This window comes from Trachurus trachurus, assembly GCF_905171665.1.
Source record: "Trachurus trachurus genome assembly, chromosome: 24".
Taxonomy (NCBI): Eukaryota; Metazoa; Chordata; class Actinopteri; order Carangiformes; family Carangidae; genus Trachurus; species Trachurus trachurus.
Window position 1 is genome coordinate 22,814,290 of NC_139910.1, and position 142,483 is coordinate 22,956,772.

Below are 142,483 nucleotides of genomic sequence, written 5' to 3' on the forward strand. Positions count from 1 at the left end.
TTGAATCTAGGCCATCTGAACTATCCACTGTTCCTCCTACAGAGACTGTCAGTGCTTTCAATTAACCTACATGGGCTATAAAAACGCAGCATGACACAACAACCGATAGTAGACGTGTGCAAATAAGAAATTCATAGCTGATAGAAATTGTGATTTGACATCATGATCATGACAGCCAGATCTGTAGCTGATATTTCTAAAAACACATTAGAATCATGGATATATTATATTAACGATTAGATTCTATTATATTTTAAAAGTCTGTAGGCTATTTGCTTTACGTGAAATCGACAGCCTATTAATTTATTCCTTTTGGGCACGTTTTGATCAGGCAGCGCGTGACGTCATTACGCTCCCGAAGACCCAGCCCAACCGAACAGGAAGACAACAGATTTTTGGATACGATGCAGATTTGCCGCTGTGGTTGCTAATTACAGACGTTACATTCGCCCAAAAAAGGCGAATAAATCAATAAGATGCCCTTATTTGATGGGTTGGGAAGTGGAGGAGAGAAGACCGCCATCGTCATCGACCTCGGAGCCGCGTACACAAAGTCAGTATCTGTTGTTAGCATGTTTTGTTATCGGTTAGCACAGTAACGCTAACGAACCTGTCAGGTGTTTGTTATTTTACCACCCGTCAGTTTCTTTGTAAATAAGCTCGAAATGAAACATTCAAACTCGCTAACACAATACATATACTTATGGTGCTGGTTACAACTGCTGTGGCGCTGGTAGCTACTTAGCCACTCTGTCAGTGCTAACTAGGCATGTCAGTATTTAGCTAGCGTTAGCTGCTGCTCAATTAGAGCAAAGAGAAGATCTTGTTAAGATAAATAACTGTGCCCAGCTCCAGCTCCACTGCCAAGTCCATGTGTCTGAGCAGCCCACATGGTCCCACTGGGCTAAACCTCAGACTGTGACCTAATTCAAAGCTAAGGTTAATGACACCACAAGTTTCCAGTTGTCTATTATGATGTATCATTCACAAATCTGTCTGATATGAAGTTATTTCACCTGTCATTCACCTGTCTCCTCTCCCACCTCGTTTATTTACATGGAGACTGTTTCCCTGTAACTTGAATGGGAAAGTGATCTCAGACTTTATGTGATATTAGTACAGTTTTTAGTCAGAGAGATGAAACTGGCCTGAAGCAAGTCACATGAAGATCAAGAGAACGATTCCCCTTCTCTTGAAATAAAGAAGTCTTTGTCTGCAGTTGCATTGACACAACATTTGACAAAGCTGCACTGATATTTTAAGTGTGATAAAAATGTACTTTTAAATGATTTATGCATTCACGTCATATAAACTTGGAACTAAGTCTTTATTCTTCAAATAAAAAATCTTCCCATCTGATTCCTCAAACAACTGATTGCCATGTTGGTATGCAGCATCTGCATCACTGTTCTGTTTGTACGCAGTTCACTTACATTATTATCATACGCTTGAAATCTTTAGAAAAGGTTAGCGATTTAATTTTGTCTTGAGAGGACATTCGCAGTAGCACGTGCAATCACAAATATAACTTTTATTCTGCATGTGTCATTAAGCAGCTCTGCGTTTTGTTTTTCTTTCCAGATGTGGCTATGCAGGGGAAACGGGGCCCAGGTTCATAATTCCGAGCGAGATCAGGAAACCAGGACAACAAGAGGTGAGACGCTGATGTGCTTCTCTGGTTGTGTTCATTTGGAAAAAATGTTGGGAAGTTGCAAAATATATGTTAATGTGTTTTTTTGGATTCTCATTTTCAGGCCACCAAAGTGGTTCAGTACAACATCAACACAGAAGAACTTTATGTCATACTCAAAGAGTTTATCCATTTGCTGTACTTCAGGTGAGACTTCTTTTCAGCAAGTGTCCAGACAGAGCCTGCTATACACAGCCTATAGTGATTTGATTAAACCATAATCTGTATGTCTGTATGTTTTCTGGATCAGACACCTTCTGGTGAACCCTCGCGACAGAAGAGTGGTCATCATCGAGTCCATCCTCTGCCCGTCTCACTTCAGAGAGACGCTCACGAAGGTTTTCTTCAAACAGTTTGAGGTACAACAGTCGAGCACATTAGCTTTTTATGAAAACTGCAAACTGTGATTGTAAAAGGTGGTAATGTGATGAACTCTTTTCGTAACAATAAACACTTATTTGAAACAGAATAATTACACCACTGCTCAAATTATTCATTAACTCGAAGATGTTGAGAATTAATTTGCACGCAGTTAATAAAAAAAAAAGATTTTTAAATATTAGCTGAATATCATCACTGTTAATTTAATGGATATTTTCCTGTTGATACAAGAAGCTGCAGTGTAGTGGCTGTTCTGAGGTGTTGCTCTGTGTGTGATGGTGTTTCCCAGGTTCCCTCTGTGCTGTTTGCTCCCAGTCATCTCATGGCCATCATGACTTTAGGCATCAACTCTGCCATGGTGATGGACTGTGGCCACACAGAGACACTGGTGCTGCCTGTATCCTTTTCCTGTTATACATACATATATATTATATTTAGTTTTTTCTTTCCTGGAGGTACACCATAAGGCTGATGTTTTTAAGTAGTGATCACCAGTCCAAAAAAGTACATGATAATGATTTTCCACTTTATTTTCTACCTATAATTTATTTATATAGTTTCCAAGGTTGTTTTGTTAAACCACCATGTCTCACTTTCTTGCTCTAGCCTTGTACATGTGACAGAAGTAGGTCACCTCTGTCCTCTTTATTAGCTCAACACGACTTGGACCACGCTCTCTGTGTCAAGCTTACCTCACCATTGAGAAGCAGAGGCCAGATCACAAGCTGTGTACATGCACTGTGTTGTTTATAACAGTTACTCTGAGATTCATCTATTACCTTAACTGGTGAAATCAGGTTTATGAGTGCACTCCTATTCTGCCAGCGTGGGAGGCTTTGCCTTTGGGAGGGAAAGCCATCCATAAGTAAGTAGCTCTAACAGACTAAAGAGGAGAATGCAGTTGTACATGGTATTGTACTATTTAGTGAACACATCACTTTCAATTGAACATTTTGTCTCTGCAAAATGGAACTTAATGTTTGTGTTTGCTTTCTCTTTATTCATTGTAGAGAATTAGATGGGCTTCTTGTGGAGCAGTGCACTGTGGATACGGACACGACCACAGGACAGACTGTACCAGCTGTCATTGGTAATGACAGAACAATATCATTCCCCATCTGCCTTTGTCTTCCAAATGGATAAACTTTTAACTCTGATATACACTGCTGATTTGTTTTACAGTACAGAAAGCAAGAGAATATAATGGCCTTGGACCAATATGCATCATTGACTATTCATAAGGGGAACTTGTTTCTGTTTGACATCAGAGTTAATCCCTTTTTCTCAAACTGTGAATTATACATATGCATACGGCCTATTTCAGAGTTTTTCTTGCCACGTTTTTTCTTGATAGAGGAATTTGAATCATAGTGTTGAGCTGTGAGATCTACAGCTGCACCAGAGTGAGAGAAGCTACACATATATACATCAATAATTAAGACAGACAGCAGGCTGCTGCACTAGACTGGACCGGTGAACCAACTCTGCAGTTACCACTGTGATTCACCTATAACGCACGATTCTGAAGATTCTGCACAAAATCTGCAGTTCAAACAGTTTGTAGACAAAAACACTGAATTATAGTGATCTGCTTTGTTCTAGATACTTTCCTGCAGTGTCGGCTCATATTTTTACATCTTGTCATCAATCATACTTGGCAGTGTAATAGGCAAAATGACTGATCATGGTATAAGTTAACAAAAGAAAATGAAGTTTCACTGCATTTATTCTATTTCTTTTTTTTCTTTTCTTTTTTAATTCTCCTCAGGCACCATCCCAGAGGAGACTGTGGAGGACATCAAGGGTGGGTTCAACTGAGTTGTTTTTGGACTGAAGATTTGAACCTCTCATTTTGCTTCTCTGAGGAGTCATGCTTTTATTCATCGCCAACAGGGGCAGCATTCCTAAAAGACAACACTATGAATAATACAAACTTCCTTTGAGACAAGTTCTACCACAATATAAGACTTCAAATGAATTCACAATAATTACACAATTAATCACAATATGTATAGAACATTTGAAACATTTTTTTGGGCCAATTAATTCGATTACATACAAATGTAGGAAAGTGGAGCGAGTCTCTAACCACCTGTAAGCCCAAAAAGAACAATTACACTTAATACATGGTGAAAAGGCAACTACATAAACTGATAAACAAGAGATACACAAGGCCAAATATCTGCTATTGCCATTTATTGTATGTATATTATCAACATGTCTTCCTTTCTCCACTATATCATCCTTGCTAAAAATGGCTTGAAATAATCATATTGATAAGAGCCTGAGGTGAACCATGTGTTCATGTTCATTTTCTCAGATAAAAGCAGTCAGACTTCACTCTGTTTACATGATACTCAAGCAGCCTGTTGTAGTTTTTTACTTCCACCATTTGTGGTCTGCAGCTCTTGATGTTGACACAAGGATCAGTTTATCCTCAGTCTTATTAATTTCTGATCAAATCCTCTCAGTTTTACAGAACTGCAGTGTCATTGTTTGACTTATTGAGTAATGAGCAGGATTTGCAGTTGGAAATGTTCATCTTTCATCATTCCAATCATTCACTTGTCTTTCATTGTTGATTTTTGTCTTGCCTCCTGCAGTCAGAACATGTTTTGTCAGTGACCTGCAGAGAGGCCTCAAGATCCAAGAGGCCAAATTTAACCTGGACGGTACAGCTGAGGTAAATGAAATGTTGCCCCAGTTATCCTCAATCTGTAAACTAATGTTCACATGAAGTTGTGTGTTGCTGTATATTGCTTAAAGATTCTTTCTGTTTGAATATGATTGCAGCGTCCGGCCCCTCCTCCAGATGTTGATTATCCTCTGGATGGAGAGAAAATCCTGCACATCAATGGATCGATCAGGTACTAATCATAAATCTGATGTTGTTAAATCTAATCCTCAAGACATTTGCATATGATTATGTGTGTTGTTGTTTTTTTTCTCCATATTTATGCGTAGGCTGTTTGAACCTATGAGTCATGTTTCCATTCTCGGCCCCCTCAGACGTATGAGCGTCTGATTTTTTGTGCCATCCTCTCCTTCTGAGAGAAATGTGGCCGTGATTCATGGGATCTTCTTTTTCAGGGACTCTGTGATGGAGATCCTGTTTGAGCAGGACAACGAGGAGAAGAGCGTGGCCTCTCTGATGCTCGATGCTCTGGTTAAGGTAGAGAAATGTTAATTCCTCTGCGCCTCTGTGTCCAGGCATGTGTGAGGGCTATATGTTATGTATATGAGCTTTCACTCATTTAGTCCTCATCCTCTCAACTCCTTTTACCTTTAGCTACGTCTAAATTTCAGTTTCAGCTATATTGAGATGATCTTATATGTGGCTCCACTGGAGTCCTACTTCTTTTAGACACATATGGCAAAACATTGACTACATATGAGCTTGTTTTTACTTATGCAGAGGGTTCATCTGTCTTCTGCTGTATGTTTTGGCAGTATTGTATGTTCTTATACGAAGGTGGGTATCTGCCTTCTTTTGCCTTGTTAAAGGGATAGTTCAACATTTTGGCAAATTTGCCCATTGCCATAATCCCTATAGTCATAGCAGTAGGTTCATTACCTTTAATTGTCGGTGCAAGCTATTTTTAGAACGGCAGAGCAGAGCCGCAAGCTGCTCAGAGCTACGGAGGCTAATGGGATTTCTTGGTTTCCCTCATCAAACTCATCAAATACACAATCCATCAACTCCAAAACGCTCTGGTGGACAAGTTGTGACCTGCACATTCGCCTTGCTATGAAATAGTAACGGAACGTTACGACACGAAGTTGTGCATATGCAGAGACTGCTTGCCGATGGGAATGCGATCAGCTGTTTTGCATGAATTTACTTCGAAAACAACTCTGTCTCGTAATGTTCTGTTATTATCTCATGGCGTGCTGAATGTGCAGGTCACAACTTGTCCACCAGAGCGTTTTGGAGTTGTTGAATTGTGATTGATTTGGAAACCAAGAAATCCCATTAGCCTCCGTAGCTGCTCGCGGCTCTGCTTCGCCGTTCTAAATAGCTGACAATTAAAGGTAATTAACCTACTCCTAAAACTATAGGGATTATGGCAATGTGCGAATTTGCCATAATGTTGAACTATCCCTTTAACCTTCTGTGTGGAGATCTAGAAGAGGATGTATGTAATAGGTGGAGGGCACGGATAACCACCAGTGATCAGAGCACAGGAAAATTAACTTAAATGGGCCAATTTGCCAAAATGTTGAACTATCCCTTTAAACATCCCCTCTGTCTGGTCTCAGTGTGACTTACTTTATATCCACATATCTTGCTCAAACGTTCAGTGTCTGTGGCAGGAGGAACACGACAACCCAGTTTCTCTCTCCGTGCTCTACAGCCACGGAGCTGGAGTGGACCGTTTGACTTAGTGTTGCTGCCATGGTTACAACCATTTCCGTGAAACAGAGAGCGGGTTTTGTTGTTTCATGTGCAGATGGAGTCAGAGCAGGGCTGCCTAATTAATCTCCAGCAGTAGAGCAGCAGCGGAGATGACACAGCCGCGGGGTTTTACTGAAACAGCCCCATCAGCAGCGAGCTCCACTCAGGCCGGAGCTCCCCCGAGGCTTCAGCAGGGAGGCGCTGCAGTGGAGCTACACACAGCAGCTTTCATCCATCATGCTTTGTTTTAGTTTGCACCTGTCCTGGAAGCGCTGTTCTCCTGCCTCATCTTTTTTCCTACACAACTGATACGGCAGAAAAAAACTGCTGATAATTATCTAAGCTCTTTAATTTACTCATATGGAATGATGGTGTGAAATAAAATGAATAAATTATTTCCCTGGACACACATAAAAGGCAGATTCTTCCTCTGAAAATAAGAAGTGATACTCATGCAGATGATTTAATCGGGTAAATGTGTGTGTGTTTTTGCCTCTAGTGCCCCATCGACACCCGCAAAGTGCTCTCTGAGAACCTGGTGGTGATCGGAGGCACGGCCATGCTGCCGGGCTTCCTGCACCGCCTGCTGGCCGAGATCCGCCTCCTGGCCGAGCGACCCAAGTACAGCGAAGTGCTCGCCAGCAAGAGCTTCCGCATACACGCTCCACCCGCCAAACCCAACTGCACCGCCTGGCTCGGAGGTCAGATACGAGATTTCATTGAAATATTTATCACTACCCTACCTGCTGAACTTGTACTCTCAGTCTGAGCAGAATTTTAAAAAATTTCTCCAGCGTCAGCACACGCCCAAAAAAACCAGAATGTCAACCTGTTTCAGAAGATCTTGAGAGAATGTGGTCTCGGTCTAGGGATTCATGATGTCCTCTGGTCCGTAGGTGCGATCTTCGGTGCCCTGCAGGACATCCTGGGCAGCAGGTCGGTGTCACGGGACTACTACAACCAGACAGGTCGCATTCCAGACTGGTGCTGCCTGAGCTCCCCTCCTCCCGAGTGTCTGTATGAGGCAGGGAAGACCCCTCCTCCGCTGATGAAGAGAGCCTTCTCCACAGAGAAGTAGAACATGCTATCATGTCATTGAAATAATGTCCTCTCCTTGTACCTGATAGAACAGTTCAATAATCTTTGATGTAACATCTCAACACACGTCTTGTTAATGTGTTAACTCCACAAACAGCTCTAGATGTTTTTTAATGTCTAGTCATGTGATCGGTGGACTGTTTGATGATCAGGTGAGCTGGTTTTGACACCACCAGACTGAACAGATTATGGGATTGAAATTATTCAAGGATTCCAGTGGTAAAATTTCAAATTGCTTCTGTGTGCAGCCATGTTTCCTGTCGAAGTCCAACCGAGCAGGGCACTGAACCTGTGCCAGCTTAGTTTTTTTTTTGTTGAAAAACAAATTCACCAGAAACGTTTCAGACGAATCGGTTGTCGCCATTCATTTGTTAACAAAACCACAGAAAATGTTGCTGAGCATTGGAGAAAGCTGTAATGATTTCAGTGTGACGTCTGATGTGTTGGAATCTCACATCGACAGTGATACCCCGCTAAGTTTTCCAAAAATACATTAAAAAAACTGATTTATTTATTGTTTGTACCTATCTATGTAAAGTTGTATTAAACACATTAAAGGCCCTGCACACTCACAGAGGTGATCGCAGTTTTTCATGCTAATTAGCATCTCATCAGATTCAAGTTTCAGTCAGCAGAAGGATAAAGTCCCAGAAGGAGCATCAAAACTAATTAGAGGCTCAGGGACATGACAGACACTACATGAACACGACATTCCTGTGAAGAGATCTAGTCAAGATAGATGATCAAAAGCACCTTTGTGTGTGTTTGTGTTTGTGTAAAAACTTTAAAACATCTTTTAACAATGACATCTTGTTCTGTAACCTGCAAATTCAACAACTGCAACAAATAAATATTCACAACTGAATGGGAACTGAAATGTCTTCTTTTTTAATCCTAGAATGAAAATGCTTTATAAAAACATCCCCTAAAATAAAACAATGACTATTTTATTTCTTAGACTCAAATGATAATAACACAAACAACTTTCAATAAATGTTTGTGTTTCTACTGCTGCTGCCAAAATCACAGTTTCATGTTTTCTTTCCCCAAAACTATTATTTGGAGATGCCATGTTTTATCAAACCTCACCTCAATTAGAATATTTTAACATGTAGGAGGAAACTGCAGATGCTGCCAGTGCTACTGTGACTGTAAGTGCAGTCATCACATAGGAATGCATATACCATATCTCACTTGTATCCATAGTGGGTAGTAAAATGTGTCCGTGCAAGTGAAACTAATTCTGTTCTCATGTATAGTAACAGTGAGGCCAAACTGACGCAGCTGTTTTCAGCTCGGTGGCGTTGTTTCCTTGTCCAGCGTCTGTGTGTGTGTGTTGTGTGTGTGTGTTTGTGTGTCCCAGAGTGGAGCTGCATCTGTTTGGCCCTTTGGGTCACATTCGTTGCTCAGTATTGGTCCGACTGGCTACTGTGGGCTTGGGAACCAGTAGCAATACCCACAATGCATCTGCAGCACAAGACTGGCAAAAAGGTCTGGGAAAATGGAAACAGTTTGGATTGTGATCGCGGGAATAAAAATAGGCATAAAAGTAGAGTGGAAGAGATTCAAAGGCCTCAGAGGGTGAAGTACAAGTTTACATTAGGAGGTGTCTCTGTCTCCTCTGTGATGTCTGGGACAAACAATGACTCCATATTTTTTGAAACATGAGTCCATTTGTTGGAACAATACACATCACATGATTTCTGTGATTTGAAGGTGTGGTGGAAAAGATGATGAGTCTGTTCTGTTCATTTTTGTTTCCATCTCTTGAGCTTCTTTCAACTCTGGAGAGATTTTTTTTTTTTTTGGAAGTAAAATAAAACTTTTGTTTCCTCATATTGAAGACTTGGAAGAGCAGAGGCCTCCTACCTGTATCTGCAGGCAACGTGTGTCTGAGTTCATGTACAAACCACGGCCTGATTCCGATTCTGTTTTCCTCTGAGCGTATAATTAAAGACAGCTCTGGCCTTGCCCACATCTGAGGATGTACAGAGCTGCACTGCCCCACCTGCTGCCTCTCCTCCAGCTGAGGAAAACCCCATCCTCCCTGGATGGGGACTGGGACTGGAGCGTCGGTGTGGTTCCCAGACACAGGAAGCAGCAGCTGTCTGTCCGTCTGAACCCTGGCTATCAGACTGGGACTCTGAGCAGGAAGGGGACTCCCCGGAAAGTGGGTGAGCCTCGTCTGTGATGAGTGTTTGCCAACTGTGTTCTTTTCGGAAGAGTTCAAAAAAGTTCACGCAGCCGCCTCTAGATTTAAGGCTGCGGTTAGATGATTTGTAGCTGTATTTTGCATTAGATCACAGCTTTCTATATTGAGCAAATGTTTTGTCAATATGTTTTTCAGCAAAACCAGGAACGTTGCAGCGTGGTCCTTTGTCAGAGTCTGCGCCGAGTGAGAGGGAAGGCATCATCCATCTTGGTTATCTCCTCCACAGAGGCTGTTTGTCAGAACACATCGGCTCAATTATCCCATAAATCACACCGGCTGAGGAAACACATCTGAGGCCTCCTAATAAATGTAAGGGCACCTCGGTGCTCGTCGTCTACACTCTGCAGAGTCAGAGAACAAGAATTAGAATTTGGCTGTTATCGCTGCACCTGCAGGGCATTCTGGGAAGTGAACATAATTACGAACCAGCACTAAATCTAAATTGAAAGCAAGTGCAAACCACAAGAAGCCGGGTGTTGTGTAAAACCACGGCTAAATTTAGATATCATTACCAATGTTTATATCCTTCAAATCAGACATGATAAGATCTCATCATGTGATTGGACATGAAGATGCCAAAAGCAGGAATGAAGGAGGCTTCCTCTGAGACACTTTGTGCAAATTGTTTATACAAGTCCACATTGTGTTACCTCATGAGAAAAGTCTAGGATGAAAGTCAGACTTGGTGTTCACTGACATGGAGCCACTACTGGAGCACATTTCAAGAGTTCAAGAGCATAATAGATTTTAAAATAAAGCAGAAATGAATGGAAACCAATGGATGTGTTTAATGGTAAATGAGAAGCTACAACTAAATCTGAATCAATGTTTACTGTGATAAATACAATAACTCAAGAAAATGTATGTATTTGAAGATGACTAATGCCAATCCCAATAGGTGCAAAGAAAAAATACAAACTCAGCAGCACAGTTTGTTGTAAAGTGTTTCCTGTATGAAAGCTTGTTTTTTTATTATCAAAACTGCAATGATGAGTGCATAACCATCAGACATACACACAAAACAAAAAATCTCAATTAATAGGTTGCCTATTGAAAAAAGAAAAGAAAGAAAGAATAAAAGTAGTGGTCCACTGGATTTATGTCACTGGTGTTGTGGCAAAAAAGAGTGATTTCAGCTGTAGCTACAGATGAACTGTATAGAGTTGTTGAGTTATCTTGCATAGCATTTGCATACACTGATGGTGGCCATAGGTATTGTAGAGACAGAGATAGAAATTACAACGTCTTTATTTCTGCCAAGAAAAGAGAGAAAAAGTTAAGATACGACAAGTGACCAACTCATGTAGGCCTAGCTGTCATACAGCCAATGAGTTAAATAATAATGTGGCCTCAAGTTTAAATGTCAAAAAACTGATTCAGTGGATTTTTGCTTTTACACAAATGGACGTTTATGTAGACAGAGCCGTCAGCTGTTACATGATGATGATGATGGGTTATAACAACATGATTAACTGTGTGGGCAGAAACAAAACTGAGTACGTGACATGAGATTGACATAAAGACTGGCGCGCGCTTCTCATCCCACCTACTGTACGCTCGTGCACAACTGAACGGCGCGCAAATCCAAGCTCTGACCACTTCTCTCTCTCTCTCTCTCTCTCTCTCTCTCTCTCTCTCTCTCTCTCTCTCTCTCTCTCTCTCTCTCTCTCTCTCTCCTTGCTACATCTCTCTTTCTTTGTTTTTTTACTCTTTCATTTATTTCTGGCTGAGTGGACCGGACAGGAGGGAACTTCTTCCCGCCACTATGGAGCAAAGTTTCATGGGATTGTCGCAGCTTCTATTGGTTCTCCTGCTCCAGCTGGTACCTGCGCAGGTAACTCACATCCACACCACACCGGCTCAGGCTCACTGATGACGAGAACACGACATGTTTGACTACTTTGCACGTTATACAACAGGTTTGCACGTAGCCCCTGAACACCTCCAAGGTGTTTCATCATTGCACACGAGCTAAACAAAAAAAGAAAAAAAAATGCATCACCTTGCTGGAGTTTTGACATCTTTTGGTGAGATATTTTTTTTATTGAAGTAAAAATGTAATCACTAATGGAGAATACAGCTTTAAGTTTACTTTCCCCCCCTAGGCTATAGACTGTCTTTTCTCCACGACTTCAAATGTGACTCCTATTAGTGTAAGCTCACCTCACGTGAGACATGCAGCGAGACTGAGAGGCGTCACATTTAAATGGCAGAGTCAGAGTCAGGCTGCCTCAGCCTCGTGTCTCTGTGAGAGGAGGACACATCTGCTCCACCACAAACAGCTGGTTACAGTGTGTGACTGATCCAGATGAGGACACATCTGCATTCTCAACCTGAGAGTGTGATGTGTGATGATGACTCTGTGGAAAAACTTGCTGTGCAAATTTAGATTGTATAGGCTATACCTCTGTCATACTCCTATTGGATATAAAATCCACTTAGCTGGCTCTTGAAATTCATCTGAGATAGAGTCTCAGTTGAAGTTTCTGTTTAAGTTTCAGTTTTTTTTAATGTGGCTCAGTGTTGTATGTTCATCAGTGACAGGGTGTGAAGATGAATTTCCCTATGGGACAATACAGGCATTCTATCTATCTATCTATCTATCTATCTATCTATCTATCTATCTATCTATCTATCTATCTATCTATCTATCTTTTCTGTTCATTTTTTTGTATTAATTTGAAAGTTAATAGATTTACAGTTGATTTTTGCTTATGAGGTTTAAGTCCACACTGTGTACCTCAGGACTATATCATAAGTCAGACAAATTTTTAATCCGATCTTAAATGGTGGAACAAAATTTGACTCGGGCTCAATTTTTACTTTGACGAAATAAACAAAAAAAAGTAAAAAAGTAATCATGTAAATAATCACCACCAAGATGCCATATACAACAGATACTCAAACAGCTGGTTACAGTGTGTTCCTGATCCAGGTGAAGATGCAGAGGTGCACACAGCTGCACAGATAAAGAGGCTGTAGTCAGTTGCTGTAGCTCCAGGTCTGTTCTCCTTGGTTGTGATGAGGATGTAATAATCCACTCCACTTTTGCACAGTGGCTTCCTCCTGCAGCGATGAGATCTGACACACATTCAGCGTGTCGCCCCGCAGGGAGCCGACTGCACAGTGAACATGCATTGCAGTGTTTGAAGGGATGCATTAGCGAATGATGGGGAGATCATTAATGGGGTTTGAATTCAGTAGGTAGCATCTTTAAATGTGGCTCTCATACACTGTGCACAATTATCTGTTTCTAAAGCTCTTACAGGGCTGCTGATGCAAGGTCAGTTTGCAAGAATAACAGTTTAAAGTTGCCCCCAAATATTGTGAAATGTGTTTTTCCCACCATCCTGAGCTCATGTCATTCATGAACAAAGTTCTTAGTTTGTTTTATGGAGATTTGAACCGACACAGCATCCAATCATGAATGGATATCTTTGTACTTGTGGTATGCAGAGTAGCACGTAGCAAGTAGCGGTTGACTGATAATGGATTTTTAAAGGTCGATAGGATAAGGCTAGTTTGGAGCAGGAAAAAGCCAATAGCAGATTAATTGGCCGATACCCCATAAACGCTCCAGACAGCTCAGTCAGAGTCAGAACATGAATATGTTTCACTCACAATAACCTTTTTTTGTCCACATTATGCCTCCCATAGAAAAGACCATGACAAAGCAGGCAGCTCAGCTGTAGAGAACTCCCTTTCCACAATGTAGCAGGTAGTTGATTTCTATTTAGTTTACTAGGCAGCATTAATGAGCCAGGTTTAAATATAAATGTGGCGTTATCTTAAAGCGATAGTTCAACATTCAGAGCTACCCCAGGGAGGCTAATGGGATTTCTTGGTTTCCCTCATCAAACTCATTAAATACACAATCCAACAACTCCAAAACGCTCTGGTGGACAAGTTGCGACCTGCGCGTTCCCATCAGGGGCAGTTTTTCAGCAAGCAGTCTGTATTTACCTCAAAAACAACTCAGTCTCCTAACGTTCCGTTATTATCTCGTGATGAATGTGCAGGTCACAACTTGTCCACGAAAGCGTTTTGGAGTAGTTAGACTGTGTATTTGATGAGTTTGATAAGGGAAACCTCTGTAATGTAGCCCTGAGCAGCTCGCGGCTCTGCTCCGCCGTTCTAAAAATAGCTTGCACCGACAATTAAAGGTAACAAACCTACTCCAAAGACTATAGGGATTATGGCAATGGGCCAATTTGCCAAAATGTTGAACTATCCCTTTAACCTTCTGTGTAGAGATCTAGAAGAGGATGTATGCAATAGGTGGAGGGCATGAATAACCACCAGTGATCAGAGTGCAGGAACAATAACAAAACGGTAACATAACAAGAGTTTATTAAATGTCCTGTTGGCACAGTCGACCTCTAGCACAAAGAATGGAAATAGCCACGTGTGACGGTTCAAGTGTCTCTGGTTAGATCATCATTTTTAATAATCCGAGACGGGCTGCCCCCCTGCCATGAGGTTGGGATGCGAACCACCATGGAGTCTGGTTCCAGTCTGGCCGGACACGTCTTTGTTTCATCCTCTGTCACAGTCTAATAAAGGCTATAAATTCAACAGAAAAAATTAGGAACCCACATCAATGTCTGGAAAAATGACAGTGTGTTTCACTTGGAAGTTTTTGGAAAGTTCCAAAATTAGAGGAACAAAAGGAAAAAGACATAAAGGACAAGGACAGAAGCTCTCATTGTCAGTCTGTCATGGAGCCCATTCTGTCCAACATGAAGGCTCTTCACCGTCACACTGTATTGTTCCTGCATTTGAATTATGCTTCTTACAGCTGTTATTATGCATCTGGTTCTATTGTTGGACGATGGCGTACATCTAAGGAGTCTCTGTCTCTGGGTTTGTGTTGTGTTTGGCAGAAGTGCAAACTCACTTAGAGGAAACATAACAATCTCACAGTAAAAACCTGCTCTCCAGGCTATCAGGCAGCGTGTTGGAATCAGATCATCAGCTCTCTCAGAGAGGTGAGGAGTCAGAGAGCGAAAAGAAAAGAGCCAAGATCAACTGTGCGCTTGTGTTTGTGCTCGATTTGTCGTTTAAAAAATTCAGGAACGTTGCCATTGTGAGTTTGGAGACAGGGTTGTGAGAACTTTGCTGTGTCATGACACATTTCAGTGCTGCCTTTGTTTTAACTGAGCTCATTGTGTATAAAACTCCCATGAGATGGGGCAGCAGCCTTTCTTCACTGTTGTTCTTTGCATACTCCGAATGTTTTTGCTTCTTGTGATAATAAACCCACCAGTATTACAACAAATTGAGAAACATATGCACTTTTCCTGGTGGGCTGGCTCATCTTACTGCATTTCTGCTGATCTGTAAACAGCGGCGTATTGGTACAGCCGAGAAATCATCAGTCTTTTTTTTTTACAGGATGACTGTGTGCACTTCCTTTTCTCTGCCACAAGACGGCACTCTGCACCTGCTCAGTGAACCCACTGCTGTTTTGTGATGCTCATTGAGACAGTTTCCTGATTGTGTGCAGGTTTTTTGACATGTTTGACATTGATGCTTTGAGCTGAAATTAAAGGATTGATCACTAAAAATATAATTTTCCCCATGTATTTTGCAGATTTCACCCCCTCCAGGAGAGGGTCTCCCTAAAGGCAAGGGCTGTAACTTTTTGTCACATCCCATTCAACAGGTTTTCCCACATCTTGTATAGATAGTCATTAAAGAATCAACTTGTCCCTTCAGGTATGACGTTCCAGGAGGTTTGGGCAAAGAGCATATGTCACCCTATGGAGCAGCTGGTGGATGTGGAGCAGGAGTTCCCAGGAGAAGTGGGGTACATCTACATGCCTGCTTGTGTCCCTCTGAAGAGATGTGCCGGTTGCTGTGGAGATGAACACCTGGAGTGCCATCCTACCCTTGAACGCAACATCACATTGCAGGTGTAAAAAGAAGGAGAAAAGGGAGAAAGGAGAAAAGGGAGCTGTTAAAAAAAAGATGTTAAAAAATGCACTGTGTGTTTACACTGGCACATGTGGTCCAGTATTCAGTGTCAGTTTTCTCCTGTTGTTTTTTTCTCAGATGATGAGGATTGCTCCTGTGATATCTAGTCATGTGGAACTCACATTTGTGGAGCATCAGTCATGTGATTGCAGGTAAATTACAGACAGATGATTATTTCTAATAGTATTAGATTGTTGTTGCACAGCTAACATCAGTCGTTTCTGCTCTTCTCTCCCTCCTGTTGTTAGACCCCGTCAGATTCTTCAAAAAAATAAAAGGTCAGTAGAGGGATATTGTATCTATTAGATGTGAACACACGAGTGTCCTCATCACACTCTGCTTTGCCTCCACAGCAGCAGTGATTCTATCAGGAATAAACTCCGGAGGAGAAAACACAAGAAGACAGCCAACGGTTGTGGCAAGTAAGAGATTTATTGCCCCCCTGTGGTGCTCTCACACACACAGACACACACACATGCACTGCATGGTTTCATAATGTTTGAATGTTTATGGCTACATTTATCACTGTTTCCCTCAGTCTGTCAGGCTACCAAAGACAGATGAGATTAAACAATACCACAGTATATTGTCTGCTGTGTCGCTCTTCTCTGGCAGACCTATAATCCACCGACCACTTATGATGAGCTTGCGTTTTTGTGTGAGGCCACAGAGCATTTGTTGCACAATAATCCAAGGCTGCTGATAGCTTCAACCAAGGACTGCCAGTGAAAAGGTTTAGTCTTAAAATAACAACACACAACAACAACAAAAAATAGCGGAAGAGGAGGAAGAAGTAGAAATATTAGCTAAAGGGAATGAGCTACAGCATTAAATCTTATCATCACCATGATTTGTTCTGGTTAGAGGCAGGAGACCAAGTCGTGTGCAGTCACAGCGCATCGTTTTATTCACATTTGCACATTTTCACACTCACCTCTGACTGCCTGCAGCCGAGTCTACCTTATGCACAAGTGAAAACCCCACTGTGTGTACTTTACTGTAAAGAACAATGTCACACATCACATTCTGCAGACACAACCTTGAGTTATGTGTGTGGTGAGTTTGGTATTTTGTTTATCTGTGGTCTCTTTTCTCATAAAGGTCAAAAGGTTGCAACTCTCTGTGCCCCCTCCCCCCACTCTCAGATATTGTTGTGTAACCAATTGTGAATTATGGTAGAACAACGGGAACATTGCTGAAAAGAACGAGATGTCCAAAATAAAAGGTGAAAAACCAAGGTATAGCTAATTGACTTATCAGTAAGACATTCCACGCAGCCTGTGGATGGTTGTAAAAAAGTCTTTAGATGAAGTTTTGTGAAGTCAGTGAGAATGACCCCCGTGATGTCATCAGGATTATCACCAAGCTTATAACTGCCAGTCCCGGTGAGAGACCAGAAGTGTGGGATTTGGAAAATGTAGGTCGTGAGCAATGCTATCCAGATGCATTATGGGAATGATCCAGGACATTCGGAGCAGGAGACCATCATCAGAATATCTCATCCTTGGTGGTCTGCTGTAACGCTGTTTAGCATTATCTGTTTCACATGTAATAATGTGATCAGGGCAGACAGAGAGGAAAAAAAGATCAGTGGAAAGGTGAATAATGTGTAGAATACTCAGACTTTCTTCACTTTTATCTTTAGGGTATTTAAAATCTTTAATTTCATCACATTTTACTTCCAGATGCTCCTGTTTCAACTGATCTGTACATCCTTATTTTTAGTTTTGATAATTGTTAAGGTTTTTGTTCATTCTTATATTTGTGGCTTTCATTATTTTGTGTCTAGGACCTTTTATCTTGTGTTTTGCTGGGCTACATTGTAAATACTTGTATGGAAGGGACCAGTAACAGGAAAAAAAACAACAACTTTGGTACATAGGCCAAAAGCCCAGACGCAAAATCAGATGACACATGTACAAGGAGCAGACAGAGGGAGGGAAAGGTAAATACCAGGGGAATTGGGGAGGGGTGAAACGGCCTGGGGTGGGGCTGGAAAGATACAAGAGTAGGAAGTGAAACAACTAACAGACACACAGCACAAGGTAAGTTATTTCAAAATAAGATAGGAAATAATAACAGTCTGGGCAGGAGGTCACATAGATAATAAAAAGTCTTTCTTTAAGTTTATGAAAGTGTGATGTCAAATCAGGATAGCTTCACATTTCTCACGCTTATCTTAAAATAATACTCACATTGCCATCCCCTCTTTATTTCTTATTACACACTGAAACAACAAGATGACATTTTAAGATTTATACTCTGGGAGTAGTCTGGGAAGGATGGTGAAAAAACACTTTTAATCTAGACAAAGGGGTGAAACAGATAAAAATGTGTCTGCAAACATAATCAGCTTATTGTGGAAGTACACTGAAGCTAGTGTTGAAGGACAAACTTTACAGTCTGAGAAAAAAAAAATGCATTACTAAATTAAGTTAATGTTAACTTGAGACTCCAGCATGCAGCCTCAGTGTGATTTATGTCTTTTTCAGTATGAGATGTCCCTTCTGTGTTGCCATCCCTTCACCAGTTCGGCATGGGAACATACATAGGCTACACAATTCATTTTGAACAGGCTGTGAATTTTATCTTCCATCACTTTGGAAGCAGCAGGCGTGTTGCTGCTTAAGCCTTCACCCTATTATCAGTATTGGAAATGTCACTTTTGGCTCAGTCTTTGCAGCACATTAACTTTTAGCTCTTCTCTTAAGAAGCAGAGACAGAGAATGAGTCTTATCTTATTAATGTCTTATCCAGCAGCCCCAGCAGAGGTGAAAAAAGAATCCATCTGACAAATCAGCCCCTAAATGCCAGACTATGGACTTGATGTTTAGGAGAAGATTGTGTTTGGTGGTGGTCTGCAGGATTTCCCCAGCACGTGTTATCAACTGTGTAGCAACATGTGTGGCAGTTGTGTGGCTGTGGCCTGGTCAAACAATACTAATGATGCACCATGACTCTCCTTGACTCCCTTTCCTTTGTAAACCATAGTTTTATCTCTAAGACCTCCACCCTCTACTTAGTGGTCAAAGGGCCACACAGTCGCAGAGTTCTTGATTTCTTCCAGCTGACTCTCAGGGGCCAAATTGAATGACACCAGTGCTGAATGTAAACTAAACGGGAGTTTTAAAATCTGTAGGATAAACACTCAATTTCATCTTGTTATGAAGGCTTCATTCTTGTGACAACCTTGTTTGATGTTGACAGTGAAAAAGCAGACAGAAAACATAAACCTGTGGATGTTACATTGACTGTTTGTTTACTGGGACACTCTACAATTAGAAATACCTCTTCACACAGACGCTTTGGGACCACTGACCCCATGGGACCCTGAACCTGTGCCATAAATAGGCTACCTGGGATCATATTTATCAAGCTTCTTAGAATGACTCCTAACAACGCTGCTAAGAGTCGACTTACGAATAAAAAAAATTCTTCGCTGAAAGCTGCACTTAAAAGTTAGTTATCAAGCGTAGCCTTACTCACATTTTTAGCAAAGTAGGACTGAATCTTAAGTGTCGGTCTGAGAGCTGAGTAACGACAGTATATGTGCTGTAAATGGAATTTTAGATGACGTCACTTCCAAATTTATAGGAATGACCAATCGTTGTTTATCTAAGAATATGGAAATATCTCAGTGAATAGTTAAATGGCCAATAGGAGTGTACAGTATATTCAACCGTATTTTGACAATAATCTACAAAATAATACAAGATATATACATTGGGAATTGGGAATGAATCAAAAATAAATGTTCCTAATCTTTCCAATTCATTAATTCAGCGTTACATTGTTGGTGAGATGATGTCTCTTATCAAATCTGTGACAAGGATGATACCCGATCTGTCCAAACGATATCGTTTGATCAACTGCTCGTCATCAAACAATGCCAGAACAAAGACCTTTCACTCCCAGAAGGTAAACGCACATCTCTCTCTCCTCAGTGCCATCCCCTGCTGGCAAATCCTAACCACTTAAGACACCTCTCGAGGTCTCTATATCTGGGGAGTAGGAGTGATTCTTAGACTTGAGAAAGTTGATAAATAGCCTTTATTCTTAAGTTTGAGAGTAGGACTAAATTCCACAAATTCTCAGCATTTAATACTAAAATGGCGCTCTAAGACGCTTGATAAATACGGCCCCTGTTCTACAGTATAATCTATCCATAAGTGTTAAAGTTATCACTGTGTAGTGTATAGAATGCATTTTAGCACATTAGTGGGTCCCATGTGTGTTTTGGAAGTAGTTGTACATTTACCTAGAACCATTCAAACCTGTTTAGATTTCCTCTTGGCACGGCGCCACATTCAAGAAAGACCATGACATCCAGAAACCAGTTATTCCAGTCTGATTAAGTTTTGTACCTTTACTCTGTAAGGTCTTGTGTCAGCTCTGTTGGTGAGGGTCAATGGAACTGTAGCTCATGAAGACAAGACTGTTGTTCATGTAGAAGATGCTGAATTTCTGTGACTGTTTATTTCTGTCTTTCCAGGTGCCAGTTTCCTCAGAACAAGATAAATCTTCACTGATTCACACATCTGTGCAAAGTTAAATTAGGATGAGTGACTGTGGTGCGCTGAGCAACATTTTTCATTTTTTTTTTATAAATTGCAGTATCAAAGTAAACAACCATATCTGCAAACACATTTGCCTTAAGACTGCGGTTTTAAATTAACTTAAATGTAAATTCTGGTCTTTAAAAAATCTTGCTGCCTTTGTTTAAGATGTTAAAAATAAACAGGAGAGCATGAATGAGAGGTAATGGTTGTAATGCTTTGAGCTCATCAGTTGTTAGGGGAAAGGATTAAAGCGTCTGATCATCCGGAGGTGTTTTACTGATTAACGTCCAGACCTTCTTCATGACATCATGTATGATTGTAATGAAACCAATGCTTTCCTGTCACTTTATGTGTGTGTAGCCTAAGTGATGAACTCTGAATCCACTCTGTGTCTAATCTGGGTCATGATAAGTTCATGAAATAAAAATACACCCCAAATACAAGGAACCTCTGTGCTATCTACATTTGCATTTGTAGACCATTAGAGTTTGTAACATGTGAGGCCACAGTGTTCTCTTTATCTAGCATTGCTCTGTAGTAAGCACATTGTAACAAAGCACAAGGGGTTATACTGTTGATTCATGTTGCATTCACAGCCTTTCACATACAGTAGCCTACACAGGTGAGATGATGGAGGATGATTTAACACCAAAACAAATCAGCAGGATCAGACTTTACAACCATTTGAATTGATTAAAAAAAAAAAAGTTAGCAGCCATAAGACTTATGACTTATTCATAGTCAACATTTTATTCTGGTTTAATCTTCTTCAGGGGTGCAGAGCGGTGTAGGTTACATTTTACTTTTTAAACTTTCTAACCCAGCATTTTCTTGCAGCTCATGAAAAAGTATATTCTGCTGCCTGTTGTACAGTTGTTGTCCTCTCACCCTGGGCATGTGTGCTCACTTCAAACAGAAACGTTGCCACTTCATCTTCCATACGCAGTGTAACTGCACGTGAGTACGTTTTGTTCTGAGGGGCAGTGTTGTGTTTACTTCTTCAAACATGCATGGTGACTTGCTGAGCTTGGGTTAGCTGCAGGCCAACCCAGCTATTATGTAATACACCAGAACATTACGCTCGAAACGTCACGTCACCGGATTCCCCCGACGGTACATTTGAGATGCCTGCACTACTGTACAGTACACCAGACAACACCTTCCCGCTGCACAGCGAACACAATGTCCTTAACTTGCCACACATCTAGCAGCGGTCACGTTTTTCAGCTGCTGGCTTCGCCGGCCAATCAGAAGCCAGGAAACGAAGCAGCTGACCAAGCGTAGTCGTGACGTGTCTGGTACTCCAGACGAGACCACGCCCCCGGACACCAAATTTGGCAAGAAAGACTTTAACGAATATCCTGTACATTGCATTTTTCGCCGTTCAGGAACAATTGTCGGTGGGTGAACAGAGACCCACGGGCTGTCGGTAACCAATTTTACCGTTAAAACTGTCGCAGAGGACAATTAAACTGCAACCGTGAACGGTTGTTGCCACCGTGCTCCGCATGTGACCGAGCAGACAGGGGAGGGGCGGCAGGTCTCGTGTATAGTACCGTGGAACACAGAGTTCCAGTCAGCGGAGCCCAGCAGCAGCAACGGCAGCAACGGCCACACCGGAGACAAGACGATACAGACACACAGCAGACTGACCACCGCCGAGCTCCTGTCCCCCAGCACCCAGGACCAAGTAAGCATACTCTGCAGTTTCATTGCGTTTTTGTTTTTGTAATCTGCTGTGTAACGTTACTTTATGTTGTTAGTTCGCGGTCAAAACGTCAGCCTTGTTTTCATTGTGTCCGTGCACAACGAAGCTAACGAAAGTGCTAATTTAAACTGTGCATCCGTCTTGTTTGCTTTCCTAAGTGCTCGGTCGCTTTTAGCTAACATAGCTCCATCAATTAGCTACCAAATTATACACCCAAATATGTCATTAACATATTTAATCAGAATAACCACTAATCTTTAATTTTATAGAATAACAATTGCATTACATTGCATTATGTGTTTAGGCTAACTTAACTAATAGTTTAATATCGGTAACGTTATTACATGGCTGTTGTTGCTGTTACATTAGTCGTGGTATAACGTTACTAGTGGAGGATGATGGATAAACTGTGATCCGTTATTAAACTTTGTTGGCTCTCGGTGGTCAGTCCTCACCAGACTGCAGTAACCTTAGTCTGATAAACCAGCTAAATGTGACAACAAGAGGACGAAATGTGTTTTATCTCACACTCGTAAGATCTCAAGCAACATGGTGACCAACACTAATCGAAAATGCAAATTAGGATAAACATATCAAAATGTGTTGCAAAAACAGTTGTATCTTATTATTAGTCTATTGAAGCGGTTTAAGACTGAAATTGAGCTTCCACTTTGATCCACGCCATCTGTACACGACTCCATATTTTGTTGTTGACATGAAGAGCTTCTGCTTAATCGTGTGTGATTAACAAAATGTAGTCTTTTATGTGCTGATGCAGGTGTGAGAGCGTGTGGAGCCAAGGACATTACAGCAGGAAAGATGAGCACCAAGAGGAAGGCAGAGAGCCACTCCAGGGCAGCCGGCAGACCACGTATCATGAAGTCTAGAGACTCAGAGAGAGACTCTGGATTCTCAGGTTCGACCTTTCTCTTGCCACAGTATCAATTTACTTTCATTATCAAGTGTTACACAGCTGATGCTTACAGTTACTCTTCCTCTTCGCCTATAGATGCAAGCTCAGTTATGGACATCACAGACTCAGAGGATTCACCCCGCCCTGTTGTAAAGCAGGGACCGCAGACCTCAGGCTCTCAGCTGGCTGTGGTGGGAGGCTCCTACTCGAACCTTTCTCCCATGATCATCATGAACAACGTCCTCCTGAAGCAGGTACACAGCAAAACCCCACATCTAAAAAGATGATTTAGAGTTTCAGAGTTCCTCTGTCTTTTAACGCCAGGCAGTGCTATAATTGGGGAAGTTATGGTCCAGTGTCTTCACAGCCCAAAGACTGTAATGTGACATCATAATACTGACGGTTCACATAAGGTCAAGACTACTTCTTGATGAACAGCAGAGCTCAAAAATCACTTAGATTTTATGAGAAAAAAGATTGTTACCTCCCTGAAAATGTATAAGTGACTTTGTGTCTGTTTGCACTTACTTTGTGGGGTGAAAAAAAGGGAAAAAAACAAAACATTGTATCTGATGATGTAAATATATATTGTACATTTTTTATACAGGATTTAACAGTTTAATCAGTCAAAACAGTTAAGCATTAAATTAACAGTAAATAATAAATACGTATGTTTAATTTGTTAATTTCAGCTGTATTGCTTTTTCTAGTATGAGACTTTTTTAAAATTAGGCTTACAAACTGAGTTAATGAAACTTTCTAATTGGCCTTTTTTTTTCAAGTAGAACTGTAGCTGGGTTAGTTTGGGTCTCAAGCTAATTTATGTTCTCTTTATTTTTTTGGATTATATCAGTTCTGGGACTATGAGTACAAAAAAAACCAATATGTGTTTAATGTCGCTGTAAAGTTGACATTTTATAGGTTTATGTATGTAAGTAAATGTGGCCCATGGGTGTGGCCTTTCAAAGCTCTAAATTTTGCTTCTGTTGCTTTTGCAGCCTGGAGACAATCCCCCGGCTCTGAAACCCTGGGGGTTTAGTCCCACGGTGGAGGTGGTTCAGCCCGTGGTCCAGCCGGTGGTCCAGCAGCCCCAGGTGGTCTTTCTCCAGCCTGTGGTTTCTCGTCAAGCCTCCAAACAGGCTAGCTCCAGACACAGACGCCCTAAGAAGTATCTTCCAATCCTGAAATCCTACCCCAAGATTGCTCCACATCCTGGAGACAGCTCCAGTTCTTCTGGCAGAGGAACGGCTTCCTTATCATCTTCCTCCTCCTCGTCCTCCTCCTCATCCTTCTCCTCCTCCTCCTCTTATAGCTCCTCCTCTTCAGGATCAAAGAGAAGTAGCACCAACCACCACCGTGGCCACAGAGAGAAACAGCCAAGAAGTCTGTGCAGCAGCGCTAATAGCTCCAGCTCAGCTACCAGTCTTCCTGGTAGCCCTGGCACCATGTCCCCTCTTCTCCACAACAGACTTTCTTTCCCCTCAACAGAAACCAGCGCCAACAGTAGTCCTGCCAGGGAGAGGCCTTCACCAGCCCTCAGCCAGTCAGAGTTTAACTCCTGCCTTTCTTTCACTCACACCACTGGTTCCAAAAACCAGACACTCCCCGTTCCCCAGATGGGCATCATGGAGAAGTGCTCAGAAGAAGAGTCCGACCCCAATGACGGTGACGCAGATACACGTAGGAAGCGCTTCTGCAACACCTACAACATCCTGAGCAAATCGGGCCTGCTAGACATCACGCTTCGCACCAAGGAGCTTCTCAGGCAGAACCGACGCACCCAGACTGACCTGGACCAACTAAAGGAGCACACGGACCTCTTCCTCCAGGCTGTGCGCAGCGGCGACATGAGCATCTGTGTCAAGCTGCAGGCCAGCCTTCAGGAGGAAGACCGGGAAAAAGAGAAGGAGAGAGCTGATCACACCAGCTTAAAGGAAGATTAAACCTAGACTAGTGCTAGACAATAAGCCTTTAGATTCAGATGGGGAAAGGAAAACCGGGGTTGGGGGTTTGGAGCGTACAGGGACAGATGGACCGAAAGTAATGTGCTCCACTCCACACTCACACACACCCACCCCTAGACTCGCTCACAGACAGGGAGCTGTGGCCTACATTTTGGCTGTTGTCTGCCTTCGGGCCCTGACACACCAAGCCAGCTTCTAACATTTGGTGCAGATAAAGACATTTTATGCCTCTTGTCTTCTCCTTGCACTCGAACTTATAGTGTAAGGCTGTAGCTGGCGGCCATCACCATGCACCTAGATTCTGCACCTGAAAGAGAACATTATGATAATTTGTTAAATAATGAAATATTTGTTGTTTTATGAACTTGCAATATCAGCATCAGCAGCAATATTATAGTTTGAGGAAACTGTAAAGATGAACAAATAGCTAAAGAATTGCTGCATAAGTCTTTCTGCAAGTTTATTTGTCAAAACTGTCAAAGTAATAGTTGGACTTACGCCATCATTTAAGGACACAATACAATAACTATGAAAAATGGTCACGGTCAGCTACACATATAATGGTTTCTAAACTTGGTGTGTAAGGGACCAATGGTCCAACAAGGCCAAAACCTCAGCACGCTTCCCCGCCATGTACAACCTGACTAGATCTCTTCCATTGAAACTGACTCTGCTGCACAGAAATCTTTTGCACATTGGCAATCAACACCCCGACAGATTTAGATCTAAGGCATGAAGGGATTAACTTTTTTTTCTTTATACCAAATGTACAATACAGAGAAAGCTCCATTAAAACCACTAATACTGGATATTTCAACTTTAACACAGTGCAAGGCATTTTCATCTAAAACTAAAAATACTAAATATTGTGGTGACAATGAAATGACTCCTTGGTAATTCATGGTATTTCTTTAAGCTGCGTTCCACTGGTACTGATATATCGCTTAACAAACATCTAGTTAACAATCAGTAGGTGTGTACATAGTCTAAACAACTTCATGCAGCAGTTGCCATTCATGTGAAATGTCTTATTTTGACAGGCTCATGGAAATGTTCTCATGTCACAGTGAATGTGTTCAGGCCAGTCAGCATCTCCAGACAGATAATCACGTGCCTAAAGTGTCTCTTCAGTCCCTGCTGTGTTTTAAAACTCGATGTGAAAACTTTGGCGGTTTCCAGTTTAGCATTCCCATCATGTTGATGGCAGCTGTAATACAGGGCGAACTGGCTGAAAAGGCTACAGCCAATTAGATGCTTCCCTGATGACATCCCTGTGTAAAGGGTGCTTCCTGTAGCTCAAGCATATTTATCAGTGACTTGTGTATGAATTCCTTCATTTGTGTGTGCGTGTTTTTACAATTACATGGATGTAATTTAATTTGAAGTGTATGAAATATTTGTGTGAACATTTTTCTTTCCACTATGACATCCATTAAGTCAGGTTACTCGATGAAGACCAGTTATTGTGCATCAGCTTTAGGCCTGTTACGCTCCTTGGTCCTTCATTTTTATTCTGTAAACAGCTACAACATCAAAATTAGGACTATAGTTGTCAGTGTAGTTTTGTGATGCTTTGTTATTATTATTATTATTATTATTAATGATCTTTTTGTATGGTTCTAAATTATGGCCTTAATATCCAAACCCTGTACATGTCACAGAGATTTGCATTTGCACTAAAAAATAATGTAAGAGTAGCTCTGAAGCAATTTTCTGTGTGGATCTAAATGGCAGCTATGGTAGCTCAAGTCTTCTGTTTTCAAGTTACTTGAAGTGCATTGTGAGTCATTATAAGCACACTACCCATGTATACATACTACCCCAATAGTAAAGCAATGCCTAACATTTCTATCATCAGATGTTATTTCTAGCAGTTTCTCAGTATTAAAAACACATTTGTATACAGTAATTGGTTTATTCAGTTAAAATCCTCTGTGACAAATATGTAATTGCCGTGCTTATGTTGACTTAGAATGGCTCACTAGGAACATGTCAAGGATGGGATATGTCCTAGTCGACTTTTGCCATCTTAACCCCTGTACATCTGAACATAAATACTTTTTTTAAATGCTGTTGTAAGGGTGTGTTCTGTAAAAAATAATACATGTGTGTTTGAAGGTCTTTGTCACATAAACTGAGACATTTGGCGTCTTTTGTAAATGAACTTTGGTTGAAGATCTCTTGTGTTTTAGTTTTGAGGTGACTGGCTGTGTGTTTGTGGTCATCGTGCTGCTGGAAGACCGTGCTGTGTTTACCGTTCAGTCCTGCATTTGGTACTTTGAGGTTGCGCTGAAGGAGTCTCAGGTCATCGTCGATACTCCTGACTTTCTCCTCTGCAGTGCAGCAGCTCCACTGTTGGCAACACTGCGCCGTATTCAGCGTCCCACTGCAAAATTTGACCTTTGAAGTCTTTGGTTCTCTTTTGTTGCAGAGGCTTTTTTTTTTTTCTTGCACAGTAGCTCCTCATCTCACGGTGTTGTAAACAACATTCACAGCTCCACTTTGTTATAGATTTCATACTTTTGGTTTGCTTTGTGGTGGTTCAGGGATCACATCTGTTCTCCTGACCTCTACTGCTCCAATTTGTACTTGAGTAAGATTAGTGATACTGAATGATTTAGGGTTATAAGGATGCTTGTTTTCTACTTTTCCTTAGGTTTCAATATTATAACGAATATGAGTTTCAGGCTAATACAGTAGGACTGTCTGAGTTTACACAGACACGTTTCCAGCAGCCTTCATAAAAACTAAGGTATAACACTTGATTTGGATAGTCCACCTTTAGAAAGTTAGTACATTTCAAGTGGTTATTAGTTGGTTCAACAATTCAGCTGTTCTACTTCCTGTTTATTTAATAATTGTATAACACTATAAAAAAAACTTTGTAGGTGAACTATCCACATTGACTGTGACCAAAACTACCAAGCTGTTGAGGCCCTGTCACACTGACAACGTGGACATCTCTACTCCACCAAGATAAAGACAAACAAAACAAAAAAAACCACATTGAATGTACTATAATATTTTCATCCAGGGTATGTTCAGTAGAGCCACAATACATTTTTGAAGTAGCCTAAATGTGCTTTTTATACTCATATGTTAATGATGCATGTTTTTCAAAATATCAGAAAAAGAAGTCTCAGCAATAAGTGAAATTCCTACATCATGAGTTTCTGACAAGTGTGTAAAACTTTTAATCTACATTTGTAATTTAATTCTTTCTTCTTCCTCTTTTTTTTTTTTTTTTTTTTACTGTCATAGCTTACAGCAAACAAATGATGATAGATTTTTTTTAAATTATTTTTTGGAATTGATGCGCAAGTCCTTAAATCTCAAAAATTGATTTGATGGCCTTCCCCTGGAATTATATCTTGCTATTTTGAACCTGTTTCACTGCCAGTGGGATAAATATGGTACTAAAATATCAAAAAGGTTGGTGACATTTTAGCCGAAGATAGCACCACAACACTGATTCACTGTTTATTCAACAGAAGTTTCCTTCACTTCTCTGTAATCTCAGAAGAGGAGTTTAGTTGTGTTTACATGGAGCAGCACCGGTGTGGTCCCTCCAGGATACTGTCCATGTAACTGACTATTTATTTAAAGAAGTGTCTCAAACCGTTAGTCTCTGATACTGCCATTGTAAATGCTACATGCTGTGTCATGGATTGTTAACGTGTTTGTTGTGACATGATGTTATGTGCCCAGAATTGTCTGTTTAAACACACAGAATAAGAAGTTACTACAAGTTAAATCTGTTTTTTTCTTGTACAGTAGGATACTTGTTATAATGTAACACTGGATTATCGACTTTCATCCAAACATTGGCAGCTTTGTTGCATTTCAGTCTGCCTTCTGTCGTTTTAAAGATGTTTGGGAGAAGGATTGTGTTTGTTTTGTCAAGATGTTTCAGTAGAGCACCAGCAGCAAAGATGGACAATATAAGCCTGTATAATTGTTATTATTGTTTTTTATATGAAACATGAATTGTTTTAGGGAAACATGGTGGTTTGACTTGCTTGCTGGACATTTGAACTGTAAATGTAGGAGGTTGTTGTAATCTTCATGGGACTTGCCACTGTATTTACCAAAATCTCAGTCTCAAAACTTGAGAACACACAACTTCTCTTTTCTAGATAATGACTCCTCAGCTCTACCAATCAAAGATGAGTAAATAAGAATGACAAAAGGTTTGATGTAATGTGCTCTAGGGCTCTTCTTTTTGTACATTTTAAGTTAATTCATTGCTTGTGTAATAAACTTCATTCCAAAGAAACTTTTGGTTTGTCTGATATTGACGGTGTCACTTCACTCAGTCATCCAAAGGCGGTTCAGATTAGGTGAAATGTGAAGGAAGTGTTGAGGCTTGAATCTTGGATAAAGATGAGAAACAGGAAAATGGAAATGTTTATTTTTGGAGTTTTCCACACACTGTCTCTCTCTTCACATTAGAGAACTGAGAAAGAGCAAACCGTTAAAGAGAAACTCGTTCTCTGAGAACAAAAGGACATGAGCAGTGTGTGGATTTTGTTACACTGTGTTTTAGGATCTCTAAAGACTACTGTACATCTGCTCCACCACAGAGAAATGTTTTCTATTTATATGCTTTATATCTATCTATCTGTCATACACACACACACATACAGTATATATATAGAACTCAGTTTCTGTGTTGGTTGTAAATACCCTGGCTGCAGTATCTGTGGTGTGCCTGATTACTGACAGTTAGTTTCACACTGTACACGTGTTCAAATACCAAGAACTGACAACTCATAACCAGTTGGTACAGACTTCCTCCAAACTAAAAATGAAACAGCATAAGTTACGCTAATGTTCCTGCTGTTGGTTGAAAAGTGTTCACATTGACAAGACAAAGAGTGTAACTTCATCATCTCTAAAGCGTCCTGCCTAGAGCCAGAATTCTGCTATTTTGGATAGGCCTACTTATAAGATATGTCAAAGGTAATTAAACAGATCTTATAAATATCCAAAATACAACAGTTCATTATACAAAACATTACAGTTAGCATCAAAGAAAACCTGTATCATACAAACACACTCACTGCTTACTGCTGCCTATGTATTTGAATAACGAATACATACAGTATATTCAAAAGAAACCATGTACTGATATAACGAATAATTGAAAATATACATTCCTGGTTGACTGTAGGCCTACTATACTTTATGAGGAGTTTTTGGCTCTGGGCCCCGTAACTACATTCTCTCCATTGGCCTGTGGTCACTGGTCTCCAACCACTCCTAAAAAATAAGCAAGAACCACAGATTAAAAGAGGCACACATGGCACTGTCACTCTTTTTCTTTTCATTTTAGTCTGTGTAGTCTTTTTTGTGGGCAGTTTGTGTTTTTTTATTGTATGTCTTTGTTGTTACTTTATTGACTTTCTAACAAGAAATGAGGCCCTGCACAGCTCTCCTGTAGTCTCCAGTTGTCCATCCTTACAGTCTCTTCTTTAAATAAATAAATAAATAGCAGAACATATAAGATACAATTTTCATGGTTCATCAAAACAATATTGCACTTTACAAAAGGTCAAAGGTCAGGTCCTAGTTTTTGTGTCAGTTAATTGTCCAGTGTTATCATTTGCACCAAACTTGTAAGAATGTGAAGATGCTTTTTTTTTTATATATATATAATGATGGCTGACACAAAATTAGCCTACATGCTCGAATCAAGAGGGGAAAGAAATCCCATACAAATGTTACAGTCGGTCCCTGTAATGTTTTCAATGGTGACTGTATTGAAGTGTAGGTTACAGCTTTTACCACTAGATGGCGTTGATGGCACGAGCTCCTTCCGTAGAATACGCGGAAATCATCCTGAAATTGTTCCATCGGAGTTTCCGTAGAACAAACCTGCCACTCTGTTATGAGACAATTGCTAAGCTAGCTGGTGCCACACTGAATCACAACTACGCTGCTGTTATAAGGTAAAGGTAGTCCAATGGCACTGGGGGTCTAACGGGGTTTAATTCGTGCGTGTTACCCGGCCAGCGGCCAGGCTGTGACGGCGGACACACAACACCTGTGTGTGGCCCCGGGAGCTAGTTTTGGTAACTGCTGCTAACCCTGCTAGCTAAGTTAACAAGGCAGTAATGTCTCTGTCATTTCTGGTTCACCCACCAACCGTGTCTGTATGAGACCTACATGGGGCTGTCGAGCTTACACCACACGGAGCAGTCTTCTTTTTACCCTGTGGGTTTTGCATGTAGCTGGTAGTTAGCAGCTGTCAGCTAGCAGAGCAGAGCCGAGACTGCTGCTGCTCCTTGTCAGTGTTGACGTGTTGTCCTGTTGTCTGGCCGCAGCTCCTGTGTGATGCTCTGGACTCAAAGATGACCAGCACCCAGAGCGTATGACCCACAGTATATCTTTAACTCAGCAGGTCAAATTAGAGGTAAGACTCGTTTCTATTACACTTTGTTAAGACTAGACAACAGTGTCAGATGTTGACCCTCTTCCTTGTTATGTCGTTACGTCACAGGTTTCACACAGGGTGACCCATGCTTTCTGATGAGCTGGACTCCAAACCAGAGGTAATATAACCTTGTCGTCTGTCTTTCCACTCTATTCTGACATTGCATTGAGTGACACCTGAGTCTGGCATCCTGACATCTGTTTTGTTTGTCTCTGTGTTTTTGCTTTTTTTCCCCCCTTCCAGCTGCTGGTGCAGTTTGTACAAAACGCGTCCATCCCGTTAGTGCAGGGTTTGGAGGACTCCGAGTGCAAACACTCCTGCCTGCCTCTGCTGGCTCCAGCTGACAGCTCCCTGTGCAGCCCACTGGAGCTCACAGGTCAGCAGCTGCTCACTCTCACATCTATACGTTCCTCTCTTTGACTCATGCTTTATACTGTTGCACAAGGTGTTTTTGTTTTGGCTTCTACGCTGTTATCGGTTGCATCTGTAGTAGAATCTGAATGAACGTTTTGATGCCTCCACTCCAGACAAGCCTTACAAACAACTTTTGGTATTCGGATGACTCATACTGTGGTGTTCTGCAGTCCATAATCCAATACAGTCACCTCTGCTGCTTCTCTAAATCTGTGTAACTGAAGAGGAATTTATTGTCCCTGTGCATTGTCCCTTCTCTTAAATAAATGTCTCCAATGTGGGACATTCTTTTTCAGTAACGACTGAAAAACAGAAAGGACAAACTGTTCTGTCAGACAGCTTAAAATATCAAGTGAACAAAGGCTACATGTAATTGGTAAGCTCTAAATAATTAAGTTGAGCAGAATGATCAAAAGTCCAAAATATGAAATATATATCAAAATGATACATTTATTTAAAAAGGCCGCAATCTACATCCTAAATATTCTTTTTGATCTAAATCTGCCGCACAATACAGAGACTAAATTACAATATATTTATACAAATCTGGTAATACATTTATCAAATAAATCCCCAGATCTGAGTACCTGTACCATCTTTTTAATGCTTATTTAATCTCCCTCTTTCACAAGATCTCTATTCCCTATGATCTGACTCAGTAGTGCATTGTTTTGACTCCTACATTAGAACAGTAAGGCCTACGAGCCATACCTCACTCTGCTCTGCCTAAGATGCTTCAACATCCATTCGTTTTCCATTTGACACTGTGAAATGATAGATATTCTATGCATTGTTTGTGGGTCCTGTTGATTGATTTTATAAATAACTAAAATGGCACTCAGTAGAGTAGAGTATCTCTGCCAAAGCCAAACAACTTCACACATCCGTCAGAACCAGATTAGTATCTGGATCAGAACCAAACTGTACAAACTCATATATCTTAACGCCTTAAAGAGGAACTATGCAAGTCTGGTTGCTTTTCTGCTGTTTTGCTAACCCTCATCCTGGCCATGTGCATTTGTTTACAATTCAATCAATAGAGCGGGTGGATAACATTATTTATCATATATGATGTTACGACATGTATATTTGTGTAGTTTAATCTGTCATAAACAAGAGATTACGGGTTACGAGGTGCGTTTGTGTTGCGGTGCTCAGAGACGAGATCTGGGACACCGGGTCGGAGGCTCTGATCTTACAAGGTTGGTTTTCAGCCAAGAGATGTTAGGTGGAAGACAGAAAGCCTCCATTCTCCCTCTAACAAGTTTATTTATTCATTTATTTAACCATCACAAATTATTCTGAAGCTGTTTAATTAATTTACCCAAGTGTCAAAAAAAGCTCATGTTCAGGAAAGTAATAACAAAAAATCCTGATTTTATTACCTTCATCAAAATTTAATGGGGCCTTGGAGTTTTTTGGTATTCTGTATCAAAATAATTCATATTCTATTAGTAAGTAGTTTCAAATCTACATTGTTTAGAGTAGATCCATGTCTCTTGCAGATAATGTGCGTCGTTGTGTTCTCGTCTGAATTTAACAAACGCTGGTTTCCCCCTCAGATGGAGGCCTGAGCCATGAGCCCCAGAGTTCTCCCTCCCTGTCAGAGTTCGGAGGCGTGTCAGAGCGGAGCCCCTTAGTGGTCCAGGCACACTCACACCCACGGTCACCCAGCCCCCCGCCCATCCTCCATGACTTACAGCAGTCTGACAGCACCTCCTACGTCCTGCTGAACGTAGCCAAAGGTAAACACATAGCAACCTGCTGACATAAACACACCTGTGTGCATCTACCTACACAACACCAAGCTGCTGTGTTTGTTGAAGAATCCTTCAAACACTTCATTTGAGTGTTTAGATTTTCACCTTTGCTCTAAAGAAAGAAGTAACATTTGTATTAAGACAAGAAGAAGAACAAACTTTTCCATTTCAGTGTTTCTTTCTAGGTCAAAAGGAACTGCTCAAAAAATAAACGAGAGACTCATCAATATTGAAGATAATTAGCAGCAGCCTTAATAGAAACCTAGAAACATTATTTCCAGTGTGATGAGCCACTTTCTGATGAACTGCTATAAAAGTAAGAGTGAGAACGTTTAAGATTAAAACTCTAAATCTGATCTGGTGTCGGCACTTTCTGTCTGGCTCAGCACTCGGGGCTGAAAAGGATTGGGGTGACACATATCCATGAAGGGAAAAAAAAAGTAAATTATTTTGGTTGGAAGAAATCATCCCTGCCAGGCATATTCTCCTGGTTTCATCAGCCCGTGGCAGGAGAGACAAAAAATTAAATTTGGTCTCCTGACACGCACCTTTTATGCACCGCTCTGTCTGAGAGATGAGGAGGATAGAAAAAAAGATTTCGACAGACAGAATCATTTTGTCTATTGTTCAGCTAAATTCAAATCGTATTTCTAAAGATGGGTTGTGTCTGTCCTCCCTCCCTGTCTTTCAGAGTAAAGCCATAACATTAAACACTAAATTGCCTAGCATCATTAGATACTCAGCCATGATCACATTTCTGAATTCATTACTCAGAAATGTGACCCCGAGGGGCTCATGCCATCGATGATCTTTCAGATTATTGCGTTGGCCTTGAACGCAAGTTGTTTCATGGTGATTCTCCCTCTGCCTTTATTTCCCCCGTCAGGCATCACAGCCTCCTCGGAGTCCCTGATCTTCGCCGCAGATGGCGCCGGGGAGGATGACGACGAGGGGGTCTCATCGGGGGACTACGGGATCGATGGCAGCGCTCCCTGGTATCTGCGGGTGCAGGAGCTGGCACACGACAGCCTGATCGCCGCCACACGGGCGCAGCTCGCCAGAGACGCCAAGGCCAGCCAGGACGCCAGAGCCGCGAGCGTCAGTAACGGTAAAAAGTCACTTTGTCTTATCATCGCAGCCAGAAATGTTTGTCACGGCGGAAAGCGAAGCCAAACAGTCACCTCAAAAGATATACTCCGCTGTGATGATGCCGATCGTGGACGTGTGCAGTGGAGCCAACAATCCGTAATTAAGCGTTGTGAGGAAAGATTTAGGGAGGGAAAAAAGACAATGGGAATATAAAAGAATGACGCCTGTCTGTTGAAGCGATGCATCCTGTGGTAAGATAACTCCCTGCATCAGACATCACAAGACAGACAAAGAGAAATAAGGTCAGTGTTGAGATGAAAATGCAGTTTAATCAGCGCTGACTCAAACTGCGTTCAACACTTCTCATCATCTCTAAATCAAAATGAATTTGTTGTCTGCCTGCAAACATCCACTGGAGTTGTAAACGCCACAATATCGCAGAGCATTGATCATACTCCAGTACAGAGTGGTGTGTCTGGGATGATTTAATGTGCATTTAGTGATATGGCTAATGCAGCATGGACAAGAAGAAAGATGAGCAGCAGCAGCAGCACTGGTCCTCTTCTCACCTTCTTTCCTTCCTGGCCACTATAGATGGGTGACGCACACCGACGACGACGACACTCCTGCGCGCATCACGGCCCAGGACTGTGGTGTTAGTCATCCCGGCCGTCTGCATGCATCAGCCTCCCTGTTTATTAGATCCACGTTGCACACAGCGCGCTCCACAATAGACGGATCTCTGGGACTGTAGGCGTCTGCAGCTGCGGCGCACACCGCCACGGCAGAGTGTTGACCCCTCACCAGGAGTCGGAGCTACATCACAGCCCATTTTAACTTCCCTCCACAGGCAATCTGATAGATAAAGACCTCAGCCATGACATCAGAGCGCTGTGGCTCCTGGCTACATCTCTGATCTTTGAACCCCTCTGAGTTGAATTGTAGCTGGAGGTCCTGGATGAAAAAAAGTGATACCTGAGTGAAGTTTTCTTGCCACATACTTCCTCGTTTACTTCCTCTCATCCAACCTGCTTTTGTGTCCTCTGGGTTAGCATCATCTCCTTTTGCTTCTTTGTTGTCCATTTTGTTTCTTTGAATTTTTTCGGTGCTGTTCTCGTTTTTTTTCAAACTATGTTAAAAATTGCAATTCAAAACAAAGACATTTTTGGGGCATTTTTTTTTGCCTATTTGATAGGACAGTGTAGAGAGACTGGGGAAATAAGAATGTGCACCTCAGGCATATGCCAACATGGGATGTGCTCTCTAACCACTCGACCACCGAGCACCCAAAGAAACATTTTTAATGTTTTTATTCTGACGCAGCTTTGGTCCCTCAGTTCTTCCTCCTCTGATCCAAAGGCGATAGCGGATATAGTTTCCATATTTTGTTCGAGCACTATTTAAAACAGTGTTTCACACCAACCTTGTGTGATCACGTAACCTAGTTACTGCTCAGCTGGACTGTTAGACATGCTCCTGTTCTGCCTCTTCTCCACATCACATCCTTGACCTCATTATTTTCCCGTGAAGGTCAAGCAGGAAGTCGTTAGCGAAGGGGAAAAGGGACACGTCCTTTTCTTGGGACCACGTGGCTCCGGCTCTGAACGTCTTTGACATGATCTCTCTGTCGGCTTATTCTGAGCCACTGGACCAGTTAAGAGAGAGCTCAAAATACTTTATACATTGTTAAATGAAATGTCTGCGGCAGAGTGAAACTGCTTTCAGCGAGAGACTTAAACTCCTCTGTGTCGCTGTAATGGCTTCGCCTGCTATCTGCGTTAGATTAGACAAGTTCCCATCAGCAGTGGGGTATCAGTTATAGGTGCATTACTGCTGGTACGCTGCAAGCAATACCCCTGTGTCAGCTATTATTGAAAGCGTGGCGTGATGCTGGTTAAAGCAGAGCGACTGCACTCGGCTTCAGGTTGTTTTCTTCTGGCTGCGGCTGTGCGACGGGTCTCAGTCAGTATTTGATGATTAGTTTTTATGTGTGTGCGCTCCAGAGGCCGGACACCTGGCGCTCCGGGATCGTTCTCCTGCACAGCCCCCGCTCACTCTTCTCTTCTCTCCTCTCCCGGTTGCCTAGGTGACCACACACACATTTTGACAGCGGACGGGGACAAGCGAGAGCTGCCGTCTCGAACCGGCCGCCCCCTCTCCAAGCAGATTCTCCGCTGCTCGTTCGAGGGCTGCTGCAGGACGTTCACCTGGCCGGCTCATCTCAAATATCACCTCAAAACACACAGGTAACACATTTCACACACAGCGCTGGAGGATAATGGAGTCAGGCGGTGTTCCCGGAAAGATGTTGTTGCCAAAGCGCTGATATTCAACCCCGTGGCTAATGTGGATATATTTTCCAAATTGAAAAATAATAATAATCTAAGTTTGCAGGCTAATAGAGTTTCCAACTTTTTAAACAAATCATTACACACTGTAGATGTGCACAGTCCAATCTCAGCTCCTGACTGCAGGCATTTTATCCAAACAACTGTACCCTGCCCACATGGGCTTACAAGACACCACACTTTTATATAAGCTGTCGTGTGTGTGCATGTGCACGAGTATGTGTGTTAAAGGGATATTTCAACATTTAGGCAAATTCACCATAATCTCTATAGTCTAAGGAGTAAGTTCATTACCTTGTTGGTGCAAGCTGTTTTGAGATGGGCGGGGCAGAGATGCAAGCTGCTCAGCTAACGCAACAGAGGCTCATGGTATTTCTACGTTTACCTCATCAAACTAAATACACAATCCAACAACTCCAAAACGCTCTTGTGGACAAGTTGTGACCTGCACATTCACCACGCTATGAAATGATAACGTATAATTATGTATCATTATGACACCAAAAGCGAAAGTAGTTCAGAGTATTTGCTTCAGAAATCACTCCGCCCAGCAGCCATGTCGAGAATGTAGTTCCGGCTACGCATTTCCCTCGAAAACAACTCGTCTCGTAACGTTCTATTATTATCTCATAGCGTGGTGAATGTGCAGGTCACAATTAGTCCACGAGAGCATTTAGGAGTTATTGGATTGTGTATTTGATGAGTTTGATGAGGGAAAGGTGAAAATAATATGGCTGTGCAGAGCTCATGTCTCTGCCCCGCAGATTTAAGAACAGCGACAATTAAAGCAGAAGTAAGCGATCCGGTTGTTTTGGCTAACTTCCTGTCAGCCGATGGAGTTAGCAGTCCCCGCTCTCGTCCCTACGTCACCACATACACGCGCATCCCTTGGCTGCACACACAGAGAGGACCGCCCCTTTATGCCGTTCTCTCTCCTCATTGGATAAAGGATATTTTTGCTGGGGATTCCTAAGACTATATGGATTATGACAATAGGCAAATTTGCCAAATTGTTGAAATATCCCTTTAATATTTGCAAACAATGCTACTGATAATGCCCAAATTAAAAAAAAAGAAAAGAAAACAGATATTGTGACCTCATTTTGTCTTTTGAAATTCCTAACTGTCAATCATTCGACTTTTATTTTATAATACTGGCGATATCAAAGTAGATTTTCCAGCCTTTTGAGACCAAGTGAGTTCTAAGTTTAGTCACACCTCAGGTTGTGTTTCTCACTGGTTATTGGTGGTAGTCAGTCGAACAGGAGGAACACAGCTGAGCCTTGTGCTGCAGGACCTCTGCTCACACCAGAGTAGGGGAGCTGTTTACAGCTGCCCGGTCTGACCTTGCGGTCGGCTGCTGTAAACAGACGTACGCGGGGCTCAGAGACACCGCGGCACATCGGTTTGGTTTTTATCTCTGCTCCCAGGAATGACCGAATGTTCAGGTGCGGCGCGGAGGGCTGCGGGAAGAGCTTCTACGTGCTGCAGCGGCTGCAGGTTCACATGAGGACACACAACGGCGAGAAGCCCTTCATCTGCAAGGAGAAGAACTGTGGCAAGAAGTTCACCACCGCTGGAAACCTGAAGAACCACAGACGCATACACACAGGTGGGGAGGAGGGAAGACAAGACACCTGCGCATAAAAGACCAAACAGGCTGGAAGTAATAACTGACTCAGGCCATTCGATTCTGCTCATTTAATGCTTCCTTGGTGCAGTGGAGGCCGGAGATATGAAGAGTCAGCAGCACTGGCGCCTCCATTTCACTGCTGCAATGAGTAACAGTACTCTGTCATTTCAAAGGAGGTTAAATCGAAAGCAACTGGACTTAGTTATTTGTCTAGGAAGACGTTTCACCTCTCATCCAAGAGGCTTCATCAGTTCATGTACGCAACTGACCAGGCTGGGACTGGTCCTACTATCTGGTGTGGAGACTCACTATTTAACCTCTTGTGTGGGCGTTTCACAAGGGTGATGATGTCACTGGTTCCCTTTAGTGCTCCAAGTGCCAACGACCGTCGTTGGAGTGACAGTCGTTGGTGGGAAGTTGGTTTCGACTTCGTTAGTGCCCTATGTTGTTATAACGACAGTCGTTGGAGTCACTTGCCACTTGTGAACAGTGGTTGTTCTTTGAGGCTAAATTGTTGAATCTCCTGGGAAGGGATGAAAGGGCAGCATTGTAAATTGGAGATAGGTGGTGTCTGAGGCCACCTCCCCTGTTGAGGGTTGGTTTCTCTATTTTTACAAAAATGGCTTCTTTAACTCCTCTTTCAAACCATCTGTCCTCTCTGTCTAGGATTTGGACATTGCTGTCCTCAAAGGAGTGGGCTTTCTCCTTGAGATGTAAATGAACAGCAGAGTCCAGTCCTGAGGAGTTTGCTCTCCTGTGTTGGGCCATGCGTTTATGCAGTGGTTGTTTTGTTTCTCCAATGTAGAGGTCTTTGCATTCCTCGTTGCATTGGACATGCAGTCCAATGCAACGAGGAATGCAAAGACCTCTACATTGGAGAAACAAAACAACCACTGCATAAACGCATGGCCCAACACAGGAGAGCAAACTCCTCAGGACTGGACTCTGCTGTTCATTTACATCTCAAGGAGAAAGCCCACTCCTTTGAGGACAGCAATGTCCAAATCCTAGACAGAGAGGACAGATGGTTTGAAAGAGGAGTTAAAGAAGCCATTTTTGTAAAAATAGAGAAACCAACCCTCAACAGGGGAGGTGGCCTCAGACACCACCTATCTCCAATTTACAATGCTGCCCTTTCATCCCTTCCCAGGAGATTCAACAATTTAGCCTCAAAGAACAACCACTGTTCACAAGTGGCAAGTGACTCCAACGACTGTCGTTATAACAACATAGGGCACTAACGAAGTCGAAACCAACTTCCCACCAACGACTGTCACTCCAACGACGGTCGTTGGCACTTGGAGCACTAAAGGGAACCAGTGACATCATCACCCTTGTGAAACGCCCACACAAGAGGTTAAATAGTGAGTCTCCACACCAGATAGTAGGACCAGTCCCAGCCTGGTCAGTTGCGTACATGAACTGATGAAGCCTCTTGGATGAGAGGTGAAACGTCTTCCTAGACAAATAACTAAGTCCAGTTGCTTTCGATTTAACCTCCTTTGAAATACTATGACCTGGGCAAATGAGAATATGCACCGGAGTACTCTGTCATATTTTATTTAGGTGACATTAAGATTCTTGATGGCTGCTCCACAGTTGTCTCCTTCTATCTCGGGACCAGTTAGCAGACCAGCTCCACTCTCCACTGTTTATATTTTTGCCCATATGTCTGCAAGAACATCTAGTTATGAGCTATAATTTCCACATTTATGACATTTTTACATCCTTCAGCTCTAGAATACACGAGCTGTCGCCACAACTTCTGTAAACAAAACACACAACTGCTGCATTCAACACTATTACAACCACTTTTAGCACATTGGGTGCAATTCTGAGATACGTTTACGACATTAGGTCTTTATGTTAGGGAGTCAAACATTATCTTTCTGTCTGTGTGTGTGTGTGTTGGGGTGGTGGTGGGTGTCTGTTTCCAGGAGAGAAGCCTTTTCTATGTGAAGCAGATGGTTGTGGGCGATCCTTTGCAGAGTATTCCAGTCTACGGAAACACATGCTCGTACATTCTGGTGAGTGGGGGCAGAGTGTACGGCCCAACAGCTGAGCTCTTTTTTTTTTTGTAATTAGCGTGCTACAGATACTGTATATCATCATCTGCCTTGAAGAAGCGTTTTCTGTCACTTCAGAAGGATTCGCATTGTAGTACATCTGTTTTTGTTTCTCCCTCTGTCTCTTTGTGTGCGTGTGTGTGTGTGTTGCGCAGGTGAGAAGCCTCATCACTGTGGCATCTGTGGGAAGACCTTCTCTCAGTCTGGCAGCAGAAATGTTCACATGAGGAAGAGACATGGAGAGGACGGGCTCAGCAGTGAAAGCAGAGAAACAGGTATTACACACACTCATACACACACACACACACACACACACACACACACACACACACACACACACACACACACACACACACACACACACACACACACACAGTGGTAGGTGGATATGCTAATCCTTGGATTATGTAGCATCAAGGCAGCCTATACATTTTAAAAAGTGCAGAGAGATGGTGTTGGTCTAAGTTACAGTTCTTGAATTATTAATGACTTTTAGCACTTAAAAATTTATCATTTAAATTTTTATTTTTCAGGGCCAGTAGCTGAATTGTTTTAGACTGCACATATCTTTAAAAAAAAGAAAAAGCAGAGACAGCACGATTCGACCTCAGAAGCAGCTCTGATGGGGTCAGATTCATCTCGATAGTCTATAATCCCCAAGTTAACAGTGATTCAGATCCTTGTCTTCAAGCTTTATCTTGTCCTTTTTTTCACCTTACAAATTACTGAGATAAACGAGTGGATACTTGAGTCAATCGTCTGCTCCAGCTGTGGTAAATTTATCCAATTTCACTCCTGCCTCTATTCTTAGCATCAGTTTCAACACCTCTTCAGATGAGAGACGTCTCTCATTCAGCCCTTTACATCACCACATATGGACTAATTGCACTAAATCAGCTTAAATTAGTTTTTATAGCATGAAACAATGGAAGCAGACAGCGCATTCGCCTCCTTGTCACATTGCCGTAGCGATGGGGAAGCACCGCAGCTGAATCACTACAGAAGAAGCGCTGCCAAAGCTCTAATTATAAACAGCAGATTTATTCGGGTCAGTCTCCCCAAAGAGGCTGGTCTATTGTAAAAAAGCAAAGGAGGATGCAGTTTCACAACAGAGGGCTAGTTTCTGTGTTATTTATACACAGCAGAGATTCTTGCTGAATTATTAAATGGCCTTTGTTGTAATAAACTACAGCCCTTTAAAACAAAAGAATTCACAAAAGGGTCAAGAGTTAATTAGGAGAGTTGTTGAAGAGCAGATTTCAGGTTTGGAACGTTGATTTCTCAGACGTCTTCATGTGTCACTCTCCATTTCATGTGTGTTTCTTCTTTAATTATGTGTAAAGCAAAAAAGTTCATTTGTTTGCCACCGACAGGCGAGGCCCTGACACAGAGCAGCCTGCTGGAGGCGGACGGCGAGAACGGAGATAGTATGGTCACCATGACAACAGCCGTGGAACCCATGAATCTTCATCATGCTATGCTTAGATCACCAGGTAGGAGTCTGCACACACGTATGGCGGAGTAAAGACGGCACATATACAAGGTGGAGAAAATAACAGAGCGCCCGGCGTTACAACATCCGTGTAGTAAACAGTCATTTAGCCGAGCTCATAACGTGGTGTTAATGACGGAGCTGCTGAGTCGACCTGTGGTGCTGCTAATCTCCTGTATAGTTGGGTTTTTTTTTTCCAATCACTGTTTGCGACTCAGTCAACTTCCCCTGAAACTGAAACTTAGTTTATTTATTGATGAGGAAAAGAAAAACATGCAGTAACTGAGGAGACATGACTTTCTTTTTGTCGTTATGTAGAAAAACAGCTTTACTTGATTCTTATTTACTGCCAGACGGCTGCAGAGGTAAGTGTTGATACAAGGTCAAACTGTCCCACCCACAGCTCACTGGGTCACTTTCAGGATCAGTCTGTTGTTTTCTAAGTGTTTAATGTATTCACCTCTCTAAGACTTTGATTACTTTTTATAGACTCAGTATTACAGGATTTTTTTCTCTCTTGACCTTCTGTCAGCACTCCTCATTAAAACCAACAAGCAAAAACCAAGTGAAAGTTAATAGAAACTTCAAGGACAAAAGTAAAGTAGAGAGGAACTGTAGACTGAGTAAGCCGTGTGTAAGCCAGGTCTTTACTCTACATGTTACTGTTAAGGCAGCGCTCATGTGACGTGGTGTTTTCTCCTCTTTGACCTTGGCTTTGTGTCTATGTTTCTCCCTCCAGGCTCTGCAGACTCGGTGGTAGTTCTATCTCAGCCTCATGAGCTGGTGACCATGACGACCGAAGGCCATGCATATGGAGAAGATGTGGTGGCGCTGCTGTAGTCGGCCATGAGAAACGTCACACACACGCTCACACACTGTCTATTTCAGCAGCAACTAGACTGGCAGTCAGCAGAGTACTAAACATAGACGTCTATCTATTCTGTACATAGATGAATCTCTGACTTTAACCCATGTAGATATTTGTAATTAGCAACCGATGATGGTTTTATTTTGACAAGTGTAAAAGGGCAGAGTTTGTACAAACAACCTTCTTCCTCAAGTTTTTGAAAATAAATGCTCCCAAAGAAACACTGAGACGGGTTTTAAGAGTTTATGAAAATATAATGACCATGCATTGTTTGGTGCACTCTCATTGTAAACAGGAGTCAGAGGTTGAATTGCAGTGATAGTCTCAAGCCAACAGCGAGTGCCACTTATTTTTAACCAAAACTTCAGTGGCTGATATGGATTGTACAAATCTAAATGTACCAGATACATGTAAATCCCCATTGTCTTTGTTAGTAGAACAAAACACTGAACACTGCTGAAGCACAGTCTATCATATTGCTGCATGTAAACACTGGTCTTACACAGCATCACCAGCCTATCAAAGCCAGGCCACCATGTTCAGCACCCTGAGTAAAACACAAATACATTTATCGCAAATAAATTGTGTATCCATTAATGTCCAAAGCTGCATTAACCGAGTGTGTTATTGCTAACATTTGTCACTCAAATGTAAACCTCCAGTGCTTCACTTGTTCTCTGAGGAAGGCAGCACAGTGCTCATTTACAGCTCAATATATAAGACGGGAGAATAACTGCCTTTTATAAAAGATTAAGAATTACTCATGTGGTTAGTTCTGCCCCTATGAAACAAACAGCAGATGTCTGGGGTTGTTAGATAACAGCGTCCATTACTTGTTGTGTTTTGTTACTGAGCACCACCTACATCAGCAGTGTTTGTTCCTCAGTGGATCTTCAGGTTGTGGAAGTGATCCAGTATAGCACCCAGAGACCAGCTCGCCTCCACATTGTTCACTTTCTTGGTCAACTGGGAGGGGACACAAACCCAACACCAAATCACTCAAATGCCTTTTGTATTTATTGAAATAAAAAAAGTAACAGAAGTTGTGTGTCAAACTCCTTTTTTCATTTACTTTTTATGACAAAGAGCAGGAATTGTTTTGTTAATTATGATCTGACCGATACAACCACCTTTGTGATTACTAATCTGCCAGTCTTCTGATATAGGATCAGTTAAAATGGTAAGATATCCTGAACTCCTGTCTTGATAAATTAGGATTCATACAATTACACAACTTAAAACATGAAGGTTGATTTTTATGTTTTGGAAACTGTTGCTTCATACATTTCTCCTGCTGGATCATTATATGCTAGCTCACAAACACTATTGATTGTGCTCTATAAGACCGCCTCACCTGTAGCACAGAGCTCTCCTTGAAGCCAAACCCATCCTTGAGCAGACAAGCGATGTAGGTCATGTCCATACACAGGAAAGGGCTGATGGGAGGGGACTTGGTCATCTTATTGCACACTGAGCAGGGGAGAGAGAGAAAGGGAGGAATCAAGTCTGTTCGGTTGGATAATCAGCCATCTGTATTCTGCTGAGAGGGTGAAGGCAGGATTTTCAGAAAGCAGCGAGTCCAGACTATTGAGATGCATGCTGTGTCTCAAGTACAGGTAGCTGCACATCTGTTATAAACGATGCGCTGTTTTGTCCAACTCACCCTCCTTGGCTCTCTTCTTAAAATCTCTGACCTGCAGCATCCCTCCGTGGACTCCATCTGAAACAAGAGGTGATTGGGGTCACTTTCAAAACCCTATACCATTCATTATAGGAGCAGATTTACCAGTGTGTTTCCACAATAACTTATAATAAAGCCTGTGGCCTTTGAGTGCAGACTGGCAGAAGATAGCAATTTCTCTAATAACTACACACCTATAGCTCATCAAATCCACCGAGACAGGTGCAGATGACTCACATTTTTGCCACCTCTGTCTAGCACTGGAGTGGGTAATAACATTCTGCTGGATGTGCATAATTATGAAAGGTGTGTACAGAAGGTGTGTGTGTGTGCTAACCGATAAGACCTGCATCCACAGCTCTGTCAAAGTAATAGGAGAATGCATAGAAAACATTGGTGTCCTCCAGCTCATACGGCTGGTGAATGATGCCCTTCACCACCTTCAGCACTTCTTGGTAACAGTACTTGAATCCTGTATAACCTGGAGAGGAAACACACAGAGGTGTGTAATTAAGCATCTTGCGTTGGTGATGCTTAATTTGCATGAAGTGATGTGTAATTTCACTGCATTTTAAAGGGATGGTTCAACATTTTGGCAAATTTGCCTATTGTCATTATCCCTATAGTCTAAGGGGTAGGTTTATTACCTTTAACTATCGGTGCATGTTGTTTTGAGATCAGCGGGGCAGAGACGCGAGCTGCTCAGCGAACACAATGGAGGTGAGTGGTACAGGTCCCTCATCAAACTCATCAAATACACAATGCAACAACTCCAAAACACTCTTGTGGACAAGTTGTGACCTGCACATTCACCATGCTATGAAATAATAATGTAACATTATGAGACAGAGTTGTTTTCGAAGCAAATGCATAGCCGGAACTACATTCTGCTGGGCGGATCTCAAAACAACATGCACCGATAATTACAGTTACAGATTATGGCAATAGTCAAATTTGCCAAAATGTTGAACTATCCCTTTAATAGGCTTTGCGAACATTACATATGTTTTACTGCCATCAAAAACATCTCCATCCTGTGTTATGCTCAGTTATAATTCTTGGTTTCATGGAAATGTAAAGGGACAACTGTAAGGGATGTTTTCCCCTAAACAATGGTTTTGGATTCATTCTCCTCACAACAGGATCTTACCCTCTGGGTCCCCGCTCACATGGTAGGTTAGCCCTCCAAAGCTCCATTGATCACTGAACTTCTTTGGCAGGCAGGAACTTTTAAAAACCCGCCACTCCAGCCCTGCACACACATGACTCATTTTCAATCTCCTGAGGTAAGAACACGGTAATGTCACCGAGCCCTTCGGTGATTCATCCGAGGGTCTCAATTGAATTGTTTATCAGAAAGTAGGACTTGAAGTACATCCCACAAAATATCTTTCTTTTGTTACATCCTTCTCTCTGTATTGAGCAGAATGGACAGGAAGGAACAAATAAGACCCTGCACTGAGAACTGACTCACTGTTGTGCCTCAGTATCCTTCAGAGACACACTCGCAGTGAACAACACTAACCCACCGCAGCTAATGGCGACAGAGCAGCTTCTCTGCATGTACAGAACATTACCTTCTGCACCCAGAGCGCCCAGCGTGGCCAGCCGTGCTGCCATCAGCCCATTTCCCAGGTAACTGGACAGAGTCAAAGGGTTGATAACAGTTACAAACCAACCAGGAACAGACTGTATGTAACAAATAAGTCATTCTGAAAATAGGCCAAACAAATGGTGCCTGCCAATTGTTCACATCCTAATGACTAAACAGAAAATAGAAATTTTCCTAATTAAAAACAGATCCAAGTGAAGTTACAACAACAAAGTCAATGGCACTGGAACACAACAAAGATAATAAATACAGGAGGTTAATTTAAAAGGTAAAAATATATAGAGATTATTAAGAGATTCAATATGAAGGTTATTTAACGCAATTACTTATAATACAATGTAGACTCAATCAGTTTTATTAATTATGTATTAATTATCTTTAATCATCTATTGATTACCTATAAGTGTACAGTTCAAATGTTGAGTTGAAGATGTCAAATCTGGCGATGTAATCAGTAACAGGAACGCTTTCAATGGTTTTCTACAGTGGGATACGGAGGACAGAGTGGGTTACTGATCAATAATTCAAGGTTTAATGTGAAGTCTCTAAATATGCAAACAAACAACAGACCTTCAGTTTTGGCAGGAAAGTGATCTGTGTAGATCCTCCCCCCAAATCCAATATTCCAACCGTCTTTTTGGTTTGTGCGTTGAGGTGACCTGAAAAACATTCCCTACTTTAATCCAGCACCCACAACAGAGAAGAACTAATCACTCGTACCTCTGATGATATCTTCAAAAGGCCTAGTTGGCACACACGTGCAACTGAAAAGTATGAAATCCCACCGCGGAGCCTGATAGAGATCAGAGCAATCTGCCTTAGGCAAGGTAATTGCAGCTGTGTACATTCAGCCTCTATTTGTGAACAAGCCTCTATAATAAGATACTGACGATTTCACACACCAAGTTAAATTTGGTCCTACAGTGGCAGAGCTCAAATCTGGGAAAAATATTCAGCGTTTTGTGTCACAGACGGCACTTACCTGTCAGAAAGTTCACAGATATCCAGGCCAGGATTCCTACATGGACAAAATTAGCAAACAAACAAAGCAGGAAACAGAAAACAGTGATTTCAGGGGGGAGGCACAAGTTCATTTTAGAAAAGGTGATGACACATTTTAACAGAGATTGCAATGGTTACAGGATGTACAAACACATGTGCACACGTGTGAGTAAGAGCTGTAATTTGAAAAAAGAAAAAAAAAGGCTTGAAATGCTGACAAATCAATTACACTATGGCACAACAGACACTAACATTTTCCACCACATAATTACAGCCTTTTAAAGTCACAACGACTTTGTGGTAGCAAACAATTTAATTTTCTTAAGTGTCATCAAAAAAAAAAAAAAAAAAAGCAATAATCTATGGTAGTTTAGTGAAATGTCTGCAGTAGACAAAGATTCCTTTTAAAAAACGTTGCAGAGCTGAGTAAAAAGTAGGGCAGGGGGATCACTGATGCCACCTACAAAATACTGCAGAGAGAACATGAGTGGTCGTGGTAACTGACGTTTGTGCTGCCTCTCAGGGCGGAGGGGCGGGCAGACGTTACCTTCATTTGTGCCGTTCATTATGGTGACACTGTTGTCTGAGACCAAAAAAGGAGACTCATCAAACACATGTTGAACCTGTGGAAGAAGAGGGGCGAGAGAGAGAGAGAGGGAGGGAGAGGGAGGTAGGGGGAGAGGGAGACATGGAAGGCAGCAGAGAAATGTCCTTAATGTTATCTACTGTAATGGTAGCTCATCCAGAGGTGCCCTCCACTTGAAGGGATTAATTAATTCCCTCAGGAGGATTAATAAAGTATCATTTATCCTCCAAGGTGCCCCAGGGCCATCCATTACTATCTTATCCCCTCTACGAGAGCCATCCACACTAAGCTCACAGCGCTCTGATAACAATACCTTCCCTCTTGTCTCCGTACCACCTGCCATAGCTCTGAAAACGCTCTTTCTTTTTCCTGCCCGCTCCTTCACTGGATAAGAGGATTCCCATTGAAAGTGTCACACAATTTAGCAGCTAACGACTTCCTCTCCTCCACTGAATCTTGATGTAGTGTAAACAGTGCTGCCGTGCCCTCGTATGGGTGCACTCCGTCACCTGGTCCAGGAGAGCCTGCGCTTTCTCAGCGGGCAGCAGCCGAAGTCCAGCTGTGGCTCGGAGGAACACGGGGGTCCGCTTCCACTCCAGGCGAGGCACCGTCTTCTTGGCCACCTTCAGCAGCATCCTCACCGTGTGTCCTGCCTTTATACACAAACACACACACACACACACACAGCCACAGGGGAAACACTGTTTTCAATCTTCACTTGTCGCTCTGCTTCTCTCACTTGAAACTTGCTTTGATTACCAGTGTGATCCTCCGCAGAGGGAGGGTTTTGGCAGTGATTCTGATTACAGTGTGGAGCCAGCAGACCTTTTCCGTGTGGTTCAATATAATTGATTAGATATGACAATGAACTCACCATTTCAGGGAAGTCAGCATATGCTGACAAACCAGGCTTTATGGAATGGAACATCTCATTGTCCAAAACGGGCAGCTCCTCTAAAAGATACAAGATCCACCCACATCAAATATGCAGCAGCTATTAAAAGCATTAAGAGGCCTAAATCTGCTTAGCGTACATATGCAGACTATATCCTCTTATACACGATGAGGCATGTTGACTTAAATTTGACGAAATAGGATTATCACAAAAAAAGTGAATGAACCCAAGTGTCACCTTTGTGCCCTGAACTGAGGAAGGATGGAGGAGAAAAAGCTTGCAACAGTGCCCTGTGTAAATCTCCAATTTTTCCCACGTTCATATCGTATATGACATTTGCGCTACAGTATATAGGGAATAAACAGGATTCTCACCCTGGATGTTGATACGGCCAAATGAGTAAAAGAGCAGAGAGAAGCAGCTCAGAGCCCGGCTTTACCTGAGTCACTCTGGATAAAGGTGTACACATGGATGCGCGTGCCCGTGCTCCCTGCATCGAACATCACGGCGTAGAAGATGCGGCTGTGGTTAGCCGGGCGGTTGAGGCTGGGGAGGACGTTCACCATGCTGTTGGTCAGGTCCAGCAGAGAGGTCCCGGCCTGGGCTCGGCTCAGCCCCGCGGCAGCCAGCAGGACCAGGAGGAGAAGTGGCACGTCGGGTGTCATCTTCTCTCTGGAGGATCAACAACAACAAAAAAAGAAGACAAGAGGTCTTCTCGTTAAGAGCTGTGTGACTTAGTGATTTAATTACACTGCTCAACAGAGCAGCTCAAGCTGTTGCTGACGCTAGCCGGAGATGGTAAATTACAGCACGACAAGCAACAGGAGGGTAAGAAGCAATCAAGTTATTTACGCCAGAGCATTTGGCCACGCCCCCGTCAGACCACTGAGCCAACCACAGGGCCACATCCCAAAATCTGCCTCTCTACCTGCTGAGCAAAGCCTTGTATACAATTACAAAAACATCACGATTTCACCACGTTGGACTTAAATACTTAAAACAATCAATACAAAGCAACCCAGGCATGTGTCAGCACGTCTCTGCAAGATTCAGCTGCCTTGCATGATGAATTTTGATGTTTTAGACTCCTCAGTAAAGCAGTGCATTATGGGAACCCCTGAGGCACTTAAGACATTTTTATTTGAGAATTGTATCATCTACCAGTTTATTTACAGTTTTAAATTTCAGACTTGAGGAAAAAAACTAAAACAAACGAACACATGACTTAGAGGGTTTAGAGGAAACTGTTAGTGATTTATCACTGAAATGTGATACGTGGTATCTACAAAAAGGAGTTGTGATAAGAGATGAGACATTTGCTGTAATTTTTACTTTCTGTAAAAAATGACACATCACGGAAAATCAAAATATATGACACAAAGTTATAACCTGTTATTTATATAAGACACTGTCGTTTTGAGAAGTTGTTAAAAACTGACTTGTTTTGTCTTGTTTGGTCTAATTCTTGGGGCTTCATTGTTGGTCTGTCCTCTGTGTAGTTTTTATTATTTTATGGCATGTGTTTTCTCCTGTTGTCTGCTTGTATTTTATATTCTTTTTCAGTTGTGCTTTTTTTCACAATCATCTGCGATTTGAAAGTTAGCTGATGCCAACGCCTGAAACCATGACAGCAGACGCGCAGCTGTTGCAAGGCTTCATTTTTTATGAGGCAATATAAAATGATGGTTTATGATGCTTTGGTATTGTCTGTGGAGCTTCTGTGCTGGTTCTTTGGAGGGACTGAGTTACAGACTACTGGGTTTCACACTACCAGACAGTAACCCTAACTAAAACAAAAACAAAAACACTCCTTTAGTGTAGTATAAACAGAAACGATCCAGCAAATTTTAGCATAAAAATGCTTCGCTGCAGTATCCATAAAGTTAATGATCCACTGTCAGTGAACAGACGCAGCGTTTAATCAGCCAGTTACACTAGTTTTATATGAAGTTAGACAGAAATACTATGAAGACTAAGCTGTAGTAGCTTTTCATTTGTTTATTTACTTCTCTCTTATCTAGTTGTTTAAAATTCAAGTCACTTGAAGTCATTTGTTGCCTTTTTTTTTTTAAATGAAACTCTCTTATGTTAATCATTAGTTTCATCATAATTGCTTGTTTATTTAGCAAAGTAAGTTTGGTTAATTGATATTTACTTCTGACTGATGCTATGGGCATATTAGATTATTCATGTAAGTGGACTGGTTTAGGACCAGCATGCACCTGTTGTTTTGTGTTTGCTTTTAACCAGAGGAGGAAAGGCAGCAGGTTTGCTGATTGTCTGGGGAAAAATCATTAAGAAAAGGCAATATGAACCACATGACCCATGGTGCATCAGTGGCTGATTTGAATTGCGGATAATAGCCACTAAAAAAAGCTAACGTGGAGTTAAGTCGTCAGGTGACACACAGCACCACAGTCTGCCTGTTGCAGCCTGAACAGTAATGTGCTCTTTGCACAACTCCAATACTTCCTGAACTTAGTGCTGCTCCTTCATTTCCTGTTTTACATTATTGGACAACCTGATTAATCCAGGTGTGTCTGAGTAGTCACAATGGTCAGACACACCTGGATTAATCAGGTTGTCCAATAATGTAAGACAGGAAATGAAGGAGCAGCACTAAGTTCGGGAAGTATTGGAGTTGTGCAAAGAGCCAATTTAGTAGAGTAACGTTAGAGGAGGAGAAGTTAGCAGCCGAGACTAAACTTTTATGACCAACAACACTATAACCGTGACTCTAGACTGGACGACCCGGTTCCCTAAATACACAAATAATGATAGCGATAGCCCACAACAAAATACTGTATCAGTGCAACGAGTTTAGCTTCTCCGTAGCGTTACTTCTCCAACAAGCACGTTACCGACCGGTGAAGTTTGTCAACAAGCTAGTTAGCTAACGTTAGCCGCCGCGGCTTCGACGACTTTACATTTACTGTTAAAACACCAAAGCCGCGCCGGGAACAATGAAACACACGGTAACGGAGCATGTGGGTCGACCTAACGCAGCGTGCTGTGGTCGCTGAACACAGCTGAGGCTCAGTGGCTCACCATGATGTCCGGCTCGCGACCAGCCCTCTCACAGCTGACTCCCCGTGACGTCACAGCCCGGGACAACTGTTGTTTTGGGTCTCGTGCAGCTCTGCAGACAGGTCACAATAAAAGGTGCTGACTTCATAACAGACAGGCACCAGAAAGAACAACACACAGGGGTGGGGGCCTTAAGTGGTCATTATCTTTATCATCATTATTTTATTATGAGTTCTCTAAATGAATTATAGATTGGAGAACCAAGATTGATGAAGATCTGTACGTGTGATATCTGTTAAATGAATTTATGACTGAGGGATTGGAAAAAGAAGACAGTAATGTACTGCATGTCTTTGAGCCAACCCACAACTCCTTGACTGGATGTAGAATATGAAGATTACAGTGTCATGCAAAAGTTTGGGCACCCCTGGGCAAAAGTTTCTGTAAAGTGAACAGTTAAACAAGTGGAAGATGAAATGATCTCCAAAGGGCATAAAGTTACAGATGACACATTCCCTTTACTTTTTAAATATCCTTTTTTTCTTTTCATCTTTTACATTTTCAAAATGACAGAAAAGGGCCCTCAACAAAGTTTTGGCCACTGGCAAAGTTAGTACCTAGTAGCCCCCCCTTTGGAAACCATCACAGCGTGTACATAGTAAATATCTTGTCTGATACTGTGGTCTAAATCTGAAAGCTCAAGTCTCCTGGGTTTCCCATTCTTTTGCAGGCTGTTGCTTTGTTTCCCTTTTTCACTCTAAAACTGTAGAAAACAAAAAATAATACAGTGATATTGCTTAGAAATATTGCAAAAGTGTTTCATGTTTAACTTTATGCCTTTTGGATATCATTTCATCTTTCACTTGCTGAAGTGTTCACATTAACAGAAATTTAGACCGGGGTGCCCAAACTTTTGCAGGCCACTGTATCAATAAATGTTTACAAGACTCTATTAACAGTAAATAGGAAAGAGAAGGAGGAATAGTTATCTCTGGAGATAGAGAAATATTTGTAAACTACAGAGGAAAACATTTCCACACAGCTGGAAGGAATTTGGGGTGGAAAAGCATCATGGGATTCTTTGTAAGCCCGACTCAGAAGAGACACCATGGGGTTGGAACAAAGTGTTGGAGTTTGTGCGAGTCAAATATGTCCAACCATTATCGTTTATTTTGGCACTGGACCAAAACTTACATCTTACTAAATTAAATTTTTACTGGACTACTAGGGAGACTGTTGTGAGTGGGTCTTTATGGATGACTGAATGTGACATCTTCTTCTCATAACTTTATAGTTAAAGTAAACTAAAAGGGAGATACATAGATGGGAGAAAAGCTTCTTTGAGAGATAAGACATCATTGTATATTCGCTATACATACATTTGTGTATGAAGTGTTGATGTACCTGATTATCTATTGTCTTTTGAGCCCTGGACTGTTTGACCTCCCTGAAAAAAAAGAAGGAATTATAGGCTGAGGCAGAAGAACATATTATCACTGTGGAGTGAACAGTATCTAAAACTGTAACAGATCCAGTGGCTCCATTTTAACATAAAAATCTTCACTCAAGTGCATCAAATTACAGCGTCTTTATTCAAACGGTAAATGACAGTTTTGATACCTTTTAATCTCTTCATCTTCAGCAACAAGACTTCAGAGGGGAGTAAAGGGGACAAAGTTTGAAGTAGTGATGAAAAGATGTCCGACACTTAATCTTGTTCATCCCAGTAACTTCATCTCAACGGTTTCTGAAGAATATCATTTCAAGTTCGTGACATGTAAAAACACTGCAATCCAACTTTTATACTGTTCATACTGACCAGAAAGAAACTGTTTTGCAGACACTTAAGCATAGAACTGAGCTGCTATCTGACACTGAACACACACACACACACACACACACACTAATCCCACCACTGGACAGTATAGAGTAGGACACATCTGGAGGACATGAGCAGCAGCCGTTATTTCAGTGGAGTGAATGTGTCCTTGTTCTGATGTAACATTTGTTCCATTTCCATCTACTTTTTTTAACAATATACCAAGTGCTGATATACAGAACAAGTCACGGATGATACTGGAAGACAGTTGCAGTCACTGCTCAGCGGACTGACCATTTCAATTTCTCCTTAATGCTTTAAGAAATCTAACACCAGAGCACACAAAGGATCCATCACAACAGACCCAGTCAGGAAAAGACACAGACGGGACAAAAACATACAAAAATACAAACCTATAAAGAGAGAGAGACTCACAGCACCATTCATTCATCAGTCCAACCCCAACTCCCCTAGTCTCCAAATGCAGCACCATTCGCATCGATGTGTGTTTGTGCAACAAAGGTGTCCAGGATTTTCAAAGTACAAAGTACAATCACCGACCAATAATCCCTGGTGTTGACACTAAAAAGGACATGTAACCTTTTTTTTTTATCCCCACAATTCCCTCCTTGGGCTTAAGGCATATGAGAAGTCAGTGAAGGTTGTGTTGGATGCTCTGTCGGTTTAGCCTAGCGTCCCATGGTTGGCATGGTAACAGCTGGGCTCGTCACAGTGGCGTCCTCGGCCTTCCACTGGGATGTCACCGTCTTGATCTGAGTGTAAAACTGGATGCCCTGGTGGTACACAGAGAAGTGCCGTGTCAGTCAACCAATCAAATTCAAGTTTCCATTCCGATGTGTAGCGTTCCCATGAACGTTCATTTACCTGCTTGCCATAGAAGTTGGTGTCTCCCCTGAACGACCCTCTGGAGCCAGTGAAGGAGAACATGGGGAGGGGGACGGGGATGGGCACATTCACTCCAATCTGTACAAACACATACATGAGTAAGAAATGTTACATTTGCTTGGCATAACATAAAAAAGAAACTGTAAGAAAGACATCTTAAAAAACGTCGTTGTTCCTCTGTTACTTTTAACACATCAAGGCTCACAAAAATATTTTTTCTTAGCTTTTTGCCAAGTGCTTTCCTGCACTACTGTCCACTGCCTAATTTATATTTTATACTGTTTATTTTTAAGGGAAGAGAGTAACAGTTTTTCAATTATTCTGTATGTCCTGGAAAAAGGGAAATATGGGGAATTGACAATAAAAATCTTGAATAATTCATTAATTCATTCAAATGCAGAATCAACACAACCTCAGCTAATGATACATACTGTACAACGTACATGATACATACAGTAAAATCGGGGTTAATAGCACATAAAGAAGAAGAAAACAGGTAAAAAGAGGCGATAAAGAAGGAACATTTCAACGTTTTCATTTCAGCATTCAACTGTTTTGGATTGTTCTTAGACACATTTTACTTTACTTTTTATGTTCTCTCATTTCTTTCCATACCTATTTACTCCTGTCTTTTTCTACCTCATATCCTGGAGCTGCTGTTACTTGAAATTTCCCCACTGAGGGATGAACAAAGTCTTATGTTATCTGTTCATGAGTTTTCTTCATTCTCTGGAGCACCATTTTTGTCTGCTCCTTGAAAAATCTGCTCCAAACTGTCTGGTCTAAAGCCTCCTGTGTGTTTTCTATCATCACAATAAACTCTGTTCAAATTCTCACCTTGAACTCAAATCAAAAAGGAGCCTCTGCTGCTGTTTAGTTTGGGTCAACAGCCCAGACAGTCCAAATCTCAGAATCAGACACTGTTTGTTACAGCACCCACTCAAAACAGGAATGTCAAATTGAGTGTTATGACTGGAGACATCACTCAAAGAATTTCTAGTTTAAAAAAGGAGAAAAAAACTAAACAAAACCCAAACATCACATCTTGAACGGTTGCGTCTGTATGTTTCTACTGGGAAAGCAAGTCTCACCTGGCCGACATCCACTTCGTGTGTGTATTTGCGTGCTGTGGCTCCATTGGTGGTGAAGATGGCGGTGCCGTTGCCGTAGGGATTGCTGTTGATCAGAGAAATGGCTTCGTCCAGACTCTCGGCCTCCAGGACGACGAGCACCGGCCCGAAGATCTCCTCTCGGTAACACGTCATGTCCGGCTGGAAAGAACAGCAGAAGGATCAAAAACCAGAGTTTCCTCCAGCGTTTCACAGAACTCGCTGGCTTCATTATCAGCACATTAGGTTTATGATACGACTACTGTTAAATCTTCCACATGCAGCAGTTTTCCTCATCTTCTCCAGGTAATGTGCATTGAAGAAATTGTAGGAGCATAACACTGAGATACGAGTTAAAATAATGAGATTTCTCGACCATATTAAACCGACTCATATTTGCTGTGAGTTATTTGATCTGTGATAATCATTCTGACTACAAAAACAATTCCACAGAGAAGCTACTGCAACTTATTTTGTACTTGCTAAAACCCCCTCTTTTCCCCAGTTACAAAAAGCAAGGTCAGCTTCATTTGATTTCTCAAAAAAAAAAAGAATAAAAAAAATCAAAATACAAAACAAGCTAACCTCAGACTTGCAGTTTTAAAAATAAACTGGCTGTGCAGTGTGCATCCACCTATGTTAAGCTTTTTAGTGACTGTAAAACAAGCTGCTGTGTTGATCTCCTCTCACCGTCACACCGCCCAGGATGGTGGGTCCTACAAAGTTTCCGTTTTCATATCCTTTTACTTTGACATTCCTCCCATCCAGCATCAGCTTGGCACCCTCGTCCACTCCACTCTGGATCAGAGACTCCACCCTTGTCCTGGCCTCGGGGGAGATCAGGGGGCCCACATCTGCGCCGGGCTGATCACCTTCAGGACAAAACACTTTATATGTCATATTTTCCTTCCACAGAGGACAACTTTTGTTAAGAAAATGAAAAATAAAATGCAAACAATACTTTTTTTTTTTGTTACAAATGGAATTACCTGCATTTACACGCAGCGATTTGGAGCGCTCCACCAGCTCCGGGAGCCAGTCACGAGACTCCCCTACAAAAATAGCGGTGGAGAGAGCCATGCAGCGCTGGCCAGCTGCTCCGAAGGCGGCGCCCACCAGCTGGTTGATGGTGTTCTCTTTGTTGGCGTCAGGCATCACCACACCGTGGTTCTTGGCTCCCTAATATAGAAAATGTAGGACACACAAGATCTGTTTGACGGAGTCTACTAGAGAGAAACTGTACAGAGGCAGCACAGTGCTAATCACATACATTTGAAATCTCCGCAAAACGTTCAGCTGTTGTCATAGTAACAGTAATAGTGGATACTTTGTTCCCTATCGCTACAGACAGATGCATACAGTATGGAGCAGTGTTGAAAAATGTGGGTTGCCGTGGAAAACGGCTAGTTCCCTAATGTAACAACAGTACTGTGTGTGTGTTTGTGTGTATGTGGCTGTTGAAGTGAGAGCTTAGAGTTCTGCTGTACCATGTTGGACTGCACTCTCTTGCCATTCTTGGATCCTCGCTCATAGATGTACTCTCCAGCCTGGTTGGAGCCCACAAAGCTAATAGCTTTAATGGCTGGATGGTCACAGATGAAGTTCACCGCTACAAAAAGATAAACATAATGTGAATCCTCCCCCTCCTCTGCCTCGGCCGAGCTGCATTCATCCGGCCACATATAGGAACGCACAGGCCTGTGACACAGACGCTCAAATCCTCCAGCAGCACAACATTTGTGGATTACTTACAGATATAGGCTGCATGAATCATTGAAATGTCCCTATCTACATATCGCCAGGGGGTGTATGACTAGTATCTGAATCATCCGTGGACGTTTCCCCATTGTTTATCGTACACTGAATGATTGCCCCCCCCCTGCTTATTCAGAAGCAAATATTTCCACTCACACACACTCACCTGCATGCTGGCCGTGGATGATGTTGAGTGTACCATCTGGTGCCCCAGCATCTTGAAGCATTTTAGCCAGGAGCATGGTGCATCCTGGGACGCGCTCCGAGGGCTTCATGAGGTAGGTGTTGCCACACACCATGCCGATGGGGAACATCCACAGAGGGATCATGGCGGGGAAGTTGAAAGGGGCGATGCCGGCGCACACGCCGATGGGCAGGCGGTAGGTGTAAGTGTCCATGTCCTTGGTGATGGAGGGTAAGGTTTCCCCCAGCATGAGGGATGTAATGCTGCAGGCATGTTCAACCACCTCTGAGGAAGGAAGCAAAAAAAAAAGAAAAAAGGATGAAGTTAACAAGTAAAAAAGTACAGATCTGAGATGCATCACAAAACTAATGGATATGTCTCTGAATAAGTGTAATGGAAATTCTAGTTATCTATGCTGACAAGATGATTAAATACCGACATTAAAACACATTACTCAGTTCGTGCTTTAGCCTCGTACCTAATAAAAAAAACTAACTTAATTGATTTATTTTCCATGTGAAAAGGAAACTGTAATAGAACTTGTGGAAACTTCGAGCACCGTTGCTCCCAGTGCTGCAGGAAAATCTCAAATGCTGGCAGCTCACCTGCAGATGTAGCCTGTCTTTCAGCTGATAAGTGTAAAGTTAGCACGCCAGAATAATCTGGGCATCCCCAAAACCGGGAGCTGTACCAAACTCAAAAATACTTTGGCACCCTCCGTCTTGTAATAACCAAAATATATCATCTTTTATTTGCAAGTGCACTTGATTCTTGTTGATGCAAGACTGCCAAAGTGAACCACAATGTGGAACCTGCATAATTATCTTTATATAGCGTGCAACTGAAAGCAGAGCCCGCAAAGTGCTCTACAAAATAGCAGAAAAATAACAATGTAATGCTGCAGGAATACTGTTACTGCAACCTTTGTTCTGATAAAAACTAAAGGCTATAAAAAAGCACCGTGAACAGCAGTTTTAAGTCTCTATAAACTTTGGTCCCATAATTCAAAAGTGAAAGCTACTACTTTAGGGAGCATCACGTTGCACACAAATGATGGACACCCTCCAGCTACTTGGAATCAAACTATTTTACCCAGACTTTGGTATCGAGGGTTTCCAGAGTTCAGGACTTTTCATCAGGAGATACAGATATTAAAAAAAAAAAAGACACGCACTCAATCCAACCAGGATATCCAAACCCGATAACGCAGCTGCAAGTCAAGTCAGTGCATTACTTACGTAGTCCTCTGAATACATCCCCCTCCGCGTCAGCAAGAGTTTTGCCTTGCTCCAAGGTGATCATTTTAGCCAGCTCTTTCTGAAAGAAAGATTAGGAAAAACAAGTTCAGACATCAGGGAGAAGTCGTTTTTTTAAAGCAAAAAAAAAAAAGCAAAAAAAAAGCACATATTTTCTTGTTCACCAACTTGTAATCTTAAAATGGACACATCATTGAAACATGAGCAAGTGACAGATGTCCTTACGATGTTGTCCTTGATGAGCTGCTGGTAGCGCAGGAAGATCTGCTGCCTGCTGAGGATGGAGGTCTCGGACCAGGAGTAGAAGGCTCTGGAGCAAGAGTCGGCGGCCGCCAGCATCTCCTCCTGGGTCGCTTTGGGAACACGTCCCACTACCTCATTAGTGGCCTGAGGAGAAGGAGACAGTCCACACAGACAAGTTGACTAAGAGCAGGAGGAAGTCATTACTTGCATTGCTGCCTGTACATTAATTCATTAATATTAATAACACACTGTTTGTTTTCTATTCTTTACAGGTTTTAAGTTTTACGTGATGACAGTAGATGCATGCTGTCGTCACCATCACGGGCTTGCTACAGGCTTTTACTGGACACACTATTCACCAGCAGGTCCTTTGGATGATATTTAAAAAAACATCTGCCTGCTTTACACTGGGCTCACTTTACAAATTAGGCCATTAGAAATTTAGAAATGGGGAAAATCGTGACATATTTTCTCCTCTTTAATGTTCACCAGTTACTACTAGAGAGCTGACCAGATTCCTTGCAGCAAGCTTTTAGTGGAGATCTTGTTACTGCAGCCTGTGTGCGGATTGGGTATCATTCATCTATGAATACTTACAGGGTTGTGAATGTCGAGCCATTCAGACGTGTTGGACTCAACAAACTTGCCATCGATGAACAGCTTGGTGGTGGGCTAGAGGATCACAGAAGCATATGTTTAAATCCCTTCCCAGCTAGATTACATCATTACCGAGTTCACCGAGGACAACCATCCATCATCACAACATACAGTCACCGTCTAAAGCACTGTCGTGTTGGAGCTCTTAACACGCAATCATGTTATTGCTTCATTTAATAAAAAAAATCTCAACTTCAACAATAAAAATTAGTTTCAGTTAAAATTCTAATATCCACACTGTTTAGAAAAGATTGATTTTGATTGTGTTGTATTAATTCAATAAGTTATCACTTATTATTTAATGATGTAATTCTGTCTTTATGGGTTTTGGTAATGGCTCTGTAGTTTGATGTCTGACAGTTCAATACACGCAGATGTTGTGTCATCTTGTGCTGATTTCTCATACACCAACTACAAATGACTGCACTGGGAAGATTAGTGCATTGAAAATACAGCGTCAGTGAGAGAGTGGTGCGGAACTGGGACACAGGTAATGAGTATGCATTGTAATGAGCACAAAGTGCACAGAGTGCAATGACAAATTTCTTTGCAGGGTATGAATGGTGCAAAATCTGCTCCATGTTAAAGAAAAAATCGATGCAGTATAACTGGGAATTTATGCTTTAAAATAATTACCCCTTTAATTGAAATTTATGTCCTGACAAAACCTTATTTGAAAGTTTCTTGAATTTTATGGGACAATTTGTCAGAGTGTTTTGCCTCACTGTATAATTTAACCACCAAAATGTGGAACCATCCTCTGTAGATTGTCATTTATAAAAATGTACCTGACCAATACACTCATATCATGAACACATGAATACAATACATTATAGCGTGATCTTGAAAACCGCCAAAAATACATATAATTACCTCGTGTATTTTACAGGTTCCCATCTCCCTATTAATTAATTTCTTGAAATGAATAGTTGTATTCCACTTGAAAAAGAGCACACACACTCTTAGAAATTAATATAAAAGACCTTTCTTGAGATGGCCCTGAGAGCTAAATGTATCACTCTTAGGGATGGCAAATGTGCTACAAAATGAGAAAACAACTCCATTAATTTGACAACGCAGACACTGCAAAAAAATATCTTTGAAAAACTGTGACTATGACAAACCCTGCTAAAGTCTAAGGCTCAGCTAACAGAATGCATAAGCAATAAAAGCTGGATTATGTGATGCTGATGTTATCATAAACCAAACAAACTCACCTTATTTTCACACAACACTGACAGGTAGCTGTCTTCAGGACCTTTAAAGCCAAGAGGCACTGAACTAAAGCCTGCACCTGTCAGGGCTGTCACTTTTTTTATGCTCCCTGGAAACACTTCTGTTTTGTTGTCAGGTTTTGCAGGGCACGTGTTGTCAAACTGATGTCATCTCTTTTGCTTTCTGAATCTATAGCAGGTTTGTGTCTTTGTATGCATTTTAAGTTGCAGTGCACTGAGCTCTCAGGGCCACCGTAGAAAAGGGCTTCGGGGTTATGTTTTTGAGAGATGAGTGTTTTGCTTAACTGAAGACCAGAAAATAAAACATGTGCATGTTGAATAATCTTAAACATACAAGATCTTTATTGGTAATTTGGTAAATAATCAAAAATGAAGTTTCAGTTGTGCCACAGTCTGAAAGGTGATGTAAGAAAACAGGAGGGGGCTTTGTTTCACTGGGGCCTGACACAGTCTGACATAACATCCAGTCATTCGTGTTGGGTTATGAAAGTAGCAGCTCTTACCAGAGAGGAGGAGGAGTAACACATACGACCCAGCTGAACGGGGGCCTGCAAGAAATAAAACACCAGAGCATTAGTCGACCTCAGTTCGCATTAAACTCATTGTGTCAGGTCTGGTGGAGATTAAGAGCCGAGCCTGACTGCTCCACTGACTTCTCCCTGCTCTCCACGTGATGTTAACAACACCTGTGCTTGCGTGGCCGACTTAAAACACCACATAAATATTAAATAACTTGCAAAAAAAGTAGGAGTAGCCTGTGTGCAGCGTGCGTGCGTGTGTGTGTGTATGTGTTAGCTAGCAGCGCAGGTGGTTAGCTATGTTGAGTTGCATAAGCGTCAAACAAAAGCCACCGCTCTGCAGAGGGTTAGTGTGTCACTTTACTTTACCGTCTTGTTCACTAGCGACCGGAGAAGAATGGCTGCCATTGCTGAAGGTTCAGGTTTGTGTTGTCCTGCTCCAAAGCCCTTCAACCGACCCACAAGACCCCGCAGAGCAGAGAGAAGTTCAACTGGCAGAAGGCAGAGCGGCGGGATTAAATGTTGCGCTTTGAGTCGATTTACAAAACATCGACAGCGTGAACTCGCGAGATTGGCAGCAGAGCGGGTGGTTTGTAGATCTGTGAAAGCTGCGCGAGGCGGTATTGGCTGTTTGCTCAGCGAGGGGCGGGACTAGACCGAGTTATGAGCCAATCAAATCGCTCGGTTTGTCAGCCGCCCTAAAATACAAGGAGCTAATTGGCTGTTCGGACAAACAGTGGTTTGAGTTGTTTCTGACTCTGGACTGAGCTTTAAAAAACAAAAAAAAGCTTTAAAAGAAACCTTCCTGGGAACTCTACCGAACAGTTTGTCGAGTTGGTTGAACAAACTCCGCCACTTCCCATCGACACAGTATTTTGTTTATATTTTTTCTTCGCTTGGTGAAAGAAACGCCTAATAACACCTAATGGCAGGTAACAGTTTCCATGGCAACATGCTTACAGGCAACTTGAGTTTCCTACAGTGGACTTGTCATGATGTTGCAGGATGGATCGAGTCATTAGGATTCCCACAGTACAAAGTAGGTTAACATTCACCATTTCACCTCGCTGAAAGCAGATAACACGTAGGATCAGTCAGTGGTGTGACATCACAATGTTCATCTCACAGGCATGTTTCAGCGACAACCTCATCACTGGGAGAAAGCTCATCTATGTGAACTGTATCTACCTGCCCAGACTTGGAATCACTGATTTTAAAGACATGCAGGTAATAACAGATAAGAAGAAACATCACACATCAGAGCTGTACTCTGACAGTGTTGATGGGAGCTTCAACACAGTACTGACACTGTTAAAGTGATTCTGCTTTAAATAACTCTCACCATCTGGTGCTGGAACTTTTTTTTTGATGAACGTGTCTTAATTTATTCAGATTTTGGTAACTAATTATCATAATTCACCAAGTAAAAACACCAAGTGTTTGAGGGTTTCCGTCCACAGAACAGAATAAGATCTTGACTGAAACAAATAATGAGACTCACCTACAGCAGAATTAAGAAATAAACACCAGTAGGCCTACAACCACTGTCCAGTCTGTGCCAACTCATCTCACTATACACTTCTGTTTAAAGGTGTGACATCCACTTAAAGCAGTGTTGGATGCTCTTTATAGCTAAAGCAACTGCTGGTTTTACATTTCTCCCTCAGGTCAGAACTACATTAACTAAAAGCACCTTTATGCTTTCAGCTCTGCTTTCTGTAGAAACTTCAAAAAGAACAAAAAAACAAAAACGACTTTGTCTCTCATGGTGAGTGTAAACTGATAATGAAGGCTCCTGAGATTTGTCGAGTCAAGATCATTTCTGTTGGTTAAGCCTGCAAATCTTTTGATATGTTTTTTGGAATATGACTCTGCAACCTTTTCTATCCATGGTGCCAAACTACTAGTTGAGATCTCCTTGAAGAGACTGCCAACTCTCAGTGGGACTACCTCATTAAATAAAGGTTAGATACTGTGAACATATACTTTATCAAAGGTTTCCACTCTGCTGTGCACCCTGCAGGTCATCTCTGCTCATGTGCGTGAGCTGCTGGGAATCACAGAGACCCCCTGGAGCGGCAGCATCGCCGACCCTCGTCGGGACAGCAAGGGCCTGTTCCTGGAGAGGAAGAGCAGGACAGGTGAACGGGCGGACAGCCTCGGCTACCAGGAGTTTCTAGATGACACATGTCAGTGAGAGAAAGAGAGGCCAACAGTAAAGGAGCACAGTAAAACCCAAGAAATGTCAGTGTGATTTCATATCACTAACTGTCCGTTCATGATGACTCAGATCAGATGAGACACTCAGTAGGTCGCATGCAGGCCTTGACATTAACACTTCACTACCCACATGGTGACTTCAGTTCCTCTTCTGGGTTTTTTAGTGCAGGTTGCCACAGCGTGAGAATCACTCCTGAAATGAATGGCTAATCTATCGACCTCACAACAAGAAAGAAACAACAAAGCCTTCATCATGCATGTATCAGTGCACACGGCACACACACACATACACACAACAGACTTGTTGTTCTGGATCTGTGGTGCTGTGAACGCTTAAAGTATTTAGGCCATTCTTATTGATCTCTGGTGGATATGTTGTAACTGGATGGAGCTATTGATCTGGAGTAGAAATCCTCAGGGTAATTCTCCGGATGACAAGGAACACCTATTTCCAAAGTGCTGCAAGGCTACAGGAGCAGTACAGGTCACTGTTCCTGGGAATTAAAAAAAAAAAACACTGAGTATGCGAGTCCAAGATGACTGCACCACTGCTCTGTAATGGACTCGTGCACATATAGACTACTTTGCCAACTTGCACAAAAGGCCATAGGATCATTGCATCAGATAGTGATGGGTCGGGTGCCAAACAGACCCACAGGGAGTCAGGGCTTTCAGTTTCAGCCAACTCAACACTTTCCTGCCAATAATCTATGTAATACATGCAAGAATATTCACTTATAGGCTGCTATATTTGGCTTCACTCATACCAGATGTACAGTATAGCCTACAGCAAAATCTTGATCTGAAGGATATAAATTATAGACTCTCGTTTGGGCCAATATTGGCTCATTTCCTATCTCCTGTCTAAATCAGATGAACATTTCTGATCTTTTTAGGCTAATGGCTTTTAATTTTTAGAGAATGGTATATCTCCTGCATTTTCGTGCAGTGGAGTTCAATCTACATGAATAAATGATGATGCCTGCCTGTGAGATAGGCTGGGAGGCATTGCATCTGTCTATGCACACAAATGGTCTCTGTGCAGCTCGGAGCGCACAGATTACCATTCCGAGCACAGCACCTCTGGTCAGAAACGGAGCCGGGTCGGTGGTTGACAGTCGTCCGGGGGCAAGAAGTGGGGGGGGGGATATATTATGGCAGCAACCTTTCAGTCAATCTGGATTAACTCGCACTGAGCCTTGCGTCGCCGGCACAAAAAAAAAAAAAAAACCGTGAAAGCGATAGGAACATCTGGCTGGATTCAGCGCAGCACCAGTCACTCTCACAGCGCTGTAGATATTAAAGCAGCCCGTCGCTACAAAGGCGTTTTCTCTGGTGGAGGTGCACACAGGCGGATGCGCAGCGGAGGCGATCCCGCACAGCTGCAGCCCCAGAGCCGCACCGGGACCCTTCAGGCTGCGTTTTCCCACTGTGGGTTTTTTTTTTTTTTCTCCTTCTCCCTTTGGTTACCAGAGGAGGAAATCTCAGATAGGCTACATTTCTCCGATTGGAGCGGATCGTGGAGGAATCGTCCTTTATCTGCTGCTCATGGATTTCTTGAAGGGCATCGCTGGTTTCGCAGGCCGTCACATGTTATAGGAGCCAAGACGCGTGTTTCGGGACACCTGAATTATCTCGGTCCCATTTTTTTTTTAAAGCCAAGCCGCTCTCAGTAGGATGCTCTCAGCCCCCCCTGGGAGGAAATAAGCTCAGAGCCACCCTCCTTTGACTTGGGCTGGATGTTTCATTTGCGAGGTAAGTTCAATATTTTTTTTTTATTGGTGGCGATTGGTGCGGATCGCAGCTCCTGAACTCTTTTGGGGAACTGTGTTTCAAGAGGCGCAATATTGACTTGAAGTAGTCTAGTTCTCCCAGGACGCATCTGAAAGCAAAGGGCTCAGATCTCTCTCCCCCCTCCTCCTCCTCCTCCTCCTCCTGTGTGACAGGGGTTGTGGCTGTAGCCCACCAGCCCAGGACCTGTATACCGCAAGGTCAACAAAAACCTCTTCATTTGCCAAGGAACGCCGTCAGATCGCAATTTTATTTTTAGTATCCACTTGGCTGCTTCTTCTCCTACAGGTGAAAGTGAGAATCGTGTCTAATGTGCCCATTATTCAGCCCGCTCTCACGGAGCTATACGTGCAGGAAGGATGAAGATTGATTTTCAGATGTGAGATGTGTCTGTGATGTGTTTTATTGTGTATTTTTTTTTCTTTTCTGATACAGCACAGTGATAGGCTGTCTGATGGCATCACCCTGGCTCATATGCAAATGACACCCCAGTCATTAAGCCGTGATAGAGTCTAAATTAGCCAGGTGATGGTGTTATAAGTGTGTGGGCAGAGGAACATGTTGCCAGATGACTGATGGGGGACTGGCGAATGTGACTTATGGTCTTGTCTTGTGTGGAGTGTTAGTTATCACATATCCTATTATTCATGAGAGCCCGAGGCACCATTGTAACTGCTAGACCAGTGAAATCAGCCTCACGCCTCATTTTGCTGCTTCTCTGTGCTCTTAGTGCTCTGTTAATGCACTCAGTTATGTAGCTTATGTGCTGCTATACCTTTCACTGATAGCAGGAGAGTGATATGTGGCTGTTCTGCAGACCAGCTCCTCATACAATGACCCACATTTATTTTTACCCACCACAAAATAAGATGAGGTGTTTTTGTTAAGATCTCAAAACGTAATTATTTAAGGCTTGCAAACCTGCATGCACATACACCTGGTCCAGATGTTGTGTGTGTCTCAGTGTGTGTGTGTGTGTGTGTGTGTGTGTGTGTGTGTGCACCTAGTGTAAGAGAGCTGCTTTTTGATGACACAACACAAAGAGGGAAGAGAAGATTATACATTATTTAGCTATTTTCTTGCTGTGCAAGGTAGAAAACAGGAGAGTCTTTGAAAGAGAGAAAATGAGCCAATATGTACTCTGATCATGAATTTCATTTCGACTGTCCCTGCTTCCCCTCATCCAGACAGTAACGTGAAAAGGGCTCTTGTAAGAGAAGCATATCACAAAGAAAGGCAGAGATTTTACTTCTTTTCTTCTTCTTTTTTTTTTTTACACTTCCTACCTGAAATTGAACTTGGCATTTGGCAGATTTGACGAGCCACAGACCTGCGGCCCCATGCTGTGGAAAATATTTGTTTGAAGAGGCCGTATTGATATTCAGAGGTGATGCTCAAGGTTTCAGCATTCATCTCTCCAGAAGAAAATCCCAGGTCATAAGCCCCCTCACATCACGGCTCGTCACCACGGTTCAAGAATTAAGATCCATAGTCAGTGATCAGCATTTGAATGTCTCTCCTGCTTCAGGAGGGGGAACAGCAGCCTCTCAAAATAATGAGTGCTTTCTGGTTTTATAGTTTGTTTTGTTGGACTCTAGTGTGCTCCAGTCAGGAGATAGTCACCATCATGGCTCTGAATTTCTTCTGATACTGTGTGAAGGAAAACACTTGGAATTACAAGGGGGAGTTGTAAATGCTGATGAACAGCACTTCTATTGATGCAGTGGTGTCTGCTTAGTATGCCATCCCCCTGGCTGGCACACACACACACACACACACACACACACACTAGCTTGTCTGAAAAATAATTTCAACTACATCAGAGCTATCCATCAAGTCACTCAGGTTTTTATTGCGTGCTGCACTGGAAGGAGAGGAATGATTCAGTCGCTCCAAACACTGGATCCACACACTGAGTCTGTGGCCTCTGACCACAACCTCGGCCGTTTAAGGCCTTTCCCTCTGAGGACTCTTTGTTCTAAATATTATTAGGCGATCTGAAATGAGCCCCTGATAACATCTCACCAAAAAAAAAAAAAAGCTGACGTTTTCTGTGTTGCCATGGCATCAAGGCTGTCACCCAAGAGCTATCGCATTCTAACATTGGCAGACTCTGTAGGAAAAGGGTGTCACAGCACATGCCCGCATTCACAAACACAGATGTGTTAGTTAGACGGTCCGGAACAGCATCAATATTTGGTCAGGATGTTTGGACCCGAGCTACACGAGCATTTACCTGGTGAAATAGAATTTCTACCACCTCGGTGAAAATATGATCCACTTCACTAGATGCTGCAGCTCCATTCGGGCTCATAAAGCAGGACCTGCTTCACTGTTTTGTCGATAGTGTTTCAGTGTTGCAGTGTCAGTTTACCGCCTTGACACGCCAACAGCTTATTTTTGGCTGTACCACGCGTCTTGCTGCCCCCCCCCCCCCCCCCCCCCCCCCCCCCCCCCCCGGAGTAACCCAGGTGAGACACTGCCGAGATGCTGCCATGTGCCATCATGTCGACCTGCATGGAGGCGAAAGCGTTCAGACTTCATCTCATTAACTTCCTCGCGCGGGGCCGCTCTCCCTCAGTCCCTGCCCAGACGTGGATTGAAGAGGCTTTCTCACACGAGCTCCAGCATAAGTCAGACCATCTGAAAACATATTCCCCATGACCTCACCGGGCCGATTGGCATGCAGTGTGCTGCATAAAGCTTTTCTTGGCGAACGCTGCCCCGGGGAGACCATAGATATCCTCTCCTACAGTATAATGCTGCTGCTGTGCATGAATGTCTGTCTCCATAGCTGGAGGTTGTTGTGTAGTGAGCTACCTCTATTATGCACAAATCCACCCACTGGTGTGTGTGCGTTTGTGTGTGTGTGTGGGTGTGTGCTGTCAGTCTGTTCTGTTCTCCGAGGGCGAAGAGACCTGCTCAGAGGTAGTAAACGAACATTTGATTGACTAACAGGGAGATTACAGTTAATGTATCAGTAGATTATCTGTTTTCTTGTTTATTTGTGGCCCTCCCAAGTCGTCTCACCATAATGAACAACCCAACCTGGAGGATAATGATTTTCTGGGGGCGTGACATTTAAAGATGAAGTACGTGATTGATGAATGCATTGATTGATTATCTACTTATTTGTTCATGTACCTGATGAGTGCAACCTGTTATGCAAATCTCTGTGGAACACCCATAATTAAATGCAAATTAGGGAGTCGGCGAGAGATATTTCCTGCCCCGTCTCGGCAGCCAGGGACTGTCCTTTTGTCCTCGCAGAACAAATTTTGTAGGGATTACCATTGCAACCATTCTCTTCACGTTTGACTGAGTTTTCAGCAGTGAAAAAAGCCCCATCTCCACGGAGTGAATCAATATCACGTCTTCAGCACCATTCGAGTCTGGAAGTAGCAGGTCCTCTTCGCCTCATTGCACATCCAGAGGCCGTGCCACTCAGAGTGAGAGCAGAAGGTGGCTGGCACACCAACACCAACCCGCTTGCTTGCACCTCAGTTTTAGCAGATTATTCTCAGATATGCGCACACTGCACACATATAGATATATAAATACATAAATATATGAACATTTTCACACAGAAGCTTGAAACCCACCACGCAGCTCCACAGTAACGCTTGACACTGATGTCATCTGCCATCCTTAAGGAAAGCCATGGCAACATTTAATAACGATGCCACAGTTCATTTTTCACCCGCTCACATCTCTTCGCCGCGGCAACTCGGATTACATCCCACCAAAGGCGCTTCTTCTGTGACTTGGTAGAGTTTTACCTTGTAAAAATGGGCTGAAAAAGACATTGATTCATTGCTGCATGATCAGCAGTATTCATGAAAATGTCACACCCAGCATGCTCCCTGCAATAATATCTGTCCTCCCATTGCCCCCATTTCTTCCATATTTTCAGACGACCTCCTTCTTGTGGTCTTGTTAAGCTGCGATACATTTTTCCCACTTACCCACCAGGCTCCCATCACTCCCCCCCTCTCTATGTTGGAAACATGCCCCCCACATGGCAGGGTGTCACTCCCATCCAGTCTGATATTTTTTTATACTCCATGTTATTTTCCTCATACTGCGAGTGTCAAGGTTATTACACCGCGAGTTGTGTGTCACGGCTCCGGTGCAACAGCAGCTTTCGAAGCATGAAGGTACTCAGCTGGCAGGCTTTGTGCTGAGGCAAGATTTTTATGCACATTCTCCAAGACCCAAAGTCGACAATGGAGGCATTACCAGGAAACCACAGAAAGCTATATTCATAAATCAGCCATTCTCTTCAGTATTTAAAGGTTAGCCTTTGAATTTTTACTACAGTTGCGGGATCGGGTCTCTTGCTCTCCGTGTTTGATTGGATTGGTATTCCTTTCTGTATGCTGTAATGAGACACCCAGAGGGTCGAATATTGCGTGTTCAAACCAAAATGACTCTAAATTTCAGCGCTAAATATAATCACAGCTAATGTCACTCTCGCTCTGGGACATTGTGCGGTGCACCTGCATAGCTGTGATCTGATCTTCACTTTCTTAGTTTTATGACATGTTATATCCCTGACAAGGTCTCGGGATTCATCAAATGGATCCCTCCTTATCCCCCCATCTCGGTTGTGTCATAAGTAAGAGTAGAAGCAGAGAGAACGGAGAGAAAATCAATAGCAAGGCATAGCACATCCTCACCGAGGCACTGGGCCCAATCATCCCTTCCTATTGGCGATATGATCCTGGGAGATATCAGTCTATGAGGCCCTGGACCGCCAGTCTAGACTTTCATCCTTCTGTACACAAATATAAAAGGACTGACATTATCATATCAAAACCGTATGGGCAGGGGAGCAGGGGCTAAAAAGGAAAGCTGCAACAAAAATCATACAAGATTGCTGGGGAGATTTTCGTTCCCAAGTCAGCAGGTGACTAATTAGTTTCATGTCTAATTGCACAGCATTCTTTGTTTGTTCGGGCAGTGAGACACCTAGTCACTTTCTGCTCTGAATTTGGACTTGGCTGTGTGCTGGCAGTGTAAGTAATGTTTCAAATCTAGTGGAAAAGCTTCAACTCTACAGAGTGGAATCCCCTGGTTCCCTCTTTTTTTTTCAGAGCACGTGTACAGCTAGAGGAATTAGAGACGATAAAGATGATACAATCGCAGATGTCATGCTTTGTCTTCTTTAACTGTTTCCCCCCATCTCTCTTTGCTTTGATCTGTTCTAGGTGTACTAAGCTGACTGAAAAGCCAAATGGAGTCTCTCCTGGTTTATCTGATAGTTCTCGGTGTGGCTGTGAAGGCCCACAAAGTTCAAATCTGCCCCAAACGCTGTGTCTGTCAAATGCTTAACCCCAACCTAGCGACTTTGTGCGACAAAAAGGGGCTGCTGTTTGTCCCCCCCTACATCGACAGGCACACGGTGGAGATGCGACTCGGGGATAACTTTGTAACCGGCATCAAACGCAAAGACTTCGCCAACATGACCAAACTGGTGGACCTGACCCTCTCTCGGAACACCATCGGCTCCATCGCGCCTCACGCTTTCAAAGACCTGGAGAACCTACGAGCCCTTCACCTGGACAGCAACCGTCTGAGTCGCATCACCAACGACACCTTCAGCGGCATGTCCAAGCTGCACCACCTCATCCTCAACAACAACCAGCTCACCCACATCCACATCGGAGCCTTCAACGACCTCACGGCGCTGGAAGAGCTGGACCTATCCTACAACAACTTGGAGAGCGCCCCTTGGGTGGCCATTCAGAGGATGTCCAGTCTTCACACCCTCAACTTGGACCATAACATGCTCAGCTACATTCCCGAGGGAACCTTCTCCGGGCTGCAGAAGCTGAAAAGGCTCGACGTGACCTCCAACAAGCTCCAGAAGCTTCCCCCTGACCCTATTTTCCAAAGAGCCGGAGTCCTGGCCACCTCCGGGATAATGGGACCCACGTCGTTCGCGCTGAGCTTCGGAGGGAACCCCCTGAGGTGTAATTGTGAGCTGCTGTGGCTGCGGAGGTTACGGAGGGAGGACGATCTGGAGACCTGCGCTTCACCCCAACACCTTGCCGGACGCTATTTCTGGACCGTATCAGAGGAGGAGTTCCTGTGTGAGCCTCCTCTCATCACTAGACACTCTCAGGTATAACCCTTCAATTGAACTGTGCACCGTTAAGACACTCACCACTGTTATGTTCCCAGAGGCAGACATTGGATTCCACCTCAGTTAATCCAAGGTGGCACTTTGTGCTTTCTTTGACTGTCACACTAAATATTAGCTTCACAAGCCAGCGGAGCCTTACAGGACTTGTGGGACTCATCTGGACCACACAGCTAACTGAATACTGTAAAATATCTAGATCACACTCGAAAATGTAATCGAACTGTGGCCTGTGGAGGGTTTTAGAGAACTTCTTTAGCAGGATTTTCAGTTATCGTCTTAATAAAGCTATTTGTAGGTTTATGATGGATCCACTGAGAGGCTCTTATTACACAGTGAAAGCTTACAGTGATTTAGCTCTTGATTCATGCATCCAAACAAAATTATCTGATCAAATTCTCTGCAAATAACTACAGCTATATCATCTCATTTACATTCAGCAAAGCCATTATGCATAATTGCAGATGGAATTATATTAGTCTTGGACTCATACATACTGCAATCTTCTGTCATATTGATAATCCTGCCTTCATAATCATGCTAACTCCAAAACAACTTTGTCAATAAGGGCAGTAATTATAATGTGTCAGCTATTCAGACTGTCTGGGTAAAGCACAAAGGATTACAGTTCAGATCAGTTCAGTTTAGTATGTAGGGTATTATCTAATCAGTGTGTGTGTGTGTGTGTGTGTGTGTGTGTGTGTGTGTGTGTTTAACATATGTTTAAATGTTATGCTGACTGCCTCCCTCTGCCTCAGGAGCTGCATGCTCTGGAGGGTCAGAGCGTCACTCTGCGTTGTAAGGCCAGGGGCGACCCCGACCCCATTATCCACTGGATCGCCCCAGACGGACGCCTTATGTCCAACTCCTCCAGGGCCACAGTCCACACAGACGGCACGCTGGACATCCTCATCAGCACCGTCAAGGACTCCGGTCTGTTTACACCCCTGGCTGGCTGTGCTTGTGTTGTTGACAGAACAAAATGAGTTGTTTGCTTGTGTACACAGAGGCCTATAGAAGTGAAGTATCTGTCTGCACCGGGTGATAAAGTTTAGAGTGTGCAAGAGTGCTGCCGGCTGACACACTGATTGAAGTCACAAGGAGAAGAAAAGTGACTTCTTCACCTTGATCACAAAGTGTCTTGCGGTGGTTCAATTCCAGTTTGTGGTTATTTTTGAAAGAAAAGAAAATCCACCTTGAATAAAACACATTTTAGGAAATATATTTTATGCTTTTTTATTGGACTGGGAGATGAGATGATTTCATTTTCAAGTAAGCAGTTAAAATGTGTAGCAGGATATAGCACCGCAGTTTCTTGTTTTTTTTAATATGAGTTAAACAACTGAGCTACAGCATGCTCATTAGCGTGTTGATTAGAGATTCATTATTTTCTGGTAGGCAGAGTTTGTTACTTTTGGACGAAGTCAGAGATAAGACAACATATTTAGACTTTTATATGATATATGTCTGTGTGAGTTGCAAATATAGTTGAAATTTGTGCTCACCCCAGGCTGTGTGATTAGGATTCAGGAACACGATGAGATTAAAGAGAGAAAGGTGAGAGACTGGAGGGAGATCATAGGAAGAAATGGAGTTTCTGGCGAGTTGTGAGTTCAGTGAGAGTTGAACTCACTCAGACAAACACACACAGAGACAGGAGTGTGTCCCTTGCTAGCTAGTATACAGCTAACACAACAGTTGGTCCATTGGTTGTTTGGAGCACGTAAACACAAACAGCTCAGCAAGAAAGTGGATAAAGTTTCCAAAATGTTGAACTATCCCTTTAAAGGGATAGCCAATTTAGCAAAATGTTGAACTATCCCTTTAAAGGGATAGTTCAACATTTTGCCAAATTGGCCAATTGCCATAATCTCTATAGCTTTAGGAGTAGGTTTGTTACCTTTAATTGTCGGTGAAAGCTATTTTTAGAACGGCGGAGCAGAGCCACTAGCTGCTCAGAGCTACACTACGGAGGCTCATGGGATTTCTTGGTTTCCCTCATCAAACTCATCAAATACAAAATCCAACAACTCCAAAACGCTCTGGTGGGCAAGTTGTGACCTGCACATTCACCACTGGCTATGATATAATAACTGAACATTACGAGACATAGTTGTTTTCGAGGCAAATGCAAAGACTGTTTGCCGAAAAACTGCCCCTGACGGGAACGCGCATCAACGGTTTTGCATGAATTTACCTCAAAAACAACTCTGTCTCGTAATGTTCCATTATTATCTCATGGCGTGGTGAATGTGCAGGTCACAACTTGTCCACCAGAGCGTTTTGGAGTTGTTGGATTGTGTATTTGTTGAGTTTGATGAGGGAAACCAAGAAATCCCATTAGCCTCCATAGCGTAGCTCTGAGCAGCTCACGGCTCTGCTCCGCCTTTCTAAAAATAGCTTGCACCGACAATTAAAGGTAACGAACCTACTCCTAAAGCTATAGAGATTATGGCAATTGGCCAATTTGCCCAAGTGTTGAACTATCCCTTTAAATATGGTTGAGATGTGTTTTTATTACTGTGTCTATGCTTGTGTATAATCACAGAAAAGAAATCAGTGGGAATACTAATCCAATTAGTTTGTGCTGCAGGCTCTTTCACCTGTGTGGCCTCCAACCCGGCTGGCGAGGCCCAGCAGACGGTGGAGCTGGTCATCGCTAAGCTGCCGCACATCACCAACAGCACGGTTTCAGAGCAGGAGCCCGACCCCGGATCATCAGATATCGCCACGGTGACCAAGACGGGGACAGAGACGGGAGTGGTGCCCCTGGGGAACACTAAGACGAGCCAGGATAAGAAAGTGGTAATCGCCGAGGCCACGTCCACCTCAGCCCTTGTCAAGTTTAACTTCCAGAGGAGTATTCCTGGAATCCGCATGTTCCAGATCCAGTATAATGGGACGTATGATGACTCCCTGGTGTACAGGTAAGCAGATATTGCTTGAAGTGGATTCCGTGCAAATATCACAGTTGAATCTAACTCAAGATTTCAAATTTGAATTCCCCTGACCCTTGTTTCACCTTCATAGTCTTCTCTGAATGCTTAAATCCCTCTGGATATTTAGTCATTAAGAACTGGACCTGGCTGTCGACATGATTACTTGTGGTGTCTATTAATCCTATGAGGAAAACAGACTAATGCACTGTATCTGACTTCTCATTCTTCTACTCATCAACCCCCACCTCCTTGCTGGAGTGTACCGTTTACCGCCGGATCGTGCTTAATCAACAAAATCAAACCAGAATGTCAGCAGTCGGCCGCAGACTGATAGGAAGATGAAAGAGTCTTCAAACCAGAGTTTTACAAAAGAATCCGAGACTTCACACACGCCTGTGATTTGAGAAACCGGGTGTATACAGCATTCTTTCATCTCTGCCCTCTTTCACTCCACATTCACTGCTAATCACTGAGATGTGATGGCACAGGCACCTTTTTTTTCCAAATGAACTTCGAAGTCAACAACAGATACGATGTTCGGCAGCGGCTATACCCAACCCATGAAGGAGCTGCGCCTGTAATCCTGACGTGAACAAACAGAGGCATCCTGCATCCCCAGCCACTGAAAGCAACCTTTTATCGGCATTGACGCTTTGAGAATAAATCAAATATCACAAAAGATTATGCCTAGACACATCTTAAATAGCCCCCTGAGAGATAAATCATTGTCATGTCATTTTATCCCTACGAAACAATAAGCTGGATAATCTGATTTGCTTCTGTCTCCTTTCATTTAACCCTCTCTCATCTATGTCAGATCTCACAAAGCTTTTTGTTGTTCTAACCCTGTATAGAATGATACCTCCAACCAGCAAGAACATCCTGGTAAACAACCTGGCGGCCGGCACTAACTACGACCTGTGTGTGCTGGCCATCTACGACGACCAGGTGACCTCGCTGACGGCCACCAGGGTGATCGGCTGCATCCACTTCACCACCGAGCCGCAGTACCTCCGATGCCATTTCATGCAGTCCCAGTTTCTTGGCGGCACCATTGTGGTTATCATCGGAGGGATTATTGTGGCCTCGGTCCTCGCCTTTATTATCTTCCTCATTGTGCGCTACAGGGTGTGTAACCAAGGAGATGCAGATAAGGTCAGTGTGACATGATTTTCCTTTGTTTTGTTTCTTTCTCCTGTTCATTATCTTTGTTGATATTGAAACGGAGGCTTTCTTTCATCCCTCTCTCTCTCTCCTCATGCCACGTTAGGGTCTGGAGATGGGGGATATTCGCTCGCTGAGCAGTGACGGACAGCTCCACGGCTGTGGGATTCCCAAGTCCCTCTCCAAACAGGGTCTACGTCCGGAAAAGACTGACAAGGACTGCCTCCGAGTTTCCCTGCCGCCCCCGGAGCCAGCCAAGCAGCGACCGCCCGTTGTCGTAGCCGGCACCAAACCCTGCGTCCCCGACTGCACTGTCTCTACCTCCGCCGCCAGCCACAGCTGGCACCCGGCCTCCCCGGGCGCTCCGAGGCCCAAGCGCTCCAGCGCTCCACCAAAACCCTCGGAGTCTGGCAGAGCCGAAGCTCAGGCGGACGTCGAGCTGGATAACATGAACCGCAATAACTCGTCAGAGGTCAAAATGGCCACCGCCGTCACCCTGGCTGTCCCCGGCCAGGCCACCAAATGGACTGCCGTCCCCAGGGGTCCGCGGCCCCCCCAGACCCCCCGACACTACATGACTGTGCCTGCAGGGGGAGCCAGGGTGAACCGCAGGCACTCCCTTAACGTAGACTCGTACACAGAGCGCTGCTACGTGACCTACCCCAAAACCGGGGCCAGCCTGCGCTCCAAACGCAGCCTGTCCATGAGCGGAGAGCTGCCGCAGCTCGACGGCTCCACAAACATTCACCGGGCCAGGGACAAGCTCTCCAGGTCCGAGTGGCTTCTGGAGAGCACTTTATGATTTTGGAATTTTACGACGCGCACTCTCCTGTTTTGTTGGATGGGAGTTGTGGCCTGTTGTGGAGCAGACACGGATCCGATGCCTTGTTGTGAACTTCTCCACCGAGGGACCCCGCCAGCTTCTCTCATATATCTGGGGGCAAGGCAGGCGCACAGGGTTGTGGGAAACGTTTCACATTTGTTTTCTACCTTATAACCTATCAAAGTCTTCTTTATAACGACATTTGATGAAAGGCACAACAACAATGTATAAAACGACTTCATGTACAAAAATGTTTAGTTGTGTGAGATACTGTACATCTCAACACAACCCTAAGTGTTCATGTGGTATTGGATGCAGTAACCTGGACATACTGTATTATAACAAAAGAGAGGAACATGCAGGGGGATGGGTTATTATACTCACAATCTCATTGCCTGTTACTTAAAGTGATACAATCTCTGTAGACTTTGAACATGATCTTGTCTACAGCTCTACAGACAGATGGTGACATGTCTTAATTACCTTGGAGGAGGTTTGGAGAGATTACGAATGTGCTTTACATCCCAGAGGGGGTTGGAAGAGAATGTAGTAGACAGACAGCGCTCCATCTTTTCAGCACCTCACACTCCCAGACACAGCACAATGCAGCATATTTGTGGCACTAGTCGACTCAGCCTATACTGCCCTCTGGTTTGAATCGATACATTTTTATCACATAATTGCATAAAGACTCGACTCTGATAGGATTCCTGTCATGACTGATTTGAGCGACAATTGAATCAACACCAACAGCGTGACAGGTGCGGGAAGTAATCTGATATTACGTGAGGATGAGATCCAGAGGAAGCGTTCATTTCCATATTTTTTACTTACCGACGTTATCATGTCACGCTGGTGACAGCCATTGTAAATTAACTTGTCGATGTAAGAGAAACGATAATCACACGTATGGGTGGGTGCCAGCTCTTGATTTTGCTGTTGTTTCTGTTTGATGTTTACCAGTACAAATAAACCAGTGATAAAAGGGACACACTCCAGATTTATCTTATTTTCAGTCTGCCTCATGAATTCCCCCGACTTCTCCCACCGTCTGAAGCATCAGTGGAGGCACTCACTGCCCCGGGAAGTCATTTTTACAACAAAGCCACTGCTGCATCCCTCAGTTCAACATGCTCCACCAGTCAAAGTGCTGATGAATTTTGGGTTTGCAGCAACATAACTTCCCCTTTCCCCCGCGAGCGGTGGACCTCTTACAGATCCCTGCCCCGAGTCCCTGCTGTTTGGAAGCAGATGATGAAAAGAGGCCACGCTAGTCACCGGGGACGCTTCTCCTTTTGCCTGACAGCGGCGTGCCTGTGCAGCCACTGCAGAGACCTGCCGCAGGAGAAGTTGAACACAATCCCCACAGTGGGAACCCATGCACAACCGATTCTACAGTTACAGTAATTCCTCCCTGACAGCAGAACTGACATGATATGCATTATCGTCTGGAAAAAGAGCTCCAATTCAGTCTTTGACTCTGTGTTTTGGTGGTCAGATGCTGCCAGATTGATTTTTATATACATGCACTGGTATGCGTCTAACAGCACCAAACCCTGGGGGATACAGAATATTGGGTAGAAATACAACATTATGCAGGGAGAACCTGTTAAGATGAGCTGCACATACAGTATGCAAGACATAAATTAATTGCTGTCATCCAAACAAGCTGGATTCAAGCGCTTTTATTCATTATTTCCTGCTCATTATGGGTGATTAAAATGCTGAGGAGCTGGGCCTGAACCTTGGTTTAGTCTTCGACAAGAGCCAGAGGTGTATGTTAATAATAGATGCTTTTCTGGAGAGAGAGAGAGAGAGACAGAGAGAGAGAGAGAGACAGAGGAGGAGAGGAGGCGAAGCAGAGAGGAGTAGATGGAAGGTTTTGTGAAACAAATACGCTGAGGAGGGTGGGAGGCAGAGAGGCAGGGGTGAGGATGAAGGGAAAAAAGAGGGAGCGAGAGGTGGAGAGAAGAAAGCGAGACAGCTCTGAGACGAGAGAGAGGGAGACGAGAGGGAGAGGGAGAGGGCACGGGGAGCCGAGAGAGTGAGAGAGAATGTCGAGTGAAACAGAACGAGGAGTGCAGGAGACACAGAAAAGAGCATCCTTTGTAAGGCAGCCAGGCCGCCTCCGGCTCCTCTGTATTCACTGCACCTTCACAAAGGGGTCGGGGAGGGGGTGGTGGGGGGAGGAAGTGGGAGAGCAGGAGGGGGGGTGGGCAGCGGTGGGGTGAGTATGGGTGAGACTTCTGCTGGAGGTCCGGCACCGAGCAGAGTGGAGTGTGCCCTCCGGCCACATCAGAACCACACGCTCCCCTTCACAACACGGAGCGAGCCTGACCCGCTTTCCAGACCCACATAATGTGTTTCCTGCTCGAGTCCCCCCCCCCCCCCCCCCCCCACCCACACCACCTCCCTCTTCTCCAGTTTACTGCCTTGTATCGTGCTGACTCACTCCTCCAAACTGCAACAATCTCACCCACCCCCCACCACCGCCAACAACCCAGCAAACCACTGACCCTCTTAAGCAGTGGACCTCGGTGGCAGAGCCAGACAGTTTTTATAAAGGTGGTTTGACTGAGGCCATTGCTCACACACGGGTGGCAGTGGCACAGACAGTGATATCTTATATTCTATCATTTTTTTCTCCTGTGGCAAGTCACAATATAGATCTATAGTGCTTCACCAACACATTTGCCTGGCAGGTGCACCAATAGACCAACAACAAAAAAGCTTTTCAAAGTTATTATTTCTTTGCAACTCTCTTTGCAATGTAGGACTAATTGAGAAACTCATGCAGCTGAACCCTGGGAAGATGTTTGTGTGAATGTGTGGAAGAATTTTAATTATCTCCAAAAACACTAGACAGACTGACCCAACACCACTAAGCCACATCGACACTGAAAGCCCCGTCGTTGGGGAGCAGCAAATGGCCACATTACAACCACAGGACTGCTTCATGCTGGTTCCAACTGAATATTTTCTTTTAAATGACTCAGACGCAGTGAAACTGGTTGTAGCATGCCACTCACATACTGGGAAGGTAACAGCCTAAGTTAACTTTGCAAACATTACCATATCTGGATCATCTGTCCATATTTAGACAAGAGACATTTCAAACATAGTGAATAAACACGACTCTGCTTGTTAAAAACGTAGCCTACCTGCCACCTCTTCTCTCTGACAGTCTTCACAACTTCTTCCACCTCTTTCATTGTGTTGGTGTTTGACATTCAAGTTGATCACATTACTGCCATCAACTGTTTGGGTGGAGAACTACATGTTTCATGGTGTGAGGATGAATTGTGTCCATCTGGGAACAATTGCATACAGATATGGTTCCACAAAAACCACCATGACTGGCCACTATGGGCTTCTCCTGGACCTGTCAGTCTCTCTGAATCCGACCCACCTCCTCCACTCCAGACCAAACGACCCCCTCCTCAGTCTGATCTGAACTGAGATGCTGCTCAGATGCCACCAGGGTCAGAGTGATCATCAGAGGCATTTTGATGAACCTTTCCTCCACTCTCATCCATTGTGGCGTTAATGTTTGGGCTGATTAAATTCATTTTCTGCTGTCACCACTAACAGGCTTTTCATTCCGTTAGTGTGACTTTCAGTCGGTTCTGACAGGACAAGTCCTTTTACGGAGCACTTAAACCAACATGGCCTCCTGATACCACAATTGCCTGCTTTTAATGACAATCATGACGATGGGAAACTCAAATTGGCACACTGATATGTCCAATTTGTGGTAAATTTTCTTATTTCGAGAGATCGTTGGGCCTATTTCAACAAACTGAGGAGCCACTTAGCATCATAGACGAGTAATGGAAACGTTTTATCGTACAAGACTGAGGTCCTTCAACAAGTGTGTTAGCACCTTTTGCTCTTCACGCTGGAGCTTGGTGTTTCATTATCTCCACTCAGCAGGCGGTCTTAGTCAGACTCACACATGAGACATGAGACATTGTTTCCCTGGCAAGTATTATCCCAGTGAGAACACGTAGAGAGAGAGCCTGGGGCAACCAAAACAACACCGATATCTGTCTCGGAGGGGGGGGGGAGTACACAAAGGGGGTGGGGTAAAATATGCACAGGCAATTCCAAAGTGTATGCATTATTGAGAAGAGTAAATGGGTCCAGGATGAACATCATGGCTCATTAATAGTGAATGTGATCACTGTTTCTGGGAAAACAGCACAGGCAAAAGGGGGAGATAATTGAAATGGTCAAATCTAAACTAAAGACTTCCCTGTTTACGCAGCACCAACTGTTACTGTCTAGTCACAGCCATGACTGAGGCAGATAACCAGTGCTGCCAAGTGTTGTGTTGTCAAGTTAATTGGTCACACTGAAAAGTACTTCACTCTCCTTTCGAGCAGTGTCACTCTGTTGGAGGGGTTTTTAGTTTGGCGAGGAGGTTGGACACAGTCATTTTTATGCGTGACCCCGGCCTTTGGGTCAACTTCGCCTCAATTAACAACAGGATTTTTTGACAAAAGCTGCAGACAGAAAATTGAGGGTGCGTTTTTGGATCTCCCATTAGTCAGTGGAGGAGTCGGTTGAGCGAAGGTCACACACGGCGGGGGTGTTGCTGACTGAGTGACTTCCACTGTTTGACACGCAGACTCGGTGACACAGCGTCATCCCACATGCACACACGGCTCCAGATTCGGTTTGACGTGAACCCAGATTATCTCGCTGCCCCCCTGAGGGGTTCCCACGCTGAACGAACAGATGCTCCCTCCTCTTCCTCGCCCTCCTCTCTCTCTCGGTTACATATGCTCCGGGGTGATGGACGACAAAGAGGCTGGTTGCAGTTTACACCAGACACACCAGGCACCATTAGGAACCATTTTCTGCCCATTTGCCTGATAGCTGCTATCACTTATAGAAGTGATTTGCTTTCTGTCTGCGCGCCGAGCGTCACCAGTGATGGATCTCTCATTGATTAGAGATCACTAAGAGAGCAGTGGAGCAGCCAAGCAGATGTGCCAGTCAGCTCCCAACTATGTATCAGCTGCTGGTGAAGGGGGGGGGGACAGTTTAAGCCTCTTTAAGGATCCCATTCACAGTGACTTACTAAAAGTGCTTATGCTAATCTTGTTATCGCTTCAGGCTTCTGCTGGGCCTAATGGAGGATAGGAAGCTGTTGGGAGGTCGTGGGCCACATTATTTTGCTCAGCAATCGCAGAGACACAAAGTGGCCCCAAAGTAGCAGGCTACACGTTACCACACGCATGCCTGCACTTCACTCGGCCATTGCAGAGTGTCTCCATCTGCATTGTTTCACAGCTTCCCTAACCAGATCACACCAGGATTATGTGTTTATGAGTGCTAATCTTGTTTATTGCTCACAGTGATCTCATCTAAGTGTGCTTGTTAAGTTGAGATATCAAACCGGGGTGTCACATTTAACATGAATTTCACGCTAATTGGGATTATCAAGTATACATGCAAACACACATGGGGATATGGACGGAGAATAACACTGCAGTGGCCCCGCAGCTGTTGTTTGATCAGTTGTCATCCACTGCAGCTGATGGGACGGAGCTACTGCGGGTGAAATTGAGAATGTCAGGTAGCTCTTCATAAACAAGGCTTTAAAGGTCTTTTGATCTAACTGGCTGTACATCGTTTGGTGGTGTAGGGCCAATCACATCTCTGCACAGGCGTACAGTCGCTGATTTGAAATGTAGATGCACGCGGATCGGGTCTTTTGAAAAGAATTCACCTTTAGTGACTGGTTGGAGCGAAGCGGGGACGTGACCAGGATCCTGAAATGAGGCATTAATCAAATAAAGGTCAATTTGTGATTGACATCTGGTGGCTGATTAGAGAGAGACTGAAGCACAGGGGAGAGAGAGAGAGGAGGAGTGAGAGGAGGAGGAGGCTGCTGCAGCTACACCACATCTGGACCAGCTGGATACAGCAAAGAGAGAAGGGATGGTGCATCAGTGCATCTGCTGTAAAAAAACAAAAAACATAAAGCTGATGGAACTGAAAATGATCAGAACCTGGCAACTGGGGCTGTGGACACAAACCTGGCAACACAGAGAAAACAGACTCACAACACTGCAATGAGACAATCTTATGAAGATTCAAGAGCCAAACTCTTTACAAAATAAAACCCCACACATCCTCTGAGTTCAAAGCAGTCTCATTATCTTATAGAGGCTGCAGTGCAACTAATTATATTTTCATTATTGATTAATCAATTAATGTGTGGAGGAAGTTCTCAGATCCTTTAACTAAAAAAAACCCCTCTGTATTCAAAATTTTATAAAAGTAATTAGTAAAAGCTCTTAGTTACCTTCCACCAGTCAAAACAGTATCATCAACAAAGTCCCATCTACAAGCAGCAGTTCAAATCCCAAAGATGTTGAATTTATAATGATATAAAACACAGAAAAACATCAAATCCTCCCAAGTGAGAATGAGAAACTATTTTCTTCTTCTTCTTTTTTATAACTTAAACAACTTAAAACAACTGAATACCAACATAGACGGCCTCACAGAGAGACGGTTCTGGGTTTGAAGCTTTGCGTGTTCCCTTGTGCTGTTTCCTTTAGGTTCTCCTGACAATCCAAAGACACGCGGGTTACGTTAATTGCCCGTGGGTGTGAGCATGATTTGTTGTTTATCTCTATCTGTCGGCCCTGTGATAGACAGCTGACCTGCCCAAGAGTAGCCCGCCCTCGCCCAGTGTCAGCTGGGACCATCTCCAACCCTGCAACCCTGCACGGATAAGCAGTATATCTAATGGCTGAATTAATAGTTTGCATGTGTATTTAGTACTCATCCTATTCTGACGTACACTGAATAATTATAGATCCAGTGTAGACCAAGTTGCTTTGAAAGCAGCATATTTAATTATAGCCATGCCAATCAAGCAAACCAAAGTTTGACAGACACCAGGAGAGGATGAGAGGGGAGACAGAGACTGACACCGAGGCAAAGGAAGGAGAGACAGGCAATCTATATATAGGTGGAGAGGAGACAGAGTCGGGGAGAAATAGGGGACCAGAGGTGAGAAAGGGGGTGCGAAGAAGATGGAGCAGCAAAACGGAAGGATGAATTATAACCCATACTGTTCTGTGCTGCAAACAGAGACAGAAATAAACCCGTCTTGACATTTACAGCGTTCAAAGACAGGCTTCAGATGTGTAACGAGTGTTGTACACGGGTTGAAATTCTGCTGTGCTGATGCTGACATGCGGGGTGGAGCGTTGAGCTTTACGTCTGCAGCGGCAGTCCTGGTATTCACGGGGTATCTCAGCCTCCCTCTCTCTCTCTCTCACTAACACACACACACACTCATACTCTCGCTCTCTCCTCTGTTACCTTGGCAACATATTTTCTGCATGGAAATAGCATCTCTTTCTGTGCCCACCGCGAAAAAAAAGAAGGCACTTCAAGAGACTTAAACCTGTCTAGAAGAGATTTAAATTCAGAGATTTGACCTACAGATTAGATTGAATTGGGTTTTTACTGTTCTGCATGTCTGACCAGCAAATTGGCTGTGTGACATAGCAATGGATGGGTTAAACATATAAGTCACTGACAGGCTATATGTTACCTATGATGTAGTAGAAGGTATAGTTACATTTGTAAAATTCAGTATTTGCAGCGTATGTAGAGTTTTTATTCAATTGTTTGGACCATGTTTGATTTATGGAGATTAAAAACAAAACACAGTAAATTAGAATTATTGTTAGTCAGAGCTTATACAATATTGTGTTTACTCTAGCGGGTGTTTGCCTCAGGATTTATTTACATCCAACGCTACGTGACTATGAAATTCAGCTCTTGACAAGCAGATCATAAGCGAGAGGAAGATCCTCGCGGGAGTGTTATTAAGAAATGTAAAATAAATAATAAAGCGCAGAGAGCTGAGGGTTGATCTGTATGGATTTCCTGATTTAGTCTCCACTCACAGATGAAGGGGTTTAGTGCTGCAACTGTGGGTATCTTCCTGCTGAGGCTGCCTGGTATGCTTCACTGTGATAAACCTTTGTTTGCTTGCTGCCAAAGCAACACATACAGAAGAGAGAAAGAAAGAGCGAGGGACCGAGAGAGAGAAACTAATGAAAGAAAATCCAGGCATTGAGATTGTAGGTGAGATCACACTTGGCTGCAAATAAGCTACGACTTGGTCCAAGCAGAGAGCGAAAGCGATAAAGGGAATAACATCCAGGTAAACATGCAGCAGCACAGGATTAAAAAAAAAGGGAGAGAAAGAAAAAAACACACACACACACACAAGTGCCTTGACTCCTGGGAGAGAGAAGCCATAATGAAATAAGCATCTGAAAGAGAGCAGGTGTTGGAGGCTTGACAGACTTCAGCTGCATAACAAGTAGTGCATTTACTCTCCCCTGCCTTTGTCAATCAAAACAACCAATCCTGTGAATAAATGCTGCCTTAGAAAAAAAAAGAGAGACCCCCAAGTGGAATCATGTCTGAATCAGCCTTTACATACTCTGACTCTCCCTTTCACAGATGCATGCACACACGCTCGCACGCATACACACAAACACAGAGACGGTTCACCCATCACCAGTGTCAAAGTTGGGCTCAGGTAGAGGAAAAGTGCCTCTGGTTCTGAATTTCAAGCAGCAGGGCTGAGTGTTTGGGCTCTAGAAAAGCCAATAAGACATCAAGAATGCACCTGAGCTAAATCAATTTATTCTCAGCAGAAACACAAGGTAACACAACTCCCTTTTGTTTTCCCTCTCCTTCTTTGGATGGCTGTGCATGGCAGACAGAGAGAACAGCAGTTTCCACCAAGAGAAACACTCGGGAGAAAGCTCTACCCACAGCCCATTTCTCTCACACACATACACATACACACACACACACACACCACAGGCTTTGCAGCCACAGCCCGGGGATCAGCACCATGGACAGCGCTGCCCGGTTACAGTGTGTTGGCAGTAGGGGGCAGCAGGAGCTGGTCTGGAGTCTGCAGCAGCAGGATGACCAGGATCAGGCCAAAGAGCGGGATCTTAGCAGGATGCTGAGGTCGACAGTTCAGCTAATCCTGCTGCCCTGGGCAGAAAACGGAATGGGTTTATGTGTAAACTCTAAAATTGCAAGTGGAAACCCAAGAGGGACGGAGAGAAATCCCACTGAGCTGATGCAGCCTTTACACAGTCTGTCAGTCTCCGTTTAACATGGACCACGTCTGACGAGTGGGAGTGTACTGGTAGAGTCACCTTTGCTCTTTAAATCTCTCCACAAGAACATGAACACATGCTCAGGGAGAATTAAAGGTGAATTTTCCTACAATTGGAGTGGACGGTAACAAAATATTTTCACTTCTACTTGAGTTTCTGTACTTTACTGCTTTTAGCAATGTATAACTTTTACATTTTAAGACAAATGTCATACTTTTGATTCAACTACATCAAAATGAATTATCTTTTATTTTGAAAACTCTGATTAAGAACCAATCACAGCCAGCTCCTCCGGTGGGCTTGGTCACTGTGGGAGCTGATCTGAAGTCTGTGTTTGAAGGTCTAGGAATAATAAATAGAGTTTTATGTTATACAGGCCAGTGCAAAAGTGGAAATACAATGTGCTGCACTTTTGTATTATAAAGATTTTTTTTTTGTAAATAGCCTATATATTAAATACAACAGCACTTAAAATCAAATAAAGATCTGACTGAAGTCATGCTTGACCTGCAGGATCTATACATCACAAATACATTACTCTCTTTCTTTCTACCATTAGTTTAGGTTTTGTAAATGTTTTGTCAGATTTCTGCCTGTATGGTAGCCTTGACTGACATTAGATGTCAAGCAAATGTGTTTCGGAAATACAAGGAAGTGAAAGTATTAAGTACAACACGAGCAGAAATAATCAGACAGACAACAAACTCCTACTTATGTGAAGCACTGAAGTAAAAGTACTTACCTTTCACCAGCGATGAGGCCTTCTTTAATTCTGCCGTCTGTCAGGAGCTAAAAACTGGAAGAATCTCTGCCCAGGGGCCCATCATCTCATAATCTGTCTGCACATGGTGCATTCAAAGACTAGTTTGAATTTCTTACAAATTTCAACGGGTGAGAGCTGGTTGACAAAGAGCTCTGCATTCAAAGTGTCTTGGAAAATAACAAATAAATCACATGAAAAGAGAGGATGTGACAGCATTTTGCGACACAAAAATTGCTATTTGTGTGGATATGTTAAAGTTGATCTTCAAATATGACTGGTATGTAAAACATGAGAGCAGGTTTTTGAAAGCTGTTGTCAGGAATAAGAACATCAGGGCTGCAGAAAAGGATCTTCGTTGTTCATCTGTCCACATCTTTCTCACTTGATTTCCATCTTGTCAAAAAAATGGAGGGTATGGTTGAACATGGTGACGTCTCTAAATTCCAGTTATGAGTTTATGGTGTTTTCACTTCACCATTACACAGGACAATACTGGAACCAGAACATTTGTACCACTTACTGTCAGGCAGGCTGTTTTCCTTGAGGAACTGGTCGGTGTCACAGAGATACTCTGAGTAAAAACGTGTAGTGTGTTTTGACAGGGTTGGAATGACCCATTTTATTGTGGGCAGTTGAGATACATGGGTGTAAATATCAACAAAGGAAGTTAATGGTTGACGTCTGTACATTACATTCTAACAAAGAAAGTGATGGTCTCACAGTCAATTCAATGAACGCTCCAGATACTTTAACCGAGACAGGCTGCGAGTACCTTTATATTACTCATTCATCTGTGTAAAGACAGTTCATAGAAAATATAAAGCAACTCATGACTAAAAGTTTAATTGGTTAACACTTTAAATCACACCTCTATCTATGTCTACGTAATTTTAATACAGCCATACAATACAAGTATACAAGGTTATTTTGTGGTTAGAGAAAAATACAACCAAAGAGGGTATGGAAATGCAAACATACAGCTGTTTTTAAACTTCTCATACATGTGAAACAGGTCACACAAGGCGGAGGCCTTTAGTAGGTACGATCTCATAATGCAAGAGGAAAAACAAAATTATCATTTTACTAAACATAGCCTGAGTCAAGTGTACAATATGCACACTTGAGGAAAATAAAAGCTATGCAAGAAAATAAAAATACTAATACATTGCTGCTTCTCTGCTCACTGTGGTAAAAATAAGTCTCTGATGTGTCCATGGGTTCCATCTTCTGGCAGCTGAGCGCCACTGGAGAAACAAAGGGACCGTGTTGGCCGGGGCTTTGGGGAATAGTCACTTGTTTTCTTCATCCAATATGACAGCAGAAGAAAGGGGACGCAGGAAAAACTAGCTGAATTTCAGTGTTTTTAAAGTCTTTTTATCTGTCAGATTTTTTCATATAAATCAGTAAGTCTCAAGCCTTTCATTCCGTCTTCAAAAGAGGCTTCACGTGTGCCGCTAGAATGCTCTTTCTCTTCTCGTCTGTGTGGCTCGACGCTGGTGGACGGGATCTCATTGGTTGTTTTTGGCTTTGGCGTGTGTGAGAATGTGAGACTTAAGGTTGGTTGACTGGGCGAACTTCTTATTGCAGCCGTCGAATGGGCAGACGTAGGGCCGGTCTCCAGTGTGGATCCGCACGTGTGTGCGCAGGTTGAAGTCCAGAGAAAACCTTTTCCCGCAGCCTTCGAAGGTACACTGACAGAAACGAGAAGAGCAGCGAGTTAATTTCCGACTTCGTTAAACCTCTCCTCTAATCCGCCACTAACTACATTAGCCTTGTGCAGTTGTGGGTTACACTGAAAGCAGGTGTAGTTTTCAGCTCTGTGGTGAAGCCGGCCACTGATGCCATCAAAGTGGAGGCTGACATTAGCAGATCTGTCTTGCGCTGTATCTATTTTGGAAAGTTTACACTCCCGCGACGGCAGCCAACGCTACCCAAAATAACATCATGTCTGCCAAACACATCAGTTAGTGCTGATCCAAAAGCCTGTTTCTTCTCATGTTAAAAGTGAAATGTGCTCCTGGGAAATTTAATCTACTGAACTAAGCAGCCAAAGGGGGGTTACATTTGAGTCCAATCACAGTCTGATCCAATGTTTTCATTATCCCGTCTCCAAGCTGAGGAATGACTAGTTCTGCACTAGTTTCAATAGTTTCTCCTTTGCCCATGTGGATATAAAACCACAGCACTGTCATTCCAAAATACAAGTCAGATAAAAAATGACAAACAGCCGAGGGCAGTGTTTTTCAATGAGCTGGGCTACAGCTATCAAACTCACTCCAACAGCTAAAGTTGACAGTAGTCTATTAACAATGAGTTTGCCAGCCAGTTTATTTACCTCTGGCCTATTCTTTTTTTTTTTTAATGACTGAGTTTTGCTGATAAATCTGTTGCTGATTTAGCTGTAGATTAGTACATCTAGTGTGGCAGAGCAGAAAGCTCGACAGCCATGACAACTGTAATTAAGGGGATTTTGGTCTCAGTGATATATTTCTGTCAAACACCAGCCAAAGTATTTCATCTTAACTGACACGCGTCAGGGATTACAGCCCGCAAATTCAAATAATGAGACAATTCTGGGCTGTCGTCTCAAACTTTTTGAGTTCATGCAAAGTCTCGAAATGTTACAGCCAGTGATTTGTCCTCCGTGGACAGTTTCTTGTTTTTTGCATTCGGTTCTTGGTGGGAGTTCGTGTTGAACCCTACAAGTGAGCAATTACTTATTATCCCATTCCCCTTAGCTCAAATTTGACTTCAAAGTGTGATGAGCTTATGTGCTTAAAATATAAAAATAGTACAAGTGTAGCTGTGTGTATGGGAGTGGGACGTGAGTCCAGATGCCAACCTGGAAGGGTTTCTCCCCCGTGTGAACGAGTTGGTGACGTTTGAGTTTGGAGCTCTCGACGAAGGCCTTGCCGCACTCGGCGCAGACGTGCACGCGGGGCCCGTGAGTGTGGAGATGCTTCCTCATGGCTGAGTTATCCCTGAACATCTTTGTGCAGCCCTGGGGACCCAAGAAGTACAGCACAAAAGTTTAACAAACAGCAAAAGCAGAGCAAATAATGTAATGTTTGCAGCAGGCGTTGTGAACTCTCAAGTCGTTTACTGAAGGTTTTTTTTTTGTTTCTGTGTTTGAAAATCTAAATGTCAAGTGTCCTCATTATGTTGTATCACTCTAACCTTTAATCAGGTTTAAATCCTGAGGAAGTCGAGCCGCTTTAATTCTTCCCTCAAGTGGTAATGTACTGTTAACAGCTGCACACTCACACAGCCCACAGCTCATGGAGGAAAAAACCTTTTACATTACATTTAGATAAAGGCTGATTCTTACAGTGAGAACATGAAATCAATAGACTCAAGTGCTTTTGTTCCTGCTTAATAACCTCTTTTTAATTTTCAATTACACAGACAATTAACCCTATCAGGAAATCAACCAGGGACACGGTTCCTTTGGGGACAGTGTCATCAGACTCACTTTATGAGGGCAGGCTATCGTCCGGGGAGCATCGTCCTCTTTGACTTTTCTGGGCTTCATTCTGTTTTGGAAGAAGAAAAAAGGAAAAAAAAGGACATGGTTGGTGGGTTTAACAAACAAAAAAGACACATTGCTCAAGGCCATCCCTTCGACACAGCTGCACATTTCAACTGCTGCTCCAATATTAATGTTGGTTTACTTGGTTAATCAATAACTGGTGTCAGTGAGAGTCGCTGCTCGACATCTCGCCACCGGACGATACGTTTAGTTTACAGAGAAAAGATTCAACTGTCCTGAGCTTACACAGACATTAAATACTGAAACAATTAGTGGTTCAATTTGCAACGATTTTAGCCAGTACTGCCGTCTTTAAGTCTCTCAAGTTTAATATTTAATGGTTTCAGTCAAAGATTTGAACAAATATCAGTCAGCTTTGCTTTCATAAGACCACTCATACCAGCATTTCCTGACGTAATTAGATGAAAAATCAATGATGAAAATGACTGAAAGTTGCTAAACTGGCATGTGTGGGCAGCAAAACATTTTGTGATTTAGTTATTCATATTTTTTGTTATGATTTATTACAATGGAACAAGAGTTTGCCTGGGAGAAATCTGGCAATGCAATATCTGATTACTGAGCCATGTTTGTGTGTGTCTATTTCCATCTGGTTTTATTTACAGCACAACCGTCTCTTTTTTTTCTCCAGGAACAAGAGTGTTTACATCTGGGAACAGGTGATGCAGGGGCACAAACACACACTCACCTGGCAAATTCAGCCAGCTGTTTGGGGTCTGAGAGGTCGATCCCAGGGATACCACCAGGGGGCAACTTCTTCCCTGTCATGTACTCGGAGTAGTCTGGAGGGGAGTTCTCCCCAACGATTTGCTCTTCCACCACCGACTCATGGTCAATGTCTTTATTGTCATCTAGAAACACATTACAGAGACTGAACCGATAACAAAGTGGTATTTCCCTTGCTACAAGTCTGAGGGAGCTGGAAACATCTGCAGCTGCATCTCCTCCGGTTCTATTTAGAGGCACATTATTGTTGCATAATTACTTTAGAGTAGAATGAAGACAAAGATGACCTATTTCCACACGTCAACTTCCAAATATTTCGTTGTATAACTAACAATGGTGCAGTTTTACTATGCACTTTGATGTTTATATTCACCAAATCTGGTGCAAATAAAATCTGGTTAAATGTCACCTGTATCCTGTTTCATATTTAATATGATGCATTCTAAAGTGCATTGAATTACCTTAGTGCATGAGCAGATGCTACATAAATAAACTCAAATGAGATGACAACTGAAGTGCAATGCATGAAAATGGCATTTAAAACAATTTAAATATGTCTACAACACATAAAATAAATATTACTTAATTTGGTTTTACTTTTGCACTAATAATAAATTCGTGTATTGAGATGACCCCCATACTGTACCACCCAGCAGAGAGAACTAAAAATAGCTACAGATCGTTACTGTGTCCTCTCAAATCCAAAAATGAACTGGTGTATCACCAGTAAGGAGGCTAACCAGCTTCTCCCACTGAGGTTGTGAAATAAAAGCAACCTGAAAACACATAAGCTGTGCGTTTCCTTATTAAACCCTCTTATAGTACGTAATGATGGATTACCCCCCTGGGCAACAGTCCTGTGTGTTTACACAGTCAGCGGCTGCACACTGTACAGGGGCAGCTAGCGTACTGCGGACCCAGTGCTGCCTGGTTAACTACCACCAGCAGCAGCCGCCGCAGCTAAATGCTAAACCGTCCACTGGCTAAACACAACCCGCCTAAAATATTCCACGCAAAATTAAACTTCCACTCACTCCACACGGTTTATCCAGTGCTACATGAGCTGCGGTTACGGCGGTGAGTGCGCCACCGACTGCGCTGCGGCCTGCACATATCCTGAAACCCAACTGTCTGTCTCTCTCCCCCGAGCACCGCCGCCATCTCTGCCTGGCCGCGACTATCGCCATTTTTTCGGGGCCGCCGCCATACTTACTATTCTCGGGGAATATGGCGGCGCCCAGCAACACCTAAAACATGGCCTCCCTTCAAAACAAAAACATCTCGATGTGATAGAGTGGGGTTTTGCATCGAAAACTTGCACAATTTGTCGCTTTTCACGGCGGTGCGACGGAAGACTCCAGGAACTAGTCTGGTGCAGTAGGACAACGCCCTGGCAACGAGGCCTCATGCAACGGCTAACAACGGAGCTGACAGACAGACACTGCTGGGCTAGCGTTACTTACCCGATGCCCACATTGTAACAGAAAACTCCCCCTCCAGTGTCTTTATTTGCACCTGCTTCTGTTCCCATTTTCTTCCTCCAGCCTCCGCGCCGCTTAAGTAGCTCTTTTTGCCCGCTTTCTTCCCTCCGGTGCCGCCTCCCCGTTTCACCCGACCCACTGAGCTCTTCCCAGCCACAGTCACCAAAGTCTGCTCAATGTACTCGTCCTCCACCCCCGGAGCCGGTACCGGGATGAGGATCTGGTCCTCGAACCCGCCGCCGCCGTCCGTGTGCAGGTCCGAGTCATCCCCGCCGACCACCTCCTCCCGGGTCTGGACCAGGATCACCTCCTGGTGGTGGTGGATCGAGTTGGGGTCGTCCGTGACCAGCGGCTGTAGCGCGATCATGGGCTGCCCGTCGTCGTCGTCGTCATCCCCGCCGACCACCGTGGTCTCGATAGTCTCCACCGGTATCGTTTCCACCTCTATCTCGTGGAGCTCCACGATCTCGGCCGGCATCTCCGAGCCGTCTGTCTCAATGTACAGCGTATCTCCGGATGCCATGTTGAATTCCGCCAGCTTGCCTCTTTCATTCACGCCGTGTTGTGCTGCTGTTGGGACCCGACAAACAGACTCACACACCCCCTGCTCAGCTCCTGCCTCTGTCTGTTCTCCCTCTTCTTCGATAACAACTCTCTTCGCTCCGGCCCACGCCAGTTCTCGTCGCCACTATGGTCTCTCATACGGAAGCATCGCGAGACTTGGGCAAACCAGTGTTTGTAGTGGCACTAGGGCTTTGGGATTGGGGTGAAACCTTCTTTTTACAGTCTATGGGTGAAACTTTACAAATATGAAGTTTTGTTATTTTAGTCTTAAAAACACGTATCTGGGATTTAACGGGTAGGATAATATGATACCAGAACAGTGTGTTCTATTTTAAATGGGAGTGTGAGAAAAAACACAATTTGTAAAAAAAAAAAATAAATAATAATTTTGTCCATAATACTCCACAATAGGCTGCTACAGCAATCACATCTGACCAGTGTCCAAAATGCCTTTACTGAAAAGGCTTAGACAGCTCGAAAACCAAAGTCTTGGAAAATGAAAAAGCAAAGTTTTGACACTCTTGGTATTATTTTAATAATATTGTAATAATGTATATTGATCTTAATGATTGATTTTACTGGTCGTGATCAGTTGTTTGTCCACTGTATACCTACTTGAAATCTACTATAACAGTTTTCACCAAAGATATTTTTTCCAGCTTTTACTATGAGTAATGTGTCATATGACTTCAACATGTGACATATTAAAGGAAACACCAGACATGAAGTTTTCACCAAAGGCGCCTAAATACCCACGGCCATGTCCTGTCATGAGGGACATTACACATGAGGGATCTATTGACTGTGAAAACCATAGCATACGAAACTGATCTCACACTCACTAATCCTCTTGAAGACCGCTCATGCCCTGAATGCACATAATACTCCCCCAAAGCCCATTAACTTAATTTATTTTTTCCACATTTTATTTCTTGTTTGCTGGAGTGTAGTACTCCTTGTCTTCATTTAGCTGAGTCTTACACTGGTAGCAATGCTGCTGTACACACCAGCTATTGATGTATGGGTTCTTTCATTGCAGACCGATGGCACCTGCCATGACATCACTGATAAGGGTTTGACAGCAGTCTTCTTCTGCTGTCCTATATTCTCTAAACTGTGCAATTGTCACAGTAGTTTCACTGTTCATCAAAACTATCTTGCACATTTCAGACAACATTTCTATCTATCTATCTATCTATCTATCTATCTATCTATCTATCTATCTATCTATCTATCTATCTATCTATCTATCTATCTATCTTTAATTATAGGTCTATTTGTGAACAGCAATGACATTCCCTGCACACATCACATTCTCAGTTTTCATATCAAACCGTAAAACTCATTTTGGTTTGTTTTCACGAACATACCTCACACCTGCGCCTGAATCTATTGGGTATTATGAGCATTTAATAAAGTATTTGCAGAAAGAATTTGACCTAATGGATATTCAGTAAATAAACTAATACATAGAAACTGTAATATACAAATGGGTTTTGGCATTCTCCTCCAGCAAATATTCTTTCTACAGCATCCGCACTGTGTGCTACACTGTGATAACACAATAAGGTTGCACACTGCACAGAGACAACTCACATGTTTCACACTTCTCTGTGTACAAGCTGTAATTTATGGCACCTTCTCAATAAAAACAGGTTTTTGTGCTTAAAAAAATGTAACTGAAAAGAGAAATTGCATTGAGACAAAAGCACCAGTCATCATAATAGCACCAAACAAACACAAAAGGAAGGAAATGGCCTCATTTATCCAAGACATTGTTCACAGTTTTATTTGAATTCATTTTAAACTTAGTGCGTTTCTTTTTCTTTTTGTCAAACCAGGAAGCACTTTGTCATAAAAGAAGAGAATAAAATGAACAATACTTCACCATATCCTTGCAGCCAATAAACATTTTATTAACAACATGATCACAAATACTCTGGTGTATTATTTAATTTTTTTTTCTTTTTTTCGTTTATACGATTGCAATATCCAAAGAAGTTTATTCCACCCTTGGTTTCAGGTCTGAGCCTGTTTTTTTCTGCCATGGTTCCACACATAGCTGTGTTGGCGAAAAGGATAAAAAACCTTTAAAAAAAAAAAAAAAAAGTTCCATGTCAAATGATGAGAAAAAAATGTGGATGTGCTCGCATGTGTATCTAAAAGGAAACCAAACAAAAACAACCAATATAAAATACAAAAGTCTGACATAAAATAATGTGCAATAATAATTACCAACATTATCCTTACTATCATATTCTCATTATCATTTCCTCATTATTACCATTGTACTCACTACACTACTACTATTCATATTAACATTACATTGACAATCATAAAAATGATAGTAATAATAATGAAAACGATAGTAATGATAAAAAAAAAAAAAAAACGTTTAAAACAAACATGTGAACAAATAAATTCATAACAATTTCATCCGTTTTCCTTCAGGCTGAGGACAGAGGGGCAAACTGGGCGAACAAAGGGGAAACAGGAAATGTTAAGAAATCAGAGTAATCAGTGCGAGAGAGAGTGTGCCCCATTCACATCTTAGTCTCCAAACAAACAAATCAAATGTTACACAGACATGTCTTAGGTGTTAGATCAACGTCGCTTCAACACCACAGCTGAACAGGATGAGTAGATGTCACAGTTTGGGCCTCCGGTCCTGACCTCTCCTCCTCCTCCTCTTCCTCCTCCTCCTCAGGGCCACAGCAGCTGCTGCAGGGGCGATGGTTCGAAAAGGTGGTTCATGTCGAGGAGTGGCTCTGAGAGATTATGTCGTGCTAACTCGACTGAGTTCATGTCTAATGGCTGTACGGAGAGAAAACATAAGAACAGATTTATTACACAGGTTCATCTGGATGGAACAAACACAGATCAATAGTTTAGTCAAAAATAGTCGAAAGAATAGTAAAGTTTAACATATTTCAACTCGTCATTTAATGATCACACTGCATTAACTCACATATAATAATCCAAGCAAGGGATTCATATTGTTGTTATCTTAATGAGTAAATACACCAAGTAACAACTGACAGGTGCACTTGAATCAATTATCAGTATCATTCTATATAATGTTAAATTCAATCAAATCAATAAAATAAGTGCTACATTTGAATAATATTTAAAGCTACAGTAATAATTATTTTGTCATCTATTATCATTTATTGTTATGATATTGTTTTAATATATGTGTTACGGCCTATAATATTTTCCAGATCATGTAAAAGATCCCCCCCCCCCAAAAAATGGAGATGACATCCTGGAGATTTAAACTACAAGGACAAATTCTGTCATAAACTGTGTTCATGTGATAATGATATGCTAATAATATCTGTTTGTTGTTCATATCTGTGGATGTTAATGTATCATCTATGTAAACATGCTTTTGTTGCTTGTCTCTGTCTTTTAGGTTTGAAATGATGAAATGACAACTTTGACTTCTCTGGGATTCTAGTGCAGCCTAGTGGTCACAACTCCACATAGCTACCCAACACTCACCGTGCTGCTGGATGGAAATCTAATTAAACATTCATTAGTGTAAATTAGGAGAGAGAATGCATTCCTAAATGTTGACTGATTACACCACTTTAGTGTTTCAGGAGACAATTAAACATACCATCGATGATTTCATCCTTCACTTTGTGCAATTCACGGAACACCTCTTCCAAGATTTCCTGGTGGAGCGAAAACAAATAAATAACATATGTGTTCGGAGCGCATCACACATTTCTTCAATCACTGTGGAAAAATACAGTTTCTTCCAATCCAAATTAGATTAGAGAGATAATTCATTTGGATAAAAAACAGAAGATGGTTAAATGCACAAAAGCCTCATCCAAATTTCCACTGATGGATTTTTCCTTTTTTTAATTTTTTTTTTTTTTTTACCTGCTTCATTCTATCGAGGTCTAATGAGTCTGTGTCGCTGCCGCTCCCAACAGGTCGTACCCTGCATGATAAAAAACATTCTCCATCAGATTCACTGCTGTGGTTCTGCTTCACAGACACATCCAAGCAGCTGTGGTGCCACCAGCTCTCACCTTGAAACCATTGACCTGTCTGCAGAGTTCGCTCGGTCCCACGGCTTCTTTGCACCGTCTAGAGGAGCACAGTTAGACGTATTTACTGACAAACTCACTGGGACTGACTGTGTTTACACATACACACATTTACATCAGAGGTGGTTTGTGTTTGTGACTCTGCTGCTGGTAGAGAAATTGGTGTCTAGATTTAAACACCAATGTGGAGGACTCACTGAACAACCTTCATCTTAATGATACTTTCATCACACTGTACCAGCCCTCCATTATCATCCCTGTTCTGCAACAATTAAACTCAAATAATACACAATGCACATTTAGTACAGTAGGCTACAGTGCAGAAAACAGTAGGCCTACAGTACAATTGGCTGCTGTTGAACATAAAAATATATTCTCTTCTATTGTAACTTTTCTGTGTCTGTATATAGATAAATTTTTTTTTTTTTTTTTACATGTTTTAATAGAAGATGTCCACACCACCTACAGTTTATTACACAAAACACTTTACATATATACTGTCCTTAGTTTTCCCCACCTGTTGCGTTCTGTCCACCCCGGGTGCTGGGTGACGGAGAATTTGGGTCGTCCTGAGGAGAGACACAGGAATCAATAAGCGCCAAAAATCATTACTGTTATTATTATTATATTATTATCTTCACCATGAAAACGGTCCTTTGAGGCCTGTTTTCATTACATACAATTCAAATTGAGATGCAACAAAATAGCCATAATCATTATGTTACTCATCCAACATCATTAAGATCTCCACCACAATCATCTTCCTTATCACTGCTGTGAATGAGTCGATGAGCACAGGACTCATTAACTGCAAATTGTCACTGTTTTCCATTCACTCACATTTTGGCTGTCGTCTGGCTTCTCTGACGCTGCTTTCCTTCTGAGGGAAAGAAGAAGCCACGAGTCAGAACAAGGCATTTTCCTCTAAATCCATCAGTAGCGGTAACGATTAAATGGATTATTATCACAAATGAATTCTGGATTTCACATTGATTCAATGACCAATAGTTGTCTAAATGTGGCTGCAGGGTAATGATTTAAACTGATTTTGCGGTTTTCTCATCTCTCTGCTCTGACCTTCGTGCCAACAGAGCGTTCATCTCCTCCATCAGTCCTCCTCCGCTCCCCCCACTTGTCCGGTTGGCATCGTTTTTGGCGCTTGAAGAGCTGCTGTCCTCGGGCTGCAGAGAGGAGAGTCCACAGCTATTTGTTACTCTCTGATACGTACAAAATAGAAAACTTCTCAAGTATGTCAGTCAGGTCTGGTAGAAATAATCCACTTATATCCTGAGTGACTTGGGGCGTTTTCATCAAAACATCAAAGCCACACAGAGATAAATCGCTGCCTCACTCTTTGAACGCGCCGCAGTTTGGCTCCAGCGATCATAGCGGCGAGTCCCGTCTGTGCGGGGGACTCATCCCCGTGACTCCCTCCACCCATGGGTAGCGGCGGCGGGAGAGGAGGCTGGGGTGCCCCCGCCGAAGGTGGTGGAGGTCCTGGCGGCGGTGGAGGGGGAGGAGGGCCGCCCATGTTCATCGGGGGAGGTACTACTGGTGGGGCCACAGAGAGCACAGCAGGGTGGCCTTGGAAAGGAGAACCTGGAGGGGAAAAACGTTTATATGCAGGAGGATTTGGTGTCAGATGCACTTAGATGATGACTGTCAAGGAGAAAACTGTCTCTCTATATCAACTTCATTTGACCTGCACCCTTCTTGCGAGTACCTGAGTTGGAGGACCGTCGCTCCCGCTCCATGTGCGCCTGCATCTGCTGCTGCTGCTCCATCATCTGCCTAAAGGGACAGGAAGGAAACACAGCTGCTCACTTAATAATATCACAAATGCCACAGTTTATCTGTGATCCTGTCATTTTATTGGCCTGAATGAACTGTTCTCACAGCGACAACAGTCTCACAGCTGGAGAAAAGTCTTCACTATGGGAAACTTCAAAACGTGTGGTCATTTCAAAAGATTTCAACCCAGTAATCAACAGAGTCACTGTGCACCAGCCGTGACAAAGACAATGTTTAGAAAAATGTAAAAAATCTTGTGGTCAGTCAGGCCAGGCAGTTTTAGACACATTTAGGCAAGATACAAAATAGGAAGACAACAAGGAAATCAGCATTACAGTGTCTATGTTACATTATCTGAGGCTTGAACTCACAACCTCCAACACTAACAACCAGCTCCCAACTCATGGAGCTAGTTGGCTAGAGATGAGACCAGGTTTTGGCTTCACAAATGGACTAAGCCAGTCACCAGGGTGACAGCAGATGTCAAGGCAGATTTCAAAAATTATCAAAATGTCAAGAATTCTGTTATCAAGACAACGATCTGATGATACATAAATTGCATCTTGACAGCAAGTGTTTTGCTTCATCAGAGAAAATCTGATGATTAGAAATGCCACTCTTACATTGACTGCAATTGTTCACATGAGAGGAAAATTAAAAATTCAGTTTTCGAGATAAAATTCTGATATTTGCCAAACTTCATCAACCACGACTTTTTTCAGGAAGATTGAAAATGTATTTAGCAAGAATTGGCTGGTAGATGTTTACAGTCAAACATTTCCATGCACTGTAGGCTCATTTATCAAAAAGGAGGGTGGTATTTTTTGGAGGACAATCTGAAGATGCAGTGCAGCATATTTGGTGTCAAGTGAGTAAAAATTGATTGTGGGAGGAGAAAGGATAAATACGTTTTACACAAATCTGGCTTGGGACTGGACCTTTGTGCAAAGTTTGGTGATTTTTCATATGGGAAAAAGAGAAAGAGGAAGAAGAAGAAGAAGAAGAAGAAGAAGAAGAAGAAGAAGAAGAAGAAGAAGAAGAAGAAGAAGAAGAAGAAGAAGAAGAAGAGGAAGAAGAAGTGTTTTGTATATTTTCTCTTCCCGCTGAAAGAAAAAAGTGTAATTCTTTGAAACTTTGCTAAAGTTGCTGCTTTTTAATGATGACTTCAGTTTCCATGGCATCATCATTTTGAGCTCCATTGCATCTGCATTGTGGCAGGTGGGACGAGTTTCTCTCTTTGAGTCACCGTGCGGCGGCAGCTTTGATTTGTGTAGTTTGTAGATTTCACAAGACTCGGTGTCAGAGTCGACACAACGTTTGCTGCCTTTTGCTGCCACAGCATGAAATAAAGGACTTTCTCCTCCTCCTCTGTCCGAGCACGCTCTCTCCCCTTCATCTCCGTCCATCCCCTCTCTCCCTCCACCCTCGCTGCTCCCATCGACCCGTCCTGGTCCTCCCTCGCGTCTCTGTCTTTTGATGTGAGAACCATATGTATGTCACGGCTCAGGAGAGAGAGAGAGAGAGAGAAAGAAAGAGGAGGCAGCTCATGGGGAGGAAGTGGAATTTTCCAGCTGTGTGTTGAAGTGCTGAGCCAGCAACCTCCCCGACGTGACAGCAGCGCACGCAGCAGGCGCAGAGCTGCTGAGCAACACCGCCTCACTGCTGCTGGAGAGAGCTCAGTCAAATTAATTTGCCTCCGCTGACACACACACACACACAGACACGCGCGTGTACACACGAACCCGAAAACCCACACACATAAGCAGACAATCTCCCCTCACAATCACAGCTGTAATCCTTTGTGCCAGAGGTACAGTTTAGCAGACATGGGATCAGATAGAGCTGTAACTCCCATTATATTTGTTCTCTTAAGCCCTGGCATTTGGTATTTGGATAAAGCAAAGCTGCACTGAAATAGGTTTAAAAACAGCAACAAAGACCTAGTTGTGTGTGAGTTTGTCTCTGAGGAGGGAAAAAGGAACAGTGGCCACAGTGGAAGAAATGCAGGCCACTTTTAGTAAGCCACGGAAATTTTCCTCGAGCTCCATTTTTAAATACCACTCATTCATTTTTTTGGGGGGGATTTGTCAGTCTGCTGCTATGATTCAGAAAAAAAAACACATTCTTGCGCTCGAGCTGATTTTAAAGCTCACTGTGTTTCACTGACCCGTGGGACGGAGGGTGCTCATGGGAGGAGAGGGATGAAAAAGAAATCGTAGTAAAAGTCAGTGAGGGCAGATGTTTGCTGATGTTAGGTATTACAGTTCATGTTCACTGTGTTTGACAAGTTGTCAGACACATGGAAGAGCACTCTCTACCTTAATCCTCACCACACTACCCGTTCACACCGAGTTCACCTGAAGTTCATCCACTGGTTTGGAAATACTTCAGTTAAAATGTCCTGAACAAGCCATCATCACACCTGAGCTGCAAAGCAAAATGGCTCAGCAGTCAACCTTTTTGGAAGCAGACAGTAAATGTCACTAGTGGGGAAGCTCTAAATATAGCAGGCATTTCCTTTATCTTTTTATAAAACGCAGTCTTTGGAGTGTCACTCTGAGCGTGCTCCAGGAAAAGCTGCTGTCTCCACCTGCTTCTTGTTATGGGTGATGGGATCCTGCAGGACGCACGACTTTCTGCCGCAGTGGGAACAAAGCCAAACAGAGCAAAAAGGACAACGAAGTGGTAGTGCCGGTCCATATCTCCTGGATGTGTTAAATTAGCAGCTTTACAGCTTGTTTCTGCTGCCGTGGAGCAGGAGGAAGTTAATACAGGTTTAATGACGCAGAGAGATACTTAAGTTAGACTCCAGTTCTTTAAAGGCTTTAAAAGAAAAAAAGAAAACAAAATAGTAGAGCTGTATGTTCTCAGATTTACCTCGCTCTCTGAGCTTCTATCTCGTCTGAAGTGGGTCCATTCTGGACTTGGCGCTGGACAGCTGGACCTAGAGATACGGATGAAAGCAAAGAAACGACACAGAGATAAAGTGAAGCTGGCCTCAGTAAATCCATTACAAGCTTTGAAATGTTAATTGAAATTAGTGCCAGTCAAGACAATTAACCAGCAAATGACGGGGAATTAAACAGCGGTTGATCATTATGTCCTCCTTCTACTGTAATGAGTGATGTGGAATGAAAAGCATATTAATCCCTCACTCTAGGTAAATGAACATAAACTCGTTCATCCACTGTCACTGTCACAGGAGAAGCAGAGTATAATTCAGTGCTGCACTCTGCTCCTCTGTTTATCCCCCGTTACCCACAATGCTCTGCTGCAGAGACGTGATGCTCCGTGTTGATTCTCAACACTATGTGAAAACAAGATACCCATCTCACACAAATGCACAAGCTGTGTCGTGTGTATCTGTCTCCTCTGATGTGTTAAATTCACCTAAATGACAAACCGAGCACAAACAAACACACACAAACAGAAATGGGCCAGAGGCTCATGAGTGTAACTGAGTGATAAAAAACACTTTCTGACACTCAGCTTGTGGGAAAGTAAAAACAGAGCAGGTGAATGAGTCTGTTTGAGCTTCTCTCAGCAAGCAGACACAACTGGAAACAGAGCAAATTCTCTCAGCTGCACATGTAAAATCCACACACTGAAGTGACTGTAACATATCTTTGTGGGGTCAAAGGTCACAGGCAAGAGAGGTTTGTGTGTGTTTTTTCAGCATGCCTTTTCAGACACCGTCCTTCCTGGTTCCACCAAAACCAGTGAGGACAGTTTTCTGTGAGAAAGACGAGAAAGAGAGAGGAGGCTCATGATCAAAGGGATGGGACTGTCTCTAGTGTCTCGTCCTCCCGCTTCTGCTCTGATACAATGCATTTGCGATGTAATCTGTTTAACATCACATGTGAGACATTCAGATGGAGAGCCTGATAGGGGACGCAATTAATTAAAGACACGACGAGGACAAGAGAACGTCAGCTCAGGGAGTTCAATCAAATCTGAGTGAATCAACGATTGTTTTCACATCACTGAACACACCTGGGACAATATCCATCTCCACTGTTCCTCCTGGGACAGACTTTACAAGGAAGGTTCAGAATTTACACTCACATTTGTGTCTTGGCATCGGCCTTTTTTGGGAATCGAAAAATGTGATGAAGTCTTAAATCTTCCTTAGGCCATGGGAACAAAGACTTTTATTTTCTCAAGTACTAATGGAGTTGTTGTCAAAGAGTATTAAATGTCTGCCCTCCTCTCTGATGAAACATTCCCTTACATTACTGTTTTACAACTCCACACACTCAGGTCCTGTTCAGGGTCAATAGTCGCTGCTGATACGCTGCCCCCGTCTCTAATGGAGGTGACCCTCCAGCCAACTGATGCTGCTAATGGCCGCCATTGATCAAGTAACAGAGAGCCAAAAATAACACAGAAGATTTGACTCATGCCTACGATCAGACACTTACACACACATTCAGAATAGCACAAACATGATGTTTCACAACACACATGCAGACAATTACAACTGAACTTGGTTCAATATTAATAATATTATATATATAATATATTGATTATTTAATTGTTTACAGGCCTATTTGTTTCACCAATAACACTTAAAGTGTAGGAATGAGATTGTACAAAGTTGCATGTTCATGTTCACTATAATGGTTACTGGGCTTTTTGTGTCAAAGGAGATACTCATTAATGGTAGTTTTCTATACAGAACTCAATAGGCTATGTGTCTTTTTTTCTTTCTTTTTTTAACTATAGCAGTTTTGTCCACATGTCACAATTAATATACTGTATAATAATAAAGAATTCAGTGTATGAAATGTGTTATATAATAATAAACACAATATTTGACTGCTGATTTTAGTCCTAATAGGGATCTGGTACCTGCAAAGCATCCCACAGAGCATAAGTGTAGAATGTATGTTGTCTGTCTGTCTGTAGCTAATTTGTAACTAAGTCCAAATTTAAAAGTAACAGTGTATTTTTACTGGTGGAGATCAATAATTGTTTGATGTCTATTACTATGGACACAGGATGTGAGAGGGATTATGAGTCAGAAATGTCCCTTTAATCACAGTTGAAATCAATATGAAACATTATAGACTGTGGAGTGACTGTCAGCCATTAAAGAAGAGAGGTGTAATTTAACTTTAAAATATGTCCATGTAAACTCGGTCAAGTTTTAAAAAGTGGTTCAGTAACTTTAAAAAATAGTTAGTTTTTAATTTGAGTCATGTGGACAGACCACAGTGTAGTAAGAAGTGTGTAGAGTAAAATTTAGTCACACACATGGTAGGAATAGTCACAGTAACTCTTACACACACTGAAACAAATGTAAAATAATAATAGTCATGCAGAGCGGTCCAGACACACACACACAAACACACACACAGCTTTACTACCTACATGACATGCTGAAGAAGAGGAAGCGGCCGTAGCAGACACAGAGACACTGACAGACCCACTCCCTGCTGAACATCTCTCACCTTCGGTCCCCCTTCCTCTCCCACCTCTTCCTCCCCATCCATCACCTCCCACTCTACCTGCCCCCCTCCCCTCCTCCCCTCCTCCACCCAGCTATAGTATCAACTGTCATCTTCATGTAATCTAAACCTGGAGGCAGCAGCAGCGCAGCGAGCAGCTCCACTTAATGTTTCAGAAGGTCGGGTTTGTCTGGGGGCGGAGCAGCCTCGTGCCTCTCACACACACTAATATCACGGCAGCATGAGACACATGTATCACACTGAGCCTCGGACATATGGACCGTCCAGTCAACTGTCGAATTAAAACAACTGACAATGGACAGACAAGGTCAAGAAAAGGTTTTTCTTGATTTTACTGAATGGTGTATTCATTTGATTTACATTTTTGTGTTGTTTTGTTATTGTTTTATACTTTTAATTTCTCAACTGTAAAGCGCAGTCTAAATGGGTTTAGAGAAACGCTACATGAATAAAGTGTATCATTATTATCAATTTAAGCATTGATTATTGTTATTCTGAATTAATCAAGAGATTTTCATTTTTACTCCTCCAGGCTCTAAGTCCTCATAACAACATCCCCACATTTCCATGACAACAATGCTATGCTGCAATTGACAGTGACATGATCGAAAACTCCAGAACGGCTACTGTGTCAAATACTGAAAAGTCATGAACACCAAAACATCTATCTTTTTAGTTAACAAACGTTTGTATGTGAATACTATAATAATCATTATTACAGTTGAGTAAAAGACCAGAAACACAAAATACAGGTCTTTCAATCTCATACTCAGCATCATCAACTGCCACCAATTTTCCCATTACTTAATATGGATTGATATGAAATAGAAAACACAGATTAATGCTGTATGTGAGGCACCTTTTCTATATCAACATGATAAAAAAAAAAACAACAACCTGGAAACTATTATTTTTGTCTCTGTCTTCTGATCAGACATGAATCTGCTTAGTGTTTCAACAGTGGAGTAAAATGTACGAGGTCACCATATGAATTAATAGCCCATTATTTCTACCACAATCTCAGGATCACCACCACACGCATGCAGACAAATCACAACTTTGGTTCAATATAAGTGGCCATATATTGATTATTTAATTGTTTACAGGCCTATTTGTTTCGCCAATAGCACTTTAAGTGTAGGAATGAGATCGGACAAAGTTGCATGTTCATGTTCACTATAATGGTGACTGGGCTTTTTGTTTCAAAGGAAATACTCATATTACGTAATGGTAGTTTTCTATACAAAACGTAATAGGTTATGTGTCTTTTACTTTTTTTTCTTTTTAACTGTAGCAGTTTTGTCCACATGTCACAGTTAACATATAATAATAAAGAATTCAGTGTATGAAATGCGTTATATAATAATAAACACAATATGTGACAGCTGATTTCAGTCCTAATAGGGATCTGTTACCTACAAAGCATCCCACAGAGCATATAAAGTGTATAATGTATGTTGTCTGTCTGTCTGTAGCTAATTTGTAACTAAGTCCAAATTTAAAAGTAACAGTGTATTTTTATTAGCGGAGACCAATAAAACTGTTTTGATGTCTATTACTATGGACACAGATGTCAATCTCAGGCTCACACTGAGGACAGAGGTCGGGTTGTGACCTCCTCACCACTAGAGGGTGTTGTCACACTTGCTTGTTAGAGAGCACAAGACACACATCCTGATCTTTGCTTTACACAGGTGTCAAAACAAACAACACACAACACGGCTCTGCTGAAACTTCAGTCTTTGCCATGTGGAGGAATGAAAATAACAAAACAACACATCAACCATCTCAGTCACATACACACATACACAGACACACGTTGAAGCTGTGAAAGCTGCTCTGCCTGTGTGTTCTTCTGTGGGTGTGTGTCACTGTGTAAATACTGCTATGTGCACATATTGTATCTGTTCTTGCAGCTGGAGTCACGAGCCGCCGACACGGAGGCGATCAGTCTGTCAAGTGTGTGTGTCCCTCTCTTGTGTGTTTGTGCACTTGTGTTTGGCTGCTGTCACTCGAGCCTCTTTGTTCCCCGTCCCGTGTTATTAGGCAGATGAAAAGATCTGCTCTCTAGCGCGGCACCCGGGGGAGATCTTCTCAATGACTCATTCTAATTAAGAGGCTGGAGGGGGACTGCAGGGGGAGACACACTGCTGCTGCTGCTGCTGAAGTAATGGCTGGCAAGCCTGGATACTCACTCTGTCTCAGACTCTATCACCCCAATTTAGATTTACTCTGCCTCTCTCTTTTTGAAACACAGATATGCACACACACACACACAGCTGGAGAGGATAAAACTGCAGTATCATCATTAGTAGTTACACACTAAATTCAGTTCAGCAGTAGATTAAAGAATCTTAGATGTGATTGGTTGCAACTGTGACAACAAATATCACTCTGCAGAGTTTTGCAGAGCTGTAGGTGAGCGTCTCTATTAGTCATTATTTTGTGAGCGTGCTGTGTCAGGACTTATACTCCAAAGTGCCCAGTAGAGGGGACGAGGTGTCAAGATGAAGCTGATCTATAGTGTAAGACTCTGAGTATAGTTGATCAGAGATGACAGAGAGGTGGCAGGAAAAGAAGGAGTCAAATCCAACACAGATTCTAAAAAAAAAAACCTTTTAAATTTGTATTCAAAACACGGGATTCAGATTTTACAGCTTTATGGTCTCAAAAAAATCTAAACTGATTTCCCACTCAAAATCAGTCAGCTTGTCCTTTACATGCTCAGCTTGAACACCTGCACACTACAAGAAAATACACCGTCTGTGTATGATTATCTGCAACTCTTCCTACATTACTGAAATAGGTCATCGTGTTCAAACAGGTATTTAGCAGGCAGCTGGAGATGCTCCTCTACCTCTCATCAGTTTCACTGGTGATTCTGGAGTGTGTTGGGGCCCGAGGCAAAAACATTATGTAATACATAATCTGACAAGGATGGAAAATGTAGAAAATCTTGTGTTTTTAAAATCCAAATGCTCATACAAACAAACAAAATGAATAACTAAATAACTTCAGTGCTTTCATATTGTACATAACCTACATTAGAGGGCCCTTTTTAAAACTTATTTTTCTTTACATTTAAAGAGGAACTATGCAGGATTTTTACCTTAACTATGCTACATTTTTACCTTAATCAAAGAGCTTTGGAGTAATTGTGATGGTTTAATAAATGACATGTTACAGGGAGAATGGAGGCTCTCTGCCTTCCACGTAGAGTCTCTTGACTGAAAAATAACTTGCAAGACACGAACAGTCCCATAACCTGTAATCTCTTATTAACGACAGATTCAATTACACAAATATGTTGTAACATCATACTGTATAAGATATATAATGTTATCTACAGCTCTATTAATGGATTTCTCATGGCATCAGTGTAAACCAATGCACATGACCAGGATGAAGGTGAACAAAACAGCGGAAAAGTGAGCGGACTGGAGCTCTTTAAGGAAACTCTACCACCTCTGTTGTTTTACAGCTAAAGAAAAGTGAGAGGTGATACAAAATAAATTTATTTCGTTCTGACATGAGGGAGCTGGGAAACTCTTGGCTACACTTGGCTACACTATGCGACAAGATGTCTGACAGAGCACCAGCCGTCTAAATGATCACACATCCATCAGTGTCCTGCTGCACTCCAAAGTTTTTACTGCATTATTGATTAGCACCATATTAATATTTGGCTACATTTATCACTCACCACCATCTTTTATAGTAATTTGTTGCCATCTCAGAGAAATTTCTACCAGTTCTCCTGTCCCAAATATGACCTTGATGAGAATGATGATGACAAGCACTTAATCTGCTACATGAAGCGTCACAAACTGTGCGTGCCGTGTTTAGTGAAGTCTGCTTTTTGAGTTGACAGGAGCAGATCTGATACTCCACCAGGGAGTTATGATGGAGCTATGGGTCAGGAAGGTAATGAGGAGCAACAAGTGTGTGTGTGTCTCCTAAAATAAGGAAATTGTCCATAATTGGCTTCCTGAGAAGTTTCCCATATGTGTTGATTTGTGCAGGAAATATGTGAGAGGCCCTGAGGGAGGACGTACCTCCATCCTGAGCGCTGAGGACGTTGAGGGCGAAGAGCATAGCGTTGGAGAAGGTGGTGGCCTCCTCCTTGCTGGCGAAGTTGAGGCCATAGACCTGCCGGGCGTCCCGCCACTGGTGGAAGGTCGGCGTGGCCTGGTTGTACTTGAGACCCTTCACTATGGAGTAGTTGATAACCACCTATGAGGGAGGAAGATACACATCCATTCTTCTTTATCTCAGATGGTAGGATGGGACGATGAATAGGAAACATGATCAATATTCTCTGATTTTCTTAAAATGTCACAGAATTAATCACACTGTGTTCATATAGATTTAAATATTTAGGTTTTCATAAGTTCCACTGTAAAAATGAAAAACAAAGCATTTCTATAGCAGCAGTCATGGACAGAACACTTGTTAAAAAACCTCTGATACAACAAGAACTATTATATAAAACACTGCTGTGAAAAATACACTGTCATTCATACACAGACAACCTTTTGACCAACCTTTTGAATTACTGATATCCTATAATATAGAAACATTTATGATGTGTATATGTGTATTTTCTTCTTATTTTTTATTCTTTCTGGGACTTTGGAAGTGAATGACTTCATGGATTTTCTTTTGGTGAAGATGTTGTAATGCTTTTCATTTTCTCTGTTGGATTTAATGTGGACCCCAGGAAGAATAGTCTTCATCTCAATGAAGACTAATGAGGATCCAAAATAAACAATTAACAATAGATATAAAATAGATAGGCTACTTTCTTTGATACTTTATGAGGATTATGATATGTGTCCAAAAGTCACAATAACTTATCATTTTTCACTCATTATCTCAGGTAATTGGTAGGCCATTTGTATCTAGAGTGGAGACAGTAGTAAATAAAATACAAATACAATACAATATAAATAGTTACTGAATGCAAATACATTAAATAATTGTTGCATAAATATTCCAGACAATAAACAGTGTCTGCAATGGGATTTGGTTCCATGAGGATATGCAAACAGACACTCCATTGATTTGAGGGTTTAATGTTGTTCTTGTATTTTCAATCATCTTTATTGCCGTCAGTTTAATTCTGTGTTTGATTGTTATTGTGTCTGATGAACCCAATTTCCCTGTGTCTCATCTCTACACACACAAACACACATGATTGAGATGCCGCTTTAGGAGACTGACAGACGGCAAGAAAAATCCAGTCAAGTCACAGCGGAGAAGGATTAGTGCTGCTAAAGACCTTTAATGAAACACACACACACACACACACACACACACACACAGGCTTGTTTCTCTATCCCTGTGGAAAACACTCATTGACATAACAGATTTCCCAGCCCCTTATCTTAACCTTAGCCAAACTAAATGCCTAACATGATGAAAGTTTCCAACTGTTCTACAACCACCATGTTTTCTTCTCTGCAGCAATTTGTGACACCACATCTTCACTTTTTATGACATCATGCAGATGTAACGTGTGTAACTGCGTATATCACCTCTACCTGCTGGTCCTGCAGTTTGACGCCCACCACTCTGAACGTGTTGTTGGCAGTGTTGTGGTAGATGTTGATGCGGCTGAATCCCTGCTGTCCAGGCTTGATGGGCACCCACTTCTTACTGGTGTCATCGTAGACCATGACCGAGGCCCGAGCCTGGCAGATACTCTGCTCACTGGGGGTGAAATACAGAGGCAGAGAGACACAGACACAGAGTTAATCATGGACATAGTGACATACTACATATGCAACAATTTAAAATGTAGTGTGTTTCTAAAGTTACGGACTGACCAGTCTGACAGACGCTATAATCCAGGACTGAAAAGGAAAGTGCATCTGTGCCTCTAATAGAATTATCTGATAGTGATTTTAGCTTTAAAATTTCCTTTAATAATAAAACAGGATGTTAATTATTTGTTTATTTAAGGATGTAAGTGACATAATTGCAGTGAACAGGGCAACAACTCAGTCTTCTAATCCTATGTTACACTAATAGTCTAATCCAAATGTAATCAAGAGCTTGTTCAGCATCTGTTTATGTTCTTAATGAGAGGCGATCGCAATGCAGTGTGTGTGTGTATGACCTCCAGTGTTGGGTCTGCCTGCTTGCCAGTCTGACTTAATAATCACAGCCCATGCGCACGAGCGCGCGCGCACACACATACACACAGTAAACAGCATTGGCCATTACATTAGGAGGAGCTGTTTCGTGACCTTTACCGTGTGTTTTCCAGACAAAAAACACATTCAGACTCTGCAGAGTGAAGGGGGGGGGAGAAAAATCAAGGAACAAGTACACAAGGGATGAGGAGGAAAAACACAGGGGAGGAAAAGAGAAACAGTTTTGACTTGCAAATGAGAATAACAAGAAGAGTCCCATCTGTGTCTTTGCCTCTTTGCCAAGCTAAAATTAGTGGATCAAACCCTGAGGCCAAATGAAAGAGCTGCGTCAGAGAAGGAGAGAAAAGAGAGCAAGAGGGAAAATTCCTGGCTTTTTTAGATGCAGCATAACATACGGTGAGCAAGAGATGGTAGTGCTTCAAACTAATATTTGAAGGATACTGTTAAAAACAATAGTTTGACATTTTGATGATAGGGACCCACAGTGATGGACCTGGCTGAGATGCAGTAATGCATAACTTTTTTTTTTAAAGTCATAGAGTACTGAATGACAATGACCTCCCAGCCAGGTTCACTGTGTCCTCTGGAAACATTTGTAACGTGTGCTGCTTATGAGCAAATGTTTGTGATGTGTCTATTACCTAAAGAAGAATTTAATTGCATGTTTCATTGTGTTGCTGTCATCAAATTCAACTCGCTGTGTTTTGTCTATTTGTATGTTTTCTTAAGCTGAGCTCTCAGAGCCACAATAGATGTCACTCTCAGGTCTTGTGACAAGTAATTGATTTCTAAGCCTTGGAATTTGGTCCAAACATTCATGTTTCCTTCATTATTTCATTGATTTTTTTTTCTCACACAAGTCATGAATAGAAATAGAATGGATCAACACGTCACAATGCAATAAGCTCCACAAGCTTGTGAGAAGAGCCTCAGTCACAGAGGGATCAATTGTAATAATTCCCATCAACCCTTAACTGTATTATTCCTTTCAAATGTTAGCATGCTAACCAGCCAAAGATGATGGTGAACACAGTAAACACTAGTCTGCTAAAAAAAAAAAAAAAAAAATCAGCATAGCTATATTGTTGTGATTGTGATGTTAGCACTCAGCTGAAACCACCATTCTAAATATAGTAGAAGAGCTACTGGCTGCACACCTGTCATCTTGTTCTTTATGTTTTGTACAGAAAAGCAAACACATTGGTGTTAAGTAAATAGGCTATTATAACTGAATTATAACAGGGCAGCCTTTTCTGACAGCTTCCATTTTTTTCCTATCTGCTCAGCTAGGCTTATCGCTCTCAGGCTCCAGATACAGACATGTCAGTTTAACCAATCTATTTATTTAACTCCTGCCAAGAAAGCGATTAAGCCAATTTTTCCAAAATGACATATTGTTTTAAGAGGCTGAGAGATTTTAATACACTGATATTAAGATATTTTGTCATTCTGCTGTCAGAAAAATGACCTCATCCTGGGATAGAAATGACCTAAACATGCTTTGGTGAGGGAGAGAATGAGGAACATACAGTAGCAAGGCATGTGACTGTGCCTTACACACAGCACCGAATAGCAACATATTCATCCCTTCTGAACATAAGTAGCTATTATCAAAAAAGAAGCAGCAGGCTAACATGAGGATAAAGAAAATAACATTAGCTTGTCTAGGAAAGCAGCGGGAACTTGTAGGAGCAGGATCCATTTAAATAACACAACAAATGCATTTTTAAGCCAAAGGAATTATAACTTTCTTTCAGGTCATGCCGGACACGTTATCCTCCATTACTGGATTTGACGTTGTGCACACATTTGAAATCAGCTCAGCAGCACCAGCAGGGCAACTGTGTTTAATTTATTTTCTTTAACTTGTCAACTCTGTTAATTTTTAAAAGGGAATTCTTGGCAACTCGCTGAAAATGGCATCGAAGGCCCAGAAGCATGAATAAATGAGGTTCTTGTGCTAAAAGAGACTTGGGCAGGAAAAACGGAGGAGACAGGGAGAAGGAGATGAAGCGGTGGGGACGGAGAGAGAGAGAGAAGCTGTGAAGGAGCTGAGGCGACAAGAAAACAAGTTTTCTGATTGACAGTTATAGGACACACACAATAAAACACTCTTACATGCATTACATGCACGTGTACACAAATGCGGGAACCTACACTGGTGCAGATTGGCCCATGCTGCACTCGTTGAAAAATTAACAATTGCTCTGCAGTGCATGAATAAATCAGATGCCTCTGAATATACCTTGACAGCACACACTCATGCACAGGACATATGCAAGCACAGGACACACACACAGACGCACCCACACACACATTTTAAATGCCATCCTCCTTGGTCTGCTCATGACCAGCCGCTGCCACGGTAAATTCAAGATGACAGGGGCAGAGACAGAGAAATCTCTTCTGAGAGCTGCTCAGGAATCCTCTCCTCCACTCACTTCCACAGAAATGGTCCAATCACAGAGCAGGATGACTGGTGCAGGGAACTCATGTACAAGTGTTTGCCCCTGCCCCTCTGTTCTGACTGGACCCTGACACATCACAGCATAACCTTACAGATAATAATGACTGCACCCGTAAGAACTATTCCTCCATAAAGAACGACTGTATGCACGAGAAATGAATGGTGGGTGCAGTTCTTCTGTCCAGTGCAGAAAACAATATTGTCTCAAACTATCAAACTCACTAGAGCTAGTAACATTATACTGTCGCTATCAGTGGGTTTTGCATTTGCTTTCCAGCATTAAACATGTTGAGTTAATAGGTTAGTGTATCTGTCTAAAGTCAGATTAATGAGGATTTGTAATGATAAACATATGAATTATTCATCCACTCTGCTGAATGTTCTGCAGGGTTAAAAAAATAATTATCGGATCCTTTAAAAAATACACACACACAAAGCAACATGAGCTCATTAAGTTGTTGTCTTCTGGGTCAGAGATCATCTCAGGGTTAATGGGATGCTGTTTCATCCAAACTCCTCCATCATTTTCTGTGTTTTTTCACTCATGCACAAAATCAAAACAAAATCTTTTACATATCCCCAAAGTCTGCACGGCACACGTCGGAGCAGTCATCTCTTCATTACACCTCCTTCATCGCTCATAAGGATGAGCGAGTCTGCTCACACCTGGACCAGTCACATTCATTCAGGATAATCAGCTGTGTCAAAGCGTTCAGTTCCCTGTTCAGTTTCTGGTGCCAAACTTCCTGTCTGCATGCACTAAATTTACCCCGCTGGCTTCAACTCCTCTGATCTGGGATGAACGGCGCAACCACAACAAGCCGTTACGGCACCAGACAGGGATGCACACAGGTGGAGATAAAACTCAAGCGCAAAGAGGAGAAAGAAGTGTGGTTTGAAATATACACATAAGAAACCCCCTTAAGCATGGAGCATAATTAGCACTTTGATCCTCTCCTTTGCTGATGAATTGCCAAAAACAGAGAAATGTGGAATTTAAATTTAGCACAACAAACTGCTTGGTAATGGCATTTTGCAAAACAGTACAGCTGAATATAATAATAATAATAATCATTATTCTCCACGATGAGACCATTTAAAGGCTCAGAAAACCTTTGCAGATGTTTGGAGTTAATCAGCTGATTAGAGTGTGGCGACATTGGGTTACAATAGTGAACTTTTTCACTATATTCTGATTCTTTGAGATACTAAATTTGGGGTTTTTATTGAATGTAAGCCATAATCATTACAATTAAAAGAAATAAAGACATGAAATATTTCAGTCTGTGTGTAATGAATCTATATAATATGATTTTCATTATTTGAATTGAACTATTGAAATAAATAAACTTTTCCATGATGAACCTGTATGGTCACATTCCTTTATTTTATTGCTGTTGTGTCAACTGGTTCTGCAATCACAAGTTTTTTTTTAAATTATGTCTATTTAGATTTTCATTGGAAATGTGAGTGAATGGACTTTGACTTGTGTGTGTTTCTCTGAATAAACTCCAGCCAGAAGGTCAGTTCAGCATCAGTCAGTGCGAGCCTTTGTTAAGTGAGTGTTACATAGAAAAGTGCCTGAGCATCGCTCTGTTGTCTCTCTCTGTGTGGACACACTCCTGTCAGTGTGTGTGGCTGTGAGCCTCCTCACATGTCAATCCTTTAACTGTGTTACACACTCTCGGACTAATCTGTGCTGTCAGAGGGTCTCATGTACGTCTCAGTCTCCGTCCACGCGGCAGCAGGCTGCAGCTCCTACACCACCCTGCAGATATCACAACATCAAAGCTATTGTGCTGCTCCACTTTCCGGGGCCTCCATGCTCAAGGCAGCGGTGCGCTAACAACAAAGACGACTGCCTGAAATAGAAACACACGCACACACACATTGCCGTATGCAAATCTCCTGGTATATTCACTGTATAGACTCATATCTGAACGGAAAGGTCACCAAAACATAGGTGACCCATGATCTCAAGTAATTAGCTTGAAAAAGCTGACCAGTTGATGCTACGGTGGAGAAAAAGATTGGGAACATCAGTTCTAAAGTAAGTCTTACAGTAAAGTCTGTGAATTCACCTTTAAAGCAGAAGTAAGCGATCCAGTCGTTTGGCTAATGCTGCGTTCCAGGCAGGCTTTTGAAACCGTAAGTTACGGCTTCAAGTCACAACTTACGACTTTGTAGCGTTCCAGGCAACCCGCAACTCGTGTTTTTCCGACCTGTTGCCTGTGAAAGTCACTATAACGGCCACTCGTAACTTCCGACCCGTGAACTCGTACCAGATCGAACTGGTACGACTTCACAGGTCGGAAAAACACGAGTTACGGGCTGCCTTGAACGCACCATAACTTCTTGTCAGCCGATGGAGTTAGCAGCCCCCGCCCTCGTCATGGATCTATTGGTCCTCGTCCCTACGTCACCACATTCACGCGCATCCCTTGGCTGCACACACAGCCCTTCATGCCGTTCTCTCTCCTCATTGGATAAAACTTGTAGGATACGAGGAAAGTTTTCTCCTCGGCTTACAGCAGAGCAGAGTGACTGACAGACCCGTGTTTCAGACCAAACACTCTATGTAAGTGATTGCCGTCGGAAGATATAACTATTTAAGACTTATATTAACACAAAAATTCTGCTTACTTCTGCTTTAACTGTAAAACCTGAAAGTCAAAGCCGTGTTTCTGCAAAACTTAGATCATGCAGCCAGGACCATACACTGGCATTTCGCTAACAATCAAACTGTGTTATGCATTTTAGTTGGACGGACTTCATCTTCATGAAGGACAAAGGAGACACACTGGTGCCTGTGACGGATCTGTTGACACAGTGAACCACTGAAACCAGCAGTGTTTGGGTTGTTATCTCTTGCCAGCGTTCATCATCATGATGAAACAGAAACATAAACAGGAACTTAAACTGTCAACACAAACGGAAAATAATGTTTGGTTTGACAGTGCTGCAGTAAGTAAAGACAACATAAGCACATAAGCACAAAAAATTGAGACAAAATGATGCAGAGACATACAAGTAAAATGTTTTTCGATTTCTACAGCAAATCCCTGAGGAAATATGTAACTCACTTAAAGAAAGTGAAGATCACGTACAGTTTTTCACATTTCTGTTTTATTTGAGGCAGTAGAGAGATGCAGTTATGGAGTATGGTGATAAAGCAGATAATTAATTGTTCCCTAACAGGTTACAGAGAACTGAAGCAATCACAGAGAGATTTGTGCTAAATGATTTGCAGCTCAGAAGGCTGAACAAGGCTTGAAACAGAAAGAGACATAAAAGATGCATAACATACTGCCACTGTATATACTCAACGTCAGCTTCTTCAGTTTATGATGACACACGCAATGTATTATCTTTTTCAAAACAAACTGACTGGATAATATTGTCCATATGGAAAAGTTCCAGTGGGCAGCAGTGACAAGGAGATCAAAACGTCCTAAACTGATCTGATAGATTAGTTTGACCAGTGATGCTGCTGAATCCAGAACACGAGGTTAATGCACAACAAGCCTCCTGATGGCAAGAGGCAAACAGCCTGGATCAAAGCTTCTGTCAGAAATGACACACTGTCAGGACAAATATATTGTGACTTGACACAGTAATACAGTAATTACACCATGAGGCCAGTAGATAAAGGGCATTAGGGCATTATAGGCTTGTTATGGGCTTGAAAAGCATTCTTTTCAGCTGACAAACACATTTTAACATAACACCTCTTACACACACCTTCCACATGTGGAAGCATGCATGACAGAGCTTGATCTGAAATGGTGCAAGTGCATCTCAGCTGACTGTCATCTTGCTCAGTCCTCTCTCATTCACCCTGCCACTCAAATACAAATAACATCTGTTTGCAAACACAAAATATGGGAGTTAGATACAAGGTGGAGAAACTGACTCACATACAAGACAAATTTGCAAACCAAATATTAGATTTGTTGCTTCTCATTTCCAAAACAAAAGTCTAGTCAGTACATGCAGTACACTTGCAGCACTGATCTTGAGGAAAACAATCAGCTTCATTATGCAGTAAGATTTGGTTTAAACAGTCCCAGTTAATATAGCTGAGTGCAGACTGAGTCTGACTCCTGTTAATTCCCATTCCTCCTTTCCACCTCAACAGCTTGAGGAGCTTTGAGTCCATACTCTCCCTTCAGGTGAATGACAAGACAGAAAATCAATTTGGGATTTAACAATATTCTGCTGAGAGTTTTTTTCTTTTTTGTATCTGTGGTTCAGTAGTAATGAAAGAGGAGGACTGCGGATCACATAAAGTGTCTTTGTGTCCCGCCGCCAGCTGCTTAGAGGGAACAGCCAAATCCTAGGAGTTCTCTGGCAGAACAATCGTCATCACAAACTGTTTGTCTTTTTGTCAAACTGCTGTACAAAATGCTCTGTGTTCCTAGACAGGAGGAAGATGATGGAGAATCCTCTGCCTGCAAACTGCTCAAAAACTTCTTGTATATGCACACAAGTAGGGCCTATGTCTGTGTGTGAGTGTGTGTGCATTTCTGTGCATGTGAGCATCATCTGCATGAAACATCAAAGCTGCATAAAGCAGAAAAGAGCAGCTGACACCTTAAACATTTATAAGCTTGCCAGGGCAAAGCTACAGTACATTAGCAGTGAGACTGAGCTTGAGCTAAACAACAGCTTTCATAGAAAATGGGATAAATTGAGCTAAATCGCAGCTGCAATCCAACCACAGGGGCCAGTTGGCGCGATGAGGAGCCACTTTGGTTAAATGACATAAATTTCAACTTCCATCTGAGTCTCTAAACACTCCGCTACTGTCAATCAGAACTTGAGGAAAGATACTTGATTGCTGAGAGAAAGAGTTTGTCCCAGTTGCTGCTGCAGTCAACTGTGTTTGCTCTGCAAAAAGTAGAGTACAGGGAGCTTGTTCTCCTGAAACTTTGTAAAATGATCAAAACGATTTGACATGCAAATGTATTCTCGCATGGAAAATTCAAGGACAAGGAGACTCATCTAGAAGCAGCACTCAGTAGCACGGCCTTAAAGAAAGCAAATAAGTTAGTATTTCCTAAGATTTTACATGTTTTTGTAGAAACCTTCAGGCATAATCACTGTCTTGTATTATCATAAAAACTTTTACAAATGTATTGGACAAATTTGTTTGATTTAGTTAAATGTAACATTAATGTAGCTAACATCAGCTAATGAGCTAATAAGCCACCTCAACCAAAATGCTAAGGAGGAAGTTAATAACACAACAGAAGAAAACAGAGAGAAAGAAAGACAGAAACAAACTTCCTCCAGCTCCACTCGTTCAGCGATCAGTCAGGCCTCATACACCAGATGACTAGCAAATATTTTGTTAAAATATGTGGATTTTGATGTGTCACTATCTGATACAACATTAAAGTATGGGTCTGAAATAAAAACGACATATTATCATCTTCAGTAGAAGCTACATTAAATTCTAGTTTGACCCTCTGTCCTTTGCATCCATTTAGGGGAGTTGAAGTATAGCATTACACTGTGTGTGTTGCATGCTTCTGTCCCCTGGTATAAATCACAGAGTGTTTATGTGTGGAAGCGTGTTTATGCGTGTATCTGTGAAAAATGGTCTAGAAGAAAGTAAACTGCCAGGCTGGTTTGCAGGACAGTTACATAAGCAGCCTGCTCACTTGCGTATTTGAGGTTTTGGTGGTGAACGGGGAGGAGGCTGGGAAAAAAAGATGAAGTGGGGAGACTAGAAAGAGGGAGAAGAGTCAGAGGAGAGGAAAAATGGGCCTGCACTGACAGCAGACTTTCAACAGCCTGCCGGCTCTAATACAAACAGTTATAAAACAACCCAAACTGCTCAGCTTGCAAAGGAAGCGTCTAAAAATAACCCTCCCTGGCTGAATTAGGTTACAAGTTTGTGTGGAAATCATCGTCACTCCGCTGTGTGCTTGCGTAAATGTCATAGTTAAGACAATTTTGTGACTCAACGGAGAAGATGGGGAAGCTGAACCGTGACTCAGTAATAGTATTATTGTTAAATATGACACTGCATATTAGAACCAAAATAGAGCAGCGGTTTTAAAACTTCATCTCTGTGGACCCAGAGTTTTAAATCATCTCTCTCTGGCCCAATTTTTTGCAGGCCATTGTTGCAAGCTAATCTAGCAAACTGTGCACCGCTTTAGACCACTGGCACAGTTAGGGACATTTCCTGTCAATATATACTGCAGCCAGAAAATAGCAACATAGAGGAACATGCCAGTGTCTTTGAATGTTTCAGCAGCCCATGAGTCACAGATTGCATGTATTTCTGGTTTAAGCTACGCTAGAGGCAAAGCAATGTGTCTGCCATGTTGGTCTAGGCTAAATATCCCAACTACAAAGATGAATTGCCATAAAATGTGGTTCAGGCATCCAAATCTAATGACTTTGGGAATCTCCATATTTTCTCCTAGTGCCACCACAAGAGTGAGATATCTACTCATTTTATTGATCCCCTCACATTTCCTGCAGCTCCACTGGCAGGTCAAATTTTACATTTATTCTGTGAAATATCTTGATTTATGATGGGTTGGAACAAAACCACCATGAGTGACTGCGGTATGAAGTAACATATTTTGGCAGCTATGGACAGATTTACATAAAATTCTGTGCATACATTCAGGAATTCCCTCAAGGATAAATTCTGATGAGGCCCTTCAGAAGGCTCTTCCTTATCCCCCCAACATCCGAGGACACTGGAAGATGGAGAAAGCTGTGGCATGCTTGATAAAATAAGGAAAACACTGTTATGTCACCATTACAAATAAAGACCTTGAATCCTTCTGCAGAAAATGTGTGTGTAATCCCGTATTCATTTCCACATTTTTTCTTGATACACCGCTATGTGATGTGAAGTCTGCTACGAGGGTAATTCACAACCATGCTAATCAGACAGTGTGTGTCTGAGCGTGTGTGTGTGCATGCACTTGAGTGTACTCAACTTCTGTGTATTTGAATGCACGCCAGAGCCTGGAGACCCCGAAGAGAAGACACATGCACGCACACACACATACACACACCTAGACTCTTATGCCGACTGCTGAGACCACGCAAGAGCACGCTAATCGGTTGGCATGACAACTGGAGTGGAATATTTGCTTGGCCTAGAAATATGGCTGTGAAGAAAAGATGAATGAGCAGCGAGATATAAATAAAAAACAGCAACGTTAGCCGACAGACAGTCTGCTCTTTAATTACAGACCCCACTGTCTCTGCAACATCACTACACAATGTCCTGTCTCATCCTCTGATCGTCAAATCGCCGTCTCAGCCATGCTTTTGTGTGGGTGTATGCATCCACATGAGTGTGTGAAAGTCAGTGTATGTAATGCTATGAAATATCATGCTAATGTCCTAACCGCTGTCGCATCGCCTCCAAGGCAGACACTACAGCTCTGCAGACCATAAAGGATATTTATAACTTCTTGCTGTGTCTAATGTACATGTTGGCTTGCTTTGGGGGTTTTCACTTTCTTGCCACACTACACTACACTAATAACGCCTTAAACATCTCTGACAGTCCATAGAGGTCATATGGGAGAAAAAAAGTCACATTCTGGTCTCATAAAACACGTCTGAATTTATGGTTTAATTCCAGCTGAAAGCCTGTGGACGGAGTGCAAAGACGAGGTTTCTTTTACTGCTGCTCCACATGATCGCATAAAGCATTTAAGAGTTTCCTCAACTCTGAGCGCTAATGCCGGGACTCTGAAAAAGCAGCAGCGGTGGGGAAATCTTGCTGGGGAGGGCTGAATCCAGGGGTTTTTAATGTGAGGTCAGGTGCTCTGAACTTTTATGTTTGCCCCAAAACCTGCATGCATTATTAAGAGAGACGGATGAGAAAATCTTGGCTGTTGAGTTAAAAACGGTGTGTTTGAACTGGAGGTTGGAAGGAGGATGTCATTTTTGATTGTGGTTTCGGGCTACATGTATTAAATCTAAAAACTCCTGAAGGCCTGCTGTCACATCAGTAAAACAGCTGGTGCAAAAGGTCTAGACGAGAGTTGGTGAGCCTACTTTGAACTGTTGTCTCTCATCCTCCCGACTTATCCCCCCCCATCACTAGTAGAGAGCGACAGGCAGAACAATAGAAATTAAAGAGAGGACTGTCTGTCTGGTCTGACCTCACTTGGCTCATATCAGAGAGGCAGAAGAGAGAGTGGAAAATAACTGGAAGCCTCAGTGGTGGAGGATTTAGACTTGGGATGGTCCTTTATGTCTCTGCAAAGACGGACAAATCCTCTGACATAACATAAGCATCGGCTGAGACAACACATGGTCCATGGATCCCTGATGAGTCGACTGCAGCATTAAACAAACACATTAATCCGTGGTGAGCTGAGTGCAACCTGGCACACAACCTGAGGTTTTGATAAGGTGCAGGCAGATCACATCAATATCCTGCAAGTGTGTGAGAGGAATCTGACATTTCGGAAGACAGGCAGATGAGTTAGATGAGAGGATCTCCCCCACTCCTGTCTGTTCATTAAATATGAAGCTGTAGTCAGCACAGCAGCCGATTAGTTTAAAGACTGAAAAACAAGCAGTCAGCCTATTAATTAGGGAGCATGACATGTTCTGGTAGATAGATGGCTGTTTACCAGTTTCCTGTTTTTTATGATAAACTACCCTTACTCTTACACGCTACTAACTTGGTTGCAGCAGTAAGCTTTTTCTACCAAAAATGTGAGCAAGTTTCACAATTTTATTTGCGGATTTTTAGAAAACCCACGAATAAAAGCCAAGTGACCCCTTTTTCCACCGCTAGTGCAGCCTTTCTGTTAGTCTGTTGTGCAGAGTGGCAAAACAGATCGGTAACATCTCATCCCTGTGTTGGGGCTTCTGTACAAGTGCCAGGGTTTCCATGCGAGATGTTTCGATTGGCAATTGTGTTTTTAAAACTTATGTAACCTACTCTCAGTGCAGCGGTGCTGGTTTAGCAGCATCCTGAGCAGCTGTTTACACTGTCTGTGGTTTGAAGGATGTTATATACAGCATAGAAGGGGTTGAATTGCTGTTGTTATGTTTACATTAATGCTAAAGCTGATAAATACATGGAATCGACTCGGTGTGGATGCCAATAACACACTTTTCCATTGACGGCGAACGCCCACTGTTAACTCGTCCTAGTGTTTGTTTGTTTTTTGACCCGTGAAACTCAAGAAAGCAAATAAGCATTTCCCAAGATGTTCCCAACTGTTCCTTTAGAAACACATAAATGGTTTTAAATCCAGCAAGACAAGCCAGACATTCCTGTCTAGTTGGCTCTTTATGGGAATCTTGATCTTGGCTTAATGAGCATCCACAGGAATGTTTAATACCAAGTCTAGAGCCTCTGGCCATCCTCGTCTACCTCCAACAGGAGCTGAGTGCTACTGTAATCATATTAGAGGAATCAAACTTTGTTGACCTCCACTGGTGAGTGAGTGCGTGTGCATGTAGGGAGGTCGGTCATTCTGCCAGTCAGACCAGAAGACAGAATCAAATGGTTGGGCAAAGACGCTCAGACCCCATGCTGAGCGGAGGAGAGAGAGAGCGAGAGAGGGACAGAAGACATAAGAGAGGAGAAAAAGAAATGAAGACAGAAGGAGCAGAGAGATACAGACGATATGTGAGTACAGTGAAGAGTGGGGGTGGGTTTTAAAAATGCATGCGTCTCCATTTGGTAGACGGGGAAAATTTTCCCAGCTGAGAGAAGACAGTAGGTGAGAGCATAGCTGGAGCATTAACACTCAGGAAACACATTTCTGGTCCGTGGAGGAAGAAAGCGAAGAATGAAAGAGTTGTAGGGAGGAGAAAAAACGAAAAAGGAAGCTGCGTGGATGCCCCGAGGCTGCACTCTCTCTCCCCCATGGTGCCATTTAACTGCTGCTACTTACTGTGGAGCCTCACACACAAACACACACAACGCAGACATGTTTACATGTGATCCATTTTTACAGTTGAGCGTTTGCTGAGGGCCATTAGGTTAAGTGTTCTCTATTGCAGGCCTCGTAGTCTGCATCACACACTCGCAAGCGTCTGTAATTGGCGGACTCGCAATTCCTCCTCTGAAAAATACACGATGCGAACGCGAACATGCCGTCATCCTCTCCGTGCCACAGATCATCAGTCGGTGGATTGCATGACCCGGAATGTTTCACAAATTTCCAGTAGTGCTTTCTTGTGTTTGACATTCAAGTGCAGTGGACACCATCTCTAATCTGTCAGACCACACAGCACAGAGGGAATAAAACAGACATTTGGTCTCCTCCGGGAATCCTGAAAAACAGAAAGCCCCCCCCCCCCCCCCGCCCCCCTCCCATCAACCCAAGACATAATCCTCAAGCAATAACTTACATTACAGCGGCTCTTGGATTTAAGTCAAAGGCTTTCAAGGTGAATGAAGTGACTGAGCTGAAGGGAGAATCCAGTACAACTGAAATCCTTTTTTTTTTGTGGGGGTGGGAGGGGGGGAAATCCAAATATATCTTGATTTAATCTGACACTTGGAAAAGAGCAGCCATCCTCTATCCACATCTCTGCTTTCATGATGAATCATATCTGGTTGTTGGCACAAGCCATGTTGAGATATGTTGATGTAAAACGACCTGTTCTCCGAGCTGACCATGTTCTCCAGGCTGAACAACAGAGCAGGACTTTCACACAGGTGTCATTGATAAACATTAACCACTACATTCCAGCTAGGTGAGCTACTTCCACTGTCCTGGCTGTTTGGGCCCACTCGTTGTCATGACTGGGCCGTCGTTAGCTTAATTTGTTTCACCTGTGCATCTCCTTCTCTGACAAGTCAAAACATACATACACACTCACCGTCCTCCAAGGCATTCACCAAAAATATGATCTGACACCACTTTTGGCGGGGAAGTTGTTGGTGCTATTGTTACTGTGTCTGCCAGTGCTGTTACATATAAAATCTTCCAGTGCTTTGGTTGAGGTTAGATTGCTAGGTTAAACTAAAAAAAAAACATTAGGTTTGAGAAAACTCACAGTGATGATTAAATAAAACCAAATACGGCTGCCAATAGGAAAGCGCTTGCTTCAATTTAATACTACACTGACCCAAAAATCTACCCTGACCTCTAAGTACTGTACTGTAATTTTGCAGCTCCAAAACAGTGTGATAATACTGCCTTGTTTTTGCCACTGTATTGGTAACGGAGGTCCTGTAAATATACTAAGAGAGAGACATTTTACATATGATGGACATCAGCAGTGACAAGTTAAAAATGTTCGTGTTCTGAGATATTTGCAACATTTTATCTGTTGTTGCTACACTGTACACACAATTCATATTCATAGCGTCACGTCTTATACGTCATCACTCGTGGTGGGTTTAACAACTGCAAGCCGTACAAACGTCAAGAGTCTGATAAACTGCTTTCCTTTCATTGCTTCCCGGTCGATACAGATTTAAGGAAGGCATGGGTTGTTAACGTCTGAAGGGACATTGGGCCATATTTCAAAGTAAAACAACATTTGGGTTTAACTGATTTGAATTAAGTTAGCCAGCATTAGCTGCAACTGCTAACATTAACCTTAACGTTATGTGGCGGCGTTGAATCTTCCCACCCCAAGGGACAACGTAAGCAAAGATGGCGGCGCTGTGAATGTTGACTTGCATATACGTGTTCATTAGCTTAATGGCATCGTTTTTGCTTGTAAATTAATTACTTTTTTGGTGATTGCCCAATGTCGAAATGACCAAAATCTCACTTGTTACATTGTCTGTTGTTACAGTATGTGAGATCCAGTGGTAGACCAAACCTGAAGGTAGCTAGTAATGGTAGGCAAATGTTAGCATTGGTTAAAAATGGCTCAAAACAACAAGAGATGTGTGTTTTTATTATTTGGCATCAGGATTTTGTAATCGTTTTTCTCTCTGTTTGAGATAGACTCTAGCATTTGAATAATTTTAGGAATTTTTATAGTTTTAGTTTTTGCCAGTAAAAATGAGACACATGCCCAACAAATCAGGCTGCTACGCTCACTAACAAGCAGCTGAAAACGACACAGACCATTAAAGTGAAATTATGACCTGCTTTAAAAACTTTTTTGACACAGTCTCAAACACAACATTAGACTGAGCTGGTTGTGGAGGCGCTGAAGCAACAGGGCCTGTTGCTCTTCCTGTCTGTTTGTTTTTGTATATGGATCTCTGTGCATACATGTACTGTATGTGAATGTGTGCACTCGTGTGTTGGCCTGAGCTGGTTGTCATGGTTATCTGGCTATACTGTGGCTGAGTGAGTCTACCTCGGTCACCATGGAGCCTAGGCACTCTCCAATATCTCAGCATCCCTCACAAAGGTTTTTCCAAGGCGTGTGCCACGCCAAAACCATGCTCAAACACATTCTCTCTTTTTATTTTCCCCACAATCACAATTTTCTCCTCCAATTCCACATCCATCCATCTCACTGTTCCCTCCTCACATTTACAATTCACACTCTTTTCCTTTTGCTTAGCTTTGCTTTTCTCACCATCCCCCCTCTCTCCCCTGATCTCGTATTTTCTCTCCCTCTCATCGCATTTCCCTCCTCTCCCTCTCTGTCTCTCTTGGTTTTCTCCCATCTCTCCTCCCCTCCCTCCCTCTCACTCCATCTGTAATAAACGTTATTAATAATATGGATTATGCTGCTGTGTAGCTGTATCCATTTCCTGTTCACAGTGTGCTGAACTAACTTTTAGGAAAAATATGAAAAGTCATTAGTGTGTGTGTAAACGGATAAAGCTGTAAGCTGTAAGTTTGTTTATATGTGTGTGTAATAAAGTCTCTCTCTCGCCTGTTGTTCATTTTGATTGCATAAAATCTGATTTGTGGAAATTCAATATTGCTTAAGGGTTTGAATTGGTTTTGTAGAAACACATCACACTTTAAACCTCTTTAATCTTTATGAATGCATGCAGGATTTGTGTGTATATGTGCGTGTCGCCCTTACGCGTCTCTCTAGCTCTAGCAAAGATGTGGGGAGGTGTGAGGCTCAGTCGGAAATGTGTGAGACTGTAGTTTTTTTTGTTTTTTTCCAAGCTGCAGTCGACACACGCACATCAAAAGCTGATATTTGCTGACATTTCCTGAGGTTTTGCTGATGCTGTAATTTCACAGATAGCCACGGAGGTAAAGCTGCAGTGGATCGAACCTCTTTAATTGTTTATTAGCCTTTAAACACAGTGGAAATAAAGCTTCTGGCCAAAAACGTAAAGACTAATCTGAGTTAAAGGGAGAAGCCATGACACGTATGGGATCACATTAGAGTTTAAAAAGGTAGTAAATTAAGTCATGCCCCTGGGTGGCTCGAATGAAGTAACCAACATAGCAGGTCTGTGTCTCTTTTCTCAGGTTTTGCATCACGGATAATTAGAAAATTAGTTGTATTAGTTAGTTAGTTGCCCTCTTTCCCTCGGTTGCCCTGCTGTGAACCGACTCAGACTCCCGTGGAGCCATCGGGGAGCTCGGCCAGGCCGTGATAGTGACACGCTGTAGCCCCATAAAGTCGCTCCAGCCCGGAGCAGCGGCCAAACTGAAAGCTGCTTAGTGTGGCAAAACTCTGGCTGAGTCCTTTAAAGCTGCACTAATCAGAGCTGTTAGAGGAGGAATCGCCAAATGTATCGCACACCAGATTACAAGGAAATCACACAGCTGTGGACGGATGCATGGCGATGGATGCAAGACATATGGAAGAAATAATAACATTCATGTGAGAAGACAAAACATTTTCTTACGCGGATGTCACACAGCATCAGGTTTGACTTCTTTACACGCCTGAATGCAACAGCTCCATTCTGCACAATTACACCTCAACAAGACAAAGAGCAGGGAAGCTGTTGCATGTCTGAGCATGCGTCTTAGAGCGCTCTGCAACCATGACGGCAGGCGTCGGCTGTGGATTCAACAAGACGTCCTGGGCACTTTTTTGATTGGAGAGGAAGAGTGGCAGAAAAAAGAAAGCGAGCGAGACGCAAACACAGAGAACAAAAGAGCCACAGAGGCGGCCAACAAGAGGGCTACAGCGGCCACAGGGCCCTGGATGGCAAATATCACACAACCGCGGCACTGTTACCCCCTCCGTCCAAACTTGGCAAGGTCCTTCTTCGGCCATCAATGCCCTCTGATTCTCCCAGGAGCCTAACACTTTTTTTCTGCACAGCTAGCTATACACATTAGCATGCAGCCCCATCCCCCTGCAAGGGCAACCAGCCGCTCACAGCAGCACTCATCATACACAGAAACGTTTCATATGCAGCAGCAGCTGGGGATCTGTTGGGCAATCATGATGCTCTAGCTACAGTACATTCTGGGTGGATCTCAAAGGCACCTGACAGTGACAAAAGCAAATGGAGACACAAAACCTGGATGGCTCCACCATTCAGGGATGAGTGATGGATGTCTTATCCATTAGTGGATCCAATATAAACACCTTTGCCCACCCTTGGAGTCTTACCTGACTTTGAACTCAGTGAGCTGTGGCTGCGCCCCTGGTTCAGCACAGTAGATCTGGGGGAAGTAAAATCGGTGCGACTGGAGGTTGATGTCCATGGTGTCCACACAACGCGGCGGACGCACAGGTCAGCCCTTGCCCCTCCACTCAAAATCAAATGGAACAAATGTCCGCGTTTGTTGCGTTAGTTGCTTTTTTCTTCTCCTTTGTCTTCCTCTCCGTCGGGCCGATGATCTCACCAAAGGTCGGAGTTCAACATCCGAAGCATCCCATCGGCACCTTCTCCCCAAACGGTCGCAGGGCTTGCAGAGCGTTACCGCCAGGAAGGCATCCCCCTCCTCTTCATCTCCTCCGTGCACTGAACATTCAATCACCTCTGCTGCCCGGCACCAAACAGGCACACTAACCTATTTCCCCACTAGTAGCAGCCACTGTGCAGTCAGCAGCTGTGAGCACAGGAACAAAGATGACTCCAGTAAAAGATGCTGCCTCCTAAAGAATCAGGAGAAATGACAATAATCCTGGTTTTTCAAGCACCAATTCATCCTTTAGGTAGAAGAGGAGTGAAATTAGTTGAAAATTGCAAAAAGAAATTGAACTGTGTGGGAAAGAGAGGCTTAAAAAATGTGAGAGTATCCCTCAGCCACACACAGAGGAGACTGAATGTGAGATACAAGTCCTTTGGTTTTTACGCTTCAGAGGCAGAGGAAGGGGGGAAAGAGAGAGAGATGGAGATAGAGAGAGATTCCCGTTGCTGTGAGGCGTTGCCCTCGCACTGCCTCTCCTCTCTGTGTCTCATTGGATTACCTCCTCCCTCTCCATCCCCCTCTCTTCCCTCCTCCTCCTCCCTCCATCCCTCCCTCCCCTCCCCTCCCAGCTGTGACAAGAGCGATGGGCCGCCAGCCCCGGAGGCTGCTGGTGCTGCCCCTCCTCCTCCTCCTCCTCCATCCTCCCCGCTCACTCCTCAACCCCCCCTGCTCTCCTCACCGGGCTGCGGGATTGGCTGAGGCGGGAATGCGTAAGCCCACATGGAGAGAGGGAGGAGAGGCGAGGAGGAGGAGCAACAGATTTTTAATTCATCTGATGGTTCCCGTCTTTTCTCACATATGATTTGAGGTGGCATGCCAGGCTGGGGTGGAGCTCCGGATGCCACACACACACACACACACACACACAGACAAGCACATACACACACTGATCTGACAGCTTATACTGGATGTTCATTAACAGGAAGGGACGCAGGTGGAGGAGAGAAGGCAACACAGCCTTCTGTTGATACTTGGTAATGTGGTTCAATTGCCTGTGAACATGATGAATATAAACCACACATGTATCTCTAAAGATGCATTTTCATGGCTGTAAAACTGAATTAAATCAAATGAGTCTGGCGACAATAAGCAACCAAAATCTTGAGTGTGTAACGCCAACATTTGCCCCCTCTGATATTTCCCTGCTCCATTTATGCAGATGCATGTACGTAGATTAAATATGATATAAGCAGTGTGTGGCCATAACACTAATCTTCTGTCTAGGTTCCACATCACAGCAGTCTGCCAGAGCCAGTAACCAATAAATCCTTCCCATATTTACTGTACATCCTCCAACATCCCAGGAAAATATCCCACCCGTGGTCTCTTTCTAGTACACTTCGCCCCACTCACAACACCCACATCTGCCCTGCTGCGTTTTGCCAGCAGGCAATTTGATTGATTGGACTAACTATAGAAGTGTTGGGTGACATGGTTTGCCCTGTAATCGGTGTGGACGGCAGGGGACATGGCGATTTGACAGCAGTTCAGGGCGGTTTACTTGCCTTCCGACAACGACGTTTAGTCACAAGTATTTGTGCCAATAAAATTTTATCCTTGTTCGTCTCACACCCGTGAGAAATTAGTTCTCATATTTGTCAGACCCCGTAAAAACATATTTACTTCGAGTTGGTAATGGCTGCTTGCATTAAGTTGCATCATGTCGTCTTCTCACAGGAAAACGGCTTCAGTTCAGCTCCACACACACGTCTGCACAGATCCAGAGTCACACCCACTATATTCAGTTTTGCACTAACAGAGGCCTGGACGTTAAACAAAGAATGATAAGAGGTAGTTGAGCTCAAAAATCACTGAAGCATGCATTTCCCATAATGCAACTCAAAAGCACATTAGAAATCTGTCACCTGCTAAACCTATGTCATTTTAGCTCCATGCCCCAGTTTGTAAAAAGGTAGTAACACAGATCAAAATAACCTTAAAGGGATAGTTCACCCAAAATTCAAATTTCTCATTATCTACTCACCCTCATGTCGACTAAGGGCTGGCAGAATTTTCAGAGTCCTCCGTGCCTTCTCTGAGTTACAGGGGGGCTCGGCGCAGCAGTATTTGTCCATATGACGGTTGCGAACGGAGCTCACTTTTCTTCGTCCAAAAAGACACACCAAAAAACATCCAAATACCTCCATAGTGCTCGTCTGTAATGTCCCTCTTGTATTGAAGCCCCAACATGAGAAATTGTTCCGAAAAAAATTAAATAAGTATATGTTGGTTGTTTGTAGCGGAAGCTACCAGTGTTGCTCCGCCGGAATCTCGCGCGATTTGCGGAGCCGTGAACTGGGTGTCAATGCAAATCGCGCAAGATTTGGACGGACCAAGAGCAGAGCTGGGAGCTTCCGCTACAAACAAGCTTAAAACATATACTTATTTAAGTTTTTTCGGAACAATTTCTCATGTTGGGGCTTCAATACAAGAGGGACATTACAGACGAGCAGTATGGAGGTATTTGGATGTTTTTTGGTGTCTTTTTGGACGAAGAAAAGTGAGCTCCGTTTCGCAACCGTCATATGGACATGCAGTGCTGCATGGAGCCCCGCTGTAACTCAGAGAAGGCACGGAGGACTCTAGAAATTCTCCCAGCCCTTAGTCGACATGAGGGTGAGTAGATAATGAGTGAAATTTGAATTTTGGGTGAACTATCCTTTTAATGACATCACCAGTGGGTTTTTTTTCTATAAGCTCTTCCATGTTATATAGCTATATAGGTTAAACCTCTGTTATGAGTGGATCTCATCATGATGAATACACTGAACTTCAAATAAAACATTATTCTGCCTCTGTTTTTTAGCTTTTTAAAATCAGATTTCTGTTGTGACTTCATGAACCACTAGTTATCTTCCCTCTACACCACTCCACTCACAGTAAAATCCTAAACCGTTGCCTCCGACACTCATTTCAGCTGCTGAGACCAAAAGACTGAAAGGTCAGACCATTACTCGGGAAATGTTGCATAATCGCGTCGCGTAATACCTGTAATTAAAAATTTAGTCTCCAACTAAGACCCAAACTTTTTTTTTTTCTAAATACAAGCCAAAACAAATCTGCCAAAGCGGTGACATGATTGAATCACGCATGCTTGTGTGTGAATCAGGTCTTTTCAGAAACTAAAATCTGTGGCGTGTCATTTCTTCTGCCAGAATCTGTCTTTGGGAAAATTCCCAACACCAGAGAAACCTCAACATAAACAATTCTCTCTCAAAGAGAAAAAAGCTTCGTACATGAGCTATTACAGTGGCCAGAGAGTGTCAACACAGATTGTTTGCAGGACAGTGAAATTAATTAGGCTAATGGCTTTCCTTATGAAACTGCTCACTTTGAAACAGCAGTGGCAAACTGGATGATTTTTCTACTGTAGCAAATGCATGAATGGTCTCTAAGGCAGCAAAAGGCAGTGAAGGACTTACCATCATATTGTAGTTGTCACAATGGACAACGTGAGAGTGTGAGTCTGTCAACTGAGCAGAGGAGAAACTGTGTGAGTGAGAAACAGTGAGAGAGAGTGACAGATCAGAGGTCAGAGAGAGGGGAGAGAAGAGTAATGATTTTACAGGGAACTGATAAAGAAGTGTCCAAATAAAATAAAAAAAACGGTGGATAGAGGGGAAGTGGATAGAGGAAACGACAGATGGACAGACAGGTAGAGAGAGTTAAATGCCTCTGAGTGGGATGGAGATAAGCTGGATGAGAGAGAGAGAGAGAGAGTGAGAGAGCGGAAGAGAAAGCGAGAGAGTCAGGGTGAGGACAAGAACATGGGGGATGGAAAAAGATGGAGAGAGAAAAGAAGAGAGGCAGAACAGGAAGGTGAAAGGATGAAAGGACATTCAACCTCCACTTACACTTAGAGTGCACCCAACCCCCATCGCTTTCTCTCTCTCTGTCTCTGTCTGACCTGTGACAGAGAGAGAGGATGCCAAAGTATCAACCTGGCTATTAGCATATACGGCAGGGGGTATGGCCTTCTGTCGGACACACAGCATGACTGAGTGAAGGTGTGTGTGTATTTGCGCACATATGTAACTGCAGGCTGTGATGCTGCTGGGAGGGTTTTCAGTTTCAGCTCCTATAGTCCGATTCAAACACATGACTGGCTGGAAGCTGCTGAAGCGTCACTGTTAATAAGCGTTTATCTACACACAGTTTTTTTTGTGTTAATAGCACCATCCAGTCCACTGCAGTTCATACTTCACTTTACATGTGATGCAACATCCAAGGCAGAGATCTCTGCAGATCTCTGAGCAAGGAGTAAAAGGAGATTCTGTCAGAGGATGTTAAGCTACAGCTCAGGACATGTACTACATGTGCTGTAGTAGAAACCATAGCATGCTTCAATGAGCATTAATTAAAGTGAGGACGGTTACATTTACTTAAGACCGTTCTCACTTTTGTTCTCACGAGTTTATTTTTTATTTCTTATGCAGCCTTATGTAACACGTCCAGCATCATGTTCCAGATTTACTCAGTACATTTTGAATAAGGCTTTAATAATACTTTAATTTCCATTTAGCAAAGAGTTAGAGCTTCTGAAAATATCACTGTCTAAATGGTTGGTATTTGCCTCTTTATCCCACTTCACTGTTGTGAAATACGAGGGCACCTCTTTGTGTATTTAACTCTGCTTTGAGTGTGTGGTTGTACAGTTGTGCGAGGATGTGCAGTTATCCAACATCTGGCATCTCTGTGATGTAAGCTTTGTGAGAGAGCGTAAAATTCAGCATGAAACATCTGCATCTGCTCCACAGTGACGGCTGAATTTAACAAAACACTATGCTGACATATAGAGACGTGTTTCTGTCCCCGCACACACAATGTTAAGGCGCTTCCCTCGATAGCAACACACTAACCCTAACCCAACATAGAGAACCCAATACACACAGCACCCATTTTCTTTAAAGGGATAGTTAAACATTTTGGCAAATTGGCCCATTGCCATAATCCCTATAGTCTTAGCAGTAGGTTTGTTACCTTTAATTGTCGGTGCAAGCTATTTTTAGAACGGCGGAGCAGAGCCGTGAGATGCTCAGAGCTACACTACGGAGGCTAAAGGGATTTCTTGGTTTCCCTCATCAAACACACAATCCAACAACTCCAAAACGCTCTGGTGGACAAGTTGTGACCTTCACATTCACCACGCTACGAGATAATAATGCCGCTCTAAAAATAGCTTGCACCAACAAATAAGGATAACGAACCTACTCCTAAAACTATAGGGATTATGGCAATGGGCCAATTTGCCAAAATGTTTAACTATCCCTTTAAAGATTGTCTTAAGAAATTAAAAGTTGATTTACACAGTCTAACTGCTGCTTTCTTTTCCACCACGCAGATAATTCTGCTCTCGCTTCTTGTTCCTGAACTCCAGTTGATTTCAACACTTGTTGATTATAGTAGCTATGTCTCTAATTTACTCGATTATCTCAGCCTCATGACGTCATGACGTTTTACTGGTAGTGACACAAATGACCCTGTGACCCTGAAGTCATGATGAACCGACTCACACTCGTGGAGCCACAAAGCACTTCAGCATGGAACGCTGTTCGGTCCAGGATGTCTATTTTGTCATCTGTGATGACAGATGACAATCTTTTCTTTCAGTTTTGAATGTCGGCACATTTAAATTTGGATGATACTATTAAATCAGTTTCTGATTCTGAGAGCCAAGAGAAAAAACTTTCCCAACTCAATTTACCTATAAAATGTGGTTAGAAGACAATTTGATGACATCATTAACATCTGCATTTTTTTGTGATTTCCACCATCATTCAAAATTGCCATTTGACTGCCAAAAATACTAAATGTTATATGTAAAAGACCTAATGTAACCTAAACCTACATGACTGCAACAAATGCAAACACACTTTCCTGTCCAAACCCCTGAAGAAATTCAAATGCGACACAGACACACAGCAAGTTGAGACATCCTTAGACTAAACTGACATAGTTACATTATTTTCTGCTGTCTTTAGACTAATTTGGTCGTGGACGTCAAAAAAGACACTTTGGACCAAACAAAGTTCAACTGGTTTGCAGAAGAAACAGACAGCCATGTTCTTCACACAGTTCACCCAGTGTGGGTGTAAACGTGGTCAAATCAAAGCCGAGTCCCGGCACTTTGACCTCATTGTCAATCATCTAATCCAGTAAAGACTGAACCACAAAAATGTGTCACTGTCCAGACACATGCAGATTACACTGTATGTTTTCATTGCTATCCACTCACATGTAGTTCTGTATAATCCAATCTGACTCCCCACTAGCTTCATCCCCACAAACACCCACAATCCACCTGTATGCAGTCACGCTATAGGTAAAGTGAGGCGGGGAGAGAAAAGGGATTAACCAAGTGTGAGAGGTGTGACAGAGAGGACTTTAAAGATCTCTGACGTCCCCTCCGTTAACTCACACTAGCTCATCCTCTCGGGCCCGGGGATTGAATTTCAGCTGCAAACAAATGCGAGCGTGCGCACACGGGCGGCACACACACACACCGTCTGACTCACATGAGCCGATCGTTTTAATTACGCCACACACCAATGGGAGCTGGAAGGAGATGCAGAGGGGGATGGGAGAGATAGAGAGAGAGAGCGGGGGAAAGGAAGAGGGAGCGACTTCCCTCTCATTCACAAAGATTTGATTACCTCTCTGTCTGTTAAACACATACACACACACACACACGCCTGTGTAGATCAGCCTCATCGCTGGGCCTCCTGATGCCTCCTTGTGCATAATTATGACTCATAGGCCACACTGTTGTCGCCCAGAATGCACTCTGTTATTATTACACAGATTCTCAGCAGAGACGAGACATGTGACCTCACACCTGACACTGGATGGATCATAGCGTGCAGCATCCTTCTCCATTTTGTGTTGCGTGTGTCCCACAGCCGTCTGACAAACGTGGTTTCCTATTACTCACAGATGTGATGCGGCTGCAGCATCGTGCTACAACGTGTGAGCTACAACACAAATATATAGAAGTCACAGGAGGTCCATTAAATTTCCCTGGGAGCAGAGAAACCGCCTCAGCTGAACTTCCAGGGCTCAACATCACAGATCTGTTTACTCTGGTTTTTTCTGCCCCATTAACAAACTCTCTCTCAGGGAACTTGGTTTACAGCTGGCAAGTGTAAAATGAATGTAACGCTGATGACAGGCAATAAAGGCAGAGAGACTCACCCCGTGTTTATAAACTACAAAACTGCCTGCCTGGTTTATGTTCAGTGGGACCTGTTTTCCAGTCAGTGGATGATGGGTGTACAGTACGAAGCACAGGGCAGCACATCTGGCCAGAGGTTCATGTCAGCCAACCAACCTTAGGTGCTATAACTTATATAATTAACTTTTATCAACCTGCCCCAGGGACAACAGATGAAAAATAGCCACTGTGGCTAACTCTGGCACATTTACATTGTTGGTACTGATTGATGTCCCTGTTCAATAAATAAATAAATGAAAAAAAAAAATTAAATAAGGTGCATTATTATGAATATGTATTAGCAAATACTGTAAGAGAATGCTCATATAAACACTTGACATTAGGTTTATTTCTAAAAGGTATTTTACAGGCTATTTGCGAATAGAATAGACTTCTTTTGTAATACTAATATTTGATTAAGTACAACACCCTTAAACATGATACACTTAAACTACAAGACACTGATAATGACTACAAGCCAGAGAGATCAATAATCAATAGTGGTATAGCCAATATTGGTCAACACACTACTTTAGTAGTAAAGTATTACCTTGTACATTACAGGGAAACTATGTAAGTCTGGTCTCTTTACCTCTGTTTTTCTAACCCTCCTCCCGGCAATGTGCATTAGTTTTCAATGAAGCTGGTGAGAAGGCGATCAATGGAGCAGTGGATAACGTAATTTATCATATAGGCGTTACAATGTGTATATGTGTGTAGTCTTATCTGTCATAAACAAGATATTACAGGTTACAGGGCATGTTTATGTCGCCGCAGAGACGAGAGCTGGGACACTGGGTCGGAGGCTCTGATCTTACAAGGTTGGTTTTCAGCCAAGAGACGCTAGGTGGAAGACAGAGAGCCTCCATTCTCCCTGAAGTCATTTATTTAACCATCACAATAATTCTGAAATTATTCTGAAAAGGTAATAATCTTGCATAGTTCCTCTCTAATAATAGAACCATATTTTAAACTGATCTATTTGAATTTGTATCAACTGATGTTGGCACACCCACATGTTGAAACCATTTCAAGTGAAAAAGCGAACACCTCAGGAGACACACACACAGCAACAATGTCACCTCATAACTCTGTTCAGATGCCAGGCTCCTCTAATCACTGCACTGTGTTCACCAGGTATTATTGAGCTTTTGTGCTTTCAAGGTTCAAGGTTCAAGGTTCATTTATTGTCATTCTAAAACATTCTAAAGCTTTCACATGAAGAAAATGAAATTTGCACTCAGGTTGCAGCAGCTGAATAAATTGACGGTAAAAAAAAAAAAAAAAGGGGGGGGGGTATCTAAGTGTCGGACCATGACAGCACAGGTGCTGAGTTAAACCAACACAGTAAAGGTCTGATGATAATCATGTGTAGTTGGGTTCAACCCCTTTTCACATACGCAATCATAAAAAGAATAATAATTGTTATAGCAGCTGTAACTATTCACCAGATGGAGGAAGTTATTTTTAGGACCACAAACATCTTAAAAAGCAGAGCAGTGTTCATCGAGTGGAGGGAACGCGAGATGACTGTATCCTCACCTCAGACTTTCCAACATCTCTGGAACATGTAAAAATACCTAAACGTAACTTTATAGCAGGGTGTAATCAAGAGCACACACCTGTGCAGCTTCAAAGCTCACAGCTGCGCTCTCAGAACAATGCACAGAGGGAAATCTGAGCTCTGCCCCTACTCAGGACTGTGTGCTAAAGCAGGACATAAACCATGACTTTTCATGATTTACTCCACGTCACGGCACCAGATGCACTGAATACTGCTTTACAGTGTCTGTGCATTGTAGGAAAAACACATCATGCTGTCACACCAGCCTCCTCTCTTCTTAAACACAGCGATCATCTGTTCACTTTCACATTTACCGAGTTAAACTGAGTTCAACTCTGTGTGTTTGCGTTTGTCCTGCGTGAACGCGGGCGCACGGTTACTACTAATGTCTGCGCTCATATGGGTCACGCATATACCACCAACCGCTCCTGTCAATACATATAAGGCAACAGTGATGATGTTGGATCAATAGAGGCCGCACATCACTCCCAGAGCATAATGAAACCCTCCAGTCCACATAAATGGAGGAGGTGGGCTTAAGGCAGAACCACACATCAATCCTGCTGTCAGACGTCAGCCACAAGTTAATGTACAGAGAAATCATTGAGTTGCACACATGTCTCTTTATATGGTAAATGTGTAAATGGACTTGCTCTTATATAGACCAGAGCGGCATTTTTATGCAAATGAGAGTGACTGAGGCATCCTGGGTAATTTTGGGGCAGCGCTGCGCCCGGGATCCCTCCATTGAAAAATTCAGCCTACAGTAACTGGCTTAACAAACTAACTAACAAAAAGTTGGCTATTAACAGGCTATTAACAGACAACACCTATCTGGTGATTCGATCAAATACGTGTAGATGTCCGGGTAAGACATTTCTGGCCACTGTGTGGGGTCATTGATCATTGTGGGAGGCTAAATGGGCATACCGGTAGATTCATTGTAGTTTTTCAAGATAGCATGAACGGTCGGTTTCAAGGAGGGTGTCAAAATAATTATGAGACATAGTGCTACAAAAGAAACAAAAAATAAAACATTAAAATTGATTGTCTACGCTCCATCAAAACACAAAAAGCTACTGAGTGCAATTTTAAAATGCTGGGCGCTGCCCCTAAATTACCCAGGATGCCTCAGTCATTCTCATTTGCAGAGATGCTGCTCTGGTCTATAGTACTTTTCTAGTCTCTGAGTACTTTACACTGTTGGTCACATTCACTCATTCACACACATTCACACACTGAGGATACATTGGCTCACTGTGGATTCAGTGTCTTGCACTAAATCACACTTCGACCTGCAGACTGGAGGAAGCCAGGAATCGAACCACCAACCTGCTCTACCTAACAGCTGCACTAGGCCTCACTGAAGGACAACCTGAAGCACAAATAACTGCTGTTATTTATTGGCTTAAACACCAATTTATTAGTATGGATGATTCCTGTGTAGTCAGTGCTGTGATGGAGGCCCAATACAAAGCTTTATTCAATAACCCCCAGCTTTTTAAAATAGGATTATTGAGTAACAAGAGCCTTATGTAATGAACTTAGTGTAGTCATTTGACTTAAGATGCGCATAAAGAGAAAATGGTCTGTGGTCAGTAAAGCTGATTTACAGTATTAAGGGCAGAGATTCAGTGTGAGTAGACAGCTTCTAATTGTCTCTGCTAAGTATCTTTTTTAATTAATTGACACATTTTTTTAGTTTGAAGAATTAATTAATTATGGTTAGAGTTAGGGTTAGGTAGTGGAAACGCCTTCAGTTTCTCTACACTCTAGATGTGATCCTCAGTTTGCTTGTTTTACATGACCAACGGTTTAAAGCAATCAATAATGCTCACAATGAAAATGAAATCCTGTAGTTGGTTAGCAGGTCTAACGTTTACCATGTTCATTTACGGTGTAAGGTTATTAGCATTAGCTGATTAGGACAAAAAAAAGCACTGTGAATTGGAAACTTGGTCATAAAAACTTAACCATTTAAACTGCAACCTGATGGTGGCACATCTATGTTATTTCAGATGATCTCAATGCGAATCATATTCACTGACAATTGACCCAACAGTTGTTCACACATTTCACTTAAAACAACGAACGTCAACTTTAAAAAGGCAGTCAACTGGGAACAGTCAGCAGCTCTTCCGTAAATATCATTACCAAATTTAACAGCAATCACCAAATAGGTTTTGAAATATTTCACCAGCTGACTAACATTCCCACCATTATTAATAGTATAACACTGACCATTTTGTCCAGTGATCTAACAGTCGACTAGTTTAAATCTTCTGTGAACTCAACTGTTCTCAGGTCTGTGTCTGTGTCTGCAATTGAATATAAGCAGTCAAGAGGTCATGGTAGAGTCTGCATCAAGCACACGAAGCAACAAAAAGTGCATCACCATAAATCCGAGTCAGTTGAGTGAACCAGTGGTGGAGAGGGACGGATGGAGAAGGAAAAGTGGGGGAGATAAAATGTCCAGCCTGCAGAGGAGGAATGAGACAAACAGGCTCCATCAAGACGGGGATCAGACCCTCAAAACAAATCCCTGACAAGAATCACCAACCCCAGCTTTACTGGCCCAGGACTTCCCCCCAGAGGCCGACATCACCCTCCACAGCTGGAGATAATTGGAACTGATACAGCTAATCTAGATGAATGGGAAACAGATACAGTAACAGTGTAAAGGGCTTTGACTCTCTCTGAGATCGAAAAACAGAAAAACCCAAATAGGATTAGATATCATGATCTATCAAGCATGAACGTTTAAACATTGACTTCCTGTTCAAATAACAGAGCAGGCTCTTCTCTAAAGCCAGGGCATATGAGAAATAAATTAAACCTTTAAAGCGCAATATTCTTTCAATAAAACAGCTATTAGAGTTTATATGATGAGTTTACGTTAATATAAACTTTGCTCATATTAAATAAACCCATCAATGACTTGGTCCTTTTAAAAACACTTCTAAACCACAGTTTCCGGGACTCTTTATCCTTATGCTGCAGTGTATCTGACTGTATCTGACCTTGACTGATGTATAGGCTACTTGAACAGCAGCTCATTAGATCACAGCACAAAACAACTGTTTGTGTCTCATTAACATGCAGGACTGCAGCAAACCAGATCAGCTGTTTGACACACTCAGCAGAACCAACATTACTTAGCTCTGTGTTTCACATTGTGAGTCAAACAAACTCTGAGGCCGATGCAGGCAAAAAAAATCCATGTGAAAAAACAAACAAAACATGCACATATACACACGGAGACACACTCAGTGGTGTCCAGCTGAACTGCAGCAGACTGTATGAGGTGCCGGCTTGTTGTGGTGGTGAGTCAGTCTATGTTGCCACCTACAGAGCAGCTCCATAAAGCACAGAGTCACTCATCGTAAATCACTGCTCTGTATGTAAGCAGCTGTCAGACAAAACCTAAAATAGCGAGTGTATCAGCAGACGGCTCGTCAAAACACAGGCCTTCTTCTTTAACCAGCACCGTTTTATAGATATATACAGTATACATAATATATTTGGAAGCAGAGAGACAGGTTAAGGACCTGTCTCTTAACTGAATACTGAGACTGAGCAGTTCTTGGCCCAGAGACAAAACAAAATATACTCCAGTGTGCAAGCGTCTGTTATTGGAAAGAATATCACTTTCATTAAAAAACAGAGTAACTCAATTATCTGAGAAATACAAAAAGCATCAAAGGCTGAGATAAAACAGCTCCAAGGGCAATAAATCTCTGGAAGAACATTTTACCGTCTGATTATGAAGCACAATGGAGAGTGACCTTGTGGTTTGATTGATGCACACAGGCACAAGTTTTCTTTTTAACTATTTACTAACTATTTCTGATCTCATATAAGCAACTTCAGTGAAAATAAATCACTGACACTTTGTCTAATTCACCATCTTCCATTCAGCAGACTTCACTATAAACATGCATGAGTCTAAAGAGCCTTACGCAAGAGCATGTCAAGTCACATAAGAGTGTGTTTGGTAGCATCAGTGTGAAACGGAGTTGAGAGGACAGTGGAGGTGGAGGCAGCGCGGAGATCAGCAGGGAGACTGGGGGAGGTTTGCATGTGAAAACAGACACTGACCCTGCTGGTGAAATCCCCTTCTGACCTTGGGCCACATTCACTCACACATTCTCTCACACACACATTTTCAGTGCCAGCAGCAATTAGACTGAGCCCAGGATTCCTCCTGCTCATGGTGAACCTGTGCCAAACACTGCTGCTGCTCTGCCCCTACCCCTGCCCCACCCACCCTGTGTTGGCAGCAGACCGGCAGCTGATTGGCTGTCAGGCTGGGGCCCTGGCAGTAACATCTCACCTGATAGGCTCCCCACACTCAGCCAGTAAACCCAGTGCTTGCATCCCTGACACAGCTGTGTCTGGATGCTGTTCTAAATGCTCGCAGGTGATTGGTCCGCAGCTTGGAAGGTGTGTGCGAGCGTGCGTGCTGGCGCGTGCGGGTTGCCGCTTCACGAGCCTGCACTCTCAGGTGTGTTTGAGTGGAATAAAGGCATGTGGCTGCTTTGTCAACCCAGTGATCATCACATCTCTGTCGCAATGAGGTCTCCTGACGCTCATGCCAATTAGTAAAAAGCATCGTCTGGTTTCCATGACAACACGTCCTTCTCTCTGCAGACAACCTCCACGTGACACATCAGAGAGGAGCTGGAGTCAGAGATGTTAGATGGTTTCATATCAAAGGCTGCTGGCTCTGCGTCGTTTCTGTGGACAAGCTGCTCTGAGACCAGCCTCTCTTAAAGGTCTAGTGTGTATTCTGTCGGCCAACAGGTGACCTGCCGGTCAATGAGCGCGCGTGCTCCTCTGATACACCTTTTGTGCTGCGGTAACATGTCCATCACAGGCCTCTGAGTGAAACTGCGCAAATCAAACCTACAGAACATGTGTTAACGAGAGCTCCTGCTGCTCCACTGGCTGTTTACCTTAAATATCGCGTAATAATGCGCAGTAGAATCACAGCGGTCTGCGCTTTTTGTGCAGCCAGAGAGCAACGCATGCTTCTGCTTACCTCATCTTCCTCTCGTGTCCGCCTGAATGAGATGAATAATGTTGTCTGTCTGCTCTCTGCTGTGCCCTTCACTTCAGTTCAGAGTATAAAAAAGGATCCAGATCCAGATCCAGCAGCAGCCGCAGCAGCAGCTCTTGGTACTGGAGTAAAAAAAACAGCGATGCTGCCAGTGAAGCCTGCAGCCTGCAGCCGGCTGGATGGGCAGATGTTGAGGGTGGAAAAGGCGACAGGGTGTGGGGAAAATGCTACACGGATGTCCACAGTTTTCAGGTCCGTCTTTTACAAAATATCTAGTTGCGGTTCCGTTGTTTGTCAGGCGGCCGGTGGTTCGGCTGATGCCATTTCAGAGGGCGGCATGCCGCTGTCCGAGGGACGAGAAGCCGGGCGGAGTGTCTGACAGCGGCTTCTGAGGTGCCATCTTTCCTCCCTTCAACCACTGGGAGGCTGAGGGAGAGAGAGAGAGAGGAGGGGGTGGGGGTGCGGTGTGTGTGTGTGTGTGTGGAGGGGGCAAGGCTGCTGAAATATTCAAGTCTGGGTGGTTTTGCTGCACGGTAGCGCCCTCGGTCTGGTGATGCAGCTACCGTGCAGGCAGGTGTGGAAAACAAACGCACACCGCCCTCTGTGGAGAGAAAAAAAAGTAATCTGAAAAAATCTTTTATGTTGCCTGAAAAAAAAAAATCACACACACTGTTATAAAATAATCAGAATGATGAATTATTTTTATTCAATGCACAAAAATGAAGAGTTTCACTGGACTCTCACTGATGAGATTGGATAAAATACCATGATTACTACAAATACTTTAAGCCTTTAAAACCCCCAGACAGAACACTTATTGTGTGTGCGTGCCTGTGTTAGATAGATAGATAGATAGATAGATAGATAGATAGATAGATAATGTCTTAAAGGCCCAGTGTGTAAAATGAGGGGAAAACTATGACAGCTAGCATTCCGATTCTATTATTTATCTATTAAATAATTATATTGTTTGTTAACGTGAAACTCTTGAAACGTGCTCTCTGGTTGGCTGGATTTTCCATTCTGTACAAACATGGCAGTGCAAGATGGCAACACTCTCTAAGCAAGACCCTTGCTATAGAAGAAGAA

At 42.7% G+C, this 142,483-nt stretch overlaps 9 protein-coding genes across 14 annotated transcripts; 5 read left to right on the forward strand and 4 right to left on the reverse strand.

The window, feature by feature from the left end:
* The first annotated feature begins 356 nt into the window (after positions 1-356).
* On the forward strand, positions 357-8,271 carry actr10 (actin related protein 10). The gene is made up of 13 exons (XM_084000337.1): positions 357-553; positions 1,582-1,654; positions 1,755-1,837; positions 1,941-2,049; positions 2,361-2,468; positions 2,869-2,936; positions 3,082-3,161; positions 3,840-3,875; positions 4,675-4,754; positions 4,865-4,938; positions 5,162-5,243; positions 6,967-7,168; positions 7,364-8,271. Exons 1-13 carry the CDS (start codon positions 477-479, stop codon positions 7,543-7,545), a joined length of 1,254 nt encoding a protein of 417 aa, XP_083856463.1. The 5' UTR covers positions 357-476; the 3' UTR covers positions 7,546-8,271.
* A 3,242-nt stretch (positions 8,272-11,513) lies between these two features.
* LOC311007013 (vascular endothelial growth factor A-like) lies at positions 11,514-20,574 on the forward strand. Of its 2 annotated transcripts, none has more exons than XM_084000092.1 (7): positions 11,514-11,611; positions 15,371-15,404; positions 15,496-15,692; positions 15,832-15,905; positions 16,002-16,031; positions 16,107-16,175; positions 20,246-20,574. In XM_084000092.1, the coding sequence occupies exons 1-7, from the start codon at positions 11,543-11,545 to the stop codon at positions 20,280-20,282; spliced, it is 510 nt and encodes a 169-aa protein (XP_083856218.1). In that variant the 5' UTR covers positions 11,514-11,542; the 3' UTR covers positions 20,283-20,574. The 2 variants fall into 2 exon arrangements, with proteins under 2 accessions (XP_083856218.1, XP_083856219.1); XM_084000093.1 differs by having other exon boundaries at positions 16,110-16,175.
* Positions 20,575-21,669: 1,095 nt separating this feature from the next.
* On the forward strand, positions 21,670-28,028 carry cipcb (CLOCK-interacting pacemaker b). 2 transcript variants are annotated; one of them, XM_084000866.1, is made up of 4 exons: positions 21,671-22,002; positions 22,779-22,936; positions 23,030-23,187; positions 23,932-28,028. In XM_084000866.1, the coding sequence occupies exons 2-4, from the start codon at positions 22,840-22,842 to the stop codon at positions 24,874-24,876; spliced, it is 1,200 nt and encodes a 399-aa protein (XP_083856992.1). In that variant the 5' UTR covers positions 21,671-22,002; positions 22,779-22,839; the 3' UTR covers positions 24,877-28,028. The 2 variants fall into 2 exon arrangements, with proteins under 2 accessions (XP_083856991.1, XP_083856992.1); XM_084000865.1 differs by having other exon boundaries at positions 21,670-22,002; positions 22,779-23,187.
* Positions 28,029-30,754: 2,726 nt separating this feature from the next.
* Positions 30,755-43,109, forward strand: znf410 (zinc finger protein 410). The gene is made up of 12 exons (XM_084000858.1): positions 30,755-30,848; positions 31,224-31,312; positions 31,400-31,451; positions 31,577-31,709; positions 33,310-33,492; positions 34,394-34,615; positions 36,683-36,842; positions 38,375-38,556; positions 40,515-40,604; positions 40,799-40,918; positions 42,017-42,136; positions 42,875-43,109. Exons 3-12 carry the CDS (start codon positions 31,419-31,421, stop codon positions 42,973-42,975), a joined length of 1,344 nt encoding a protein of 447 aa, XP_083856984.1. The 5' UTR covers positions 30,755-30,848; positions 31,224-31,312; positions 31,400-31,418; the 3' UTR covers positions 42,976-43,109.
* Positions 43,110-43,770: 661 nt separating this feature from the next.
* On the reverse strand, positions 43,771-51,917 carry entpd5b (ectonucleoside triphosphate diphosphohydrolase 5b). Its single transcript, XM_084000859.1, has 14 exons — positions 51,828-51,917; positions 49,219-49,451; positions 48,759-48,838; positions 48,394-48,537; positions 47,846-47,921; positions 47,279-47,314; positions 46,867-46,955; positions 46,694-46,776; positions 46,262-46,323; positions 45,835-45,936; positions 45,022-45,165; positions 44,667-44,723; positions 44,358-44,473; positions 43,771-43,969 (listed from the first exon to the last, which is right to left on the reverse strand). Exons 2-14 carry the CDS (start codon positions 49,442-49,444, stop codon positions 43,886-43,888), a joined length of 1,299 nt encoding a protein of 432 aa, XP_083856985.1. The 5' UTR covers positions 49,445-49,451; positions 51,828-51,917; the 3' UTR covers positions 43,771-43,885.
* Positions 51,918-53,379: 1,462 nt separating this feature from the next.
* Positions 53,380-62,007, reverse strand: LOC311007205 (methylmalonate-semialdehyde/malonate-semialdehyde dehydrogenase [acylating], mitochondrial-like). The gene is made up of 12 exons (XM_084000306.1): positions 61,858-62,007; positions 61,474-61,518; positions 59,676-59,750; positions 59,061-59,222; positions 58,818-58,896; positions 57,562-57,864; positions 57,128-57,249; positions 56,630-56,819; positions 56,331-56,512; positions 55,623-55,802; positions 54,511-54,609; positions 53,380-54,419 (listed from the first exon to the last, which is right to left on the reverse strand). The coding sequence occupies exons 1-12, from the start codon at positions 61,894-61,896 to the stop codon at positions 54,315-54,317; spliced, it is 1,581 nt and encodes a 526-aa protein (XP_083856432.1). The 5' UTR covers positions 61,897-62,007; the 3' UTR covers positions 53,380-54,314.
* Positions 62,008-62,175: 168 nt separating this feature from the next.
* On the forward strand, positions 62,176-77,532 carry lrfn5b (leucine rich repeat and fibronectin type III domain containing 5b; the record flags this gene model as incomplete). Of its 3 annotated transcripts, none has more annotated exons than XM_084000303.1 (8): positions 62,176-62,527; positions 62,617-62,715; positions 63,512-65,463; positions 70,710-71,626; positions 72,403-72,577; positions 74,238-74,571; positions 75,438-75,738; positions 75,854-77,532. In XM_084000303.1, exons 4-8 carry the CDS (start codon positions 70,736-70,738, stop codon positions 76,547-76,549), a joined length of 2,397 nt encoding a protein of 798 aa, XP_083856429.1. In that variant the 5' UTR covers positions 62,176-62,527; positions 62,617-62,715; positions 63,512-65,463; positions 70,710-70,735. The 3 variants fall into 3 exon arrangements, with proteins under 3 accessions (XP_083856429.1, XP_083856430.1, XP_083856431.1); XM_084000304.1 differs by having other exon boundaries at positions 63,512-63,677; XM_084000305.1 differs by lacking the exons at positions 75,438-75,738; positions 75,854-77,532 and having other exon boundaries at positions 74,238-74,575.
* A 9,581-nt stretch (positions 77,533-87,113) lies between these two features.
* yy1b (YY1 transcription factor b) lies at positions 87,114-92,948 on the reverse strand. Of its 2 annotated transcripts, none has more exons than XM_084000329.1 (5): positions 92,255-92,948; positions 90,754-90,904; positions 89,988-90,048; positions 89,358-89,516; positions 87,114-88,206 (listed from the first exon to the last, which is right to left on the reverse strand). In XM_084000329.1, the coding sequence occupies exons 1-5, from the start codon at positions 92,793-92,795 to the stop codon at positions 88,024-88,026; spliced, it is 1,095 nt and encodes a 364-aa protein (XP_083856455.1). In that variant the 5' UTR covers positions 92,796-92,948; the 3' UTR covers positions 87,114-88,023. The 2 variants fall into 2 exon arrangements, with proteins under 2 accessions (XP_083856455.1, XP_083856456.1); XM_084000330.1 differs by having other exon boundaries at positions 90,754-90,916; positions 92,255-92,896.
* Positions 92,949-95,543: 2,595 nt separating this feature from the next.
* On the reverse strand, positions 95,544-127,351 carry evlb (Enah/Vasp-like b; the record flags this gene model as incomplete). Its single annotated transcript, XM_084000395.1, has 13 exons — positions 95,544-95,650; positions 96,459-96,516; positions 96,731-96,791; positions 96,883-96,940; positions 97,418-97,469; positions 97,741-97,780; positions 97,978-98,081; positions 98,252-98,499; positions 98,624-98,691; positions 101,569-101,635; positions 108,218-108,395; positions 109,706-109,874; positions 127,257-127,351. The coding sequence occupies 13 exons, from the start codon at positions 127,349-127,351 to the stop codon at positions 95,613-95,615; spliced, it is 1,236 nt and encodes a 411-aa protein (XP_083856521.1). The 3' UTR covers positions 95,544-95,612.
* Positions 127,352-142,483: the final 15,132 nt, after the last annotated feature.

Bases quoted from the DNA above. Each gene is read 5' to 3' on its own strand.
- actr10 (XM_084000337.1), top strand. From the start codon at position 477: ATGCCCTTATTTGATGGGTTGGGAAGTGGAGGAGAGAAGACCGCCATC. The intron at 2,469-2,868 runs GTATCCTTTTCC...TGGTGAAATCAG, and splicing joins CAGAGACACTGGTGCTGCCT to GTTTATGAGTGCACTCCTAT. The intron at 4,755-4,864 runs GTAAATGAAATG...ATATGATTGCAG, and splicing joins ACCTGGACGGTACAGCTGAG to CGTCCGGCCCCTCCTCCAGA.
- cipcb (XM_084000865.1), top strand. From the start codon at position 22,840: ATGAGCACCAAGAGGAAGGCAGAGAGCCACTCCAGGGCAGCCGGCAGA. The intron at 23,188-23,931 runs GTACACAGCAAA...TTGCTTTTGCAG, and splicing joins ACAACGTCCTCCTGAAGCAG to CCTGGAGACAATCCCCCGGC.
- entpd5b (XM_084000859.1), bottom strand. From the start codon at position 49,444: ATGACACCCGACGTGCCACTTCTCCTCCTGGTCCTGCTGGCTGCCGCG. The intron at 47,922-48,393 runs GTGACGGAGTGC...CTTCTTCCACAG, and splicing joins CGCAGGCTCTCCTGGACCAG to GTTCAACATGTGTTTGATGA. The intron at 46,956-47,278 runs GTAAGTGCCGTC...AATGTTTTTCAG, and splicing joins ATCTGTGAACTTTCTGACAG to GTCACCTCAACGCACAAACC.
- LOC311007205 (XM_084000306.1), bottom strand. From the start codon at position 61,896: ATGGCAGCCATTCTTCTCCGGTCGCTAGTGAACAAGACG. The intron at 59,751-61,473 runs GTAAGAGCTGCT...GTGATCCTCTAG, and splicing joins GTTACTCCTCCTCCTCTCTG to CCCACCACCAAGCTGTTCAT. The intron at 57,865-58,817 runs GTAAGTAATGCA...TTCCTTCCTCAG, and splicing joins GGATGTATTCAGAGGACTAC to AGGTGGTTGAACATGCCTGC.
- znf410 (XM_084000858.1), top strand. From the start codon at position 31,419: ATGCTTTCTGATGAGCTGGACTCCAAACCAGAG. The intron at 34,616-36,682 runs GTAAAAAGTCAC...CCGGTTGCCTAG, and splicing joins AGCCGCGAGCGTCAGTAACG to GTGACCACACACACATTTTG. The intron at 38,557-40,514 runs GTGGGGAGGAGG...GTCTGTTTCCAG, and splicing joins CCACAGACGCATACACACAG to GAGAGAAGCCTTTTCTATGT.
- yy1b (XM_084000330.1), bottom strand. From the start codon at position 92,795: ATGGCATCCGGAGATACGCTGTACATTGAGACAGACGGCTCGGAGATG. The intron at 90,049-90,753 runs GTGAGTGTGTGT...CTTCCAAAACAG, and splicing joins CAGCTGGCTGAATTTGCCAG to AATGAAGCCCAGAAAAGTCA. The intron at 89,517-89,987 runs GTGAGTCTGATG...TTGGGTCCCCAG, and splicing joins CGATAGCCTGCCCTCATAAA to GGCTGCACAAAGATGTTCAG.
- LOC311007013 (XM_084000092.1), top strand. From the start codon at position 11,543: ATGGAGCAAAGTTTCATGGGATTGTCGCAGCTTCTATTGGTTCTCCTG. The intron at 15,405-15,495 runs GCAAGGGCTGTA...TTGTCCCTTCAG, and splicing joins AGGAGAGGGTCTCCCTAAAG to GTATGACGTTCCAGGAGGTT. The intron at 16,176-20,245 runs GTAAGAGATTTA...CTGTCTTTCCAG, and splicing joins ACAGCCAACGGTTGTGGCAA to GTGCCAGTTTCCTCAGAACA.